This window comes from Bos grunniens, chromosome 11 (genome assembly GCF_055505025.1).
Source record: "Bos grunniens cultivar Pamir isolate PY7600 chromosome 11, Bosgru_T2T1.0, whole genome shotgun sequence".
Taxonomy (NCBI): Eukaryota; Metazoa; Chordata; class Mammalia; order Artiodactyla; family Bovidae; genus Bos; species Bos grunniens.
In genome coordinates, this window is record NC_141175.1 from 63,554,777 (window position 1) to 63,698,955 (window position 144,179).

The window sequence follows — 144,179 nt, forward strand, 5'->3', positions numbered from 1 at the left end:
ATTTGATCCATGTGGGCTGGATGGTCTACACTTCTCTCATAAAACTGCTCTTTTGTAAGAGTTCTTCTGCAGCCAAGTATCTCTGGACAACAGAAAAATGTTTTTCCAGGAAAAAACTCCCGAAATTAGTATCGGCACCCTCTCTCCCTTACCTATCATTTCATTCATTGTAACCAGAATTTATAAAATTTCCTGGTCTGTGGCAGGTACATACTGGGGCACAGAGATAAAGGCCATCTGGTCCCCAGCCTCCAGTAGTTAATCCAACAAGGAATGTGCTTATGATGGAAGTCTTCTGGACCCAAGGAGTTTCTAGCACAGGTGACAGAACCTCAGAGTCAGTTGAGGCTGATGACAGCTCAGGGTCCAACAGTGAGTGGGAAATTGAGCCCCTCCAAGGCCCAGCCCCTCCTGTCGGTCTGCTGCTCCCCATCAGTAGAGCACACGGTGACCACACCCTGGGACACCGCCTGGTTGGGGGGACTTTGCAAGCCCCACCTGGCTCTCCTCCTTTCACACACCTTCCTTCTTCCTGCACACGCAGTGACCTCAGGCTCTGAACAGTGCCTTCGTGACAGTTCTTCCCCAGCCCAGCCTCGGCTTCTTTTTCTGCCTAACTGCACTGCCTGGGTGGAGCGGGTTCCTCCCCAGGACAGGCCGTGTCTGGTTCTGCAGGTGTCACCATGTTCTGAGCAGTCGTACCTGTCCCTGCTGTGAGGCAGCTTCTTTACAAACAGTAACTGGCTGAGGCCTGCAGTCTGTCCCAGCAGAAATGCAGTGTTTACAGCAGCTCTGCCAGCAGCTCAGCAAATGTGCTGGAAGAAAAACAGACCTACTTACCAGCCACAGTTGATGACTGGGAGAAACTTCCCTTATATAATACCTAACGATGGAGGTTTCTGCCTAAACCTGGGGACCTGGGGAGAGCCACTCCAGGGTGTGTCCTGTGATCTACTGAGGGCAGAGAGCTCAGCTGAGGTGCTCCTTCGGGGGCCGGTTTCCAGGTCTGCTCAGAGCTAGGCCAAAGCAGGAGGGCTCTGTTGACCTCACACTTGGCAAGGGCCTCAGGCAGCGGCCAGTTCGGGTCTGGAGCAGGCCTTGTGCAGCACTCTGTGCAAACGCTTTGCTGCCAGCCCCAGAGGTGGGACTCGGAGCTTTTTCAACAATCTCTATCTTGGGTCCAGGCTCTGGCTCCTCCTGTCCCTCCCCCTGCCACTGAGGGGTTGGGGGAGGATGGAGGTGGGGACCACAGCAGCCAGCCGGAAAGCCTGTACGTTGAAACGGAGCTTTTGTGAGGGCCTTGGGGAATGCAGCCTTGCTTCTGAAACTGAGTCCCCTAAAACCGAGTTTCCTCACTACATCTATGATTAACCTCTCTATCCATATCTTTATTCCCTTTCTTGTCCCCTCTGACCTCCATCCTGTGCTCACTGAACACTAATCAACCAGGGTCAGGTGACTAAGATTGCTGTTATTGATAAGATTGCACACAACAGTCATACTAATGAAAACCGCTACCAGTGTTAAGGTCACACACGCAGGTCATTTCTCCAGTACAAGGTGAGCTCACAGACCCCTGAACCATGAGCTGCCAGAGACATCCTGACTCCTGAAGCCATGGTGATGAAATGTCACAGGATTATGATTAGTCCGTCTCCTTGTTCCTCTCCCTTAAAACACTCCCAACTCAAAGACCAAGCTGGAGGGGATCTGAGGCTCGTCTCCACTCCCGTGCTCCATGCCAGTAAGTAAATCCTCACTGCAGACTCCTCGCACCCCAGGAGCTCTTGCCTACTTAGAAATCCATCGCAGCCTCAAGCATCCTGGAGAGTTCCTGATCAGTATTCAATTTCTGCCTCTCACCACCGAGGGAGAGTGGCCACAGAAAGAAGCCAGCACAATGGCAGAGGATTGCTGCCTCTCCACAAGCATTCAGAACAGCAAACTTATAGGGATGGGGAGAGAGTGTGGGTGCCTAGGGCTGGGGTTCCAGTGAAGGGGTGTGCAATGTCTTCCTGGGCAATAAAAATGTCCTAAAATTGATGATGGGGGGTGTGGATGCACAGCTCTGGGCTGTGAACTGCACTGTTTAGAAGGGTGAGTGTAACGACTTGTGAAATACATCTCAACAGAAAAACAAACGTGACAGCAGAACTAAGAGATAAACATGAGAAGCCTAGAGCCTTGTGCTGCGCTTTTCATGGGGAATCCCTGAGTTTGGGGCTCATTTTTGGCTCAGCTGGAGGCTACTGGCCACAGGGGAGAAAAACCTACAACTGTGGAGGGGATCCCCCGTCTATGCTGGCTCTTTGCCTCTTCTTCTTCCCTAAGTCAGAACTTGGTTTCCTCGGGAGCTGCAGAGGGGCTGCCTGAGGGGTTGTAGCACAGGGGTTCTGTCTGTAGTTCAGGAGACTTGTTGGCTTGGGGCCTCTGTGCGCCACACCCTGCTCTAGGCCTGGGGATGCACCCACTGTCGTCAAAGAGGACAGAAACACAGTGAACAATGATAAAGTAAATCATGTGATGTATTAAGTGTCAGTGCAAGAAAAGAAAAAAGCAGAGCAGGGTAGGCGGTTGGGAGCACAGAGTCGGAGTGCAACTTTAAATTACTGGGTGAGCAGGGAAGACCCCACTGAGAAGGTGTCATCTGAGCAAAGACCACAAGGAGGCAGGAGAGAGCCCTGCAGGGACCGGGGAAGGAGTGGTCCTGCCCAGGCGCGCGGTGGGGCCACAGCTTGCAGAGGCACCAGGGTATGAAGCGTGTTTTCTTAGCGTATCAGCTAATCCCCAGGGGCAGCAAATGGGCAAATCACCCAATCCATAGCTCACCCCAGCCCTTTCTCCAGAGGCTCTCACAGTCCATGCTGCTGCTCCCCTGCTCTGCTCACCCCGGGGCCAGGAACCAGAAAGCCAGGGGCAGTTTATTTAGTTATTCAACCCCCGGTGCCTACACTGTGGAAACCACAGTAAAGGCTCTTGGCAGCATTTCCCCACAGAGTGAACCTCCGGACTGGCCCTTGGGCTCCCCCACGTGGCCAAGCGCGCGTGCTTCCTGTCTCTAGGGATGTGTCAATATAGACTCTTCCTTCGTGTCAGCCATTCCCGTGTCTCTGAGTCTTACCATGCCTGATTAAAACGAATCCTGGATCCCCCGAAAAGACGGGGTCTTTGGCCGCTCTCCTAAGAGTGATGCCCGCTCCCCACCCCTCCTCCCCCGGGTGGTCCAGAGCAGAGGAGGATGTGACAGCCACTCTGGTTGCTCAGCTGAGAAGGGATCCAGGGCTGCGTGGTCCTGCTGAGTTCAGTGGTACTGGGGCCAGGGCGGGGCCGTAGAGGTGGTGAGAAATACTGTCAAGATACGGGTGGTTGCAGAGCCTGCCCAATCAGATGTAAGATGTGCAAGGAAAAGGAAGTCCAGGCAACTCCAAGTTTTGCCCTGAGCAAACGAAGGGCGGCGCTGGCCTTGCCTGAGATGAAGCCGGTTTCTGGTGGAGGGTTTGGTAGGAGTTCAGCTCTGGGGTGCCAGCTTGGGGGTGTCAGCTTTCCAAGCAGAGAGGTCAAGTAAGCTGCTAGATATACGAGTTTGGAGCTGGGAGGAAAAACTGAGCTGGACGCACTTGGGAGTGGCCAGCAGGTGGGTGGTATTTCAGGCCACAAGACCTGAGGAGACAGGCAGGGGTGGGCGCGACCCGGGAGACCACTGGAGGGAAGTGCATCAAGAAGCCAGGTGTGACCACCCGTGTCACATGTTTCTGAGAGGAGCTGACCACGAAATTTGGAAAAGGCAGGCTGTTGTTTCTGGTAGGTCGCTGGAAGAGAGGACTGGTAGGAAATGAGAGGACCAGGTGTGGGAGGACTCACCCTCAGATACACTGAAAACCCAGAGCATGTGTGGCCTCCGAGAGACACATGACCTGGGGCGACAGCGAACCTCTCTGGGACTGGGTGATATCTGCAGAGTCTGAACCTCAGAGGTTGAAGTGGGGGACCAGGGAGGAGGGTGATGGTCTGGAGTGAAGAGCCAACCAGAAAAACCCACTTGATGTTACAGCCGCCGCGGCTGCGGGGAGTTGGGGCTGTGACTCAGCCGCTGGCTCTGGAAACAGGCAGAGGAGTGGTTCTGCCCCCAGGCTCACTTCTTTCAGAGAAAAATGAATGGCTGTAGCGGGTTGAGGCCACGGAGGGAAAATCTGACAATTTCATTGCAGACATTCCTTCCTGATGTGTGATTGTTCTGGATAGAAAGTAGGATAATCGATTAGTCACACTCAGTCAATTCCAGGAACACAGAAGCAGATAAAGAAACCAAGGACAGCCTCTGTCCTTGGGGTGCCTGGCCCATTGCTGGTGATCATGAGGCCCAGGAGCAGAGATAGAGAATTTCCCCCAGCCTGGCTGTGGCCTTACTCTCCTGGTGGCCCTTCTGCAGGCTCAGCTCTTCCCAGGTATTTGAATCCAAAAGACAGCAAAGCATTTTGTGGAGAACAGGGAGGATCGTCCCATCCTGTGTGCAGTCCCTGTCGGGAGGAGCTTTGGCAGCCTGAGAGCCCCCCTCTTTTCCTCCCACATCAGTGTGGTCCTTCCTTCCACCCCACTCCCGTCCCCTTCTCCTGCTCTTGGCTCCTGTGTTTCCCTTCCTCCTTGACCCTCAGTCTAGCGTGCTCACCACCAAGAAACATGTACTTTCTGAATGAGTGTTCGGATCATAATTCAAAACCCCAAATTGTTATTTTCCTTCAAAAAGTTCACAGTGGTTTTCAGGTTGATATCAGGACTGTCTCCAAGAGGCAGAAAGGAACGCAGAGAAAGCCCCCATCCAACCTGAGACTTCAGTGAGGAATTATGATTGGAGAGGAACAATGGGGAAGGGATGACTGTAGGTGGAGGGAAGAGATCCAACATTTCATGAGCATCTCATGAGCTTCTGAGACCAAGTCTTGTGTGGACACATGGAAACAGCATGCTTACTCAAACTGCTTAGATTCCTTGAACCTCCTCATGAAGGAAGGACTGGGAAGGTGATTATGGTCACTTGACGAATGAAGAATTGTAATCCAAACCCAGGGGTCTTACCCTCAGACTCTGTGTTTGCCACAGAGACAGGCAGAGACAGGACGGCTCAGGAGACCTCCGCCCTCCAGATCCTTCCTCTCAGTCTAAATACTGCTCCCCCTCCCACCCCCAGATACAGACAGCCTCCCCCATCCTTCCTTCTGAAGGAGCAGCATGAAGATTCATTTATTATAGCAACAAATGGCTTTATGATCCTTGCATGAAGATGCTACTGAAAGAAAAGAAAAAGCAGAGTAAGAGAACTGCCCAGGTGGTTCAGTGGTTAAGAATCCACCTTCCAATGCAGGGGATTCAGATTCAATTCCTGGTCTGGGAACTAAGATTCCACATGCCAGGGGGCAACTGTGCCCATGAGTTGCAACTACTGAAGTCCGAGCGCTCAAGAGCCAATGGTCTGCAACAAGAGAAGCATGCACACAGACCCTAGAGAAAGCCCATGTGCTGCAGCAAAGACCTGGTTCAACCAAAATAATAATTTAAAAAGAAAAAGAGTGAGAAGTATTATTTAGTGTGTCCTTAGCAGGCACTTTGCTGCATACAGGTGCCCCTACAGTTCCTGCTAGTGCCTGTGGAAGCCTCTGGATTGAGTGACAATAAGAAAGTCATGGAACTCATTATTATTGAGTTCATAACACAAAATATTAACTGGTGAAGTTCTACAAATTAACTGGTGACGGTCTACAAAGTTCCTCATATCTTTCTCATTGATACATAATGGACATGTGCCATTGTGTTAGTTTCAGGTATGTAGCATAATGACTCACTATTTGTACATATTGCAAAATGGTCATCACAGTGAGCCCTGCCTGCATGGGGTCTGTTTTCTCTCTGTCACTCAGATCAGATAAATTCTTCTGAATGTCAACCTTGAAAGGTTCCTGTAAATTCTTCTGAAAGTCAGCTTCTGTGACTCTATCCTCTCAGCTCCCTTGTGCTACTGAGTTCAGCCAGTGAATTTTAGAATTTCACCTATTACATTTTTTTTCAATTCTGTAATTTCCATTTGGTTCTTTTTTTTTTTTTTTTAATTTTACTTATTTGGCTGTGCCAGGTCCTGGTTGCAGCATGTGGGATCTTCGATCTTCATTGTGGCCTGCGGGATCTAGTTCCCTGACCAGGGATTGACCCAGGCCCCCTGCATTGGGAGCACAGAGTCTTAGCCACTGGACCACCAGGGAAGTTCCCTCCATTTGGTTCTTTTTTTTTTTTTTTTTTAAATATGTACTTCTATCTCTTTGCTGAGATTTTCTGGTTTTGTTTTGTTTTGTTTTGTTTTCATTTAGAGTGTGTGTGCTGACATGTCTGACTGCAACTGCATGGACTGTAGACATGTTCCTCTGTCCATGGGATCTCCCAGGCAAGAATATTGGAATGAGTTGCCATTTCCTACTCTAGGGGATCTTCCTAACCCAGGGATCAAATCTGCATCTCCTGCATTAGCAGGTGGTACCATAGTACCACCTGGGAAGAAACCCCACGGGGCTTATGAATGTTAAGAGCCCATCAGCACCAGTTTTTAAATTGTTGTTATAAGCAGCAACCACAAGGTGGCAGGATTATTTCATGCCCGTCTAGTTCCCAGGGCAAGCAGTTCAGTTCAGTACAGTGGCTCAGTCATGACCGACTCTTTGCAACCCCATGGACTGCAGCACGCCACGCCTCCCTGTCCGTCACCAACTTCTGGAGCCTACCCTAACTCGTGTCCACTGAGTCAGTGATGCCATCCAGCCATCTCATCCTGTCATCTCCTTCTCCTCTCACCTTCAATCTTTCCCAGCATCAGGGTCTTTCCAAATGAGTCAGCTCTTCGCATCAGGTAGCCAAAGTATTGGAGTTTCAGCTTCAACTCAGGACTGATATCCTTTGGGATGGACTGGTTGTATCTCCTTGCAGTCCAAGGGACTCTTAAGAGTCTTCTCCAACATCACAGTTCAAAAGCATCAATTCTTTAGCACTCAGCTTTCTTTATAGTGCAACTCTCACATCCATACATGACTACTGGAAAAACCAAAGCCTTGACTAGACGGACTTTGTTGGCAGAGTAACGTCTCTGCTTTTTAACATGCTGTCTAGGTTAGTCATAACTTTTCTTCCAAGGAGTAAGCATCTTTTTATTTCATGGCTGCAGTCACCATCTGCAGTGATTTTGGAGGGCCCCCCAAAATGTCTGCCACTGTTTCCACTGTTTCTCCAACTATTTGCCATGAAGTGATTGGAAAGGATGCCATGATCATAGTTTTCTGAATGTTAAGCTTTAAGACAACTTTTTCACTCTCTTCTTTCACTTTCATCAAGAAGCTCTTTAGTTCTTCACTTTCTGCCATAAAGGTGGTATAATCTGCATATCTGAGGTTATTGATATTTCTCCCAGCAATCTTGATTCCAGCTTGTGCTTCATCCAGCCCAGCGTTTCTCACGATGTACTCTGCATATAAGTTAAATAAGCAGGGTAACAATATACAGCCTTGATGTACTCCTTTTCCTATTTGGAACCAGTCTGTTGTTCCATGTCCAGTTCTAACTGTTGTTTCCTGACCTGCGTACAGATTTCTCAAGAGGCAGGTCAGGTGGTCTGGTATTCCCATCTCTTTCAGAATTTTCCACAGTTTGTTGTGATCCACACAGTCAAAGTCTTTGGCATAGTCAATAAAGCAGAAATAGATGTTCTTCTGGAACTCTCTTGCTTTTTCAATGATCCAGCAGATGTTGGCAATTTGATCTCTGGTTCCTCTGCCTTTTCTAAAACCAGCTTGAATTTCTGGAAGCTCATGGTTCACGTATTGTTGTAGCCTGGCTTGGAGAATTTTGAGCATTACTTTACTAGCATGTGAGATGAATCCAATTGTGTGGTAGTTTGAACATTCTTTCTCATTGCCTTTCTTTGGGATTGGAATGAAAACTGACCTTTTCCAGTCCTTTGGCCACTGATGATTTTTCCAAATTTGCTTATATTGAGTGCAGCACTTTCACAGCATCATCTTTCAGGATTTGAAATAGCTCAACTGGAATTCCATCACCTCCACCAGCTTTGTTCATAGTGATGCTTCCTAAGGCCCACTTGACTTCATATTCCAGGATGTCTGGCTCTAGGTGAGTGATCACACCATCATGATTACCTGGGTCGTGAAGATCTTTTTTGTACAGTTCTGTGTATTCTTGCCACCTCTTCTTAATATCTTCTGCTTCTGTTAGGTCCATACCATTTCTGGCCCTTATTGAGCCCGTCTTTGCATGAAATGTTCCCTTGGTATCTCTAATTTTCTTGAAGAGATCTCTAGTCTTTCCCATTCTATTGTTTTCCTCTATTTCTTTGCACTGATCACTGAGGAAGGCTTTCTTATCTCTCTTCGCTATTCTTTGGAACTCTGCATTCAAATGGATATATCTTTCCTTTTCTCCTTTGCTATTTGCTGCTCTTTTCACAGCTATTTGTAAGGCCTCCTCAGACAGCCATTTTGCTTTTTTGCATTTCTTTTCCTTAGGGATGGTCTTGCTCCCTGTCTCCTGTACAATGTCATGAACCTCCGTCCATAGTTCATCAAACACTTTGTTTATCAGATCTAGTCCCTTAAATCTATTTCTCACTTCCACTGTGTAATTGTTAGGGATTTGATTTAGGTCATACTTGAATGGTCTAGTGGTTTTCCCTTCTTTCTTCAATTTAAATTAGAATTTGGCAATAAGGAGTTCACGATCTGAGATACAGTCAGCTCCTGGTCTTGTTTTTGCTGACTGTATGCAGCTTCTCCGTTTTGGCTGCAAAGAATATAATCAATCTGATTTCGGTGTTGACCACCTGGTGATGTCCATGTGTAGAGTCTTCTCTTGTGTTGTTGGAAGAGGGTGTTTGCTATGACCAGTGCATTCTCTTGGCATAACTCTATTAGCTTTTGCCCTGCTTCATTCTGTCCCAAGGCCAAATTTGCCTGTTACTCCAGGTGTTTCTTGACTTCCTACTTTTGCATTCTAGTCCCCTATAATGAAAAGGACATCTTTTTGGGGTGTTAGTTCTAGAAGGTCTTGTAGGTCTTCATAGAACCATTCAACTTCAGCTTCTTCAGCATTACTGGTTGGGGCATAGACTTGGATTATCATGATATTGGATCGTTTGCCTTGGAAATGAATAGAGGTCATTCTGTTATTTTTGAGATTGCATCCAAGTACTGCATTTCAGTCTCTTTTGTTGACTGTGATGGCTACTCTATTTCTTCTAAGAGATTCTTGCCCACAGTAGTAGATATAATGGTCATCTGAGTTAAATTCACCCATTTTAGTCCATTTTAGTCACTGATGCCTAAAATGTTGATGTTCACTCTTTCCGTCTCCTGTTTGACCACTTCAAATTTGCCTTGATTCATGGACCTAACATTCCAGGTTCCTATGCAATATTGCTCTTTACAGCATCGGTCCCTGCTATTTACCTGGGCCCAAACTATGGTGGAGGTAATGAAGATAATGTTGACCTCCCTGAAAAGATCCCGTGCATGTACTGCTACAGTCTGTGCCCCAACCCTGCAGCAGGCCACCCCTGACCCATGCCTTCACTGGAGATTCCCGGACACCCACAGGCAAGTCCAGGACAGTCTCCTGTAGGGTCACTGTTCCCTTCTCCTGGGTCCTGGTGCACAAGGTTCTGTTGTGCCCTCCAAGAGTATATTTCCTAGTTTGTGTAAGTTCTGGCAGCTCTATGATGGGGTTATGATGACCTCCTCCAAGAGGACTTATGCCATACCCACACCCAGATTCCCTCTCCCTGTGGCAGACCACTGCCATCCTGTACCTCCACAGGAGATGCTCAAACACAGTTCTGTCTGTGATCACGTGAATTCACCCCTCCTAAAGTCTTGCTGGGGCTTCTCCTTTGCCCTTGGATGTGGGATATCTCCTCACAGCTGCTTCAGTGCCTACCCTCTTACTAGAGTTTCTCTGATCTCGAACGTGGGGTATCTGCACATGGCCAGTCCAGTGAAGAGCAGCCACCACTCCTGACCTTGGATATGGGGTATCTCCTCTCAGCTGCTCATGGCTCTAGCACCACACAGCCTGGAGCTCTTAAATTGAAGAGCTCATTCCTTATTAGAGAAATGTAAATCAAAATTACAATGAGTTATCATCTTACACCAGTCAGAATGGCCATAATCAAAAAGTCCACAAACAATAAATGTTGGAGAGGGTATGGAGAAAAGGGAACCCTCTTACACTGTTGGTGGGAATGCAAACTGGTACAGCCACTATGAAGAACAGTGTGGAGATTCCTTAAAAAACTGGGAATAGAACTGTGATATGGCCCAGCAATCCCATTGCTGGGCATACACCACCAGGAAACCAGAATTGAAAGAGATACATGTATCCCAATGTTCACTGCAGCACTGTTTACAATAGATAGGACCTGGAAGCAACTTAGATGTCCATTGGCAGATAAATGGATAAGAAGTTGTGGTAAATATACACAATGGAATATTACCCAGCTATAAAAAGGAACACATTTGAGTCAGTTCTATTGAGGTGGATGAACCTGAAGCCTATCATGCAGAGCAGAATGAAGGAAGTCAGAAAGAGAAAGACAAATAATGTATATTAACTCTTATATATGGAAATTAGAAAAATGATACTGATGATCCTACATGCAGAGCAGCAAAGGAGACACAGTTGTAAAAAACAGACTTTTGGACTCCGTGGAGGAAGGTGAGGGTGGCATGATTTGAGAGAATAGCATTCAAACATGTACTTTACACATATGTAAAATAGATGACCAGTGCAAGTTCAATTCATGAAGCAGGGCACCCAAAACTGGTGCTCTAGGACAACCCAGAGGGATAGGGAGGGGAGGGAGGGGAGTTCAGAATGGGGCGGACACATGTATACCTGTGGCTGATTCATGTTGATATATGCAAATACCATCACAATATTGTAAAGTGATTATCCTCCAATTAAAATAAATTAGAAGAAGACCCTATGCTAGGAAAGATTGAAGGCAGGAGGAGAAGGGGAGGACAAAGGATGAGGTAGTTGGATGGCATCACTGATTCAATGGACATGAGTTTGAGCAAGCTCCAGGAGACGGTGAAGGACAGGGAAACTTGGCGTCCTGCAGTCCAAAGGGTCACACAGAGTCGGACATGACTGAGCAACTGAACAACACAGTAATTCATTAATTGAAAAAAAAAGGGAGATCAACAGTAACACAATAGTGGGGGACTTTAACGCTCCACTTGTACTAATGGACAAATCATCTTGCCAGAAAATTAATAAGGATACGTGAGTCATAAGTGGTACATAACAGATAGACTTATTTTATATTTATAGGACATTTCATCTGAAAGTAGCAGAATACACCTTCTCAAATGCACACAAAACATCCTGCAGGATAGATCACATTTTGGGTCACAGATCAAGCCTCAGTAGGTTTAAGAAAATTGAAATCATATCAAGCATCTTTTCTGACCACAATGCTATGAGATTAGAAATCAATTACAGAAAAAAAAAAACCCTGTAAAAACCACAAACATATGGAGGTTAAACAATATCTTATTAAACAACCAATGGATCATTGAAGAAATCAAAGAGAAAATGAAGAAATACTTAGAGACAAATGACAATGAAAATATGACAATCCAAAATGTATGGGATGTAGCAAATGTAGTTCTAAGAGGGAATTTTATAGCAAAACAATCCTACCTCAAGAAACAAGAAAAATCTCAAATAAACACCCTATCCTTAAACCTAAAGCAACTAGAGAAAGGAGAACAACAACAGAACAACAACAAGTGAAAACCCAAAGTTAGTAGAAGGAAAGAAATCATAAAGATCAGAGCAGAAAAATGAAATGGAGATAAAACAGTCAATATCGATGAAACTAAAAGCTGGTTCTCAAACAGCTTCTATTTCCTTGTTATGACTTCTTAGATATGCCCATCATTTAAAATGAAATGTTTAATTTCTAAACACATGGGGTTTTTTTAGTATCTTTGATATTAATTTCTCATTTGAAAGCTTTCTTCTCTGCAATCACCCTCTGTGGTTTTTCAGTCTACTAACTTTATTGAGGCTTTCAATGGGTGAGTCAAAGGTCTCTCTTGGTAAATGTCACATTGTACTTGAAAATATGTAGGTTTATTTTCAAAAGGTTTTGATATTGATCTCTAACATAATTCCACAGTGATATCATTTCATGCCAGTCAGAATGGCTGCGATCCAAAAGTCTACAAGTAATAAATGCTGGAGAGGGTGTGGAGAAAAGGGAACCCTCTTACACTGTTGGTGGGAATGCAAACTAGTACAGCCACTATGGAGAACAGTTGGAGATTCCTTAAAAAACTGGAAATAGAACTGCCATACGACCCAGCAATCCCACTGCTGGGCATACACAATGAGGAAACCAGAATTGAAAGAGACATGTGTACCCCAATGTTCATTGCAGCACTGTTTATAATAGCCAGGACATGGAAGCAACCTAGATGTCCATCAGCAGATGAATGGATAAGACATATACACAATGGAGTATTACGCAGCCATTAAAAAGAATACAGTTGAATCAGTTCTAATGAGGTGGATGAAACTGGAGCCTATTATACAGAGTGAAGTAAGCCAGAAAGAAAAACACCAATACAGTATACTAACATATATATATATAGAATTTAGAAAGATGGCAGTGATAACCCCGTATGCGAGACAGCAAAAGAGACACAGATGTTTAGAACAGTCTTTTGGACTCTGCAGGAGAGGGAGAGGGTGGGATGATTTGGGAGAATGGCATTGAAACTTGTATAATATCATATATGAAACGAATCACCAGTCCAGGTTCGATGCAGGATACAGGATCCTTGGGGCTGGTGCACTGGGATGACCCAGAGGGATGGTATGGGGAGGGAGGTGGGAGGGGGGTTCAGGATGGGGAACACGTATATACCTGTGGCAGATTCATGTGGATGTATGGCAAAACCAATACAATATTGTAAAGTAATTAAACTCCAATTAAAATAAATAAATTTATATTAAAAGAAAGAGAACAGACTCTATAATTTTAAGAGCTTTAGACTATGAAATTTTTGAACCTGGTCTTATGTCTCTGGATACATTCTAGTGTCTCCTAGTTCATAGTCTATGGGAACTTGAACAGAATTTGTATCCTACTGCTGTGTGAAAATTGCATAAATCTTAATTACGGTGAATTTGCTCATAGTGCTTTTTAGGTCTACTATATCTTTCTATTTCTCTATTCATTCCATTCATTTTTGAGTGTTTGATATTGAAACTCCAACTAAAAATCTTAATTTATATATTTAAAAAGTAATTGTAATATATAGTAGAAATATATGTAACCTTCCATGTTTTCCAAGTCTCCTGTAAATGTGTTACCATGTTTTCATGATTTAAAAAGCAAAAAATAAAAAACAATATAAGCTGGTTCTTTTGGAATATATACAAAATTCTTATGTATTTAGCCAGACTCATCAAGAAAAAAGAAAGAAGACTCAAATCAATACAGTTAGGGGCTTGCCTGGAGGTCCAGTGGCTAGGACTCCATGGCCGCATTGCAGGGAGCCTAGGTTTGCTCCTTGGTCAGGGAACTAGATCTCGCATGATGCAACTAAAGATCCTACATGCTGCAATGAAGATCTAAGATCCTGTGTGCCAGAACTAAGACTTGGTGGAGCCAAATACATAAATATTTTAAAAAATATATCAATTAAATTAAACATTGTTTGTTAATTGGCTATAAACCCCAGTACAAATAAAAAGTTTTTAAAAATCAATATAACTAGAAATGAAAATGGAGAAGTTATGATGGCTACCACAGAAATACAAAGGATCATAAGAGATTACTACAAGCAACTATATGCCAATAAAATGGACAACCTAGAAGGAATGGAAAGATTTTTAGAAGAATATAGCCTACAGAAACTGAACTAGGAAGAAATAGAAAATATGAACAGACCAATAACAAGTAGTGAAATTGAAACTCGTATTAAAAAAATCTTCCAACAAACAAAAGCCAGGGGCCAAATGGCTTCATATGTGAAATTCTTTCCAACATTTAGAGAACACCTAATACCTGTCCTTCTCAAACGCTTCAAAAAATTGCAGAGAAAGGAATATTCCCAAGCTCATTCTACCAGGCCACCATCACCCTGAAACCCAAACCAGACAAAGATATCACAAAAGAAGAAAATTATAGACCAATATCACTGATGAACATAGACACAGAAATCCTCAACAAAATACTAGCCTACAGAATTCAACAACACATTAAAAGGATTGTACACAATGACCAAATAGGCTTTATCCCAGAAATGCAAGGATTCTTCAATATATACAAATCAATGTGATATATCATACTAAAAAATTGAAGATTAAAAACCATAAGACCATCTTAATAGAGGCAGAGAAATCTTTTGACAAATTCAACACCCATATGTAAAAACTCTCCAGAAAGTAAGCTTAGAGGAAACCTACTTCAATGTAATAAAGGCCATATATGACAAACCTACAGCTAATATCATAGGTGAAAAGCTGAAAAACAATCCCGTTAAAATCAGAAACAGGACAAGGGATGTTCAGTCTTGCCACTTTTATTCAACATAGCTTTAAAGTCCTAGAATGGCAATCAGATAAGAAAAAAATTAAGGAATTCAAATTGGAAACAAAGAACTAAAACTGCCACTATTTGCAGATGACATACTATACATGTTGTTGTTTAGCTGCTAAGTCAAGTCCAGCTATTTTGTGACCTCTTGGACTGTCCAGGCTCCCCTGCCCATGGGAATTCCTAGGCAAGAATACAGGAGTATTTTGCTGTTTCCTTTGCCAGGAGATCTCCCTGACCCAGGAGTCAAGTCTGTGACTTCTGCTTGGCAGTGAGTTTCTTTTTTTGCCTTTTAAGTTATATTTAATTTAATTTTTAAATTAATTTATTTTAATTGGAGAATAATTACTTTATAATATTTTGATGATTTTTGCCATAAATCAACATGAATCAGCCTTGGGTACACATGTGTCTGCCATCATGAACCCCCCTCCCACATCCCTTCCCACCCCATCCCTCTGGGTTGTCCCATATCACCAGCTTTGAATGCCCTGCTCATGCATCGAACATGCTATGGTCATCTGTTTTACATATGGTAATATACATGTTTCAATGCTAATCTCAAATCATCCCACCCTCACCTTCTCCCACAGAGTCCAAATTCTTTACCACTGATCCACCAGGGAAGCCCAGTACTATACATAGAAAACCCTAAAGATGCTATCAGAAAACTACTAGGGCTCCTCAATAAATTTGGTAACGTTGCAGGCTATAAAATTAACATACAGAAGTCTCTTGCATTCGTACACACTAACAATGAAAGATCAGAAAGAGAGATTAAGGAAACAATCTTATTTACCATTGCAACAAAAAGAATAAAAATCCTAAGAATAAACCTACCTCAGGAGGCAAAAGACCTGTGATCGGAAAACTATAGGATACTAATGAAAGAAATCAAAGAAGACACAAACAGATGGAGAGAGGTACCATATTCTTGAAGTGGAAGACTCAATATTGTCAAAATGACTATACTACCCAAAGTAATCTACAGGTTCAATGCAATTTTTATCAAATTACCAATGGCAATATTCACAGAATTAGAACAAAAATTTTTACAAATAGTATGGAAGCACAAAAGATTCTGAATAGTCAAAGCAATCTTGAGAAAGATAAATGGAGTTTGAAGAATCAGGCTTCCTGAATTTAGCCTATGTGACAAAGCTACAGTCCATCAAAGCAATATAATACTTGTACAAAAATAGAAATATAACTCAATGGAACAGGATTGAAAGGCCAGAAAGGAAGCCATGCACCTATGATCCATTAATCTATAACACAGGAGTCAAGACTATATAATAGAGGAAAGACAGTTTCATCAATAAATGATGCTGGTAAAACTGGGCAGATACATGTTAAAAAATGAAATTAGAACACTCTTTAACACCACACACAAAAATAAACTCAAAACAAATTGAAGACCTAAATGTTAGACCAGATACTACAAAGCTCTTAGAGGAATATATGGACAGAACTCTCTCTGACATAAGTGATAATGGGATCTTTTCTGACCCATCACCTACTGTAATGAAAATAAAATAAAAAGAAAGATAAGTAAATGGGACCTAATTAAACTTAAAAGCTTTTTCACAGCAAAGGAAATCACAAGATAATAACCCTCAGAATGGGAGAAAATATTTGCAAATGACACAGCCATCTTCTAGGGATTAATCTCCAAAATATACAAACAGCTCATTCAGCTCAATATCAAAACAACAAACCACCCAACCAAAAAATGGTCACAGGACCTACATGGACAAGACCAAAATATTTCTCCAAAGGAAAAAATACAGATGGTCAACAAACACATGAAAACAGACTCAACATCACTAAATTATTGGCTAATGCAAATCAAAACTGCAATGAGGTATCACCTCACACCAGCTAGAATGGCCATCATCAAAAATTCTACAAACAATAAATGCTGGAAAGGGTATGGAGGAAAGGGAACCGTCCCACAGCTATTGATAAAAATGTAAATTGACACAGCCACTGTGGAGAACAGTATGGAGGTTTCTCAAAAAATAAAACATAGAGCTACCATATGACCTAGCAATCCCATTTCTAGGCATATATCCAAAGAAAACCATAATTCAAAAGGATGCATGCATCCTTATGTTCACTGCAGAATGATTTACAATAGCCAGGACATGGAAGCAACCTCAAAGTCCACTGAAAAAGGAATGGAGAAAGAAGATGTAGTACAAATATACAATGGAATATTACTCAGCCATAAAAACGAACAAAACAGTACCATTTGTGGAGATGTGGATGAACCTAGATGAACCTGATGAACTCTGTCATACAGAGTGAAATCAGAAAGAGACAAATGTTGTACAGTATCACTTACATGTGAAAATGGTAGAGATGAACTTATTTGCAAAGTAGAAATAGAGTCACAAATGTAGAGAACAAACTTATGGTTATCAAGAGGGGAAGGGATGGGGTGGGATAAATTGGGAGATTGGGACTGAAATATATACATTACTAATTAGAACTTACTGTATAGCACAGGGAACTCTTAGTGTTCCTGTGGTAACCTAAATGGGAAGGAAATTGAAAAAGAGTAGACATATGTATGACTGATTCATGTTTCAGTACAGCCAGATACTAACACAACATTGTAGAGCAACTATATTCCAATAAAAATTAATTTATAAAATAAATTTTAAAATGAAAAAAGAGGCAGAGACCAATATAGATGATATTAATATAATGCTCGGGGGAAATGATATGATTCCTGTACTTGTTGGCAAGGGACTGAAACCAGATTCAGAGATGCTTGGTTTAACAAGATTTTGGGCAGTTGCCAGTGAGGTCACTCAAAAAGGTATCCTCAAGCCAGCCACTGAGGGTTTCAAGCAAACTATTGCTCCCTTGGGAAACATGTATTTGTAACTTCTCAGTTCTTAAGGCGGACTTCCAAGCCCGTATCACAGAGAGTGGGTTGCCAAAGTATCATTAATAGAGAGTCCAGCAGAGAACGTCTCCCAACCAGCCTCTCAGGTATGATGACAAAGCCAGTGAACAAGAGAAATCTAGTAGGAAGGCTCTGGAGTATCCAGACAGACTAAGGAGTCTACTGCATGGCAAGAAAAGGGATCTGACAGTCACACAGAACTAACATTATTCCTGTGATTCAGGTTGGAGGATGCTGCATCCTCCTCCGTAACCCATTTCTAAAGGTGGTTCAGCCTTGCCTCCCTTCCTTATCAACTTCCCCTCTCCATACGAGGCCACCCTATTATTTCTAGCCTTTGGTAAGTCTTCTAGTCCTATATCAACTTACCACTCAACTATACTGTAATCATAATAGAAACAGACATAAAATAACAAGCCCCTGGGTGTCATTTCTCCATTCTCTGGTTTCTCTGTTTCTCACAATTCTCCAGTTATTTGAAGGACCTGGCAAAAGACCATACCCACCTATAAAAGGGCTGCTGTTTAAAGTAAGTGTAAACACAGAAACAAAATATGAAACAAAAAAGATTTTATGTAACTTATATTTTTTATTCCAACCTAATTTTGGCTTTATTCCTCACCTCCCATTCCCATTCTCTTACTATAAATCCAAACATGGTTTTTATTTTTTTAACAAAATGTTTAAAGTCATGATTATCTAGAGTCATACCATTTTCTTTTCTCCTAAAGGGGGGAGAAACAGCTTTTGTTCTGGTGCTGCATTTTCAAATGCATACAGCATTAAGTGCACATTAATATATTCCTTAGAAGCTATTTAAAATACAACCCTTCATCCTTTGAGGTTATTGACATCTTTATAGTTCACTGACATATCTATAATACATTATTCATTTTCATGAGTGAAGTGGTAACTGTAATAAAAAACAGGATTTTAATCCCTGAGGTGCCAGTTTAAATGGAAGAAGTTGCGATTACAATACAAGATTTGAAAATAGGCCTTAAATATGGATCATGCTATCTGGATCAAAATCACCTCCATGGCAGTCATTTAAGTTGCATTTACTAAGTTAAGGTAACCCTGCTCTTCCTAGCCCTCTTGCTATAATAATATTTCCTTTTCTATAGAAATAAAACATAGCAAGGAAGTCTGCAGAAACTTCTGAGATCCTCAGAAATCAAGAGAAACCACAAGTCCCATTCCTCTAATCTCCATCCACATTGCTGGAGAGGGTTTTCAGCACCATTCCAAGATCTAGAAAGGTTGATGAAACGACTTGGTTTTTCTACTTCTCCATGTAGCCAAAAGGGACAAATCTGTCATACGGTCTTGAAAATGACAGTGTCCTGCTTGTCTCTGCCACCGTAACATTAGCAGAACTGCATTCCACTCTTAGTGCCCACTGTCTCTGCGGGGCCCTTTCTCTCCCAGGGCGTGGGTTCCTGCTCCTGCCCCTAGTAGTAGCGGTTCAGGCTCCTGGTGCCGGGAACCTCAGGCTGGCCATTCATCCAAATCTCCCTGATGATACGTTCCCGCTCCTCCAGCCGCTGGGCTCGCTCCAGCTCCTCCACTGAGGTGAAGACATTCTTGTTCAAAGTCCTTTCAAAGCGCCGATGTCTCCTGACTGAGATGTCAGATGCTGCATCCAAGCTGCCATCCTCACTGTCGCTGCTGTTGCTGCTGCTTTCTTGGTCCTTCAGAAACTTCTGGGAATGCTGACAGCAGTCTGTGTGGCAAGAGATCCTCATCACCAAGGCAGCTAGGGTGAGGACCAGTCCAATACACACACCAGAGACAAAGTACAGAGCTGCTCCCTCGGGATTTTCTGTTGGCGAAGGAGGAAGAAGAGAACATTTGAAAGATGACAACTATATATTCAGAGAGCAAATATGACTTCAGCACAGGATGGACCCCTCTCACCAGGCCCCAAAGCTTTGATGGCTGCAAACAATGCCTTCTCATGTGACAAATTGCATAATGTATTCAAATACAGTTTTCAACAAATAGTGTGGATAAAGACTGTATGGGCTTCTTTCACTATTCTTGCAACTTTAACTTTGAAATTATTTGAAAATGAAAAGTTAAAAAATGAAAAAATATTATTTAGCATCTACTATAAGCAAGTAATTGTGCTTAGATGCCATTTGCTTATATTACACAAATCTTTGCTTCTGAATTTTCTCCTGACACTCCTTGAATTATCTTTTAACTGTAGTTGTAGGCAACTTCAGACATGATCCTTACCTCTCAGTAATCATACTCTTACATAAGACCTTCCCCCCCAGGGCTGGACCTAGTGACTTACTTCTAACAGAAGTGATGGATGACTTGAGATTAGGTAACCTAAGACTGACTTCCAACTCACTCATGCTCTCTCTTTCTCACCCATTTGCTCTGAAGCAGTCAGTTCCCATGCTGTGAGCTGTACTACAGAGAGGCCCACATAGTGAGGAACTAAGGGTGGCCTCTGACTAACAATCTTCAAAGAACTGGACTGCACCAATAGCCACGTATGTGAGGTTGGAGGTGTATCAATATGTGTATATGTCTTCTAAATTTTCTTTTGCTTAGCTGTATTTTTTAAGTATTCTATACTTATTAATGTCACACTTGTAATAAGTAATGTTATTTTACTGGAACATAAAATTTTAAAGTGAATCATGTCCTGGTGGATCCTTGAGGTGGCCACAGCCCTGGTCTTGCAGCAATCTTGTGGAACCCCTTCAACAGAGAACCCAGCTAAGCAAATCCCAGATTCCTGACTTACAGAAACTGAGAAAATAAACACTTGTTTTGAGATACAGAGTGTCCCTGAATTACATCATAGTAATTCAAGTTATGCCCCAACCACTGATGCTGAAGAAGCTGAAGTTGGATGGGTCTATGAAGACCTACAAGACTTTCTAGAACTAACACCAAAATAAGATGTGCTTTTCATCATAAGGGATTGGAATGCAAAAGTAGGAAGTCAAGAGATACCTGGAGTTGTTACTCCAAGACAAGTTTGGCCTTGGTATACAAAATGAAGCCAGGCAAAGTCTAACAGAATTTTGCCAAGAGAATGTACTGGTCATAGCAGACACCCTCTTCCAATAACACAAGAGATGACTCTGCACATCTGAACACTCTGAACATCACTAGATGGTCAATACCAAAATCACATTGATTATATTCCTTACAGCAGAAGATGGAGAAGCTTTATACAGCCAGCAAAAACAAGATCAGGAGCTGACTGTGGCTCAGATCATAAACTCCTTATTGCTAAATTCAGGCTTAAATTGAAGACAGCAGGGAAAACGAATAGGCCATCCAAGTATGACCTAAATCAAACTCCCTATGATTATACAGTGAAAGTGACAAATAGATTAAAGGAATTGGATATGATAGAGGGCCTGAAGAACTATGGACAGAAGTTCATAACATTGTATAGGAGGCGGTGACCAAAATCATCCCAAAGAAAAAGAAATGCAAGAAGGCAAAATGTTTGTCTGAGAAAAGAAAAGAAGTGAAAAGCAAAGAAAGGGAAAGATATACCCATCTGAAAGAAGTTACAAATAATAGCAAGGAGAGATAAGAGCCTTCTTAAGTAAACAATGCACAAAAAATAGAGGAAAACAATAGAATGGGAAAGACTAGAGATCTCTTCAAGAAAATTAGAGATACCGAGGGAACATTTCATGCAAAGATCGGCACAATAAGGGCAGAAACAGTAAAGACCTAGCAAAAGAAATTAAGAAGTGGCAAGAATATATAGAAGAACTGTACAAGAAAGATCTTAATAACATAGACAACCATGATGGTGTGGTCACTCACCTAGAGCCAGACATCTTGGACTGTGAAGTCAAGTGGACCTTAGGAAGCATTACTATGAACAAAGCTAGTGGAGGTGATGGAATTCCAGCTGAGCTTTTTCAAATCCAAAAAGATGATGCTGTGAAAGTGCTGCACTCAATAAGCCAGCAAATTTGGAAAACTCAGCAGTGACCACAGGACTGGAAAAGGTGAGTTTTCATCCCAATCCCAAAAAAGGGCACAACTGTGTTCATTTCACATGCTAGCAAGGTAATCCTCAAAATCCTTCCTGCTAGGCTTCAACAGTACTTGAACTGAGAGTTTCCAGATGTACAAGCTGGATTTAGAAAAGGCCGAGAAACCAGAGATCAAATTGCCAACATCTGTTGCATCATAGAAAAAGCAAGAGAATTCCAGAAAACACCTACTTTTGCTTCATTGACTATGCTAAAGCCTTTGGCTGTGTGGATCACAACACACTGTGGAAAATTCTGAAAGAGATGGGAATACCAGACTACCTTACCTGCCTCCTGAGAAATCTGTATGCAGATCAAGAAGCAACAGTTAGAACCGGACATGGAACAATGGACTGGTTCCAAATTGGGAAAGGAGTATGTCAAGGCTGTGTATCACCCTACTTATTTAACTTATGTGCAGACTACATCATGTGACATGCTGGGCTTGATAAATCACAGGCTGGAATTGAGATTGCCAGGAGTAATATCCATAACCTCAGATATGCAGATGACACCACACTAATGGCAGAAAGCAAAGAACTCAAGAGCCTTTTAACTAAGGTGAACAAAGAGAGTGAAAAAGCTGGCTTAAAATTCAACATTCAAAAAATGAAGATCATTGCATCCGGTCCCATCACTTCATGGCAAATAGATGGGGAAATAATGGAAATAGTAAGAGACTTTATTTTCTTGGGCTCCAAAATCACTGATGATGGTGATTGCATCCATGAAATTAAGACACTTGCTCCTTGGAAGAAAAGTTCTGACAGATCTAGACAGCGTGTTAAAAAATAGACATCACTTTGCCGACAAAGGTCCGAATAATCAAAGCTATGGTTTTCCAGTAGTCATGTACAGATGTGATATGTACAGTAGTCATGTACGTCATAAAGATGACCGAGTCTGAAGAATTGGTGGTTTTAAATTGCAGTGCTGGAGAAGACTCTTGAGAGTCCCTTGGACAGCAAGGTGATCAAACCAGTCAATCCTAAAGGATATCAACCCCGAATATTCATTGGAAGGACTGATGGCGAAGCTGAAGCTAAAGCTCCCATACTTTGGCCATCTGATATGAAGAGCTGTCTCATTGGAAATGACCCTGATCCTGGGAAAGATTGAGGGTAGGAGAAGGAGGCGACAGAGGATGACATGGTTGAATGGCATCATTGGCATTATGATTGCATCATAATGCACCCATTATGACTCAATGGACATAAGTCTGAGCAAGTTCCAGGAGATGGTGAAGGACAGGGAAACCTAGCGTCATGGTGAGGTCCGTGGGTTTGTAAACAGTCAGACAAGACTGAGCGACTGAACAACAGCCTTCTTTATGGTCCAATTCTCACATCCGTACATGACTACTGGAAAAATTATAGCTTTGACTGAAGTGAAGTGAAGTCGCTCAGTCGTGTCTGACTCTGCGACCCCATGGACTATAGCCCACCAGGTTCCTCCATCCATGGGATTCTCCAGGCAAGAATACTGGAGTGGGTTGCCATTTCCTTCTCCAGGGGATCTTCCCAACCCAGGGATCAAACCCAGGTCTCCCACATTGCAGGCAGATGCTTTAACCTCTGAGCCACCTAAAGAGGTGGCTTTGACTACTGGCCATCATAAAGTCTATAAACAATAATTGGTGGAAAGGGTGTGGAAAAAAGGGAAACCTCTCATGCTGTTGGTGGGACTGTAAATTGGTACAGCTACTATAGAGAACAGTACAGAGGTTCTTTTAAAAACTAAAAACAGAGCTACCATATGCTATGCTATGCTATGCTAAGTCACTTCAGTCGTGTCCGACTCTGTGTGACCCCATAGATGGCAGCCACCAGGCTCCCCCGTCCCTGGGATTCTCCAGGCAAGAACACTGGAGTGGGTTACCATTTCCTTCTCCAGTGCACGAAAGTGAAAAGTGAAATCGAAGTTGCTCAGTCGTGTCCGACTCTTAACGACCCCATGGACTGCAGCCTACCAGGCTCCTCAGTCCATGGGATTTTCCAGGCAAGAGTACTGGAGTGGGGTGCCATTGCCTTCTCCGAGAGCTACCATATGAACTAGCTATCCCACTCCTGAGCATATATCGAAGAAAATCATGGTTTGAAAGGATATATGCAACCCAATGTTCATTGCAGCACTGTTTACAATAGCCAAAACATAGAAGCAACTTAATCTCCATTGACAGACGAATGGGTATACATATAGATACACACACACACACACACACAATGGAATATTATTCAGTCATTAAAAAGAATGAAATGACATTTGCAACAACATGGATGCACCTGGAGATTATCATACTAAGTGAAGTAAGTCATACAGAGACAGGCAAGTATCACGGTATTGTTTATATACAGAACCTCCCAAAATGATGCAAATGAGCCTATTTTTATTAGCAGATACAGGGACAATTGAAGAGGACCGTCCCTTGTGGGGCCTCAGTTCTTCTTAAGAACACTAAGAAGAATCTGAGGTCTTATAAGAACACCTCAAGGGAGAGGTGGGCCAAGCCAAGAGAGGCACTGGTGCCAGAATGAGGAGGTACAGGGATTTTAAAGAGAGGGCTTTTACATACTCATTTAGGCATGCGTGGACTGACAAGTTTTTATTCAAGATTTCTCGTTTCTTGAGGTAAAATTGTATTGCTATAAACTTCCCATTTAGAACTGCTTTCTGCTGAATTCCATAAGTTTTGGACCATTGTGTTTTCATTTGTCTCAAGTATTTTTTATTTCTTCTTTGATTTCTTCAGTGATCCAATGGTTATTGAGTAGTAATTATTTAGCTGCCACGTGTTGGGGTTTTTTAGAGGGTTTTTTTTAAAAAATATAAATTTATTTATTTTAATTGGAGGTTAATTACTTTACAATATTGTATTGGTTTTGCCATACATCAACATGAATCCGCCACAGGTATACATGTTTTCCCCATCCTGAACCCCTTCCCTCCTCCCTCCCCATACCATCCATCTGGGTCACCCCAGTGCACCAGTCATACTTTATTTCTAATCACATAGTGTTGGGATCAGAAAAGATGCTTGATATAACTTCGATTTTCTTAAATTTACGATGGCTTGCCTCGCAGCACAGCACGTAGTCAATCATGGACAATGTTCTGTGTGCACCTGAGTAGTCTTCTGCTTTTGGGTAGAATGCTCTATAAATATCAATAAAGTCCAACCTCCTTAAAGTGTCATTTAAGGTCTGTGTTTCCTTATTAATTTTCTGTCCAGATGATCTGTCCATTGATGAAAATAGGGTACTCAAGTCCACACTATTATTGTGTTACTGTCAATTTCTCCCTTTATGTTTATTAGTATTTGCCTTACATATTGAGGCACTTCTATGTTGGGTGCATATATAATTGTTATATCTTCTTCTTGGATTAGACCCTTGATCATTATGTAGTGTCCTTCTTTGTCTCTTACAATAGTCTTTGTCTTAAAGTCTATTTTGTGTGATATGGTATTGCTACTTCAGCTTTCTTATGAATTCCATTTGCATGGAATACCTTCTCCCACCCCCTTACTTTCAGTCTGTAGATGTCCCTAGGTCTGAGGTGGGCTCTTCTGGATGACATATATATGGGTCTTGTTTCTGTATCCACCTCAGCAAGTCTATGTCTTTTGGTTGGTGCATTTAATCCATTTACATTTAAGGTAATTATTAATATGTATGATCCTATTCCTATTTTCTTAATTGCTTTGGGTTTATTTTCTATAGGTAGGTCTTTTCCTTCTCTGTGTTTCCTGCCTAGAGAAGTTCTTTTAACATTTGTAAAACTGGTTAAGTGGTTCTGAATTCTCTTATCTCTTGCTTGTCTGTAAAGCAACTGGGGTGGGGTTTAGATATCAGCTTGAATCTTTTTCAGCTGGGCCCCCCTCAGTTGCTCATGCCTAACTTCCTACCTAAAAATTTACCAAACAGAAACTGACTCACAGAATTGGAAAAAACTTATGGTTATCAAAGGGGAAAGGTAGAGGAGAGGGATAAACTTAGACTGTGGGACTGAGATACACAAAATACTATATTTTAAATAGATAACCAACAAGGACCAACTGTATAGCATAGGGAAATCTGGTCAATATTCTATAATAACCTAAATGGGAAAGGAATTTCAAAAAGAACAGATATATGTATATTTTCAGCTGAATCATTTTGCTGTACACCTGGAACTAACACAACATTGTAAATATAGTCCAATATAAAATAATTTTTTTTAAAGTAAATGCATCTTGACTTATAATATTTTCAACTTACAGTGGGTAAGTTAAGGAAGATCTGTAATTTACTATGCAACAATAGATAACTTATACAATCATAGATTGAAAGCCAGTGTGGGCATTTTTGAATGACCTCATCAGGTTAATTTGTGGGGAAGTAATTTAAGCTCTTCCTTGGTGAGAGAGAAAAATAAACATTCTGCTGATGAGCAATATAATTGGTGGGTCCAGTGATGATCCCTGTATGATGTGCTCAAAACCCTGTATTTGTGTGTTTTTAAAGAATATAAGTGGGATTATATATTATTTATATTTGCTTTTTAAACTTAAAAATATTTATTAGAAAGGTTTCAACATATGCCAATAGCATTCTTTTTGACTGTTGCATATTTTTCTGTAGTATAGACATCAAAGTTTATTTAACCTTTTGCTTGTTGATAGCATATAAACTGTTTTCAGTTTTTCATTGTTACAATCAATGCTAGAGTCATATCTTTGTGTCCTTGTACACATCTCTTTATGTACATGTAGAATTATTTCTACAGGTTAATTAATTTAGAAACAGAACTTTGCATCAAAGGGCTTAGGCATTCTGAGGTTTTATACATTTCAAATTCTACCTAAAAATGGTTCTATTAGTTTGAACACAGCATATTGAACCCATGTGTTTATAATCCCTCCTTCTCTCTGAAATACCCACTGAAATGACAGTGACACATATAAAATAGATTCAAATTATAGGTATTTTTATGAAGAAAAGAATAGAGAAGAAAATAGAAGACATGAAGAATCAACGTAAGAGTAGCCAACAGTGTAATATAATGAAAAAGGAGTGACGTCAACATCATGGTAGTGTGAGTCTACTTTTTGTCCCTTCTTTTTAAATAAACACAAACAAGAGCACCTCTGTGGGCACAGTGTGATCTATCAACATAAACCAAAGGACCGGGGAGAAATCTCGCCTACCTGTTCATCTGGTAACAGATAAATCCTTGGTTTGGTTTGCAGAATCAGCAGAGTGAGCAAACCTGCCCCAACAACTCCCAGCCATAACTGGGGAAAACCTGGAGATTTCTGATTTAGGAAAATACTCGCAGATGAGGGAGAATTTGTAAACGTCCAGTCCTATGGAGGTGATCAGAGCACACCACTGGAGGGAACACACACACACACACGACTCTGAATGTAGCAGAGAGGGAAAAAGGAACTTGATCAGCTCTGCCCCTCCCCACAAGCTGACACAATAAGAGACTGAACTATCTCATGATGACTTCTCCACAGGTGAAAAGGAGATGTAGTGAGTGCACGGCTACCCCAGCTGTACTAGATGCTGCACACAAGAAATCCACTTTTCTCCAGAAACAGTAAGAGTACTGGAAGCGGGGACCTCCATTACTGGGAAGCAGGGGAGAGATCAGGAAAGGCTAAATAAGAACACCAAAAGGTCATGGGTCCTACTGTCTGTGCTCAGAGCTTCAGCAGGAAGTCCACTTAAGAGCCCCTGGGAGGCTCAGCCAAGGATCTCCCCACTAGCGGGTGGTCACCCTCAATGTCCCAAGAACTAAAACCATACCTCCCCTCACTCTAGGGTGGCTTCTGTGGGCAGAGACTGGTAGCAGGAGCAAGTACAGTAAAAGGAGTGCTATGACAAAAACAGACCAGGATCTGTTGGCAAAAGAGAAAACCAAACTTGAGCTATAGCTCTACTTTCTGGAAAAACAAGAGAGGTGTCTAGCAGCTAGCCACGTGAGTTGTAAAAACCACAGAAGACATAAAAGCTTATGAATTCTGCCACATGAGGGAGCAAGAAGTGCAAAGCAGGTGTATAAATACGAGGTCACAGAGAACCCCAGAGAGAACAGGATTAACAAACAGTATATACCCTATCTGAAGGCAACTAGCGAAGATTTGAGGAAGTGTCTGATACAAGAAAGGAAGAATCAAGAAAACACATCACCAAAAGATAATCCATCGATAACTGAGCTCAAAAGCAGAAACAAAATTATAATTGATCCAATAAGGAATTAAACATAGCTGTTTTGAGGAAACTATAGACTACAAGAAACACAGAAGACAATTCAATGAAACCAAGGGGAAAATGCATGCACAAAATGAGAAATTCAGCAAAAAGTTAAAAACCATAAAAAAGAACCAAACAGAAATTCCAGAACTGGAGAATTTGATGATTAAAATAAAAATGCAATAGAGAGAATCTGCAGCAGGGTAGATCAAAGACTAGCAACCAGGAAGATAGTGATTTTGAAATAACCCAATCAGAGGCGAACAGAGAAAAAAGAATGAAAAAGTGGGAAGAAAAGTGTGTGTAATCTATGGGATTCAATCAAATGTACAAATATTTAGCATAATTGGAGTTCCAAAAGGAGAAATGAGGGGCATTAAGTTTACTTAAAGAAACACTAGCTAAGTACTTCACAAACCTAAGGAGAGACATAGATAATCCAAGTTTACGAAATTAATAAGTCATCCTACTATCTCAATGCAAAAGATTACCAAGAACTCATTATCATGAAATTGTCAAAAATCAAAGAAAAAGAGAGAATCCTTAAAAAGCTAGAGGAAAAAAGATAGTAAACTTGCAAACGAACCCTCATTAGGCTATCAGAAGATTCATTGGCAGAAATGCTATATAGGTCAGGAGAGCATAGAATGATATATTCAAATTTTTGAAAGAAAGAAAGCCAGCCAAGAATAGTTTATCTGGCAAAGTTATCCTTCAGATATCAAGGAGAAAATATGCTAATTGGTGATGTGCTGTGCTATGCTTAGTCACTCAGTTGTGTCTGACTCTTTGTGACCCCGTGCACTATAGCCTGCCAGGCTCCTCTGTCCATGAGGATTCTCCAGGCAAGAATACTGGAGTGGGTTGCCATGCCCTCTTCCACGGGATCTTCCCAACCCAGGCATCAAACCCAGATCTCCCACATGGCAGGCGGATTCTTTACCATCTGAGCCACGAGGGAAGCCATTGGTGACATGAAAATATATTAAAGTATAAAACACACTGGTAAAGGTAAATATACTGTAAATGCAGTTTCAGATTTTTGAAAACTAATTCTGTAATAGCATGGTGTGTTAACCACTTAACTACAGTTTAAAGACTAAAGAGTATTAATAACTATAACACTATAATCTTTTAAAGAATCAGATCAGATCAGTCACTCAGTCGTGTCCGACTCCTTGCGACCCCATGAATCGCAGCACGCCAGGCCTCCCTGTCCATCACCAACTCCCGGAGTTCACTGAGACTCACGTCCATCGAGTCAGTGATGCCATCCAGCCATCTCATCCTCTGTCATCCCCTTCTCCTCTTGCCCTCAATCCCTCCCAGCATCACAGTCCTTTCCAATGAGTCTGTTCAAGAATACACAATATTAAAAAGAGGTAAACTGTGACATCAAAATGTAAAGAGGGGAGTAAAATGGTGGACATTTCATATGTGAACAAAAAGCTTTCAGTCTTTCACCAATTAGTATGTTAGCTTTGGGCCTGTCATATATTGGCTTTATTATACTGAGATGCATGCATGTGTGCTAAGTCGCTTCAGTCATGTCCGACTTTTTGTGAACCTATGGACTGTACTCTGCCAGGTTCCTCTGTCCATGGGATTCTTCAGGCAAGAATACTGGAAAGGGTTGCCATGACCTCCTCCAGGTGATCTTCCTGACCCAGGGATCAAACCCTTGTCTCAGGCATCGCCTGCATTGGCAGGCAGGTTCTTTTAACACTAGAGCCACCCAGGAAGCCCATACTGAGATATGTTCCTTATATACTCAACTTGTTTAGGGTTTATCATTAAGGAAAATTGAATTTTGTAAAATGCTTTTTCTGTATCTATTGAGATAATCAAGGAAAGAAAAGGAGATGAAATCATCATCTTACAGAGATACCTGCAGTCCCATGTTTATGGCAGCATTATTTACAACAACCAAGATACGGAAACAACCTATCAACAGACGAATAGATTAAAAAAATGTGAAATGTATTACAATATTATTCAGCCATTAAAAACAGGAGATTCTGCCATTTATAACATGGATGGACTTCAAAGGCATTATGCTAAATTAAATAAATCAGACAGAGAAAGACAAATAATGTATGATATCAGTAACACGTGGAATCTTAAAAAGTTGAACTCATAAAAGCAGAGTAGAATGCTGGTTACCAGGGGCTGAGGGGTGGGAGAACTATGTATATGTTCAAATGTACCCATTAGCAACTAGTAGATAAATTAGTTCTGGAGACCTAATGTAAGGCATAGTCATTATACACAACAATATTTATTATAGACTTCAAAATTTCTGAGAGACACGATCTTAATTGTTCTCATCACAAAAAAGAAAGAATAATTATATGACATGAAATAGGTGTTAGCTAATGCTACAAGAGTGATCATGCAGCAACACAGAAATGTATAACTTTATACACTTATAAACCTTAAATCTATACAATATTATATGTCAAATTATATCTCAATTAAAGAAATAAAGGAAGGAAGGAATGAAAGGAAGGTAGAAGGAAGGGAAGGATGGAAGGGAGGGAGGGAGGGAGAAAAGAAAGAAAGGAAAGAAGAGAGGAGGAGGCTGAAATATTAAGAGTACTGTTCAGTTGCTAAGTCGCTAAGACTCTTTGCAACCCCATGGACTGCAGTACACCAGGAACCTCTGTCCTCCACTATCTCCCGGAGTTTGGTCCAATGAGTCAGTGATAATCTATAACCATGTCATCCTCTGCCACCCACTTCTCCTTTTGCCCTCAATCTTTCCCAGCATCCGAGTCTTTTCCAATGAGACAGCTCTTCACATCAGGTGCCCAAAGAATTGGAGCTTCAGTTTCAGCATCAGTCTTTCCAATGAATATTCAGGGTTAATTTCCTTTAGGATTGAATGGTTTGATCTCCTCTCAAGAGTCTTCTCCACCACAGTTCAGCACTCAATCTTCTTTATGGTCTAACTCTCATATCCGTACATGACTAGTGGAAAAACCATAGCTTTGACTATACAGACTTTGTCAGCAAAATGATGTCTCTGTTTTTTAATACACTGTCTAGGTTTGTCATAGTTTTCTTCCAAGGAGCAAGTCTTTTAATTTCATGGCTGTGGCACCATCCACAGTGATTTCGGAGCCCAAGAAGATAAAATTGTCACTGCTTCCACTTTTCTCCTTCTATTTGCCATGAAGTGATGGCAACAGAAAAAAATCCATCAAATCATCATAATCTCACAACCTGAATATAACTACACACTATGAAATACAGTGAAGTGAATTTTCTCCCTTCTTTCTCCTATATATATTTACTTGGTTATTGTCAGTTTATATACAACTTATATATTTTACTCTGGATATACTTTTTGGTTGCTTTTACAATGATTTTTTTTTTTTAGAGTAGTTTTACACTCAGAGGAAAATTAAGAGGAAGGTACAGAGATATCCCATATACCTCCCAACCTTACACATGCAATAGCTTCCCCCATTATCAACATGTCCCAGCAGAGTGGTACATTTGCTACATTTGGTACAATTACTATGTTTATTACATGAAACTACATAGACACATAATAACCCAAAGGCCAGTGGTTATACCAGGGCTTGCTCTTGGTGGTGAACTATCAGTTTCAAAAAACATATAATGACATGTATCCATCCTACAGAGCATTTTTACTATCCTAAAAATCCTGTGCTCCACCTACTCACCCTTCTCTCCAAGGATATACAGTTTATATAATGTAAATGTCTCCGTATTGCTCCATAGTCTTCTAGTCAATCATACCTAATAATGGCTACATAGTATTCTACCCAGTGAATTCACCACACATTACAAAAACAGTTTCCTACCTTTGAATATTTAGGTTGTTGCCAATTTCTTTTTATGTTAAAAATGATGGAAGGAGCATTTTTGTGCTTAACACTACTCTTTTTTTTGCTTGTTTCACTTACAGCTTTTATAATGGATTCTCAGAATAGAAATCTTCATGTCAAAAGGGTATATAATTTTATACCTCTTAAAATACATTGCTAAGTGAATGTTCAAAAATGGTACATTAATTTGTTTTGCCAACAGCTATGTATGAAATTACCACTTTCACCAAACTCTCCAAGAAGATATATTCCAACTGTTGAAAAATTTTTTTAATTTTTTGTCAGTGAACGGTCACTTTATTTCACAAAAATTTATTGTGAGTCTACAATGCCTTTGACTTAGAGACATAAAGGTTGTTAGCCCTCACCAGATTTCCATATAAAGGGGAATACTAGAAAATAGAAATTACAATACTTTCTTAAATCCCCAAATTTGTGACTATCAATTGAGCAATGGTGGGCTACACTCCCTCATTGCTGAGATCATCTCCCTCAGGCCAATCTCATAGGAACAAGTGATTCAAATTCTGGTTAAATATTACATGGAGAAAAATAATTCCCCAAAACTTATTCATTGAAAAAATTACCATAAGCAAAGTTAAATGACAAATGCTAAACTGGGGACATTATTTGAAATATGTAACAGAGATGAAGAGCTAATATATAAAGAGTACCTAGAAAAAGCATTAAGAAAAAGACAATCAATGAAGGAAATGAACAAAAAATATTAATAGCTCACAGAAAAGTAAATACAAATAGTTCTTTAAAACATGTGAAAAGATGCTCACTGAAAGCAGGGGTTGGCACACTATGGTTCACAAGCCAAATCTGGCTAGCTAGCTGTTTTGTTACTTGCTCACAGCTATGCCCATTCGTTGATGTTTTGTCTATGTCTGCTGGCATGCTACAACAGACTTGAGAGTTAGAATAGAGACTGCATATGGCCTACAAACCTAAAAATATTTACTACCTGGTTTTTTAAAGAAAAGTTTACTGACCTGTGACCTGGATAAAAAAAATTAAATGACATTTAGATACTATTTTTAATGTAGCAGACTGTCAAAAATCCAACAGCTTGAAAATACTATAACAGGGTCTTCTCACACATCTTATGAACAGTAAATTTGTGAAACTTTTTAAATGGCAATTTGGTAATACTTATCTTAAGCAGTAATTTATTTATACTTGGTCAAGCAATTCTACTTTTGAGAATTTATTCTACAAATCCACTTGATCATGTATGTATGCCATGGTTATTTATTGCAGGTTATTTATCCCATTCAAAAAGATTCAAATCATTCCCACTGGAGGACTGGTTAAACCGATTCATCTATATAATGAAAACAGTATGTAGTTATCTGAAAGAATGAGGAAGCTCTCTATATACTGATATTAAATACTTTTATAATATATGTTCAGTGAAAAAAAGTTAAGTACAATACAGTACATAGGATATGCTAACAGTCTATAAAAGTGGGGAGGATGAGACTGTTGAGCTCAGAGTTTCTTACATCTGCACAATGAGCACTGGAAAGGTGCAGAGAAGACTGGTAATACATCAAACTTTGGGACTGGAAGGAGGGGCAGCTCTGGAGTAAGACCTCTTACTATATGCCCTTTTATATTATTTGATCATTGAACAATATTCATTCACTAACTTGTTGAATACCTAATAGGTACCAGGCCCTATTCTTGTGCTAAGGATATGGCAGTCAATAAAAGAAACACAAATCTCTGTGCTCCTGGGAACTTACATTCTAGTAAGCTAGTAAGGAGATAGGTAATAAACAAGATAAATAAAATAGGTGGTATGTTCTAACCACCTATTTTGGTGATAAGGAGAAAACAGAAAAACATAAGAAAGAAGATATGATGTATTGAATGTATGCTGGAGGCAAGGAAGTTAACAGAGTGACCAGAATCTCACTAAGAAGTAGTGAGATTCTAAGATTTTTAAGGAAAAAAAAAATCTAAAAATGGAACAGTGAGGCTGGAGAATGTATTATCAATTAAAAACACTGAATTAAAAAAGAGCAACCATTCAGTTTAATTTTTTAAACAATGCTCTTAGAAGTTATTAATATTAATTATTAATAAGATTATTATTGATGAGATTATATCCTTATTTTAATTTACTGTATTATGATCTCAAAGGGTTGCTTTCAAGTAGTTAAAACAAGAAGCTTTTACTGCTCCAACTCAAGTGCTGAGATAGAGGAAAGTAAATGTGTAGGGAGAACACATGGATGATCCTTAGGTGGATGGGCACCTAGGTCAGAATGGGGAGTGAGGGGAGAAGATGGCTGAGTGAGTTCTAAAGACTAGGAAGGAGTTAGCCAATCCAAGACTGAATGAAAGAATTCTTGGAAAAGGAAATGACTGTGCAAAAGCAAAGAGATGAGCAAAGGCCAGGCAGATGGTTCAGAATAACCCAAGCGAGGTCTTGGTCAGGGAGGACTATAACTAAATAAAACTATGGAGATGTCAAGGTAAGCATTAAAAGCCCTGGTAAGCCATATAAAAAACTGCAGATTGGAGTACCTCAAACTATCCCTAAATCCCTTCTCCCTTGCTTGTCTCTCTCCTAGCATGTTTTCTAAATCCCAGCATGACTGACATCTTGAGATGGTTATCTCTTTGTCATTGGGGTTGTCTTATGCATTGCAGTATGCTTCTCTACCCACTAGATGCCAGTAACAGTCCCTCTTACCTGTTATTACAACCAAAAATATCTCCAGACATTGTCAGAAATCCCCTTATAGGGCAAAATCACCCCTGATTATGAACCACTGGTCTGGAAGTTGAAAAAGCTAGAATTCTCACTTTTCCAGCCTCCCTTGCAGCTAGAAATCACTACGTGACACAGGTCTAGCCAATGAAAGATGAGAGGTGGTCTACTGGAACTTCCTTCCTTTTTCATCCTTTCAATCCTTACTTCAAAGGTAAAAGCAACAGCAGCAATTATGCAGCCATGAGATGATAAGCATAAAAGAAAAACCATGAGAGTCAGAGAAGCTGGCCCCTACATTTGTGAGCTAATGCTAGCAATCACCTACCTCCAGACTTTTCCCATAGGAGTGGGTTTGATAACTCCTATGCATTTAGGCTACCAAATTGAAGGTTTCTATTTTTGTAGCTGAAAACAATCCTAACTGTTAAAGCATACAAAAGTGTTTGGATTATTTCCTAGATTCTAAAAATTAAAAAGACTTTCATCATCATATCTACATTTTACATTTCACTACAAAACACAGGCAATAGAGGTTGGTAGACCATGGAAAATACCATTATGGCAAATCAGGCAAAAACATGAATGAGCTTAAGTCAACTCAGTGATAGTGGGAATAAAGTAGAAAGGATGCATTTCAGGGACATTGAAAGGTGAAATGGATCTTATAAATGAAATTGTAAATAATTGGATATGGGCAGTGAAGAAGATACATCAAAGGCTAAAACTCATACTTCTGGTGTAGGTGATGTCCTAGATGGAACACAAAATATAAGGAGCATATTTAATTTGTAAATGATGTTACTGACAAGAGATTAATTTCCAAAATATGCAAACAGCTCATAAAGCTTAATATTAAAAAAATAAAAAATGGGCAGAAGACCTAAATAAACATTTTTCCAGAGAAGACCTACAGATGGCCAACAAATACATGAAAAGTGCTCCACAGTACTAATTATTAGAGAAAGGCAAATCAAAACTCTAATCAAAACCAGTCAGAATGGCCATCGTTAAAAAGCCTGCAAATAATTAATGCTGGAGAGGGTGTGGAGAAAAAGGAACTGTCTTAACACTGTTGATGAGAATGTTATCTGGTGCAGCCACTATGGGAACAGTATAGAGGTTCTTTAAAACACTAAAAATAGAGTTACCATATGATCCTGCAAGCCCACTCTTGGGTATATATCTGGAGAAAACTCTAATTTGAAAAGACACATGCACCCCAATGTTCAAAGCAGCACTATTTACAATAGCCAAGACATGAAAGCAACCTAAATGTCCATCAACAGGTGAATGGATAAAAATATGGTGTGTATACACACACACACCACAATGGATTGTTACTTAGCCATAAAAAAAAAATGAAATGATGCCATTTACAGCAACATAGATGGATCTAGAGATTATCACACTAAGTGAGGCAAATTAGAGAAAGATAAATATCATTATATCACTTATATGTGGAATCTAAAAAATGATAAATAACGAACTTAATTACAAAACATAAATAGACTCACAGACACAGAAAACAAACTTGGAGGGACCTCCCTGGTGTTCCAGTGGCTAAGACTCCACGTCCCCAATGCAGGGGGCCCAGGTTTGATCCCTGGTCGGGGGATTAGATTCCACATGCTACAACTACAGATCTCACACGGCACAATAAAAATTGAAGAGCCCACACACCACAACTAAGGCTTGGCACAACCAAATAAGGAAATAAAAATAGATACTTTAAAAAACAAACACAGTTACCAAAAGGGAGAGGCAAGAGAAGGATAAAATAGAAGTTTGGAATTAACATATACATACTAATACTACTATATATAAAATAGGTAAACAACGAGGTCCCACTGTATAGCACAGGAAACTATTCTCAATATCTGGTGATAAGCTATAATGGAAAAGGATCTGAAGAAGATTTTATATATATTATATACATATATTTAAAGAGGATAATATTCCATTCCAGGCCAAGTTGAATTTGAAATGCTTATGGCACATCTAAGTGGTAATGTTCATGACATTTAGATACTTAGATAGAGAAGTCAGAAAAAGAGTAAAGCAGTGATATATATATATATATGTCAAATTTTTAAATTCCAATAAAATAACATTACTTACTGCAAAAGTAATATCAATGAAGTATAGAATACTTAATAATACAGCTAAGCAAAAAGAATTAAAAATACACAGACATATTCATACAATCCCAGCATCCAGATACAGTTTGTAGTAAAAAAATACATATGTATACAATTCATATACGTATGAATATACACACTTAACAGGATTATACTGCATATGCTGTGTGGTAACAGACTTTGTTCACTTAGTAACACATCATAAACATCTTTCTATTTAAATTAATATTCGCCTACTTTTATGATTTTTTTTTACTGTTATAAATAGTTCTGAGACAAACTGTCTTCACAGTAAAATTTTGGCCCATAACAGTAATTATTTCACTAGGATAAATTCCTACTTGTGGAATTGCTGGATAAATGTTGTTTTAAGGCTTTTGACAGGTGTTCCCAAATCATTTTCTGGAGAGGCTGTGGCAATTCGTAACCTCATTAGCTTATGTACAAACACTCATCTCCCTACACTTTCTCCAAAACTGAAATTATAAACATAATCACTCAAATATTTGACAATTTTATAAAATAAAAATGTCAACCTGTTGCTTTCATTTTGCATTTAATTTCTAAAACCTGAGCTGCTTATGTTTTTCAGCAATTTGTATTTTTTCTTTGGCAAACTGCTGATTCTTATCCTTTGCCCCTTTTCTTTTAAAACATTTATTGATTTGTAAGAGTTCTTTACATATTAACTTTAACCTTTCTTCATTAATGCAACATTTTATTCTTAGTTGCATTTGCCAACTAAGGGTACATTTTGATAAACAGATATTTTAAATTACTGGAATGGTCAAGGTTTGAAATGGTGAAGAATGGGAAGAATGTGAATGGGAACAAGATGTATCCAAAAGCAAATAGAAAGAATGATGCAATATTAGGCTCAGCAAAGGCTGGATTCCATGAATTTCTAATTGTTTCAATCTTCAAAGTTTTAAGAGTGGTTTCTTGAGTGCAGAGAAAGAAAGGGGAGAAAGGATTCACTTAAGAGTTGGAATTTTGTCTGTTGGTTTAGTCAGAAATGAGACACAGGAATAAGGGAATTATGTGTATTAGCACGAGTGTTGCTAAAATGATGGATCATATGAATGAGGCAATTGATAAGCTGGGAGAAACTAGGAGAGGTTAGGGGATGCTATATTCACCTTTGAGAAATGAAATATTTCCTGCCATAAAGCACTAAATTCTTTAACTTGGAGTATCTGGTTTTCTTTAATTAACAATCACCTTCTGATGTTAAGACTACCTGCCCCTTGTTGCAAAACTTCTATATAACTTGGCTCCTCCCTTGCTTCCTGGGAGCAGTTCTCTCAGGGTCACTTGAAATGCTGTCTTCCAGGCTTGCAACCCCCCAAATTTCCACTGAATAAAATATTACTCTCAATTTTTATTAATAGGTTGTGAATATTTTTTAAGTCAACACTTTAATATTTTAAATGTTTTAATTCATTTCCTTTATAGTCAGGCAGTCTTCTAGATCACGCTTGGAATTAATTTTTAGCCACCAAATCTACTTACTAGTTCTAATGCATTTTATTTTAGCTACTCTACTTTCCATTTCCTTGCATTCTCTTTTTATCCCAGCCCATACTTAAAAGAAAAATTATTTTCCTGTATCCTAAGCAATATTTAATTCCAGAATATGGAGTGGGAAGGAAAAAGTTTGAAGGAGGAAGAAAAACAGGGCCACGTACCCTTTCACCATAAGATCATAAGACACATGGTAAACCAGGGCATTCAATGAGTTACCACGTTCAATGATCACAACTCAGGGTTATGCTGGCCAAAATGGAAATCTGCCAGGTACTTCCTGTGCTGAGAACAGTTTCAAAGTCCAATAACCTGTTTATTCTCACCAGAGGTATTTTCTTACAACAGCTTATTTGCAAGTGTCATCTGAGACCTTGGAAACTGCAGACCCTCCCTGTCATACCCCACTTCATTTTGGGGTGTTTTGACTATAGACTTGAGGAGACCATCATTCAATTGCTTGTGAAAACATGATACCATAGTTTCAAAGATCTCTTTTCCAGTTCCAGTGTCCTTTCTCCCCAGAATAGCCTAGAAGAAAGGGCAGAACTGGGATTCCTTTGATGTGTGGGCACCCAGGTAAGGAGGCTCCTGGAACTAGAACTTCCTTTTGATACTGAGCAGGGTCATGTGGGTCTCCTGGGCACAAAGCCTTTCTATGTCCCCCATTTCTTTGATTACAGAAAATAGCCTTCATTCAGCCTCCATGACCTTTGCTGAGTTCCAACGGGTAGATTCTAGCAGTTGTTAATTAGGGAAGGGAGAGAATGCAAGACTGGGGAGAAACATTCAAGAGAAACAAGTTATTCAGCCTTGGGGCACAGTCCTGGTTCCCCATCAACAGATACACACAATATCTTTGAGCTGTTTTTCAGATACTGAAACCCCCTTCCAAGTGGGAGAAATTATCAGTTAATGATAGTATTGCTGACCACAAGTATGTAGACCCAGACTAGTTGGAACCTGAACGTTTATGATGCTGCATCCTACTTACCATCAACCTATAAGAAGAATGCCCATGAGCTGATCATGCCCTCTTTGAACAATTACTATGAACTTTCAATCTTCTCCAAGTGGGAACACATAGTTTTTTGAGGCAGGAATCCACTGTGTCCCTCTTTGCCTGGCAAAGTAATAAAGCTATCCATTTCTACTTCACCTAAAACTGTCTCTGAGATTCAATTTGGCACCAGTTTGTAGAGAAGCTGAGCTTTTGGCATCACTTTGGGAAGTGAGGAGCTGACTGATGACCTGAGCCTTTGCTGATCTGAGAAGGGAGAACCATGGACTCGATACATGTGAAGATGACATGCGGCATCTTGCCAACCACTAAGGAGCCAGCCAAGCTCCTGAGAAGTCTTCCATTCTAAAATCAGATTGCACGTCATCCAAGATGCTCTCTCAGCAAGAAGCCATGAACTTCCTTTATCCTCAATCCTGGCTCAGATTTGACATTGTAAATAGAAGAGTCAGGTTTTGTATCTGAACTCTGAGGTTATCACATGTCAACCCTGACTAGAGAACTAGAAAGTAAAACCAGGCTCTCAAAGGACATCTATTCAGAACCTCAGTCCCTTCCTTTTTATACAATAGAGATATTAAAATAAAGAAAAGTCAACTACCAAAGCTTAAAAAACTCACTCCAGCAGCAGAAAATCAGTTTGGTCTTTGAAACCACTGAGCATTTTCATGCATTTTAAAAATTTTCCAGCTTTATTGAGGTATATTTTCATGTATTTTTAAATGACTCCTTTTATATGTACAGCACCTGTTCTCAAGAAATGATCTTGAGAAAGTCAGCCAGCTTCCTAAAAGAAAACAACCTGGAATCAAGGAAAAGGCAAATACTAGACTCTCTCAGACTCATACTTTTTGTTTCCATGTCTCCCAGAGAGTTATCAAACTTCTCCCCATAGCCCCCGAAACACAGACCACACACACACACACACATACACACACCCTACGCAGGGTTGAGAACCACTGCTGAGAAAAAATCAGGCTGAGGATACTCCATTCTGGCCTTTCATATCAGAGTTAAATGCTTAATGACAGAAGCCAACAGCAGCCCCAGGCTACTTCATTCACTCACTTGAGCCCAAAAGGAAACCAAACATTATATAAAGCTCTTAGAACTCCTCCCATTTGCCAAATTAGAGAAAACTTAACTTTCAAACCAGATTTTCCATTCAAAACTCAGTAACACAGAGCCCCTCTGATAAGTCTGCATACCATTTTTCTCCTGAGTAAAAGGCCAGAGATGGCCACTCAGGAAATGACTCTGCCCAGCCCAAGGCCTCAGACCTGGCCCAGCTGAGACTGGACAACTACCTGAGACAAAGGAATAGGCCGCTAGGATATTGCTGAGCAAAGCCATGTCCATGCACTCGGGGATCACCAGTTCCGTGTTGTGGCAGAAGGGCAGCCTCGATGTGACATCCAGAGAAGGCCTCCTGGAGATGCTTTAGCTGGATCAAGGTGGCCACCCTCCCTCTCTTCTCTTCTGTTTGGGAACACAAAGTGAGTGATGAGAACACATTGTGATTTCCTGAAGCTGTGTTCCAGGTAGCCTGGGCTCAAGAACAAAAGTCAGTTTAATTTCCCAGCCAGGGGGCTGCAAAGACCTGAGGTTTTATTCCCTTTGCTATAACAGCTTCTTGGCTTTCAAAGAAGCAGTAACTGCTTAGGTCGTTTCTTCCTGGCCTTTCTCCTTTCTTTTCCCTGCATGCATGTGTGCTAAATTGCTTCAGTCATGTCCGACTCCTTGTGACCCTATGGACTATAGCCTACCAGGCTCCTCTATTCATGGGATCCTCCAGGCAAGAGTACTGGAGTGGATTGCCATGCCCTCCTCCAGGGGATCTTCCTGACCCGGGGATCGAACCCACGTTTCCTGCATTGGCAGGTGGGTTCTCTTCTGCTAGCACTACCTGAGAAGCCCTTCTCTTCCCCATCTCTTTCCCATTTCCCATTTAAACATTTCTCCCTCATCTTTCTGTGATATGTTTCATTTCATTCTCGCTGGTTTGTCTATGAGGTGCAGTCCATTGTCATTTTAGTCACTGCATTTTACCCCCAAGCCACAGCCTGCTCTTCACTTGGCTCTGCTTTTCCCTGTACTGTTGGCACTCGGGTACTTTGATCAGTTTGCCTCACCCCATAAACACCAGATGTGGATTCTTGGAAATGGATCAGAGCTGGCTCTTTTAGAACTGCTAAAGTGGTTCCAGTTCTAAAATGCCCCCAAGAAGTTGGGAGCTCAAGCATGTTCCCTGCCCCTAGCTCCATGACTCCACTGTGATAGTGGTGGGCTAACCAAACACATATGCAGTGCTATAAGCTACCTGTCAAAGGAACTGTATCACTGGGGTTCCAAAGAGGAACTTGGGATCTCAGTATTCAGTGGCTCAGCCTCTGGCTGGGGGGCACATTCTTTCCCCAGCTGCTACCGTTGCTCAGGCCCAGCATCTTCATTACCAGTTGATTCAGTGAAGCCCTGGCAGACAGCTGAGGCTTTCAAGTGGCAAAGATTTTAATGATTCCTATTCAGTGCCACTCTCCAGCTGAAAACAGGAAACTGAGTCACAGGGTATGGAGGGATGTCAGGTTGGGGTAAGTAGTGAAGTGAAGTGAAAGTCACTCAGTCGTGTCTGACTCTTTGCGACCCCATAGACTATACAGTCCATGGAATTCTCCAGGCCAGAATACTGGAGTGGGTAACCTTTCCCTTCTCCAGGGGATCTTCCCAACCCAGGGATTGAACCCAGGTCTCCTGCATTGCAGGCAGATTCTTTACCAGCTGAGCCACAAGGAAAGCCCTGAGGAAAGTAAGAGAAGCAGAACGCTCCAGTCCTTGCAGAATAAACAGGTTCTCAGATGGGTCACAGACATTGGTTACCATGGATCACATATAGAGGGCTTGGAGAACCACAGTTCCATAGGTGGGTGGAATGGGTAACAACAGGTAAGGCAACTCTCACTTTGATGAATTCCAATGGGCTTATGGAAGACTAAAGCAAGGAAAGACAGACCAACCCACAGGTAAGATAGAAACCAACATAAGGTCCTTGGAGCAGCCAGAGGCCTAGGGAGAAGCAGGATGAGGAGTGGGAGCTAGGGGGCTCTGAGAGGGGACTAGGTGCTGCTTAGGGGCCCCTGTATCTCTGAGCCCTCAATGCCATTTGAGTTCCTAAATGGTGACAACTAGATGATATACGTGAAGACTTGGAACCACCATACCGAGTTCAGAGACTGAACTCTGAACTGAAGGTCTAAGGACTTCAGGACCTAGGAAGAAAGTGAAGTCAATGAAAAATGGAGTATGTAGTGGGACAAAGCTATTTCAGGTCCATTCCCTCATTTCTATCCCCATCTAAAATTTTCTATAGTGCAAATCTCATTTCATTTCTGTGAGTTTTCTAATAGTCTCCTAACTGATGCTTCTGCCAATAACTCTTCCTATTCAACCTAGCACCCACTCTCACCAACTAGATTATATATAAAGTACAAATCTGATCATTTCACTCCATGGTCCAACCCTTCAACTAATCCTCATTAAACTTAACAACACATATCTACTTTCACAATATATGACCTCTATTTTAGCTCCTAATTCATCTCCTAATCAAGTCTACACTCTTACACATATACATAGAGATAGAAATATGCCTAATACTTCAAAAATACCCAATTACTTTCAGTTCCCCAAATATACTAAGGTCTTTTACCTTTTCATGCTTTTTGTTATACCCTTCCTTTTGCCTAAAAGCCCCTCCTCCTTTTATCTGTCTGGCTAATGTTTCCTTTAAGAAATAATTCAAAAGTTCTATGATAGTCTCAAAATCATGAAGACTTCCCTTTTTAAGAAATAGAAAAATCCATACTAAAATTCATATGGAATATCAAGCAATCCAAATAACCAAAGCAGTCTTAAATAAACAAAAAAAGCTGGAAGCCTCACCCTTCCTGATTTCAAAACATATTAAAAGCTACAGTAACCCAAACAATATAGTACTTGCATGAAGACAGACATATAGATAAATGGAATAAAATAGAGAGCCAAGAAATAAAACCTTATATATATGGTTCGATTATTTTCAACAAAGGAGCCAAGACCATACAACTTGGAAAGAATAGTCTTGTTGAGAAAACTGGATATCCACCTGTGAAAGAATGAAGTTGAACCCTTACCTTACACCATACTAAAAGAATTTAACTAAAAATGGATAAAAGACCTAAATGGAAGAGTTAAAATTATAAAGCTCCTAGAAGAAAACACAGAGGAAAAGTTCCATGACACAGGATTCAGCAATGATTTCTTGAACTTTATATCAAAAGCACAGGCAACAAAATAAAAGTAGATAAGCCAGACTACATCAAAACTTAAAACTTCTGTGCATCAAAGGATACATTCAACATAGTGAAAGGGAATCCATGGAATGGGAGAAAATATTTGCAAATCATACATCTGATAAGGGGTTAATATCTAGATTATATACAGAACTCCTACAACTCAATAACAACAAACAATCTGATTTTTAAATGTGCTAAGAGCTTGAATACCCCTTTCTCTAAAGAAGATTTATGAATGACCAATAATCCATGAAAAGATGCTCAACATTACTAAGGAAATGCAAATCAAAACACAGGGAAATACCTCCCCACATTCATTAGGATGGCTACCATTAAAAAAGAACAGAAAGGATCAAGTATTTGAGGGGACTTGAGAGGAACACTTGTACTCTTGGTGGGAAGGTAAAATTGTGGAGGCACTATGGGAGATAGTATGGCAGTGTCTCAAAAAAAAAAAATTAAAAATATGATTCAGCAATTCATCTCTGGGTCTACAACCAAAAGAATTGAAAACAGGGACTCAGATATTTGTTTATCAATTATGAAACACTATTACAGCAGCCTAAAGATAAATCAAAGTGTCTATCCTCAGACAAATGGATAAGTAAAATGTGGTATATGCATACAAAGAATATTACTCACAGTCTTCAAAAGGAATGAAATTCTGACACATGCAACAACATGGATGAATCTTGAGGACATTGTGTTAAATGAAATAATCCAGTCACAAAAGAACAAATAAGGTATGATCCCACTTATATGAAGTATTTAGAGTAGTTGAATTCATAGAGACAGAAGGAAGAATGGTGACTGTTAGGGGTGGGGAGAAGGCAGGAATGGGAAATTACTGTTTAATGGGTGCAGAGTACAAAGATTCAATCTTGCAAAATGAAAAGGGTTCTGGACATAGATAGTGATAATGGTTGCACAACAAAGCAAATGTACTTGATGCCATTGAGTTGTGCATTTAAAAATGACTAAAATAGGAAATTTTCACAATTTTTAAATTAATAATAATATAAGCTATTGATGAGGTACACAATAAATTTTAAAGGTTAAATTTTAAAGATTCTTTAGAGAATTCTGTAATCAAATATTGATTTTCAGTTAACAGGAATGGTAATAGAATTATAGTGATAGTAAAATTGAAGTCAAAATACTACATGATATAACTTATATGTGGAATCTAAAAAAATACAAGAAACTAGTGAGTACAACAAAAAAGAAGCAGGCTCACAGATACAGAGAACTAGTGTTTACCAGTGAGGAGAGGGAAGGGGGGAGGAGGAATAAGGAGTAGGGGATTCAGAAGTACAAAGTATTATGTGTAAAATAAGCTGCAAAGATACACTATACAATGCAGAGAATATAACCAATATTTTATAATAACGAAAAATGCAGTATAATGTTTAAAAATTGTGAATCACTATATTGTACACTTGTAATTTATGGAATATTATACATAAACAACACTTTGATGTAAAAAGTTGAAGTCAATACAATTCTAATCTGGCTTAACTTTATATAAAAGCTTTTATTATCTCACTTATAAAAAATTTAATGTAAATAACTATATTCTATCACATTTATAGATTAAGAGGAAAAACATATGTCACTGAATGTAAAAATGTGTTTGTGTAAAAATTAATAAAAATTCATGATTCTTTTTAAAAAAGAATAGTTTAATGAAGCAAAGCTTCAAATGCTCCAGACTCTTTTCTTCTCTATCAAAGTATCCAAATATTTTTCTAACATTGCACCTATGCTATTGTAATTGGAATTATCAGTTTACTGGAGAGGCATCTTACAAATCCTTATTATCCTGGTACCTGATGAAAGGAGGTTCTCAATAAATTCTAGCTGGTTGAAAAACAAAAAGAGCAATTAGGCATGAGCTTTGTATGCATAAGAGCTTCCCTAGTGGCTCAAACAGTAAACAATCTACCTGCAATGCAGAAGACTTGGGTTTGATATTGGGTCGGGAAGATCCCCTGGAGAAGGGAATGGTTAGCCACTCCAGTATTCTTGCCTGGAAAATTCCATGGACAGAAGAGTATGGCGGGCTACAGTCCATGGGGTTGTGAAGAGTTGGAAATGACTGAGTGACTAACAACATTCTGCGTGCATGCGTAAGTCTCAGAGAGTATTTCTGAGTAGATTTTAGAGTGAGCCACTTTGAAGACTAAAAGGACAACAGGCTGACTGGTTCAGTCGGGTGGCAAGCAGGGTACTTCCTCAGGACTAGGAGAGGACGCATACAAGATGGAAGCTTGAGGCAAGAGTTCCAACAGGGACAGGAGAAAGTCTCGCAGTCTTCCAAGGTAGTAGAGCCTATAAGGAGGTACATGAACACGGATACCTCCTCCCCCGAGGGACGGAGCCTTTTTTTTTTTTATGCATTTCATACCCCAGTCTGCCTCAGGAACAAAATTCAGAAAATAATTGCTGGTCCTCAGACACTGATGAATGATTTGTTCCAATGGGCTTATTTGGTTTTCAGTAATAGGGATATGGCCAGAAAGTCTTAACATACCCAGAGAAATATGTTAAATATGGTACAACCTTCTCAGTCTTAACCCAAAGTATTGGAAACCTTAGCAACCATAAAGAGTATGTAATGGGGGTGTCAGGGAAAAGGAAGGGGCACACTTTCCTAGAAACCTCTTTTGTGCAAAATCAATGGCCAGCTGTTTTTACATGCCTTTCTGTTTGTGCCTGATTGTCCCATCCCTTTAATGGGAAGAGATTTATTAACCAAGTTAGGGGCTTCTCTGTTTCTTGAGGGCCAATGTAACCACCCTTATCACCAAGTGGTTCTAACAGAAAGTAGAAAGTAACAGATAAAAGCTGAAACTAAAAGAGAAGCCTTAGTAGACCCTATAATGTGGACTATCAAGGTTCTGGGATTGGCTGAAGATATCCAGCCAATGATTATTAAGTAAAAATGGTTTAAGAGTGTCTAAATGTAAGGTACAAATTCCTTAAGCCTAGGGAAGATCCTCAAAAGTGTTTGTAAATAGACTACCAAAATGGGAGGTCACTACACTAATCATGGACTTCCCTGGTGGCTCAGAAGGTAAACAGTCTGCCTGCAATGCAGGAGATACAGGTTCAATCCCTGACTGGGGAAGATCCCCTGGAGAAGGAAATGGCAACCCATTCCAGTATTCTTGCCTGGAGAATTCCATGAACAGAGGAGCCTGGTGGGCTACGGTCCATGGGGTCACAAAGAGTCAGACATGACTGAGTGACTAACACTTTCACTTTCACACTAACCATAGCTAACATTTGGAGGAATTTTAGGGGAAGGCCTTCTCCCTTAAGCTAAATGGTAAAACAAAAACATTGCAGCACAGGCAAATGAGTATGTCAGTCCTTCCATATCACTGGGGTAGCCACCCAAACTTTGAGAAAAACAAAAAAAGAGAGAGAGAGAGAGGGAGAAAGAAATAAAAACAAACCATCCTTGTTTTACAAATTTAGCCTTTACAGGACCAGAAGTGTGGCTCCAAAAGTAATCCGAAGCCCATCAATCCTTTTTTATCACTCCCAAAACCTTATTTTTCTCAAAAGGCTTGTAAGTATTAAACAGAGGGGAAACAAAGTCATCCTAGGAGAAATCTGCCTATACCTTCAAAATGTAAATGTTCATATCTGGTATTCAGGGGAACACTTTATCTCTGCCATCTTTTTAAAATGCAAATTTTAGAAATAAGGGTAAAGAAATTGAGAACTACAGTTGTTAAGGATAAGTTAAAATCCTAAGTGTCATTTCAGTAAATATTGGCCCTCTAGCCAAATAAGCCTGATTTGCTCCATCTGCTAGAAGTTCCAAAGAACAGCAAGGAGAGAGAAGAAAGCCTTCCTCAGTGATCAGTGCAAAGAAATAGAGGGAAACGATAGAATGGGAAAGACTGGAGATCTCTTCAAGAGAACTAGAGATACCAAGGGAACATTTCATGCAAAGATGGGCAAAATAAAGGACAAAAATGGTATGGACATAACAGAAGCAGAAGATATTAAGAAGAGGTGACAAGAATACAAGAGCTATACAAAAAAGATCTTCACGACCCAGATAATCACAATGGTGTGATCACTCACCTAGAGCCAGACATCCTGGAACGCAAAGTCAAGTGGCCTTAGGAAGCACCACTGTGAACAAAGCTAGTGAAGGTGATGGAATTCCAGTTGAGCTACTTCAAATCCTGGAAGATGATGCTGTAAAAGTGCTGCACTCAATATACCAGCAAATTTGGAAAACTCAGCAGTGGCCACAGGACTGGAAAAGGTCAGTTTTCATTCCAATCCCAAAGAAAGGCAATGCCAAAGAATGTTCAAACTACCGCACAATTGCACTCATCTCACACGCTAGCAACATAATGCTCAAAATTCTCCAATCCAGGCTTCAACAGTACATGAATTATGAACTTCCAGAAATTCAAGCTGGATTTAGAAAACACAGAGGAACCAGAGATCAAGTTGCCAACATCCTCTGGATCACTGAAAAAGTGAGAGAGTTCCAGAAAAACATCTACTTCTGCTTTATAGACTATGCCAAAGACTTTGACCATATAGATAACCACAAACTGTGGAAAATTCTTAAAGAGATGGGAATACCAGACCACCTGGCCTGCCTGTTGAGAAATCTGTATGCAGGTCAGGAAGCAACAGTTAGAACCAGACATGGAACAACAGACTGGTTCCAAATTGGGAAAGGAGTATGTCAAGGCTGTATATTGTCACCCTGTTTATTTAACTTATATGCAGAGTACATCATGAGAAATGCTGGGCTGGAAGAAGCACAAGCTGGAATCAAGACTGCCAGGAGAAATATCAATAACCTCAGATATGCAGATAACACCACTCTTATGGCAGAAAGTGAAAAAGAACTAAAGAGCCTCTTGATGAAAGTGAAAGAGGAGAGTGAAAAAGTTGGCTTAAAACTCAACATTCAGAAAACTAAGATCATGGCATCTGGTCCCATCATTTCATGGCAAATAGATGGGGAAACAGTGGGAACGGTGACAGATTTTATTTTGGGGGGCTCCAAAATCACTGTAGATGGTGACTGCAGCCAGGAAATTAAAAGACGCTTGCTCCACAGTTCAAAAGCATCAATTCTTTGGTGCTCAGATTTCTTTATAGTCCAACTCTCACATCCATACATGACTACTGGAAAAACCATAGCCTTGACTAGACAGACCTTTGTTGGTAAAGTAATGTCTCTGCTTTTTAATATGCTGTCTAGGTTCTTCGTAACTTTCCTTCCAAGGAGTAAGCGTCTTTTAGTTTCATGGCTGCAATCACCATCTGCAGTGATTTTGGAGCCCCCAAAAAATAAAGTCAGCCACTGTTTCCCCATCTATTTGCCATGAAGTGATGGGACCAGATGCCATGATCTTAGTTTTCTGAATGTTGATCTTTTGAGCTATTTCAAATTCTAAAAGATAATGCATGACCAACCTAGACAGCATGTTAAAAAGCAGAGATATCACTTTACTAACAAAGGTATGTATAGTCAAAGCTATGGTTTTTTCAGTAGTCATGTATGGATGTGAGATTTGGACTATAAAGAAAGCTGAGCGCTGAAAAATTGATGCTTTTGAACTGTGGTATTGGAAAAGACTCTTGAGAATCCCTTGGACTGCAAGGAGATACAACCAGTCCAACCTAAAGGAAATCAGTCCTGAATATTCTTTGGAAGGACTGATGCTGAAGCTGAAACTCAAACTCTAATACTTTGGCCACTTGATGCGAAGAACTGACTCATTGGAAAAGACCCTGATGCTGGGAAAGATTGAAGGTGGTTGGAGAGGGGGATGACAGAGGATGAGATAGTTGGATGGCATCACCGACTCAATGGACATGAGTTTGAGTAAACTCCCGGAGTTGGTGATGGACAGGGAGGCCTGGCGTGCTGCAGTCCATGGGGTCGCGAAGAGTGGGACACGAATGAGTGATTGAACTGAACTGAGGTTTATCATAGCTGTTCTTCCAAAGAGCAAGTGTGTTTTAACTTCATGGCTACAATCACCATCTGCAGTGATTCTGGGGCCCAAGAGTCTCATTGTTTCCATTGTTTCCCCATCTATTTGCCATGAAGTAATAGGACCAGATATCACGATCTTAGTTTTTTGAATGTTGAGTTTTAAGCCAGCTTCTTCACTCTCCTATTTCACCTTCATCAAGAGACTCTTTAGTTCCTCTTCACTTTCTGCCATAAGAGTGGAGCCATCTGCATATCTGATTATTAATATTTATCCAGCAATCTTGATTTCAGCTTGTGCTTCAAGCAGCCTGGCATTTTGCATGATATACTCTGCATATAAGTCAAATAAGCAGGGTGACAATATACAGTCTTGATGTACTCCTTTCCCTATTTGGAACCAGTCTGTTGTTCCATGTCGGGTTCTAACTATTGCTTTTTGACCTGCAAACAGATTTCTCAGGAGGCAGGTAAGGTGGTCTGGTATTCCCATCTGTTTCAGAATTTTCCACAATTTGTTGTGATCCACATAATCAAAGGCTTTAGCATAGTCAATGAAGCAGAAGTACATGCTTTTCTGGAATTCTCTAGCTTTATCTATGATACAATGGATGTTGGCAATTTGATCTCTGGTTCCTCTGTCTTTTCTAAATCCAGCTTGAACATCTGGAAGTTCTCGGCTCACACACTGCTGAAGCCTGGCTTGGAGAATTTTCAGCATTACTTTGCTACTGTGTGAGACGAGTGAACTGTGCAGTAGTTTTAAATATTCTTTGGCACTGCCCTATTTGGGACTGGAATGAAAACTGAACTTTTCCAGTGACTACTGCTGAATATTCCAAATTTGCTGACATATTGAGTGCAGCACATTAACAGCATCATCCTTTAGGATTTGAAATAGCTAGCTTGAACTCTATCACCTTCACTGGTTTTGTTTGTAGTGTGCTTCCTAAAGCCCACATGACTTCACACTCAAGGATGTCTGGCTCTAGGTGAGTGATCACACCATCGTGATTATCTGGGTCATGAAGATCTTTTTTGTACAGTTCTTCTGTGTATTCTAGCCACCTCCTCTTAATATCTTCTGCTTCTGTTAGTTCCACACAGTTTCTTGCATGAAACATTCCCTTGGTATCTCTAATTTTCTTGAGAAGATCTCTACTCTTTCCCATTCTATTGTTTTCCTCTATTTCTTTGAATTGTTTACTTAGGAATGCTTTCTAATCTCTCCTGGCTATTCTCTGGAACCCTGCATTCTGATGGGTATATCTTTCCTTTTTCCCTTTGCCTTTTATTTCTCTTCTCAGCTATGAGCCATGTTGTTCAGGGCCACCCAAGATAGTCAGGTCATAATGGAGAGTTCTGACAAAACATGCTAATTGTTAGAGAAATGCAAGTCAAGACTACAATGAGACATCAGCTCATACCATTATCAGAATGACCATCTTCAAAAAATCTAAAAACAATCAATCTGGAGAGAGTGTGGAGAAAAGGTAAACTTCCCACACCATTGGAAGGCATGTAAATTGGTACAGGCACTATGAAGAATAGTAATGAACAATAGAGTTACCATATGATCCAGCAATGCCACCCTTAAGCATATATCTGGAGTAAATCATAATTTGAAAAGATACATGCACCCCAAGGTTTATTGCAGTATTGTTTATAACGGCCAGGACATGGAAGCAACCTAAAAGTCATTCAACAGAGGAATGGATAAAGAAGATGGAGTACATATATACAATGGAATAGTACTCTGCCATAAAAAAGGACAAAATAGTGCCATTTGCAGCAACATGGATGGACTAGAGATTGTCATACTGAGTAAAGTAAGTCAGAGAAAGGTATATCATATGATAAAACTTATATGTGGAATATTAAAGAAGATGGCACAAATGAAATATTTATAAAACAGAGATAGAGTCACAGAGGTAGAAAACACACCTATGGTTACCAGGTGGGAAAGGGGTAGGAGAGATAAATTGGGAGACTGGGATCGACGTATGCACACTGCTGCTGCTGCTAAGTCGCTTCAGTCGTGTCAAACTCCGTGCGACCCCATAGACGGCAGCCCACCAGGCTCCACCGTCCCTGGGATTCTCCAGGCAAGAACACTGGAGTGGGCTGCCATTTCCTTCTCTGATGCACACTACTATATTATAAAATAAATAACTTGTAAGGACCTATGGTATAGTACAGGGAACTCTACTCAGTATTCTGTAATGGTCTATATGGGAAAAGAATCTAAAAAAGAGTGGATATATGCATAAATGATTTACTTTGAAACTAACACAGCATTGTAAACCAACTATTTCCCAATAAAAATTTAATCTTAAATAAATAAAAATAGCTATTATCAAAAAAGAAATCCATGCTAAAACACATTAAATTTTTTTTTTTATGTATTATTTTTGGCTACACTGGGTCTTCATAGCTGCATGTGGGCTTTCTTTAATTGTGGTGAGTGGGGGCTACTCTCTGTCCTGCTCGCCACAACTAGAGAAGTGTGCAGGCTTCTCACTGCCATGTCTTCTCTTGTTGCAGAAAATGGGCCCTAGAGCACACAGACTTCAGGAGGTGCAGCACATGGGCTTAGTTGCCCTGGGCATCTTCCTGGACCAGGGATCAAACCCATGTCCCCTGCACTGGCAGGCAGATGGAAGTCCCCAGAACACATTTTAATTAAATTTCTGAAAACTAAAACAAAGAAAGAAATCTCAAAAGCAAATTAAGTTATAGCTATCTGATGAAGCACAATATGGAATCAAGATTGCCTGGAGAAATATCAATAACCTCAGATACGCATATGACACCACCCTTATGGCGGAAAGAGAAGAAGAACTAAAGAGCTTCTTGATGAAAGTGAAAGAAGAGAGTGAAAAAGTTGGCTTAAAACTCAGCTTTTGGAAAACTAAGATCATGGCATCCGGTCCCATCACTTCATGGCAAATAGATGGGGAAATAGTAGAAACAGTGGCTGACTTTATTTTGGGGGGCTCCAAAATCACTGCAGATGGTGACTGCAGCCACGAAATTAAAAGATGTTTCTTCCTTGGGAGAAAAGCTATGACCAGCCTACACAGCATATTAAAAAGCAGAGACATTACTTTGCCAACAAAGGTCCATCTAGTCAAGGCTTTGGTTTTTCCAGTGGTCATGTATGGATGTGAGAGTTGGACTATAAAGAAAGCTGAATGCCGAAGAATTGATGCTTTTGAACTGTGGTACTGGAGAAGACTCTTGAGAGTCCCTTGGACTGCAAGGAGATCCAACCAGTCCAACCTAAAGGAAATCAGTCCTGAATATTCATTGGAAGGACTGATGCTGAAGCTGAAACTCCAATACTTTGGCCACCTTATGGAAAGAACTGACTCATTGGAAAAGACCCTGATGCTGGGAAAGATTGAAGGCAGGAGGAGAAGCGGATGACAGAGGATGAGATGGTTGGGTGGCATCACCGACTCGATGGACATGAGTTTGAGTAAGCTTCAGGAGTTGGTGATGGACAGGGTGGCCTGGCGTGCTGCAGTCCATGGGGTCATAAAGAGTCGGACATAATTGAGCGACTGTACTGAACTGATCTGTCCTTAGCTATAGATCAGATACAAATTAGAAAGAAGAAACAGAACTGTCTCTATTTGCAGAAGAGATGATGGACTCATTTGAAAAGACCCTGATGCTGGGAAAGATTGAGGGCAGGAGGAGAAGGGGATAACAGAGGATGAGATGGTTGGATGACATCACCAACTCAATAGGCATGGGTTTGGGTGGACTCCGGGAGTTGGTGATGGACAGGGAGGCCTGGCGTGCTGTGGTTCATGGGGTCGCAAAGAGTCGGACACGACTGAGCGAGTGAACTGAACTGAACTGATGGTCTACATACAGCATACCAAGGAATCTAAAAACACAAAACAAAAAAGTCAACAACAACCACAACAAACCCTTAAAACTAATAAGTGAGTTCAGCAATATCACAGGGAAGATAAACAGATAAAACATACAAAAATCAAGATTATTTCTAAATGCTAGTAATGAGCATGTGGACACTGAAATTAAAAATACAATACCAGTTACAATTGCTCAAAAAATTAAACGCTTAGATGTAAATGTAACATAACATGTATAGAACTCTAAAGCTGAAAACTACACAATGCTGCGGAGAGAAATCAGAGATCTAAAAAATGAAAGGAGATCATGGTTGTGGACTGAAAGATTCAATATAGTAAAGATACTAAGTCTCCCCAAAGTGATATACAAGTATTGTTGTTGTTGTTGGGCAGTCGCCCTGTCAGTTCAGTTCAATCGCTAGTTGTGTCCGACTCTTTGTGACCCCATGGACTGCAGCACGCCAGGCCTCTCTGTCCTTCACCATCTCCTGAAGTTTGCCCAAGTTCATGTTCATTGTATCGGTGATGCTGTCCAGCCCTCTCATTCTCTGACACCCTTTTCTCCTTCTGCCCTCAATCTTTCCCAGCATCAGGGGCTTGTCCAATGAGTTGTCTCTCAAAGAGCTTTCCACAGTTTGTCATGATCCATGCAGTCAGAGATGTTTTTCTGAAATTCCCCTGCTTTCTCTATAATCCGGTGAATATTGGCAATTTCATCTCTAGTTCCTCTTCCTTTTCTAAACCCAGCTTGGACATCTGGAATTTCTTGGTTCACATAACGCTGAAGCCTAGCATGCAAGATTTTAAGCACAACCTTACTAGCATGGAAGATGAGTGCAATTTCCAATGGTTAGCACACTCTTTGGTACTACCCTCCTTGGAACTGGGATGAGGATCAACCTTTTCCAGTCCTGTGGCCACTGCTGGGTCTTCCAGATTTGCTGACATACTGAATGCAAAACCTTGATGGCATCATCCTTTAGGGATTTGAATAGTTCTGCTGGACTTTCATCACATCCACTAGCTTTATTAACAGCAGTGCTTCTTAAGGCCCACTTGACTTTGCACTTCAGAATGTCTGGCTCTGGGTGACTAACCACACTGTCATAGTAATCCAGTTCATTAAGATTTTTTCTATACAGTTCTTCTATGTATATAGTCCCCTTCAAGGATCACTGCCTTGTCATGGTGAAGGGGCTTACACAACTCAATGAAGCTATGAGCCATGCCATGCAGGGCCACCCAAGACAGGTCACAGCAGAGAATTCTGACAAAACATGACCCACTGGAGGAGGGAATGGCAAACCACCCCAGTATACTTGCTGTGAGAGCTGCATAAAAGGCCAAAAAGATATAAGTATAATGAATTCTTATTAAAACCCCAGCCAAAAACAAACAGACAAACAAGAAAACCAGCAAGACTTTTGGTAGATATAAATAAGATTTTGCTGAAATTTATATAAAAATGCAATGGAACTAGAATGGTTAAAACACGTTTGAAAAAGAATTAAGTGGGAGGAATAAGTCTACCTATATCAAAACTTACTAGTATACAGCTACATTAATCAAGACTGTGTGTTACTTATGAAAGACAGAAACATGAAGCAGTGGAGCAGAATAAATAACCCAGAAATAGACCCACGTAAATACGCCCAACTGATTTTTGACAAAGGTGCTTTGCAGTTCAATGGAGGAAAGAGCTTTTACAACAAATGGTGCTGGAGAAACTGGACAGCCTAAGGCAAAAAAGTGAACCCTGACCCAAGCCTCATATATTACATAAAAGTTTACTCAGAGTGAATCACAGACCAAATACAAACCATAAAACTACAAAACTTTTAGAAAAAAAAATAGAAAATCTTCAGAATCTAGCATTAGGTAAAGAATTCTCAGACTTGACACCAAAACCACAATGCATAACAGGGAAAATTGATAATCTGGATTTCATCAAAATTAAAAACATTCTCTCTGTTAAGAGGATGAAGAGACAACTAGAGAGTGGGGGAAGTGTGCAAGTCATATATCTGTCAAAGGGACTACTGTCTAGACTATATAAAGAACCTTCAAAATGCAACAATTAAAAACAGCAAACAATCCATTTAGAACAGGGATAAAGTCATGAAGAGACATTTCACCAAAGAAGATACTGAAATAGCAAATAAGCACATGAGAAGATATGCAACATCATTAGTCACTAGGAAAATGAAATTAAAGCAATGAGATACCACTACATATCTATCAAACAGCAAAACTAAAAAATAGAGACAAAACCAATTGCTGACAAAGATATGGAGAAATTAGATCAGTGATACATTGCTAGTGAGGATGTAAAATTAGACAGCCACTCTAGAAAACAGTTCCATAGTTCCTCAAAAAACTATCACATAACCAAGCAATTGCACTATTCCTGGGCATTTATTCCAAGTAAGGGAAGACTTACATTCACACAAAAACCCACACAGATATTTAAAGCAGTTTTATTTGTAATATCCAAAAACTGAAAACAACTCAAATTGTCTTCAAGGGGTAACTGTTCTGTGGTATATTCATGCCATGGAATACTACCTCGTAAGAAAAAAGGAACAGACTTTCAATAAATGCAACAACCTGGATAAATCTCTAAAAAATTATGTTGAGTTAAAAACTCAATCCAAGAAGATTTCAGGACTTCCCTAGTGGTCCAGTGGTTAAGAATCCACTTGCCAATGCAGGGGACACAAGTTCAATCCCTGGTCCAGAAAGATTCCACACGCTGTGGGGCAACTAAGCCTGTGCACCGCAACCACTGAGCCCACGGGCTGCAGCTCCTGAAGCGCACGCACCCCAGAGCCTGTGTTTCTCAGCAGGAAGCCGGCGCAGTGAGAAGCCCGCACATCACATCAAAGCACAGCCCTCGCTCGCCGCAACTAGAGAAAAGCTGCACACAGCAACGAAGACCCACAGCAGCCAAAAGTAAGTAAATAAATATTTTTAAAAAGTGAATCTAAAAAAAAGTGTTCAAAAAGGTTGCATATTGTATGACTTTATGTAATAGTCTTTTTTTTTTAATGCCAAAACTATAGAAATGGTGAGTAAATTAGTGGTCTTAGGGATTAAGGAGGGGTTAGGGTCAGAAGGGAAGCGAGTATGGCAATAAAAGGGCCACAGAGGGATTCTTGGGAAATTCAAAATTCTTTTTCATAAGGAACAGTTGAAGAGATATAGAACATTTCATCTGGGGAAATCTTGGAGAAGGAGGTTAGGAGAGTTTTCTTTTTCCAGAAGATGAAGGGATTTATTCAGAAAAAAGTTAGATTCCATTTGTGAGGCAGCAGTAAGCAGAACACAGATGTACATAGGGGAAAGGGCACAAGCTTCAGGACTGATCAAGCATGAGTTTAAACCAGAGTTCTGTTTCCTATATTTAAGACTGAGCAAATCAGTTAACCTCTGTGATCCTCTGTTTCCTGATCCTTAAAATGAGGCTAATGATTCCGGCTTCAATCCGTCAATCCCCTTCTAACCAGAGAAACTGCTTCAAGTATTTACAACAAAAGAAATTTATTTCAGAGAACTGGTTGCATTTGATAAAGATATAAATACAGGTTGAAGGTGTCAGAGAAGCTGAGATTTGAAGACTGCTATAATAGATGAAAAAGTCAAGAATTTAACAATCTTTTCAGATTGGTTTGAACTAAAAAGAGGAAAATAGTTGGAGTAAGACTGTACAAAGTGGGCCAGAGATAAACCAGAGATTAGCAACAATACGCAGGAGCCAACTGAAGGGACACTGGGAGGAGGCTGTGTTTTCCAGGAGCCAGGGTCACCAGGAAGAATCTGGAACCATGGAGCACTGAAATAGTGGAAGATGGAACCATGGAGATGCAGCCACTACTGGAGGAGACACCGAGGAAAAGAGGAAGGAAGGAAATGCTCCAGCTTCCTCCTTTCCTCACCCTCCAACCATTCATTCACTGGTGACTCTACTGACCAAACCTAGCAGGAAATCAGAGCACCCTTAAGCCTGAGAAAGGCAGCCTCCAGTTTAGTCCATCCTATGTAGGGCAGAGTATGGATCAGAAAGCCAGAAGGCCCAGGTTTGGCACATTCATACTCACAGGGCGTTTTTGAGGATGCAAAGCATGGTAAGATGCCTGGCACATAGTAGATACTCAACAAATGGTAATTCTAACTTTTATACACCAATGCTATATGATGGGCATTTAGAATCGCAGTTTCTCCATCACTTTATATCTGAGTATATAGAAACACAAGTTAGGATATTTGGCTCATGCTACATGGATTCTGCCAAGAACGCTTTTTTTTTTTCCCCCAAATGAGCTACATATCTAAGAAATGTTGAGGTGGGCGGGGTCGGGGGGGGAGTCCTATCCTAAAGCTTCATTGTACAAAGCAAATGTTGAATTTCCACTGTTTCTGGTTTCAGCCTATCCAGAGGAAGAGTTTCAGTGAAATACTAATTTCAGAAAAAGCCACACTAGGGTAAAATTGCATAGTAACTCAAGCAGCATGTGCAAAATTTATTTGGTGTTGGCCAGGAATGGTTTTAATTATGTGAAGTCTTCACTAGGAGAAGAAAGTGATTGAAGATGTTTAACTAAGTCAATCACAAAGGCTCTGGATACTCCCGGATTCCTCCCCAGTTTCAGTTTATTTCTGAAGTCCCCAAACCATAAAGGAAGTATCCATGGAATTGAATGATGACGCTGTCCGAACCAAGGGGCAACCAGCAGCAAAAACAACCAATATGGGAAATATCAAGCACCAGCAATCCAAATACCTCCACTATGGCATGAAGGTCAGGTGTCCAGTCGTGTGGGAGGTCAACCAGAGTACAACAGAGGGAAGAGTGAGGATCTAAAGGAATGTTCAAAACTTGGGAGGCAGGATGCAAGATGCTTTCATAAGGGCCCAGATAGGTACAAGATGCAGAGTGTGCCATGCACATGTTGGACACCTCACATTTCCTGGAAGTCACTGGTGAGCTGTGGTACTGGGCTTGAAGGAGCACCTGGAAGTGGGAAGAGAACCAGGGCCCATCCCTAAGGATGATGCAGGCACTGAGGATTTGATCTTGTAGACAGAAGAGTGGAGTCATCTCTAGTGCCAGAGCTAAGTCACTTTTAGTCTTGTCCGACTCTTTGCAGCCCCATGGACTGTAGGCCACCAGACTCCTCTGTCCATGGGATTCTCCAGGCATGATACTACAGTGGGTTCCCATGCCCTCCTCCAGGGGATCTTCCTGACCCAGGGATTGAACCTGCGTCTCTTATGTCTCCTGCATTGCCAGGTGAGTTCTTTACCACTAGCGCCACCTGGGAAGCCCGAGTCAACTCTAAGGGCCTTAAAAATGGTCAGAATCCAGGAAGCTGTCTTTAAAGACTAGCTTTCAGCCTCTGGATTCTGTCCATGTGTATTAGGACCTTAGCACTAGTCTGGGAGCAGGGGTGTCTGTCCCAGGAGGGCGTATAGGAGTGAGAACACAAGAAAAGGGACAAGAATTTGAAAGGCAAACAAACAAAAACCAGTCCTATGAAGCACGTGGGTTAGAGGTGGTCTAACCTGCAAGGTTCTTAGGATCAGCCCTAGGCTGGCCTGTTAGGTTCGTGCTAAGTCCCTTCAGTTGTGTCTGACTCTTTGACTGATGTCCAAATATATGTGCCCAGGAGTTCAGGGCATCCTCTTAAATATTTACTGCCCCAAGTAAGACAGGCCTGGGCATACAAGTTGGGGTTGATTCTAGCTTGGAGAGCCAGGCAGGGAGCCAGACCACCTTAACTTGAAAGGGGAGTCTAAAGGACTGAGGATGGATGAGGTGGGATGGGAGTCTCCACTTGGATTCCTCGAGATCTCCCCAGCCCAGTGTGTCCTCAGTTCACTCTCTCACTAAACTACTTCCTATTTTCTCTACAGTTTTCACAATATCCTGACCCTCCCAATCACTCATACTCACACTTGGAAGTCATCTTGGGCCCTTCCTCTCCCTTGCCCTGAAAATTCTACCTCATATCCCCTCTTTGGTCCCCATTGCCAATCACCTAACTTAGGAGCTCCCTTTTCTTCTTCTCCTACCTCAAGATCATATATTGGTGTCAGACTGAGCATTCAGAAACAGTGTTCTAATAATGCCACTCCTCTGTTCTAAAATCACCACCTACAGAGTAAAATTCAAGTGTTAGCCTGTAAATCAAGGCCCTTCATAGGTTCTTCCCAACCTAGCTTTCCAACACAGCCAAAGTCCCAGCAAATGGAATCATGTTCTTCTTCATATACTTCCCACTCAGTTCTACCTCTGGGCTTTGCTCTGCTGAATGCTCTTCTCTATGTTAATGCACTTCTGAGTCCTATCCACCCTTCAAGATCCATGTCACATCATCTCCTGTAAGAACGTTCTTTGATTCTCCTCATCATACATAATGGCTCCCTCTCTTGCAGCCCTGTAGCCCTCTGTGACAATGTTTTGCATGTGGTAAAAGTATGTGTTTCCTATATTTTTGCATTAGGCTATATAAGTTCTTTGAAATTAGGGGTCTTACACCAGATTCTCCTTCATGAAGGAAACGTAGGGAAACCCAAGAACATTGAATTTGGTCAGCTTGTAAGACATGTAAAGAGGTTTGGAGGAATAATAACGTAAAGGAATTCTGGAGTCATACTGTGATAATGAAGTGATAATTAAAAGCATTTGAGGGTCATCAGCTGAAGTATGAAAACAGATGAGGTAACCCTGACAAAGAATACCAAAGGTAAAGGAAAGAGCTCATGGCTGAAGCCTAGTGAAAACTAGCCTGCCAAGTGTCAGATAGAGAAAGAAGAAACTTCATGGAGATGGCAGGAAGTAGTCAAACAGAATTACAACATTTGCACCACACTGGGCATGAAAAGAATTTCAGTCCTGATGGTCAGCCAACCAACATGTGCTTGAATAATTCTGACTAAATCCTGTGTGATTTTCTCTTTATGGTTGCAAGCAAGGCAGAACATGATGACAGACTTGTGGATCTTTAATCCAGGCCATTAAAAAAGGCAATCCACTTGCCACTTTATTCTTAACCTGTATTCCTCAAGCAAAGGCTTCATCTGCCACCAGTAGGGCTTCCCAAGTCCTGTATACCTGGAGCATCTGTAGATGTAGAGAACTCACAAATATAATGCCCCACCAAGGAACACACAAATGGGAACAAGGAACACACAAATGGGAACAAGAAACATTACCGGTCATGATTCTTTTCCATTTTGGCTTCCCAAGTCCCAAGCTGACTTCTAAGTCCATGATAATTATTAAAACCAGAGCATAAGCACAGGGACACTGAGGAAGTCAGAAAGAAAGTGAAAGTTGCTCAGTCATGTCCAACTCCTTGCAACCCCATGAACTATACAGTCCATGGAATTCTCCAGGCCACAATACTGGAGTTGGTAGCCTTCCCCTTCTCCAGGAGATCTTCCAAACCCAAGGATTGAACCAGGGTCTCCCACATTGCAGGCAGATTCTTTACCAGCTGAGCCACAAGGGAAGCGCAGAGAAGACAAGAAGTCAGAAGAGTGGAGCAAAAACAAGGTGGAGTCTGGAAACCCACGGTAGCCCTCCAGGGAGCTGGAGAAAAGGGAAATTCTAGGTAGGGGTGTGCCAGCCTTCCTTGGCAAGAGCTGTGTGGATTCTTGAGAAGGTAGACAGCTTCCACCTGAGACCTTCCAGGGGGAACTAGTCCACAGATACACAGGACCTGCTCTGGGCCAATTCAATTCAATGCAATGCAGACAAACTGCTGAACACCCAGAAGGTGAAAAGCCATGAGCTGGGCAGACATTTATCTGATGCCAACAAGTCAGTTCTACAGCTTCCTAGAAGCCACCATTGTCTTACATCATACTCCAATACACTGGAGTTCAACCTATTTGCTTCAGGGTCCTACAAATGTTTGACTCAAATTATGTGTTTTAAAATATTTTTTAAACCATAAACATATATATTCAGTGTGTGTGATATGCCAAATGTGAACAAGCACAGAATAAAGGAAAATCATGAGTATGTTTGAACATATTAAGGGTAGCTTGTGCTCAGTCATGTTCAACTCTTTGCCACCCCAAAGACTGTAGCCTGCCAGACTACTCTGTCCATGGGATTTTTTACAGGTAAGAATACTGGAGTGGGTTGCCATTTCTTCCTCCAGGGGATCTTCCTGACCCAGGGATTGAACCCGTGTCTCCTGAATCTCCTGCTTGGCAGGTAGATTCTTTACCACTGAGCCATCAGGTAATGTATTAGAAACGTCATTAATTAGGAAAGCTATAGTTCTGAAAATGTCTTTAGTGATTCAGATCCATGTAAGTCTTCTCTTTGTAAAACTGGATAAGTAAGCCCACCACCACCACTTTGGCTCAAGTATGCCATGGCTCGGTTACATGCCAGACAAGACTCTGGGATATCCATTGAGTGCATGCTCACATAAAGAGGTAACAGTAAACTGTATGGTAATAAGTGACCACAACGCCTATTGCACTGTGGTATTATTGGTACCTTTAATGTTTGTTTTATTCTTAAAGTGCTTGGAAGGCTTTTATAAATCCAAATAAGACCAACTCAGCAATGCAGGCCAAAATGTCAGTGATGAAAATGACAACTGAAGTTTGGACTCAACATGCCGAATTAAATATTTTTTGCTGTGTTTAAGGCTTTGTGCTGTGCTGTGCTTAGTCACTCAGTTGTGTCCGATTCTTTACAACCCCATGGACTGCAGTCAATCAGTCTCCTCTGTCCATGGGGATTCTCCAGGCAAGAATACTGGAGTGGGTTGCCATGCCGTCCTCCAGGGGATCTTTGCAACCCAGGGATGGAACCCAGGTCTTCCGCATTGTAGGTGGATTCCTTACCACCTGAGCCACAGGGAAGCCCATTAAGGACTTTGAGTGATTACTAAATAGAAGCAAGCACTGAAGTCACAATACTCTTAATAATATAATTAACATATCATAATGGCACAATATGTTTTGAGGAAGTATTTTCTGTGAAAGGAAGATAAAAATTGGTTGAAGAATCTGTTTCTTACTTTCAATTAAATCCCTTATAATTAAAGAATGCAAACAGTTGTTACATAGTATTAATTAGTCAACATTAAAACCACATTTTCCTATATTCTTCAAGTTTCTGGATCATTTTAATCAAAATAACCTGAATCTGCAAGGTATCCTTTTTAAAAGTGCTATCACTTTTAATGTCTGGTGGCCATAATTTGCTTAAGGCTGTACAGCCAATACAAAACACAGAGAAGTATTAATAGTGAGGAGACTCCAAGGCTACACTGTCATCACAACATTTCAATTTATATTTTTATATTCATCAAACAGTCTCATTGTTTTCAAATACACCACACAATTTTTGTTTCTTCTCTTTAACTCACTGATATTCCATTTAAGATTTCATTTGAAGAGTATTAATGCTAAAAAAATTTAAAAATCACTGTGTTATTCAATACATAGGAGAAATCCAATATATTAAACAGGAAGAAGTTAAAGAAGCAGGCCTTTTTATTAGAAAGGTAGAAACTAGATAAGAGTTAATGTGCTTCAAACATAGCCCCACCTATAAACATGGGACTCAAAAAAAATACTTGTTGAAATAATCAAAGTAGCAGAAATGGTATGTCCCTTCCTTCCGGAATTGCAAGAGAGGGAAACTTTAGAAATGGAGAAACCAAGATGCCTATGGAAGAAGTTTTGCTTTTCCTATGAGAGCCATCTTTCTGCGGGCAAGTAAGTTGAACATTGTTCATAGGTGATGGAATTCCAGCTGAGCTTTTTCAAATCTTAAAAGATGATGCTGTGCAAGTTCTGCACTCAATATGCCAGCAAATTTGGAAAACTCAGCAGTGGTCACAGGACTGGAAAAGGTTGGTTTTCATTCCAATTTCAAAGAATGTTCAAACTACCTCACAATTGCACTCATCTCACACCCTAGTAAAGTAATGCTCAATATTCTCCAATCCAGGTTTCAACAGCACGTGAACCACGAACTTTCAGATGTTCAAACTGGTTTTAAAAAAGGCAGAGGAACCAGAGATCCAATTGCCAACATCCATTGGAACACTGAAAAAACAAGAGAGTTCCAGAAAAACATCTATTTCCGCTTTATTGACTATGCCAAAGCCTTTGACCATATAGATAACCACAAACTTTGGAAAATTCTTAAAGAGATGGGAATACCAGACCACCTGACCTGCCTCTTGAGAAATCTGTATGTAGGTCAGGAAGCAACAGTTAGAACTGGACATGGAACAACAGACTGGTTCCAAATAAGGAAAAGACTACGTCAAGGCTGTATATTGTCACCCTGCTTATTTAACTTATATGCAGAGTATATCACTAGAAATGCTAGGCTGGGTGAAGCACAAGCTGGAATTAAGATTGCCAGGAAAAATTTCAATAACCTCAGATATGCAGATAACACCACCTTTATGGCAGAAAGTGAAGAAGAACTAAAGAGCCTTTTGATGAAAGTTAAAGAGGAGAGTGAAAAAGTTGGCTTAAAGCTCAACAATCAGAAAACTAAGATCATGGCATCTGGTCTCATCACTTCATGGCAAATAGATGGGGAAACAGTGAGAGACTTTATTTTAGGGGGGGTGGGGTCCAAAATCACTGCAGATGGTGACTGCTGCCAAGAAATTCAGACGCTTACTCTTTGGAAGAAAAGTTATGACCAACCTAGACAGCATATTAAAAAGCAGAGATGTTACTTTGCCAACAAAGGTCCATCTAGTCAAGGCTATGGTTTTTCCAGTAGTCATGTATGGATGTGAGCAGGACTATAAAGAAAGCTGAGCGCTGAAGAATTGATGCTTTTGAACTGTGGTGTTGTCTTGAGAAGACTCTTGGACTGCAAGGAGATACAACCAGTCCATCCTAAAGGATATCAGTCCTGAATATTCACTGGAAGGACTGATGTTGAAGCTGAAACTCCAATACTTTGGCCACTTGATGCGAAGAACTGACTCATTAGAAAAGACCCTGATGTTGGGAAAGATTGAAGGTGGGAAGAGAAGGGGACGACAAAGGATGAGATGGTTGGATGGCATCACCGACTCAATGGACATGAGTTTGAATAAACTCCCAGCGTTGGTGATGGACAGGGAGGCCTAGCGTACTGCAGTCCATGGGGTCGCTAACAGTTGGACATGACTGAATGACTGAACTGAACTGAAGTTGGACTTTCCTTTGTGTGAAGCAGGACAGAGAGATGGTGATCAATGGGTAGCCAAATGTATCCACGGGTGATTAGGACCAGCATAGCTGAGGGATCAGCCTAACGGAAAGAATGCCATGTGCTACTTGCTCTGGGCATGTAGAAAAAAAGTGGTGACTAGACATGATTTTGAGGGAAGGAGGCCAAGAGCAGAATGCAGCCTAGAAAGCAGAAGTGTGGCATAGTCTAGGAATCATTCATTCATTCATTTACTGATAAATCACCTATTAACACGGGCATGATACTTGTACTTGAGTTATGAAGAGAAACAAATTTTGGTCAGTGTCTCTTTGGAGGAAAGGAGTATTGTTTCCAAAGGAAGTGAAGACAGCATGGTAGAGGGGCACTTAGCATAGTACCTGAAATGCAACAGGAACTCAGTGCTTACTGTTACATGAACACTTACTGTTAAATGAATGAGCAAAGTTTAAAGTAAGGAGAGGCTGGAAGGACAAAGGCAGTGAGTGTGGCCTAAAGAACACAGATGAAGATACCTTAGGGTAGAGCTACTCAATCACCTTGGTATGAGGAAGGAGTTCTGAACTCTCCTTGAGAGAAGGTTGTGTTATAGGTTGAATTGTGTCCCTCAAAAAAGATATGAAGTCTCAAAAGGTAACCTTATTTGGAAACAGGATCTTTACAGATTTAAGCAAGTTAAAACGAGGTCTTTCGAGTGGGTCCTTCCATATGACTGGTGTCCTTATATAAAGGGGAAGTTTGGATGCAGACAAAGGACAATGTGAAGAGACACAGGGAGGGAACAAATGTGCCCAAGGCTACCAGAAGCCAGGTAGAAACCTGGCACAGATACTTCCCTAGGACCTTCAGAGGGAGCATGGCCCTGCAAATATTTTTTCTGGCCTCCCCACCTGTAAGACAATACATTTCTGTTGTTTCAGGCCATCTAGTCTGTAGTGCTTTGTTATGGCAGCCCTATGAAACTAACACAGGCTGGAAGTCAAAGCAGATCAAAACCTGTGGCAGGCACTGGTGTCCATCTTCAAGAAGCAGTCCTCCTTTCCCCTTACTGGAAGACCTCTACTCTGTTTGTCTGTCCTCCCTGGCCCAAGGTATGGGACATGGAATTGATTCACTTCAATCACAGAGATCTCTTTGCCATTCCACGTACCATGTGACCCAACCTGTCCAAGAGGCCTCACTAAAAGGACTGCTGTATCCCAGGTGGCGCTAGTGGTAAAGAACCCACCTGCCAATGCAGGAGACTTATGAGATGCAGGGAAGATCCCCTGGAGAAGGAAATGGCAACCCACTCCAGTATTCTTGCCTGGAGAATCCCATGGATAGAGCAGCCTGGTGGGCTACAGTCCATGGGGTCTCACAGAGTCAGACACAAGTGAAGCGACTTAGCACAGCAGCACAGCACAGCACCCATGATATAATTCAATTGGTTTTGGATATTTCTCTGTCTCTGAAGGCCTGTTTGAAATATTCAGTGCAGAGACTGTCTCTTACTGACCCTGGACAAGGCACTAAAGTAATAATCAGTGGGGTTACTAGATAACCTGAGGGAGAAGGGTAACTGAATTGATTTCCTTGACCATAATGGTCGTTTGTCCTGTCAGAAGCTAATCTGGACCTCCAGGGTGTTAAGTTAACAAGTTTTCTCTTATCAGATATTATTACCCGAATTTAACAAGCAATGGATAAGACAGTGTTCTAATCTAGACACTTAAATTCAGGAATTCCCTAATCCACAACCTAATACCACACTTTTTCCAAATTGTAACATGTGAAAATCATCAGGTTAGAACCTCAAGTTGAGGTCTGAGTTTTGCTGCATGTCCTTTGTCAAACACATAAGAATAATTTCACACCTAACTGTTTTTTCAGCTAAAACACAGTCCTTGCTATGACAGAGGCTAACTGAGAACCCTGAAGGGCTAGATGGGTCTTAGCAGGGACAGAGAGGGGACAGTTGCATAGGTTTATGGAACAGGGCTCCATGCCACACTATGAGAGGTGGGGAGAAGACTCTACATTTTAAGAATGTCACAGGCTTTGATACCAGATCTGGTCCAATCTCAGCTCCACCATTTACCAGCTACTTGACTTTGGGCAAATGGTTTAGCATTTCCAAACCTCAGTTTGAAAAACAGGAAATAAAACAATATTTTAAAGAATTCTGCATAATAATCTATATAATACACCCAGCAGAGTATCTTGTGATCAAGAGGTGACTTCCCCAGGATGTACACATGATTCTGAGTCACAAATACAGAATGTCTACAGTTTTGTTTTTTCCGTACTGGAAGAATCGGTCCACTGAGCATTAAAGAAAGAGCTAGACATTTTTTCCATCAAGTTGGTGATGTAGTCCTGTCATTTTGACTTTTGAGCACGTCACAAGCCATTTCTCTTCAAGGTCCCTCCTTCTTAGTTCCCCTGAATTAAAGCAGTGGAGCCTAAGTGGCCTCACTGCCTCCATTCTCTCCCCATGGTCCAATCCAATCTTGAGTGAGCCCCTAGAATTGTCATTGTAGAATAGCGATTGGTAAGTTCACAGGTAAGTCAAGCCCACTGGCTGTTTGTATCAATAAAGTTTTATTCGAACAGAGTCATGCTCATTTGCTTATGTATCATCTATTACAACTTCCACACTGTAGTGGCAGAGCTGAGTAGCTGCAACAGAAACAGTGTGGCTTGCAAAGCTTAAAATATTTACTATCTGGTTCTTTAAGAAAGCTTGCAGTACCCTTGGTGATTTGTTCTAAAACACTCCCCCTTGGTAACTCATCATTCCCTGCAGTGACTTGTCTATAAGATAAAGTCTAAGCTGTGTTAGTTGGCTCTAACCAGTCTATCCTGTCTCATCTCTCACCATTCCCCTACTTGCAGCCTAAACTTCTTGCAGAATAAGGCTCCCCAAAACACACCAGAATCTCTTCCCCTAGAACAACACTACACCCTTTCCACATAAACAACAACAACAACAACAAACACTTCTATTTGTACTTCAATATACTTCTTGAATATCCTTTCTTTTATGAAGCCTTCTAGAATTGCTGCCTCAGCCCTATCCAAGGGGCAGGCACTCCTTCCTTGGAAATAATATCCCACCAATAACTGACATGTCATATTCAGTATATATCGCTTCATGGATCACAGCCTTGTCATGGAGAAGGCGCTTGCATAACTCAATGAAGCTATGAGCCATGCCATGCAGGGCCGCCCAAGATGGACTGGTCATAGTGGAGAGTTGGGACAAAATGCAGTCCACTGGAGGAGGAAATGGCAAACGACTTCAGTATTATTGCAGTGAGAAGCCATGAACAGTATGAAAAGACAAAAAGATATGACACCAGAAGATGAGCCCCCCATACTGAAGGTGTCCAGTATGCTAATGGGGATGACTAAAGGGCAATTACTAATAGTTCCAGAAAAAATGAAGTGACTGGGCCAAAGTGGAAATGATGCTCAGCTGTGGATATGTCTGGTAGTGAAAGTAAAGTCTGACACTGTAAAGAACAACATTGCATAGGAATCTGGAATGTTAGGCCCATGAATCAAGATAAATTGGATGTGGTCATACAGGAGATGGTAAGAGTGAACATCAACATCTTAAGAATCAGTAAACTATAATGGATGGGAATGGGCAAATTTAATTCAGATGACCATTATTGTCTACTACTGTGGGGAAGAATCCCTCAGAAGAAATGGAGTAGCCCTCATAGTCAACAAAAGGGTCTGAAATGCAGTACTTGGGTGCAATCTCAAAAACAACAGAATGATTTCTGTTCATTTCCAAGGCAAACCATTCAACATCATGGTAATCCAAGTCTATGCCCCAACTGCTAATGCTGAAGAAGTTGAAGTTGAATAGTTCTGTGAAGACCTACAAGACCTACTAGAACTAACACCAAAAAATGATATCCTTTTCATCGTAGGGGACTGGGATGCAAAAGTAAGGAAGTCAAGAGATACCTGGAATAACAGGCAATTTTGGCCTTGGAATACAAAATGAAGGGGAAAGGCTAACAGAGTTTTGTCAAGAGAACACACTGGTCACAGTAAGCACCCTTTTCAAACAGCACAAGAGATGACTCTATATATTGACATTACCAAATGATCAATACTGAAAACAGACTGATTATATTTTTTGCAGCTGAAAATGAAGAAGCACTATACAGTCAGCAAAAACAAGACCTGGAGCTGACTGTGGCTCAGATCATCAGCTCCTTATTGCTAAATTCAGGCTTAAATTGAAGAAAGTAGGGAAAACCACTAGGCCATTCAAGTCTGATTTACAGCATAAATCTCTTATGATTACACATAGGTGACAAATAGATTCAAAGGATTAGATCTGGTAGACAGAGTGCTTGAAGAACTATAGACAGAGGTTCATAACACTGTACAGGAGGCAGTGATCAAAACTATCCCAAAGACAAAGAAATGCAGGAAGGTAAATTTGTCGTCTGAGGAGGCTTTACAAATAGCTGAAGAAAGAAGAGAAGTAAAAAGCAAGGGAGAAAGGAAAAGATACACTCAACTGAACACAGAATTTCAGAGAACAGGGAAAGACAAGAAGGCCTTCTTTAAAGAACAATGCAAAGAAGTAGAGGAAAACAATAGAATGGGAAAGACTAGAAATCTCTTAAAGAAAATGGAGCTATCAAAGGAAAATTTCATGCACAATGGACATGACAAAGGATAGAAACAGTAAGGACCTAACAGAAGCAGAAGAGATTAAGAGGTGGCAAGAATACACAGAAGAACTATACAAAAAAGTCTTAATAACCCAGATAACCGCGATGGTAAGGTCATTCACCTAGAGCCAAACATCCTGGAGTGGAAGTCAAGTGGGCCCAGGAAGTGTTACTACAGACAAAGCTAGTGGAGGTGATGGAATTCCAGCTGAGCTATTTCAAATTTTAAAAGATGATGCTGTTAAAGTCCTGTACTCAACATGTTAGCAAAATTGGAAAATTCAGCAGTGGTCACAGGACTGGAAAAGGTCAGTTTTTATTCCAATCCCAAAGAAGAGCAATGCCAAAAAATGTTCAAATTACTGTACACGTGTTCTCATTTTACATGCTAGTAAGGTTATGCTCAATATCTGTCAAGCTAGGCTTCACCAGTATGTGAATCAAGAACTTCCAGATAGATAAGATGGCTTTAGAAAAGGCAGAGGAACCAGAGATCAAATTGCCAGTCTTCTTTTGATCATAGAAAAAGCAAGGGAGTTCCAGAAAAACATCTACTTCTGCTCATTGATTTTGCTAAAGCCTTTGACTGTGTGGATCACAACAAACTGGAAAATTCTTAAAGAGATGGAAATACCAGACCACCTTACCTATCTCCTGAGAAACCTGTATGTGGGTCAAGAAGCAACAGTTAGGACTGGATATGAAACAATGGACTGGTTCAAAATTGGGAAAGGAGCAAGACAAGGCTGTATATTGTCACCCTGCTTATTTAACTTAGATGCAGAGTACATCATGCAAAATGTCAGGCTGGATGTATCACAAGCTGGAATCAAGACTGCCGGGAGAAATATCAACAACCTCAGATATGCAGATGATACCACTTTAATGGCAGAATTTGAATGGCACCCCACTCCAGTACTCTTGCCTGGAAAATCCCATGGACAGAGGAGCCTGGTGGGCTGCAGTCCATGGGGTCGCTAAGAGTTGGACACGATTGAGAGACTTCACTTTCACTTTTCACTTTCATGCATTGGAGAAGGAAATGGCAACCCACTCCAGTGTTCTTGCCTGGAGAATCCCAGGGACGGCAGAGCCTGGTGGGCTGCCGTCTATGGGGTCGCACAGAGTTGGACACAACTGAAGCGACTTAGCAGCAAAGAGGAGACTGAGAAGCTGGCTTGAAACTCAACATGAAAAAAACTAAGATCATCTTCATCGGGTCTCATCACTTCATGGCAAATAGAAGGGGAAAAAGTAGAAGGAGTGACAGATTTTATTTTCTTGGGCTCCAAAATCACTGTGGATGGTGACTGCAACCATGAAATTAACCGACACTTGCTCCTTGGAAGAAAAGCTATGACAAACTTAGCATATTAAAAAGCAGAGTTATCACTTTGCCAACAAAGGTCTGTATAGTCAAAGCTATGGGTGTTTTTTCAGTAGTCATGTACAGATATGAGCTTTGTACCAATAAGAAGGCTGAGTGCCAAAGAATTGATGCTTTCAAATTGTGTTGCTGGAGAAAACTCTTGAGAGTCCCTTGGACTGCATGGAGATCAAACTGGTCAGTTCTAAAGGAAATCAACCCTGAATATTCATGGAAGGACTAAAGTGAAGCTCCAATACTTTGGCCACGATGCAAAGAGCCAACTCATTGGAAAAGACCATGATGCTAGGAAAGATTGAAGGCAAACGGAGAAGAGGAGGGCAGAGGATGAAATGGTTAGATAGCATCATTGACTCAACGAACATGAATGTGGGCAAACTCTGGGAGATAGTAAAGGACAGGGGATCCTGGCATGCTGCAGTCCATGGGGTCGCAGAGACAGACCCACCTTACCGACTGAACACCAACAAATACAGTAGATATGAGTCTACATAGCTGTCTTCCTCACTAGACATCCCCAAGCTAAACTGTTTTTTCTCTTTCCCTCCTGGAACACCCTCTTCTTTTCTAACATAGAACTTACTATAATATATAATCATGAATTTCTTTGTGTATTTATTTCATTAATGTCTGTCCCCTAATCACAATGAGCTCCAAGAAGACAGGAACTAAGACTGCTGGATTCACCATCACGTTACCATCACATATCCTGTAGCCAGCCAAATAATAGTTGTACAATTTGTTGAATGAATGAATGACTGAATGAATGATAAAAGAAAATGGAGATTTTACTAATGAAACAAATACCAATGAAATAATCTAAAGAATCAAAACTGTTACTTTCTGAGTACACCAGATACTGCCCCTCAGATTCTTCTGGCATTCAGATAGTCCAAAAGTTTGAATAGGCATAAGTATCGCTTTGATGGGGGTGTTTGGAATACATAGCCCTTTTTATGAGTTCAAATTCAGACCTCATGAAACTGGAATAAAGGTATAGTTTTATGTCACTGAGTCTACATTTTCACTGAACCATACAGTATCCCAACCATGACTTCCTGGAAAAAGACATCCTCTACTTCTTTTCTACTAAGGAAAGGTGGGCAAGACTACTGCAACTTCTTCTGTCTGTCCCTAAGGAGGGTATCCTATCTGTGCATCACACCCTCATCCAGCTAAAGGCACCACACTCCATGCCCACATACAGATGAGAGGCCTGGGTGGGAAGGGTTCGGGGAGACTGCCAGCCTGGAAAGATCCTTCCCTGACTCCAACAGAGGAAATCTTTAAGCTCAGAGTGTGACTCTTGAAAGCTGTATTGTTCATTCTTCCTAAGACCTGAAGCTCAAGATCAAGCAAATAATCCAGCTTAGTTGCTGCTTAGTGTAGAGGAAAGAAAAATATCCCAAGGCCATTTTCTGTGTGGCCTTTTTGATTTTGGACAGTGTCTCTTTGAGAGACAGCCCCATCCACAAAGGCTTTCTGTGGAGGTGTGTGCATTTCACTGAGATGTTTCCAAGAAGAGCAAAGACACCTTTTCAACCAAGGCAAATTAATGAAACTGGCAGTCAAACTCTATTTCTAGCCTGCAGCCTCAGGGATGTCAGTTCCATGAATGAAGGCAAAGCTGAATTTCTTGTTTAAATCAAGCTTTCAGCCCTCTGTGGCATCTACCTCTGGTCAAGCAATAAAAGAATTCTATGTATTAAAACATGGAGATTGTCTTTGGATCTAGATAAACACTTCTTAGAGTATGCTGGAACTGTCCTTTAAGCCTGGATACAGAGCATTCACAAGGAACTATCAGTCTTTCCCATTATTAAGAAGCTAAATGGGAGTAGCTTTCAAGATGGCTAAGGAGTAAGACTAGGAGATCACCTTTCTCCCGATAAACCCACCACAAATACATCTGCATGTGGAACAACTCCAACAAAACACTTGAACGCTGGCAGAAGATCCAAGACTTCCAAAAACACAAGCTTATCTCCACAGAATGGGGTAGGGTAAAAGATAGAAGGGGAAAAAAATAAAAGGACAGAGACCTGCATCTCAAGGAGGGAGCTGTGAAGGAGGAAAAGTTTCCACACACTCGGAAACCCCTTCACAGGCAGGGACAGGGTGGGGAGCTTCGGAACCTCAAAGCCGGAGGCAGCAATAGGTGCTTGGAAGGCAAAATGGAGAGAGTTCACTACAGAGATCATTGTCAACCAGCACTTGTAGGCTGAGAAGCTGTTTGCACATTTGCTGTGGCAAACGGGGGCTGGGTGCTAAGGTTCAGGCTTTGGAGGTCAGACTCCAGGTAAAGGACTTGGGTTGACTGCTGTGAAGATACTCTGAGGGAGCTAGTATGACACAGCTGAGGGAGTCCAGGGAAAAGCCTGGGCCTGCCAGAGACACAAAAGATCACTGCTGTGGAGACCCTCTAACTCCACACACTCACAGACCACAGGACTTTGCCTTTGCTAGTGCCATAGGTGGGACAAGATGCAGCTGTGGACTGTGACTCCAGAGGTAGATACGCTGGCCAGCACCACCAAAGCTGGCATGAGTGCCAAAGGCAAGGGACAAAACATCACTGCTGTCCCGACCCCAGAGGCAGCAGCTGCCACCAGACTATGAACAGGCACCGGTCACTACCCACACCTTCCTGGGAGCCTATGCAGCTGGACTCTGCCAAGGGACACACAACCCAGGGCCAATTCCTTTAGGAGAGCACATGAACCACCTCAGACTACAGCAACTTTCCTCAGGCCTCAGCTGCAGAAGGCACGCCTCACAAACCCCAACTGTATCTGCTATACCCCTCCATCTCCTTAGCCTGACTGAGCAAGTGAGCCCTAATAAGCCGATACTTTTGCCCCCTCCTGCCTGGGTGGAACAGACACCAGAGGGAGACCTACAAGCAGAGGCAGGGCCAAAACCAAAGCTGAGCACTAGGGACTGTGTGACCTGAGAAGAGGAAGGGAATGAATTACTGCAGCTGCAGGTGCAACAGGTTGTTGTTGTTCAGTTGCTCAGTTGCGTCCAACTTTTTGCGACCCCATGGACTGCTGCACGCCAGGTTTCCCTGTCTTTCACCATCTCCTGGAGCTCGCTCAAACTCATGTTCATTGAGCTTGTTATACCATCCAATCATCTTGTCCTCTGTTGTCCCCTTCTCCTCCTGCCTTCAATCTTTCCCAGTGTCAGATTTTTTTCTAAGAGTCAACTCTTTGCATCAGATAGCCAAAGTACTAGAGCTTCAGCTTCAGCCTCAGTCCTTCCAATGAATATTCAGAACTGATTTCCTTTAGGATGGACTGGTTGGATCTCCTTGCAGTCTAATAGACTCCCAAGAGTCATCTCCAACACCATAGCTCAAAAGCATCAATTCTTCAGCCTTCTTTATGGTCCAACTCTCACATCCATACATGACTACTGGAAAAACCTTAGCTTTGACTATATGGACCTTTGTCAGCAAACCAATGTCTCTGCTTTTAATATGCTGTCTAGATTTGTCATACCTTTTCTTCCAATGAGCAAGAATCTTTTAATTTCATGGTCGCAGACACCAGGTTAAATCCCCACAATAGGTTTGAGACTGCTTTGGGGGCGACTGTGGACTTTGGAAGCAAGTACAAGCTGGAGGACAGATCTGGGTCTGAGCTGACCCCAGAATGCCCACAGAAGGTCCAGACACCTTCCTAGAAATATTGGAGGACTTCCTGAGGAGGCAGATTGGCTGGTGATCACTGTGTGGTGAGGACAACAGAGTACACAGGAGGATATTCTTATTCTTCCTCCTCCTCCTCTCTCTCGATATATACATATATATCTTTTTTTCTTGTTCATTTTTTCCTATTTTTAAGTACTCTGTAGATATATAGGATTTTTTCCCATGTTTTCTATTTTGTATTTTTGCTAGTTTTTATGGGGGCAGGAGGAGAAGGGCATGACAGAGGATGAGATGGCTGGATGGCATCACTGACTGGATGGACGTGAGTCTGAGTGAACTCCGGGAGTTGGTGATGGATAGGGAGGCCTGGCATGCTGCGATTCATGGGGTCGCAAAGAATCGGACACGACTGAGTGACTGAACTGAACTGATATTTGTTTTAATTATGGGTTTTTTAATTGGCTTCACTGCTCTCTTCTCTTTTAGTTCTTATTTTTCTTTTTTTTTGTTCTCTTTTTTTATCTCTTCCCTTTGTGAGTGTGTGAGCTTCTTCGGACGTTTTTGTCTGTGGAGTATTGCTATTACCATTTGTCTTAGGATTTTATCTGTCCATCCATTTTTTTGTTTGTACATTTGTTTGACTTGCTTTTTTTCTCCTTCCTTCTCTTCTGTGTTGTATGCCTTGTGGAGTCCAGAGCTACAGCAAAGAGCTGGGCCTCAACTGAAGGCCCAGTTCTGAAGTAGGAGAACTGAGTTCAGGACTCTGGACCAGAGAACTCCCGAGCCCATAGACCATCAACTGGTGAGAGTTCTCCAAAAGGCCTCCAAGTCAACACTAAGACTGCTGCTGCTGCTGCTAAGTCGCTTCAGTTGTGTCCGACTCTGTGCGACCCCATAGACGGCAGCCCACCAGGCTCCCCTGTCCCTGGGATTCTCCAGGCAAGAAAACTTGAGTGGGTTGCCATTTCCTTCTCCAATGCGTGAAAGTGAAAAGTGAAAGTGAAGTCACTCAGTCATGTCTGACTCTTCGCGACCCCATGGACTGCAGCCTACCAGGCTCCTCCGCCCATGGGATTTTCCAGGCAAGAGTCCTGGAGTGGTGTGCCATTAAGGCCAGCAAGCTCCAGTGTGGAAGAGTCAGGCCAAAACATCAGCAAAACAAGAACACCAACACTACTCACTAGCAGACAGGCTGGTATGGCTATACTAGCGCATAGGCACTCCAAAACACATCACTGGATAATACAGAACTGCCATTCAGAGAGACAAAATCCAGTTCTGTCCACCAGAACAAAAGCACCAGTCCCCCCAACCAGAAAACCATCATGAGGCACAGGTCCAGCCCCACCCACAGTGGGCAGACTCCATAAATAAGAGGAACTATGACCTATCATCCTGTAGAAAGGAAATCCCAAGCACAGCAAATTAAAAACAATGGAAAAACACAAAAAATGTGCAGCAGATGAAGGAACATGGTAAAAACCTAAAAGACCAAACAAATGAAGAGGAAATAAGCAGTCTGCATGAAAAAGAATTCAGAGTATAGTAAAGATAATCTAAAATCACGGAAATAAAAACAGATTAATAGATTAATTAATAATTAATCTGGAGGCACAGATTAATAGAATGGAGGCATGGATTGAAAAGATACAAGAAATGTGTAACAAGGCCCTAGAAGAATTAGAGAACAGACAATCAGCAATGAACAATGAAACAAAAAATATACTAGAGGCAACCAATAACAGAATAACTGGGGCAAAAAGAATGAATAAGCAAGCTGGAAGATAGAATGGTGGAAGTAACTGAAACAGCAGAATAAAGAACCAAGAATAAGAAAAGATGAGAACAGTTTCAGAGACATCTAGGGAAACATAAGGCACACAAACATTCAAATTATAGGTGTCCCTAAAGAAGAAGAGAAAAATAAAGGGTGCGATAAACTATTTGAGAAGATTATAGTAAAAAACTTCCCTAACATGGGGAACGGAGAAGGCAATGGCAACCCACTCCAGTACTCTTGCCTGAAAAATCCCATGGACAGAGGAGCCTGGTAGGCTGCAATCCATGGGGTCGCTAAGAGTCCGACACGACTGAGCGACTTCACTTTCACTATTCATTTTCACGCACTGGAGAAGGAAATGGCAACCCACTCCAGTGTTCTTGCCTGGAGAATCCCAGGGACGGGGGAGCCTGGTGGGCTGCCGTCTATGGGGTCACACAGAGTCGGACATGACTGAAGCGACTTAGTAGTAGTAGTAACATGGGGAAGGAAATAACCACCCAAGTCCAGGAAGCCCAGAGAGTCCCAAACAGGGTAAATCCAAGGAGAAACATGTCAAGACACTTATTATACAAACTAACAAAAGTAAATACAAAGAAATAATATTAAAAGCAACAAGGGAAAATTTTAAAAATAACATACAATGGAATCCCCATAAGGCTATCAGTTGATCTTTCAACAAAAACTCTGCAGGCCAGAAGAGAGTGGCAAGATATACTTAAAGTGATGAAAGGGAAAAACCTACAACCAAAAGTCTTTACTCTACTCAGCAAAGACTTTGCTTTGTCAGATTCGGTGGAGAAATCAAAAACTTTACAGATAAGTAAAAGTTCAAAGAATTCAGCACCAATAAGCCAACTTTACAACAAATGCCAAAGGAATTTCTCTAGACAGGAAACACAAGAAAAAAAAAACGACCTACAAAAACACACTCACCAATAAAGTAAATGGTAAATGGATCATACATATCAGTAATTACCTTAAATGGAAATGGATTAAATGCTCCGACAAAAGACAGAGAACTGAATGGATTAAAAAAACAAGACCCCAATGTTGTTCATTATGAGAGATCCACTTCAGACCTAGGGACACATACAGACTGAAAGTGAGGGGCTGGAAAAAATTATTCCATGCAAATGGAAATCAAAAGAAAGTGAGAGTAGTAATACTGATCATAAAAAAATAAAAGTAAAATAAAGACCATTTCAAGAGACAAAGAAGGACACTACATAATGATCAAGGGATCATTCCATGAAGAAGACATAACAATTTTAAATATATATGCAAACAACATAGGATCGCCTCAAGACATAGGGCAAATGTTAACAGCTATTAAAGGGGAAATTGACAGCAGCATAATAATAGTGGGGACTTTACCACCCAACTAACACAAATGGACAGATCTTCCAGACAGAAAATTAATAAGGAAGCACAAGCTTTAAATGACATATTGGACCAGATGACCTAATTGGTATCTACAGGACATTTATCCAAAAAGACTAGACTTCACTATTTTGTCAAGTGCACATGGACAATTCATCAGAATAGATCACATCCTTGGTCACAAATCAAGCCTTCATTATTTTTAAAACTTGAAATTGTATCAAACATTTTTTCTGACCACAATGCTACAGGATTAGATATTAAAACAGGGGAAATAAATGTTAAAAAAATATATAGAAGGTGGTAAATACACTTCTGAATAACAAAGAAGTCATTGAAGAAATCAAAAAGGAATTTAAAAATATCTAGAAATAAATGACAATGAAAACATGACAACTCAAAACCTAAGAGATACAATAAAACAAGTGCTAGGATGGAAGGTTACAGCAATACAAGCCTACGTCGAGAAACATCAATTACACAACCTAACCTTATACCTAAAGCATCTAGAATAAGAAGAACAAAAAAACTCCAAAAGTTAGTAGAAGAAGTAAAAAAAGATCAGAACAGAAATAAATGAAAAAGAAATGAAGACAATAGCAAAGATAAATAAAACTAAAAGCTAAATAAAACTAAAACTATGATAAACAAAATTGACAAAACATTAGCCAGACTTATCAAGAAAAAAAGGGAGAAGACTCAAATCAATAAAATTAAATATGAAAAAGGAGAAGTTACAACAGACAACACAGAAATATAATGGATTATAACAGATATTGTGAAAAACTATATGCCAACAAAATGGACAACTTCAAAGAAATGGGCAAAATCTTAGAAAAAGCATAACCTTCCAAAGCTGAACTAAAAGCTAAAAAATAAAAAATATGAATAGAACAATCACAAGCATAGATATCAAAACTTCAATCAAAAATCTTTCAACAAACAAAAGCCGAGGGCCAGATGGCTTTACAGGTGAATTCTACCAAAAGTTTAGAGCTAACACCTATACTGCTCAAATGCTTACAGAAAATTACAGAGGAAGGAAAGCTCCTGAACTCATTCTATCGGGCCACCAACACCCTAATACCAAAACCAGACAAAAATATCACACAAAAAAAGAAAATCACAGGCCAAAATCATGGATGAACCCAGATGCATTAAAAAATCCTCAACAAAATTCAGCAAACAGAATCCAACAACACTTTAAGAGGATCACACACCATGATCAAGTGGGGTTTATCCCAGGGATGCAAGGTTTCTTCAATATATACAAATCAGTCACTGTGACACATCGTATTAACAAATTGAAGATAAAAACTATATGATCAACTCAATAGATGCAGAGAAAGTTTTTGACAATATTCAACACCCATTTATGATTAAAAAAAAAAAAAACCTCTCCAGAAAGTAGGTACAGAATGACCCTACCTCAACATAATAAAGGCTCTATACAATCCACAGAAAACATTATTCTCAATAGTGAAAAACTGAATGCATTTCTGCTAAGATCAGGAACAAGACAAAGGTGCCCATACTTGCCACTATTAGTCAACATAGTTTTGGAAGCCCTAGCCACAGCAATCAGAGAAGAAAAAGAAATAAAAGGAATCTAGATTAGAAAGGAAGATGTAAAACTCTCACTTTTTGCAGATGATATGAGACTATACATAGATACCATAAGGTGCCACCAGAAATTATTAGAGCTAATCAATGAATATAGTAAGGTTGCAGGATATAAAGTTAATACACAGACATCCTTTGCATTTCTATATACTAGCAATGAAAAATCAGAAAGAGAAATTAATCAAACAATTGCATTGACCATTGCAACGAAAATAATGAAATATTTAGGAATAAACCTACCTAAAGGGACAAACGGAGAAGGCAATGGCACCCCACTCCAGTACTCTTGCCTGGCAAATCCCATGGACAGAGGAGCCTGGTAGGCTACAGTCCATGGGGTCGCTAGGAGTTGGACACGACTGAGCGACTTCACTTTCACTTTTCACTTTCATGCATTGGAGAAGGAAATGGCAACCCACTCCAGTGTTCTTGCCTGGAGAATCCCAGGGATGGGGAAGCCCAGTGGGCTGCCGTCTCTGGAGTCGCACGGAGTCGGACATGACTGAAGCAACTTAGCAGCAGCAGCAAAGGGACAAAAGACCTGTATGCACAAAACTATCAGACACTGTCAAAGTGACACGTCTTTGTGTCAAAGACGACACAAACAGATGAGGAGATATACCATGTTCTTGGATTAGAAGAATCAATATTTTGAAAATGACTACACTACCCAAAGCAACCTACAAATTCAGTGCAATCCCTCTCAAACTACCAATGGTATTCTTCACAGCCCTAGAACAAAAAAATTTCATAATCTATATGGAAACCAAAAGACTGAATAGCTAAAGTAATCTTGAGAAAGAAAAATGGAGATGGAGGAATAAACCTTCCTGACTTCAGACTATACTACAAAGTTACAGTCACCAAGACAGCACAGTACTGGCACAAAAACAGAAATGTAGACAAAAGGAACAAGATAGAAAGCCCAGATATAAACCCATACACCTTGTCTTTGACAAAGGAGGCAAAAATATACAACGGAGAAAAGAAAGCCTCTTCAATAAGTGGTGTTGGGAAAACTGGACATGTAAAAGAATGAGACTAGAACACCCCCTAACACTATACACAAAAATTAATTCAAGATAGATTAAAGACTTAAATATAAGGCCAGAAACAATAAAGCTCTTAGAGGAAAACATAAGTAGCACACTCCTTGAATAAATCACAGCAAGATCCTCTATGACTCACCTTCAAGAATAGAAATAAAAATAAACAAGTGGAACCTAATTAAGTTTAAAAGCTTTTGCATAGCAAAAGAAAACTGTAAAAAAGGTGAAAAGACAGCCCTCAGATTGGGAGAAAATAATAGCAAAGGAAAAAATGACAAAGGATTAATTCCCCCAAAATACAAGCTGATGCTGCTCAATACCAGAAAAACAAACAACTCAATCAAAGAGTGAGCAGAAGACTGATACAGACATTCCACCAAAGAAGACATACAGATGGCTAATAAACACATGAAAAGATGCTCAATATCACACATGATCAAAGAATTGCAAATAAAAAACACAGTAAGGTGTCATCTCACATCAGTCAGAATGCTATGCTATGCTATGCTAAGCCACTTTAGTCGTGTCCGACTCTGTGCGACCCCATAGATGGCAGCCCACCAGGCTCCCCCATCCCTGGGATTCTCCAGGCAAGAACACTGGAGTGGGTTGCCATTTCCTTCTCCAATGCATGAAAGTGAAAAGTGAAAGTGAAGTCACTCAGTCGTGTCTGACTCTTCGTGACCCCATGGATTGCAGCCTAACAGGCTCCTCCATCCATGGGATTTTCCAGGCAAGAGTACTGGAGTGGGGTGCCATTGCCTTCTCCGTCAGTCAGAATGGTCATCATCAAAAAATCTACAAACAATAAACACTTGAAAGGGTGTGGATAAAATGGAATTCTCTTGCATTGTTGGTGGGAATGTAAAGTGATTCAGCAATTATGGAGAACAGTATGGAGATTCCTTTAAAAACTAGGAACAAAACTACCATATGATCCAACAATCCCACTACTTGGGTTAATACCATGAGGAAACCATAATGAAAAAGACATACATACCTCAATGTTCATTGCAGCACTATTTACAATAGTGAAGATATGGAAGCAACCTAGATGTCCATGGATATGAATGGACATTCATTAAATGAATGGATAAAGAAGTTGTGGTACATATAGACAATGGAATATTACTCAGCAATAAAAAGGAATGCATTTCAGTCAATTCTAATCAGGTGGATGAACATACAGCCTATTATATAGAGTTGTCAGAAAGAAAAATAAATATTGTACATTAATGCATATATATGTAACCAGAAAGATGGTACTGATGAACTTATTTGTAGGGCAGCAATAGAGACGCAGACATAAAGAACAGACTTGTGGACACAGTAGGGAAAGGAGAGAGTGGAACAAATCAAGAGTAGCATTGGAGCATAAACATTAACATATGTAAAATAGACTTGTTCAGTCATTAAGTCATGTGCTACTCTTTGCAACCCTATGAACTGCAGCACATCAGGCTTCCCTGTCCATCACCAACTCCCAGACCTTGCTCAAACTCATGTCCATCTAGTCAGTGATGCCATCCAACCATCTCATCCTCTGTCCCACCCTTCTCCTTCTGCCCTCAGTCTTTCCCAATATCAGAGTACCCTGCAATAGTCAGCTCTTTGCATCAGGTGCTCAAGCATCATGCATCATTCTTATTCAGCATCATCCCTGCCAATGAATATTCAGGGTTGATTTCCATTGGTTTGATCTGGTTTGATTTCCTTGTTGTTCAAGGGACTCTCAAGTGTTCTCTCCAGCACATAATTCAAAAGCATCAATTATTAGACACTCAGCCTACTTTACAGTCCAACTCTCACATCTGTACATGACCATGCGAAAAACCATAGCTTTGACTATATAGACCTCTGTTGACTGTGATGTCTCTGCTTTTTAATACGTTGTCTATGTTTGTCATAGCTTTTCTTCCAAGAAGCAAGCATCTTTTTAATTTCATGGCTGCAGTCACCATTTACAGTGATTTTGGAGCCCAAGAGAATAAAATAGGTCACTGTTTCCACTTGTTTCCCATCTATTTGCCATGAAGTGATGGGGCCATATGTCATGATCTTGGTTTTTTGAATGTTGAGGTTTAAGCCACATTTTTCACTCTCCTCTTTCACCTTAATCAAGAGCTCTTTAGTTCCCCTTGGCTTTCTGACATTAGAGTGGTATCATCTTCATATCTGAGGCTGTTGGTATTTCTCCTGGCAATCTTGATGATAGCTTGTGATTCATTCAGACCAGCATTTCGCATGGTGTACTCTGCATATAAGTTAAAGAAGCAGGGTGACAATCTACAGCCTTGACATACTCCTTTCCCAATTTAGAACCAATCCATTGTTACCTGTCTGGTTCTAACTGTCGCTTTTGACCTGCATACAGGGTTCTCAAGAAACAGCTAAGGTGGTCTGGCATTCCCATCTCTTTAACAATTTTCCACAGTTTGTTGTGATCCACACAGTCAAAAGCATTCTTATAGTCAATGAAGCAGAAGTAGATTTTTTTGGAATTCCCTTGCTTTTCCTATGATTCTGCAGATGTTAGCAATTTGACCTCTGGCTCCTCTGCTTTTCTAAATCCAGCTTGTGTGTTTTGAGATCTTGATTCAGACACTGCTGAAGCCTAGCTTGAAGGATTTTGAACATAATTTTGCTAGCATGTGAAATGAGAGCAATTGTAAGGTAGTTACATTACAACATTCTTTGGCACTGCCTTTCTTTGGTATTGGAATGAAAGCCTACCTTTTCCAGTATTGTGGCCATTGCTGAGTTTTCCAAATTCTCTGGCATATTGAGTTCAGCACTTTCATGGCATCATCTTTTAGAATTTGAAATAGCTCCGCTGAATTCTATCACCTCCACCGGCTTTGTTCTGGGAATTTTCTGCATGACTCAGGGAACTCAAACTTGGTGCTCTATGACAGTGCAGAGAGATGGAGTGAGGTGGGAGGGAGGTTCAAGAGGGAGGGGATACATATACACCTATGGCTGATTCATGATGATGTATGGTAGAAACCAACAAAATATTGTAAAGCAGTTTTCTTCCAATTAAAAATAAACTTTTTTAAAAAGAGAAAAAATAAGAAACAAGGAAACTATCAAATAATCAACCTAACCTTACATCTATAGCAACCAGAAAAAAATGAAACAAAAAACTCCAGGGTTAGTACAAGGAAATACTCATAAAATCAGAGCAGAAATAAATGGAAAAAAAAAAGAAAAAAGAAAGGACAATAGCAAAGATCAATAAAACTAAAAGCTGGTTCTTTCAGAAGATAAACAAAATTGACAAACCATTAGCCAGATTCATCAAGAAAAAAGAAAAAAAATTTTTAATTTCAAAGAAATTAAGCCTTCCTGTTCAAGCTGGTGGAATAGAAGGATGTGTACTCATCTCCTCCTGAGACACCAACAAAATTACAACTAGCTGTTGAACAACCATAGACAGGAGGAGGCTGGAACCCACCAAAAAAATGTACTCCATATCCAAAGAGAAAGAAGAAGCTGCAGCATGACAGTAGGAGGGGGCACAATCACGATCAAATCAAATCCAAAACCTGCCAGTGGGTGAACCACAAACTGGAGAATAATAATACCAAAGAAATTTCCCCACTGTTGTGAAGGTTCTAAACCCCATGCCTGGGGATCCAACAAAGGGACTAGGAATCCCGAGGAAATCTGACCTCGAAGACTAGCGGGATTTGATTACAGGACTCCACAGGACTGGGGCTTCCCTAATAGCTCAGTTGGTAAAGAATCTGCCTGCAACGCAGGAGACCCTGGTTCAATTCCTGGGTCAGGAAGATCCCTTGGAGAAGGGAAAGGCTACCCACTCCAGTATTCTGGCCTGGAGAATTCCATGGACTGTATAGCCCATGGGGTTGCAAAAAGTTGGACACAACTGAGCAACTTTCACTTTCACTTTTCACAGGAATAGGGGAAACAGAGACTCCAGTCTTGGAGGGTACCAACCAAATCTTGCACACACCAAGACCCAGAGGAAAAGAGCAGTGACCCCCACAGTCTGCTGAACCAAAGCTAGTGTTGGAGGGCCTCTTGTGGAGGTGTGAGTTGGCAGGGGCTCACCACCAGGATAGGGGCATGGAAACAGCAAGACTTGAAGGTCCCCTTTGACATAAACCCTTTTGGACATCACCATTAACCCTACCATAGACCCCAGGGCTGGGTCACCTCAGACCAAAAAACTACCAGGGGGGGTGAACACCCTACCCATCACAGATAATTGAACTAAAACTTTACTGAGCAAGGCCCTGCCCACCAGAGCAAGACTCAGTTTTTCCCTTCGCCAGTTCCTCCCATCAGGAAGCTTACACAAGCCTCTTAGCCTCCTCCATCAGAGAGCAGACATAGGAAGCAAAAAGAAACAGTCTCACAGCAGCTAAAACAAAAATCATATTATAGAAAGTTAATCACAATGAAAAAGGAGAAAGTTATATCCCAGATAAAGGGACAAGATAAAACCCCAGAAAAGCAACTAAATGAATTGGAAACAGGCAACATTCCAGAAAAAGAATTCAGAATAATGATAGTGATATTGATCCAGGATCTTGGAAAAAAGAATGGAGGCAAAGATTGAGAAGATACAAGAAATGTTTACCAAACACCTAGAAAACCTAAAGAACAAACAAACAGAGATGAACAATATACTACAAGGAATCAATAGTAGAATAACTGATGCAGAAGAACACAGAAGTGACCTGGAGGACAGAATGGTGCAAATCACAGCCACAGAACAGAATACAGAAAAAAAAGAATGAAAAGAAATGAAGACAGCCTGAGAGACCTCTGGGACAAAATTAAGTATGCCAACATTCGCACTATAGGGGTCCCAGAAGGAGAAGAGAGAGAGATAGGACCTGCGAAAACATTTGAAGATATAATAGCTGAAAAATTCCCTACCATGGGAAAGGAAATAGTCAACGAAGTCCAGGAAGCACAGAATCCCAGGCAGAATAAACCATAGGAGGAACACACTGAAACTTACATTAATCAAACGGACAAAAATTAAAGATAAAGAAAAAATACTGAAAGCAACAAGGGAAAAATGACAAATGACATACAAGGGAACTCCCATCAGATAATCAGCTGATTTCTCAACAGAAACTCTACAAGCCAGAAGGGAATGGCATGATATATTTAAAGTAATGAAAAGTAAGAACCTACAACCAAGAATACTCTACCCAAGACTCTCATTCAGATTTGATGGAGAAATCAAAAGCTTTTCAGACAAGCAAAAGTTAAGCAAATTCAGCACCACCAAACCAGCTTTACAACAAATGCTGAAGAAACTTCTCTAGGCAGGAAACACAAGAGAAGGGAAAGACCTATAGAAAAACCCAAAACAATTAAGAAAATGGTAATAGGATCACATATTGATAATTATCTTAAATGTAAATGGATTAAATGCACCAATCAAAAGACAAAGACTGGCTGGGCAAATGAAAACATGTGCATGTATGTACACCCACTTCCCACATCATTCTGATTGACCCCTCAAATTGCATGTAATTATTTAATATTGTTAAGTTAATCATGTTTCCATTGCAGCTTACAATTGTAATTATCTTATTTTTTGTCCAGCTATTGATTGTGAATATACACATATACAAATCTAGAAAAATAGTACTGAAGAACCTATTTACAGACAAGTAATGGAGACACAATCACAGAAAACTAACCAATCTAATCACATGGACCACAGCCTTGTCTAACTCAATGAAACTAAGCCATGCCTTATAGGGCCACCCAAGATGGACAGGTCTTGGTGGAGAGTTCTGACAAAATGCGGTCCACTGGAGAAGGGAATGGCAAGCCACTTCAGTATTCTTGCCTTGAGAAACCCATAAACAGTATGAAAAGGCAAAAAGATATGACACTGAAAGATGAACTCCCCAGGTCAGTAGGTGCCCAATATGCTACTGGAGATCAGTGGAGAAATAACTCCAGAAAGAATGAAGAGATGGAGCCAAAGCAAAAACAACACCCAGTTGTGGATGTGACTGGTGATAGAAGTAAGGTCTGATGCTGTAAAGAGCAATATTGCATAGGAACCTGGAATGTCAGGTCCATGAATCAAGGCAAACTGGAAGTGGTCAAACAGGAGATGGCAAGAGTGAACGTCAACATTTTAGGAATCAGTGAACTAAAATGGACTGGAATGGGTGAATTTAACTCAGATGACAATTATATCTATTACTACGGGCAGGAATCCCTCAGAAGAAATGGAGTAGCCATCATGGCCAACAAAAGAGTCCAAAATGCAGTACTTGGATGCAATCTCAAAAACGACAGAATGATCTCTGTTCATTTCCAAGGCAAACCATCCAATATCACAATAATCCAAGCCTATGCCCCGACCAGTAATGCTGAAGAAGCTGAAATTGAACGGTTCTATGAAGACCTACAAGACCTTTTAGAACAAACACGCAAAAAAGATGTCCTTTACATTATAGGGGACTGGAATGCAAAAGTAGGAAATCAAGAAACACCTGGAGTAACAGGTAAATTTGGCCTTGGCGTACAGAATGAAGCAGGGCAAACGCTAATAGAGTTATGCCAAGAGAATGCACTGGTCCTAGCAAACACCTTCTTCCAACAACGCATGAGAAGACTCTACACATGGACATCACTAGACGGCCAACACAAAATTCAGATTGATTATATTCTTTGCAGCCAAAGATGGAGAAGCTCCATACAGTCAGCAAAAACAAGACTGGGAGCTGACTGGCTCAGGTCATGAACTCCATATTGGAAAATTCAGACTTAAATTGAAGAAAGTAGGGAAAATCACTAGACCATTCAGGTATGATGTAAATCAAACCCCTTATGATTATACAGTGGAAGTGAGAAATAGATTTAAGGGACTAGATCTGATAGACAGAGTGCCTGATGAACTATGGATGGAGGTTCATGACATTGTACAGAAGACAGGGAGCAAGACCATCACCAAGAAAAAGAAATGCAAAAAAGCAAAATGGCTGTCTGAGGAGGCCTTACAAATAGCTGTGAAAAGAAGACAAATGAAAAGCAAAGGAGAAAAGGAAAGATACACTCATTGAATGCAGAGTTCCAAAGAATATCAAGGAGAAATAAGAAAGCCTTCCCCAGTGATCAGTGAAAAGAAATACAGGAAAACAAAAGAATCAGATCAGTCGCTCAGTCATATCCAACTCTTTGCGGCCCCATGAATCACAGCACTCCAGGCCTCCCTGTCCATCACCAACTCCCGGAGTTCACTGAGACTCACATCCATTGAGTCAGTGATGCCATCCAGCCATCTCATCCTCTGTCGTCCCCTTCTTCTCCTGCCCCCAATCCCTCCCAGCATCAGAGTCTTTTCCAGTGAGTCAACTCTTCGCATGAAGTGGCCAAAGTACTGGAGTTTCAGCTTTAGCATCATTCCTTCCGAAGAAACCCCAGGGCTGATCTCCTTCAGAATGGACTGGCTGGATCTCCTTGCAGTCCAAGAGACTCTCAAGAGTCTTCTCCAACACCACAGTTCAAAAGCATCAATTCTTCAGTGCTCAGCCTTCTTCACAGTCCAACTCTCACATCCATATATGACCACTGGAAAAACCATAGCCTTGACTAGACGAACCTTTGTTGGCAAAGTAATGTCTCTGCTTTTCAATATGCTATCTAGGTTGGTCATAACTTTCCTTCCAAGGAGTAAGTGTCTTTTAATTTCATGGCTGCAGTCACCATCTGCAGTGATTTTGGAGCCCAGAAAAATAAAGTCTGATACTGTTTCCCCATCTATTTCCCATGAAGTGATGGAACCGGATGCCATGATCTTCGTTTTCTGAATGTTGAGCTTTAAGCCAACTTTTTCACTCTCCACTTTCACTTTCATCAAGAGGCTTTTGAGTTCCTCTTTACTTTCTGCCATAAGGGTGGTGTTATCTGCATATCTGAGGTTATTGATATTTCTCCCAGCAATCTTGATTCCAGCTTGTGTTTCTTCCAGTCCAGCGTTTCTCATGATGTACTCTGCATATAAGTTAAATAAACAGGGTGAAAATATACAGCCTTGATGTACTCCTTTTCCTATTTGGAATCAGTCTGTTGTCCCATGTCCAGTTCTAACTGTTGCTTTCTGACCTGCATACAAATTTCTCAAGAGGCAGATCAGGTGGTCTGGTATTCCCATCTCTTTCAGAATTTTCCACAGTTTATTGTGATGCACACAGTCAAAGGCTTTGGCATAGTCAATAAAGCAGAAATAGATGTTTTTCTGGAACTCTCTTGCTTTTTCCATGAGCCAGCAGATGTTGGCAATTTGATCTCTGGTTCCTCTGCCTTTTCTAAAACCAGCTTGAACATCTGGAAGTTCCTGGTTCACGTATTGCTGAAGCCTGGCTTGGAGAATTTTGAGCATTACTTTACTAGCGTGTGAGATGAGTGCAATGGTGCGGTAGTTTGAGCATTCTTTGGCATTGCCTTTCTTTGGAATTGGAATGAAAACTGACCTTTTCCAGTCCTGTGGCCACTGCTGAATGGGAAAGACTAATGATCTCTTTGAGAAAATTAGAGATACCAAGGGAACATTTCATGCAAAGATGGGCTCGATAAAGGACAGAAATGGTAATGACCTAACAGAAGCAGAAGATATTAAGAAGAGGTGGCAAGAATACACAGAAGAACTGTACAAAAAAGATCTTCATGACCCAGATAATCACAATGGTGTGATCACTGACCTAGAGCCAGACATCCTGGAATGTGAAGTCAAGTGGGCCTTAGAAAGCATCACTATGAACAAAGCTAGTGAAGGTGATGGAATTCCAGTTGAGCTATTTCAAATCCTAAAAGATGATGCTGTGAAAGTGCTGTACTCAATATGCCAACAAATTTGGAAAACTCATCAGTGGCCAAAGGACTGGAAAAAGTCAGTTTTCATTCCAATCCCAAAGAAAGGCAATGCCAAAGAATGCTCAAACTACCACACAATTGCACTCATCTCACTTATTAGTAAAGTAATGCTCAAAATTCTCCAAGCCAGGTTTCAGCAATACATGAACCGTGAAATTCCAGATGTTCTAGCTGGTTTTAGAAAAGGCAGAGGAACCAGAGATCAATTGCCAACATCCGCTGGATCATGGAAAAAGCAAGAGAGTTCCAGAAAAACATCTATTTCTGCTTTATTGACTATGTCAAAGCCTTTGCCTGTGTGGTCACAACAAAGTGTGGAAAATTCTGAAAGAGATGGGAATATTAGATCACCTGACCTGCCTCTTGAGAAATCTGTATGCATGTCAGGAAGCAACAGTTAGAATTGGACATGGAACAACAGACTAGTTCCAAATAGGAAAAGGAGTATGTCAAGGCTGTATATTGTCACCCTGTTTATTTAATTTATATGCAGAGTACATCATGAGAAACGCTGGGCTGGATGAAGCACAAGCTGGAATCAAGATTGCCAGGAGAAGTATCAATAACCTCAGATATGCAGATTTATGCATATCTTATGGCAGAAAGTGAAGAAGAACTAAAGAGCATCTTGATGAAAGTGAAAGAGAAGAGTGAAAAAGTTGGCTTAAAGCTCAACATTCAGAAAATGAAGATCATGGCATCTGGTTCCATCACTTCATGGGAAATAGATGGGGAAACAGTAGAAACAGTGTCAGACTTTATTTTTCTGGGCTCCGAAATCACTGCAGATGGTGACTGCAGCCATGAAATTAAAAGACGCTTACTCCTTGGAAGGAAAGTTATGACCAACCTAGACAGTATATTAAAAAGCAGAGACATTACTCTGCCAACAAAGGTCCGTCTAGTCAAGGCTTTGGTTTTTCCAGTAGTCATGTAGGGATGTGAGAGTTGGACTATAAAGAGAGCTGAACACTTAAGAATTGATGCTTTTGAACTGTGGTGTTGGAGAAGACTCTTGAAAGTCCCTTGGACAGCAAGGAGATCCATCCTAAAGGATATGAGTCCTGAGTATTCATTGGAAGGATTGATATTGAAGCTGATACTCCAATACTTTGGCCACCTGATGTGAAGAGCTGACTCATTAGGAAAGACCCTGATGCTGGGAAAGATTGAAGGCAGGAGGAGAAGGGGATGACAGAGGATGAGATGGTTGGATGGCATCACTGACTCCATGGAGATGAGTTTGAGTAAACTCTGGGAGTTGGTGATGGACAGGGAGGGCTGGCGTGCTGTGGTCTATGGGGGTCCCGAAGATTCGGACATGACTGAGCGACTGGACTGAACTGAATGGAGACACAGACATAGAGAATGGTCTGGTGATCACAGTAGGGGAAGGAAAGCGTAGGACAAATTGAGAGAGTAGCTATCATATGCAAAATAGAGGCTGGCCAGGTGGCTCAGTGGTAAAGAATCCACCGGCTAATACAGAAGTCATGAGAGATGCATGTTCGATCTCTGAGTCAGGAAGATCCCCTGGAGGAGGAAATGGCAACCCACTCCAGTTTTTGCCTGGAAAATTCAATGGAAAGAGGCGTCTGGTAGCCAAGTCTCTGGGATCACAAAGAGTCAGACACGACTGAGCGACTATGCACAACACATGCAAAAAACACAACTACCAGGAAGCTGGTGTATAACAGATGGAGCCCAGCCCAGTACTCTGTGACCTGCATTGATAGGTGAATTCTTTGCCACTGAGCCACCTGGGAAGTCCTTAACTCTCCCTAAAATGCTTCAAGTTCAGTTTGTCTGAAATTGAGCTCATCATCTTTTTCTGCAAATGCTCCTCCTCTGTAACTCTCCTAATGAATGGCCCCACTGTCCTTACTCTTGCTGCTCAAGTTAAAATCCCAGTCATCCTAGACGCTTGCCCCCACCCTCAAACTCCACAGCATGGATGAGTCACCAAATTGTGTCAACTTTATTGCCAAAATACGTCCTGAGTTGAGCCCAATTCTCCGCTCCTATTACTAGGGTCTTAGAAACTCATTTTATTTTCCACCTGGATTAATAACAATAATATTAAAAACTAATATTCACCACCATTTTCACATGCCAAATGTTGATTGATTACTGTAGCAGACACTTTACATACTTCATCATCCATAGTCTTGAGAGCCATCTATCCTTGATGGAGAGGATCATCCATCCCTGTTTTCAGATGAGAAAAACAGAAGCTCAGAGGCACTTAATAATAGCCTAAGTTACACAAAGATTTGAGACTGGTATGTAGACTGAGGTCTGTCTGACTCCAAACCCTGGGCCTTTTCTACTCTCTAAACTGCAGTGGTGCCCTACCTGGTCTTCCTGCCACGTGTCTTATTCCTTTCCAATATCTACTGACTGAGGGGTCTGTTTTTACAATGAAACTCTGATCTAGTCTCTCCTGTGTGAAATCCTACAGTAGTTCCCCAGTGTCTTCAGAATAAAATTCCAATTCTGTAACAAGGCTTTCCTGGTGTGCCACTTCGCCCATTTAGAGACCTGCCTCCCTCCCTCCAGCCACACCTATCTCTCTTTTGTTCCTAGAGCACACCATGCCTGCTCATTTAGTCATGCTGTATTTCGCTCTGATTCCTCTGCCAGTGATGCCCTTCTGTAAGCCTAGACGCCTCCCCTTCAGCCTCTTAGATGCTCTTGGACCCAGCTGCTGTCCAAGTTGAGTTTAGCTGGTCCTCCTCTGGATGCCCAAAGTGCTAGTGATTACCTCTAGCACTGAATTTTTGAGTGGTTGCAGCAGTCATTGATTGAACACCTACCAAAATGCAAGGACTCAGGGTGGGCTCTAGTGATTTAGGAATCAGTAAGACATGTTTCAGGCTTCCTCAGTGGTGCAGTGGTAAAGAATTTGCCTGCCAACGCAGAAGATGCAGGTCTGATCCCTGGGTTGGGAAGATCCCCTGAAGAAGGAAATGGAAACCCACTCTAGTATTCTTGACTGGGAAATCCCATGGACAGAGGAGCCTGGTGGACTGCATTCCATAGGGATGTAAAGAGTCAGACATGACTTAGTAAGTCAGCATGCACAAGCACACATATCTTGCTTTCAGAGATTACTTTAATGAGAGAGATGCATAGCATAGTAATACTACAAGACAGTAATGTAGCAATGCTACTACGATACAGGATAGAAATGTAATAATGTAACGCTACATTGGGGCTTCCCACACTGGGCTAGTGGTAAAGAATCCAGCTGCCAGTGCAGGAGATGCAAGAGACACAGTTTCAATTCCTGGGTTGAGAAAATCCCCTGGAGTAAGAAATGGCACTCCACTCCAGTATTCTTGCCTGGAAAATTCCATGGGCAAAGAAGCCTGGCGGGCAGGAAGAACATCTTGTCCATGTCTACAACCCCAGGGCCTGGAACGATGTCTGGGACGTGAGGGTGTCTGTAAACGCTGGCGTGCAGCATGTGTGCTCAGTTGGGTCCAACTCTTGTGACCCTGTGGACTGTAGCCTGTCAGACTCCTCTGTCCATGGGATTCTTCAGGCAAGAATACTGGAGTAGGTTGCCACTTCCTTCTCCAGGGAATCTTCCCAACCCACGGGACTGAACTCGAGTTGGCAGGCAGGTTCTTTACCACTGAGCCACCTGGGAAACCCAAACACTGACAGTTTGAGCTAAGCAGACAAACCAAGGCCACCAAGCTATCTCTGTGAGCATACACGGCTATCTACAGGCACGCTCTTCACTTTCATGAGTGTCTTTTCCAGACTCTAATATGTCCAAGTCATTGTTTTCCGTATTTTCATGAGGTCCTCAAAGTGTACTCCAGCAGGGAAGGAAACTAACATCAAAGGTTGCTCAGCCTAGTGGAACACAGGATAGGCACTTAAGGAAAACAGTGCCTGTGTCTTCCAATAAGAGGCCCTTATAGCCCTTTATCATGGGCTGCTGTGGCCTGTCTTGCCAATATGAGCAAGCAAAAAGACAAGTCAGCCTTATTTGTGATTTGTGTAGGTCCTTAGGGCAAGGCAAGTTTTGGCAGCCCTTTTGATCAAGGGTCCCTGTGTAGAAACAAGGCCCCCTGAAGTCATTTTCCTCCTACTATTAACCATCCAAGTGACACAGGCAGGAGGGAACAGGGCAAAGTGGAAAGGCTTAAACTACAGCAGGATTTTGTGTTTTTTTTTTTTTAAAGAAAGCTTTCTTTTATTCAAAACTCTATGGTTACTTGTCTACAGAGCAGCATTTCCACCTCCTCTCACCTTGGAGAAAAAAGTGCAAGATGCCTAGGTGATGAAAGTGGAGGTAAGAGGTAGAAAAAAGAGGCACTGATCCCCAGAGCAAAGAGCGTCTAACTGCTTCTAAGTTCTCACAAGTCAAGGCCTCAGATATCAGGCAAGGGAGAGGGAAAGGGGGAAGAACGTAGAGGAAAGGGCTACTCCCACCCAGACAACAAGAACCCACACACCTGTACTTTCTTTTTTGAAAATTAGGTTTTCGAATTGGCTTTGATGATAATATGACCATCCTGACACTGTCTGGAGCAATGGTGAAGGGCTCAGAGTCCAGGGGCCTGGATCCAATGCCAGATCTGCCTTTTAGCTAAGGGTGGGATTCTGATTCCTCCTCTAATATTGGCCTCAGAGGATAGTTATAAGGATCAACACAATGAAGGGATATAAACCCTTTAACACGGGTTCTGGCACCAACTCCCAGGTGCTCGTATTGCAACTGACCACTAGGAACCGCCTATGGGACCACTTTCCATGGAGGAAGAATGTTCCACAAAGAGACTTCCTTTCCCTTGGCCTCCATTCCCTGACCCCTGGCTAGACTGAGTCTTCCTCTGCATCTGTATTTTCTCTGTCGCAGAACTACTCCATGTGCTGTGCTGGTTTTCCTGTCTATCTCCCCATTCAGGGCATGAACATACTGAGGTTGAAGATGTGACTTTCATGCTAGTGCATTTGTTTATTGTTTATCACTCACTTGAGTATCACTCGCCCTCTGCGATGGCCCACACTCTATCTTTGGAGTGTACTTCTCTCTGATTCTGAATAAATCTACTTCTTACTTATCACTTTGTCTCTCACTGAATTCTTTCTGTGATGGTACTATGGGTTTTGGCTGGGTTTGAGCCCCAGCACATGGGTTTGTCAGGCGAGTGTATGCTCCTTGGTTCTATCTCATCACAACAAAGATTTGGAGCGGCGGACATTAAAACCCTCGATTTCTCAAGAGGCAGGAGCGGTGGCTGCGCCGGCGCAGGAGGGCCTAGAGGAGCTATTTCACGTTCAAGGTCAGAAGGGGCAGCGGTTAGGAGATACCCCTCGTCCAAGGTAGGTAGCATCGGCTGCACTTTGCTGGAGCAGCCGTGAAGAGATAGCCCACACAAAGGTAAGAGAAACCCAAGTAAGACGGTAGGTGTTGCAAGAGGGCATCAGAGAGCAAACACACTGAAACCATACTCACAGAAAACTAGTCAATCTAATCACACTAGGACAACAGCCTTGTCTTACTCAATGAAACTAAGCCATGCCCGTGGGGCAACCCAAGATGGGCGGGTCATGGTGGAGAGATCTGACAAAATGTGGTCCACTGGAGAAGGGAATGGCAAACCACTTCAGGATTCTTGCCTTGAGAACCCCATGAACAGTACAAAAAGGCAAAATGATAGGATACTGAAAGAGAAACTCCCCAGGTCAGTAGGTGCCCAATATGCTACTGGAGATCAGTGGAGAAATAACTTCAGAAAGAATGAAGGGATGGAGCCAAAGCAAAAACAACACCCAGCTGTGGATGTGACTGGTGATAGAAGCAAGGTCTGATGCTGTAAAGAGCAATATTGCATAGGAACCTGGAATGTCAGGTCCATGAATCAAGGCAAATTGGAAGTGGTCAAACAGGAGATGGCAAGAGTAAATGTCAACATTCTAGGAATCAGAGAACTGAAATGGACTGGAATGGGTGAATTTAACTCAGATGACCATTATATCTACTACTGTGGGCAGGAATCCCTCAGAAGAAATGGAGTAGCCATCATGGTCAACAAAAGAGTCCAAAATGCAGTATTTGGATGCAATCTCAAAAACGACAGAATGATCTCTGTTCATTTCCAGGGCAAACAATTCAATATCACAGTAATCCAAGTCTATGCCCCAACCAGGAACGCTGAAGAAGCTGAAGTTGAACGGTTCTATGAAGACCTACAAGACCTTTTAGAACTACCACCCAAAAAAGATGTCCTTTTCATTATAGGGGACTGGAATGCAAAAGTAGGAGGTCGGGAGGCACCTGGAGTGACAGGCAAATTTGGCCTTGGAATACGGAATGAAGCAGGGCAAAGACTAATAGAGTTTTGCCAAGAAAATGCACTGGTCATAACAAACACCCTTTTCCAGCAACACAAGAGAAGACTCAATACATGGACATCACCAGATGGTCAACACCGAAATCAGATTGATTATATTCTTTGCAGCCAAAGATGGAGAAGCTCTATACAGTCAGCAAAAACAAGACCAGGAGCTGACTGTGGCTCAGACCATGAACTCCTTATTGCCAAATTCAGACTTAAATTGAAGAAAGTAGGGAAAACCACTAGACCATTCAGGTATGACCTAAATCAAATCCCTTATGATTATACAGTGGAAGTGAGAAATAGATGTAAGGGCCTAGATCGGATAGATAGAGTGCCTGATGAACTATGGAATGAGGTCCGTGACATTGTACAGGAGACAGGGATCAAGACCATTCCCATGGAAAAGAAATGCAAAAAAGCAAAGTGGCTGTCTGGGGAGGCCTTACAAATAGCTGTGAAAAGAAGAGAAGCGAAAAGCAAAGGAGAAAAGGAAAGGTATAAGCATCTGAATGCAGAGTTCCAAAGAATAGCAAGAAGAGATAAGAAAGCCTTCTTCAGCGATCAATGCAGAGGAAAACAATAGAATGGGAAAGACTAGAGATATCTTCAAGAAAATTAGAGATACCAAAGGAACATTTCATGCAAAGATGGGCTCGATAAAGGACAGAAATAGTATGGACCTAACAGAAGCAGAAGATATTAAGAAGAGATGGCAAGAATACACAGAAGAACTGTACAAAAAAGATCTTCATGACCCAGATAATCACAATGGTGTGATCACTCACCTAGAGCCAGACATCCTGGAATGTGAAGTCAAGTGGGCCTTAGAAAGAATCATTATGAGTAAAGCTAGTGGAGGTGATGGAATTCCAGTTGAACTATTTCAAATCCTGAAAGGTGATGCTGTGAAAGTGCTGCACTCAATATGCCAGCACATTTGGAAAACTCAGCAGTGGCCACAGGACTGGAAAAGATCAGTTTTCATTCCAATCCCAAAGAAAGGCAATGCCAAAGAATGCTCAAACTACCACACAATTGCACTCATCTCACACGCTAGTAAAGTAATGCTCAAAATTCTCCAAGCCAGGTTTCAGCAATATGTGAACCGTGAACTTCCTGATGTTCAAGCTGGTTTTAGAAAAGGCAGAGGAACCAGAGATCAAATTGCCAACATCCGCTGGCTCATGGAAAAAGCAAGAGAGTTCCAGAAAAACATCTATTTCTGCTTTATTGACTATGCCAAAGCCTTTGACTGTGTGGATCACAATAAACTGTGGAAAATTCTGAAAGAGATGGGAATACCAGACCACCTGATCTGCCTCTTGAGAAATTTGTATGCAGGTCAGGAAGCAACAGTTAGAACTGGACATGGAACAACAGACTGGTTCCAAATAGGAAAAGGAGTACGTCAAGGCAGTATATTGTCACCCTGCTTGTTTAACTTATATGCAGAGTACATCATGGGAAATGCTGGGCTGGAAGAAGCACAAGCTGGAATCAAGATTGCTGGGAGAAATATCAATGACTTCAGATATGCAGATGACACCACCCTTATGGCAGAAAGTGAAGAGGAACTCAAAAGCCTCTTGATGAAAGTGAAAGTGGAGAATGAAAAAGTTGGCTTAAAGTTCAACATTCAGAAAACGAAGATCATGGCATCCGGTCCCATCACTTCATGGGAAATAGATGGGGAAACAGTGGAAACAGTGTCAGACTTTATTTTGGGGGGCTCCAAAATCACTACAGATGGTGACTGCAGCCATGAAATTAAAAGACGCTTACTCCTTGGAAGGAAAGTTATGACCAACCTAGATAGCATATTGAAAAGAAGAGACATTACTTTGCCAACAAAGGTTCGTCTAGTCAAGGCTATGGTTTTTTCTGTGGTCATGTATGGATGTGAGAGTTGGACTGTGAAGAAGGCTGATTGCCGAAGAATTGATGCTTTTGAACTGTGGTGTTGGAGAAGACTCTTGAGAGTCCCTTGGACTGCGAGAAGATCCAACCAGTCTGTTCTGAAGGAGATCAGCCCTGGGATTTCTTTGGAAGGAATGATGCTAAAGCTGAAGCTCCAGTACTTTGGCCACCTCATGCGAAGAGTTGACTCATTGGAAAAGACTCTGATGCTGGGAGGGATTGGGGGCAGGAGGAGAAGGGGATGACAGAGGATGAGATGGCTGGATGGCATCATTGACTCGATGGACATGAGTCTCAGTGAACTCTGGGAGTTGGTGATGGACAGGGAGGCCTGGCGTGCTGGGATTCATGGGGTCACAAAGAGTGGGACATGACTGAGCGACTGATCTGATCTGATCTGAAGTATCTCTTACATGCTGTGGGGAAAGGCGTGTCACTAAGTGGTAAATAAACTAGTGAAATCTGGGAATGACCTATAGAAGCACTTATATCAGTTGTCCAATCAGCAAACATATGCACCTAGCCCCTGAGGTGTGTTTTGACAAAACATTTTTGGATCAAAGAAAAGGACTGCAACTGTGAACATGATTCCCAGCAAATGTATCAGCCATGACAGTGATCTGCTAGGTCACATGCTGGATTTTATAAAAAACAGACCTGATAGAGAGTGCCCTAGCTCTTTCTCTTGTCTCTCTCTCTCTTGCTTTCTTCCTCCCTAAGTCCAGAGAAACTTAGCAATTACTTTTCAATTCAGACAGACTTTTGGCTTCTCTAAAGGTAATGTTCAAAAGTCCAGACTCAGGAAGAGGCATCTGCACAGTTTATTAGCCAGGGCTTTGAAGGAAAAAACAAACAAACAAAGAAACAAACCTACAACCACTGAGCACAACCTTGTGACTCTGGTTTCTTTGCTTACTGGACACACTGTCCCTCCCCCTGGACTCTGGTTCCACTCCCATAAACAGAAGGGAGAGCCACCATTCAAAGAGCTCAGCTTACCTGAGCCCACTCCACTATCTCCCAACATACAGAAACAGATTCCTGGACTGCTGGAAAGTCAGAGCCATCTCCCAGACCCATCTCTTGTCCTCCAGTCACCACATACCTCTGCATCTGTCAGGCCCTTCTTTAGCTATGTACCAGGTACATACAGCTTTCTACCTGTCACGCTCATGATTACCAGTCCCCACAAACCCAGCAAGCTCCTACTTGAGAGGTAGAAGAGGTTAAGAGGTACTACCTAAGACGGCAGCCAAGCTTGACATCAGAGGCCTGGAAACATAGTGCTGGGCCTGACATTCCCCTCCTGGGCTAGTTAATCTTCTAGATAAATGCCTCAGTGAAAATACAAGTGATGCTCCCAAAATCTTGAGCCTTTTACTCCAGTCATTAGCCCTTGAGGGAAATATTTTTCAGATCAGTCATCTGGTGACCCAGGAAAGGGGATAATGCCAGAGGCATTACCACCAAAGGCAGTAAGAGTCCGGTCTGAAGTGCTACAAGGAATCTGAGTGGTCTGTAACACATCGATGGACAGGGAAGTTCTCACCCTGCTCCATCCTCAAAAGCAGCCTTACTAGAGTATTTCTGTGACCTCCTAACAAAACCTCAAAGCCTTGCACATACCAGGCAACCTCACTCCACTAAAGTCTGAGGGACAACCTGCCAAAACAAGCAAACTCAGGGAGACCACAACTGTCTGCGTCACCTGTGAAAGAAGCCAGAGTGCACAAATGTGCAGGTATTTGTGTAAGACAGTCTGGCCTATACAGCAGGTGGCCAATGGACCAGCAAGGAAGGGGTACAGCTTTCAGCTTTCAAGGCAGGGCTACATTCAGGGAAAAGGATCTCAAGTTAACAAAGTGATCAGCTGTAACCTAGTATGCAGGGTCACACATAACTCATATAAGTGGTCAGTGACAGGTTCCAAATGTGGTTCTCAAAAACTCTGTGCAAGTCATTCAATTATCTTAACAAGTTTTATCTTTACTATATAACACTTGGAGAAAAAGCATACTCTGAATCACAAGTATAGGCAGGAGATCCACCTAGTGCCATTCATCCATTCATCCCACATTCACTGATTGATTTAACACAATACTGATGTGCTATACACAATGCAAAACACAAAATGCTTAGAAGCTGGAGTCAGGTAGCTCCTAACTTGTCCTCGGCACCTCTCACCTCCAGCAAGTGTGCTGATTCCATGGGGCCGTACTCAAAGAGTGAATGCTGTTCTGACCCTGACCTGGCTCACAAAAGGCTCCATTTAGCAAGTTCATTGGTGCTGACCTAGAACTGTGACAGGAGACTGACCCCAATGTCTTGTCCCTCTGAGACTGGGTTAGGGGCAAGATGGAGAGGAAAGGAACAGGAATTGTAAGAAGAAAGGCACAGTCTTAGATCACAAGGTGGAGCAGTTGAAAACCCAATAGACTTTGGCTGTTATCAACGTACACAACAAATCCAGCTCATGTTTATATAGCACGTACTATATGTGGTTTAAGCCCTTTACCAGAATGTGTTTTACAATCCAGATGTCTTGTGAATCCTGGCCTACATTAGCTGTGTGACTTTGGGCAAACTGCTTAGCTTCCCGGGACACCATTTCTTTGCCTGGAAAATAGGGTAATACTAGTTAGACACGACTGAGCGACTTCACTTTCACTTTTCACTTTCATGCGTTGGAGAAGGAAATGGCAACCCACTCCAGTGTTCTTGCCTGGAGAATCCCAGGGACGGGGGAGCTTGGTGGGCTGCCGTCTATGGGATCGCACAGAGTTGGACATGACTAAAGCGACTTAGCAGCAGTAGCAGCAGCAGTACTAACTTAATAGGGTCCTCATAAAAATTAAATTAGTAAAAATATAAAATGCTAAAATTGAACCCTGTCCTGGCACTCAGTGCTAATATGAACAATTATTATCCCACTAGTTAATAACACTCATCTGCAGAGAAGGCAGACTATTTCTTCTTGTTAATAAGGTTTTGAGAGACTGAGTCAATGTCTGAAGGTCACAAAGTGGCAGAACTAGAATTTGAATGCAGGCAGCCTAATTCCAAAGCTTGCAAGTTTAACCACCAGCATGAGGACAGAACTGTGCTAGGTTCCAGGTAGACCAGTCAGGGGATGAACAAGAGATCCCTATAAAGCACAGTAAACTCTACAAGAGAGATACATTAAAAGAAAAAATGGGAGATGATGGCTGGGGATGGGGTAGCAGGGAGGGATAAAACCAAACCACCTGTAGGGGCTGAATTTTGCTTCACCCACCACAGGACTTGAGATCTGGTCCCAAAGAATAATGAGGAATTTGCCAGCCATGGAGAAAGATGGATGTTCCAAAAAGTCAAGACCTAGAATACCAAAAGAATAGGAAGTTGGGTGGAATAGAAAGTGCATACAGGAAGTGTCATGAGATGAATTTGGGAAGGTAAATTGAGGCCAATGTGAACAGGCATGTAGGCCAATGTCTGAGGTTAGATTTTATTCTGTGAGACAGTGAATCTCAAATTTTAATATGCACAGGATCTACCTCGGTACTCGTAAAACACGTGCAGATTCTCATCTCTTCTGTCATCTGGGGATGGAAGGACACTAACACTTCCATGTTAAGAGCCAAAAATGTTTCCAGACATTGCCAGATACCATTTGGGAGACAAAACCGAAACCCTGGTTGACAGTCTCTGTTTTAAATCCTCCCATCCCTACTTTTCAGACACAGAAAACTGCAGAAAGGCCCCATGCAGGATTTAAATGCCAGTGGTCCCACTCTAGGGTTTAGGTTAGGCAACAAGCCGAACAGTCTTTTGGGGAGAGAGACTCAAGTCATTCCTCTGGGGAAGAATTACATATTTGATGACAGACTGGATGACAGGCAGAAGATACAAGAGTGAGGTTTCAAGTTGAAACTTCAGTGCTTTCCACTGAATTGTGAGGATAGTAGGTACTAAATAAATCATTTGGATTTGAATAGAATCAAGATGTATTTGCTCAAAAAGTAAAAAGCCTGGTCCCATGTAGTATGACCCAGGGATAGGTGTTGGTATTCTGCTCAAACTGGATAGAGGAACTATTTCTAGGGCAGGATGTGGGGATGCTTGGTACAAACCTGCTGATTCCCAAATCCTGACTGGATCCCTTCCCATCTGCATAGCCTTGGCAGCATTACTCACCCTCTGTGCATCTCACTTTGCCCTTTTGTAAAATAGGGATAGGAGTCCCTACTCAGAGGCTTGATGTGAGAACTCAGGTAGTTAATAAGAGCAAAATGGCAAGCTAACACAAAATGGTTTCCTCCCCTCTCCTTCCAAATCAGCCTCCTTACCTCCACCCTCACATATTCAGTGAATCCCATATTCAGTGCTCATCCCCACCCCCACACCCTAATCCTTGGGAAACCCAGTCAGAACTGCAAGAAGCTGACTACACTTCTCTCCGTGAGCAGAACATCCCCTCTAAGGATTTTGGGACCACCAACTACCTTTTCACCTTGATTTCAGGGGCCACCAAAAGCATGCAGCAGACTGAGTTCCTGGAAAGGAGTCTGGTAAATGTCAGATATGCAGATGGCACCTCCCTTATGGCAGAAAGCGAAGAGGAACTAAAGAGCCTCTTGATGAGGGTGACAGAGGAGAGTGAAAAAGCTGGCTTAAAACATTCATAAAACAAAGCTATGGTTTTTCCAGTAGTCATGTATGAATGTGAGAGTCGGACCATAAAGAAGGCTGAGCAGGAAGAAATGATGTTTTTGAACTGTGGTGTTGGAGAAGGCTCTTCTGGACTGCAAGGAGATCAAACCAGTCAATCCTAAAGGAAATCAACCCAGAATATTCATTGGAAGAACTGAGGCTGAAGCTCCAATACTTTGGCCACCTAATGGGAAGAGCCAACTCATTGGAAAAGACCCTGATGCTGGGAAACATTGAAGGAAGGAGGAGAAGGGGACAAAAGAGAACGAGATGGTTGGATGGCATCACTGACTTAGTGGACATGAGTTTGAGCAAGCTCTGGGAGATGGTGAAGGTCAGGGACAGGGAAGCCTGGCGTGCTGCAGTCCCCGGGGTCGCAAAGAGTCGGACACGACTGAGCCACTGAACAACAAAACGAGATCAACTAGAGCCAAGGAAATTTCGGACAGGGCTGCGTCTGGCAGGTCCGAGGTCAAAGCCAGTCACTGTCGCCGGCTGGGAACTAAGCCCCTGGTCCCGGAGGCGGAGGAGAGAGGCGCAGAGATTAGACAAGAACTCGCTCTCCGAAGCCAGGCTGCATAGGCAAGGAGCGGAGAGTTCTTGGATCCAGAAAAAGAAGCAGGGATGCGGGGTAGGAAGCAACAGGAAAGTGAGAAGAGAGAGAAAACAAGCTCCCGTAAGCAAAGTTCCTTGGGGGTACCCAGGCTACAACACCTGGGCAGGGGGTCAGAAACAAAGCAGCCCTCTCAGGTCAGAAGTGCTCTACGTGTTTCCGAAGCAGGGGTGTTCAGGGCAGGCCACGGCCCCCCTGGGGATGCCAGGCGCCCCTACACCCTGAGCGCGCTCAACCGCAACGCTTACCTTCGCCCGAGCCGCCAACGCGCACTTCCGGGGTCCTGGCTCCGGGTGCTGGGGGCGGAGCCGGGGGACCAGGAGCCGATCACTAAGAGGAGGACGCAACAAAGCTGTGGCCAAGGTTTGGGCTGGCACTGGCGATTCGGAAAGGAACCCCAGTGGAGACCTGTGGGCACGGGGTCCCGGCCTGGGCGATCACGGGCGGCGGTGGTAACCCCAGCAGACGCAGGAGGACCACGATTCTGTGGGAGGAAAAGGTTGTCTCATTTCCTTCAGTCTGCCCCCCTCCACTCCACCCACTTTGCTCTGGACCTGCCCTCCCTTCCCCTCCCCTTCCCCAAACCAGCTACCCGTAAGGGCGCTGGAAAGACCTGAAACCTGAATGGCTGCGGCTCGCGGCGCCTCCCTCCGCAGCAAGTTAGTTCAAGCTTCGAAACTCTTGCCTACTGCGCGCACTTCTAACAGTCCCCAGGGCCCTGAAAGGTTCTCCGTGGGCTGTCCCCACCCTGCCCCAGAGTTCTTCCCTTTTCCCCTGCTGGGAGGAAAGAAAAAGAATGTGAAGGTCACTCAGTCGTGTCCGACTCTTTGCGACCCCATGAACTGTACAGTCCATGGAACTCTCCAGGCCAGAATCCTGGAGTGGGTAACCTATCCCTTCCCCAGGGGATCTTCCTGACCTAGGAATCCAACCGGAGTCTCCTGCATTGCAGGCAGATTCTTTACCAACTGAGCTATGAGGCTCGCCGTTGCTGGGACCAGCCCAGATTTAAAAGCTGACCTCCAAGCTGCTTCCAGCATCCCATCCTCTCCTTTCTGTCCTCTCGCTTGCTTTGAGCTCTTTTTTTTTTTTTTTTTTGCAGGTGGGGGGGGGGGGGTTCCTTTTTCTGATCTTAGTTCCCTTTGATATCCAACCTGTGCCCCCGGCCGTGGAAGCCCAGAATCTGAATCACTGAACCACCAGGGACATACCTGAGCCCCTATTAAGCTACTTTTTCACCCCCAATGATGATGTTTAAACCCTAATGCATAATCTAGAAAGAATGTTCATTTTGATGAGGAGAGTATTTGATATCTTTGTTTGGTTTTGCTCATTCAAATTTGGGATTTTCTTTCTTAAATTCAAGGACTGTTTTATTTAAGAGCCTGATAAGTGCTAAGCTGGGCTCTAGGAACTTAGAAAAGAACCAGTAGGGCATGTTGTTCCTGGACAATTGTAATATGTGTCTAGTGCAGATAGAGGCCCAGGGATTCTGTGGTCTCTTACAAGATAGGTCAAGTCCTGGAAGAGCTTTCTACAGAGTAAAAAAGGCATACACAGAGCTAAGAAGGAATGGAAAACCCCCATCAGGAGGTGGTTTATCAGAGAACACAGCCAGGATGGGGAGTGACGGTAGATGAATGTGAAAGAGAATGGTGACCAGTCTACCAAGAAAGAATTAAGAACTTGTCAACTACAGATTGGCACTTGCCATGGGTGTTTGGGCTTCCCAGGTGGCACTAGTGCTAAAGAATGCACCTACCAATGCAGAAGACTCAAGAGATGCAGGTTCAATTCCTGGGTTGGGAAGATCCCCTGGAGAAGAAAATGGCAACCTACTCCAGTATTTTTGCCTGGATAATCCCATGGACAGAGGAGCCTGGTGGACTACAGTCTTTGGGGGTCACAAAGAGTTAGACATGACTGACTAAGCACACACACACAAACACACATACATGGGTGCTTGCCATTTGCCTCTACAAGGATTAAGTCATTTGTTGCTGCTGACTTTCAGCATCCCCTGAAGGAGTTCAGGGTGAGGAGCAGAAATGAGGCAATCTGTGCCCCAGGAAAACTGACAGGAAAGGTTTTCAGATAGTTAGGTATTCTCAGGACCTGATTTTTATGAGCCAATTCTTGCATCTTCTCCTATCTAGAACACTAAAATCCTTCATGGTGACACTGTTCCTCAGGACTAGAGAAGGCTTCACAAGACTAATAGAAACCTTCTGGAAAAATAATGTGTTTGATTGACATATTCCCTGTTCACAAAAAAATCATATATACTGACCTTTCCCCCTCTGCCTCTTTGGAGCAGTTTCTCAGAGCTATGTGTTGCTGTCTCCTGGCTGCAGTCCTCCTTTTACTGAACATAAAACTTGCAACTCTCACATTGTGCCTTTAAGTTGACAAGCTACAGAGAACAGTGGGCTGGCATTGACAAGAACTAGTGACCAAGAGCTGATAGGGTACAGATGAGTGTGTGAAGTAAAGAGGCAATTTCCAGGCTTCTGGCTGGACAAACTGGTGACCAGTGGATGACCAGAATCCAGAGCACCTTCTGGGGATGTGATTTCAAGTGTGATCTGGGGACTGGCATTATTAACATGAACTGAGAGTTTGTTGCAAATGGGAACTTTGCAGCCCCATTTGACCTACTGAATCAGAATCTGAGTTTTAACAAGATCCCAGATAATTCAAATGTGCATTAGAATTTCAGAAGCAGTAATCTCTAGACCACTGACTGTGTATAAGAGTGACTGGATATTAGACTGTGGAGCTTTTTAATTAGAAACACCTGGAGAGCTTTAAAAACCAATATGAGGCCCCCAGACCCCTGCTCCCACAAATGTTTATTTAGTTGGTCTGTGTTGGAGATCCAAAATCAGTGTTTTAAAAATGCTTTTCAGATGATCTAATACAGTCAGAGTTAAAAAGCACTGTTCTAGACTTATTCAAATGCTACTTCATTTAACCTTGAAGGGCACCTCTTCAGAAAGAAAAGAACACCTATGTGTAAATGACAATGTAAAGACCAATTATCTCACCCTTGTACAGAGGCAACCGGTCTGCTGGAAAGCGCCCTTGTTTCCTAAACTAATCAGGGAATCAGATTCTAGCCTCAGATGGCCTCTGAAGTACTGTTCCAAACTTGGGGCCTCAGGCCTCTCAGGCTTCAGTTTCTTATCTGTAAAACACACAGATGACTAACTCTAGATTTCATACCTTGGCTTGAAAGGTGCCGTGATCAGAGCTCTTTCTAACTTGCTAGCTTTATCAGCAGGCAAATGGGAAAGTGATGTTCAGAGGTGGGTTTTCCTGATAAAACACTCTGTGTGCAACTGCCATTCATAAGCACCAGAGATCAGAAAATTATGTGCTGAGCAAGGGCAACACACATAAGTGATGCTCAGTAAATGTGTACTAAATGTATAAATAAATACATGAATAAATAAATATCATTCATAATGGTGGCATAGACTTTCCATGAATTGGCCCTAACCCAGAGCATATTCACTTGCTTCCTAATCTAGAGGAAGGACTCTGGAATCTGGAAGCCCTTTGACCCATAAACCTAGCTTAGGATTTAAAACTATTTCCTGGTGGCTCAGCAGTAAAGAATCCACTGGCCAATGCAGGAGATGCGGATTCAGTCCCTGGGTGGGGAAGATCCCCTGGAGAAAGAAGAGGCAACCCACTCCAATATTCTTGCCTGGGAAGTCCCATGGAAAGAGGAGCCTTGTGAACTACAGTCCATGGGGTCGCAGAGTCAGACACAACTTAGCAACTAAAAAACAACAAAAATAAAACCTTTGTTGAATGCTTAGTACACACCAGGCATTGAGCTAAATGCTCTGCTTAGGATAACCTCATTTTGTTATAAGGAAGAAGATACTGTTGAACTTCTACAGCACAATTAGTTTCAGGAATCATAGATATAAAGGGATGAGGGCAGCCCCTAGGGCAGCATCCAGGGCAGCCCCTGCCTCTGGTTGTGCAACTGGGCATATATGGCCAGAGAGCCCTCTTGGGGGTCTTAGGGGTCACTCTCCAAAGAGCATGCTTCCATAGAGACCAACCTGAGGGAAGGGGTTTGGAGTGACTGCTCCAGGGCCCCATAGGAACTGATGCTCCCAGCAGCTATCTCAAGAGATCTCTGGACTGTATGGTTAAGCCTTGGAAAGGGACTCTTCAAAGCTTGCACCTGTTTGAACTTACTGTCTTGCTTACTTACCAAAGCCAAACCCTGCCACAGTTCTTTTCACATATATTTTTCCTAACCCTTACAGCATCCTGACATGTTAAGTACTCTTGTTTTCATGTTTTATAAGTGAGAAAACTGAGATGTCATTAAATGAAGATTTGTTTGTCCCTGCAATCCAAGTTTCTCAAGTGGTACACTTGACCACCATCATTGTTCACATTGATCACCACCCTTTTACCCCCACACCACCATTTTGATAGAAACAAGAGTTCTTATTTCAGATCCCATTCACTTGTCACAGTTATACTTCATCAAAACTCTCTGTCCCCCTTTTTCCCATAAGTAAAATAAGTTGTCCTTGATTGCCCGTCTACCAAGACACTATGCATGGCGTGGGGCTTCCTCTGTGGCTCAGCAGTTAAGAATCCACCTACAATGCAGGAGACATAACAGGTACAGGTTCAATCCTTGGGTCAGGAAGATCTCCTAGAGGAGGGCATGGCAACCCACTCCAGTATTCTTGCCTGGAGAATCCCATGGACAGAGGAGCCTGGTAGGTTACAGTCCATAGGGTCGCAAAGAGTCAGACATGGCTGAAGCGACTTAGCAAGCAAGCAAGCAATGCATGGCTTGATCCTCCATAACCTGAGATGAGGAGAGAGAAACTACAGACTATGATGAGAAACCAAACATATTGGGGAGATTTATCCCAAGATGAGAGGGTTCAGTACATCATTAATAGCACAACTATCATAAAAGAGGGAATTTTCTATTTTCCATGTCTGTGCATGCATGGTTAGTTACTTCAGATGTGTCCAACTCTTTGTGACCCCATGGACTGTAGCTGATCAGGCTCCTCTGTCCATGGGATTCTCCAGGCAAGAATACTGGAGTGGGTTGTCATGCCCTCCTCCAGCAGATCTTCCCAATCCAGGGATCGAACCTGTGTCTCTTATGTCTCCTGCAATGGCAGGTGGGTTCTTTACCACTAGTGCCATCTGGCATTCTGTACAATTTAAGACTTTAGACTGAACGTGAGGAGGGGCTATTAAGTCCCTATCCTAGACCATGGCGGATACTCAGTGGCTATCTTATGAAGCTACTCCCCTGGTTATAGGACTGCTGGACTGGCATTAAGGCTGAGTTAAACAGGAACACAATCTGGGGTTGAGAGCCATAGGATGAGCCAGGTAGGAGCAGAAGCAGGAGGGAGTCCATACGCACAGACATGGCCTGTGGCTCCAGTTATAGGCAGGGGTGGGGAAGTAGAAGAGGAAAAGTGTTCATCCTGGGAAACCAGAATCTGAAGTAATTACTTCATGCATGGGTCCAGGCCCAGAGCTGTGAACTAAACTCTTATTGTAAGCACTCTTGCTGATGTGAGTGTCAAAAGCTTGGGCCTCCCTGCAGAGTATGCTAGGCTCCCAAGGTGCTGTTGGTAAGAGCAGGGCTCCACCATCCTGCACACTGGTGTCCTGGTTAGCAGCAGGACATCTTGGCTCATGGAAGAGGTCCAGTCCCATGGGCATCCCGGTGGTGCTAGTGGTAAAGAACATGCCTGCCAATGCAGGAGACATAAGAAATGATGGTTCAAAGACAATCTCTTTAACAAGTGGTGCTGGGAAAACTAGTCAACCACTTGTAAGAATGAAACTAGAACACTTTCTAACACCATACACAAAGATAAACTCAAAATGGATTAAAGATCTAAACATGAGACCAGAAACTATAAAACTCCTAGAGGAGAACATAGGCAAAACACTCTCCGACATACATCACAGCAGGATCCTCTATGACCCACCTCCCAAAATATTGGAAATAAAAGCAAAAATAAACAAATGGGACCTAATTAAACTTAAAAGCTTCTACACAACAAAGGAAACTATAAGCAAGGTGAAAAGACAGCCTTCAGAATGGGAGAAAATAATAGCAAATGAAGCAACTTACAAATAATTAATCTCAAAAATATACAAGCAACTCCTACAGCTCAATTCCAGAAAAATAAACGACCCAAGCAAAAAAATGGGCCAAAGAACTAAACAGACATTTCTCCAAAGAAGACATCCAGATGGCTAATAAACACATGGGAAGATGCTCAACATCACTCATTATCAGAGAAATGCAAATCAAAACCACAATGAGGTACCATCTCACGCCAGTCAGAATGGCTGCATTCCAAAAGTCTACAAGCAATAAATGCTGAAGAGGGTATGGAGAAAAGGGAACCCACTTACACTGTTGGTGGGAATGCAAACTAGTACAGCCACTATGGAGAACAGTGTGGAGATTCCTTAAAAAACTGGAAATAGAACTGCCATATGACCCAGCAATCCCACTGCTGGGCATACACACCAAGGAAACCAGAACTGAAAGAGACACGTGTACCCCAATGTTCATCACAGCACTGCTTATAATAGCCAGGACATGGAAGCAACCTAGATGTCCATCAGCAGATAAATGGATAAGAAAGCTGTGGTACATATACACAATGGAGTATTACTCAGCCATTAAACAGAATACATTTGAATCAGTTCTAATGAGGTGGATGAAACTGGAACCTATTATACAGAGTGAAGTAAGCCAGAAAGAAAAACACCAATACAGTATAATAACGCATATATATAGAATTTAGAAAGATGGTAACCATAACCCTGTATGCGAGACAGCAAAAGAGACACAGATGTATAGAACAGTCTTTTGGACTCTGTGGGAGAGGGAGAGGGTGGGATGATATGGGAGAATGGCATTGAAACATGTATATTATCATATGTGAAATAAATCACCAGTCCAGGTTCAATGCATGATACAGGGTGCCCGGGGCTGGTGCCCGGGGCTGGTGCCCTGGGATGACCCAGAGGGATGGAATGGGGAGGGAGGAGGGAGGAGGGTTCAGGATGGGGAACACATGTACACCCATGGCGGATTCATGTCAATGTATGGCAAAACCAATACAATATTGTAAAGTAATTAGCCTCCAATTAAAAAAAAAAAAGAAATGAGGGTTCAATACCTGAGTTGGGAAGATCCTCAGGAGAAAGAAATGGCAACGCACTCCAGTATTCTTGCCTAGAGAATCCCATGAATAGAGGAGCCTGGCAGGCTATAGTCCATAGAGTTGCAAAGAGTCAGATATGACTGAAGTGACTTAACACAGTCCTCAGAGCCCCCCTTTTTTTAACGCAAAAGAGAAATGGTAGTTTTAACTCTCAGTCAGTGGAGGCTGTAGCATTTCTTCAGCACCACTAATGTCATGATGCTAGGATTTAGTAGGAGATTCCAAGTCCACATCATTGTGGAGCCCTGTCAATCAACTTAAACAAGGACCCCAGACACATTTTTGCTGCTTCCACTTCCCAAACTCTCATCTGTGTTTGCATGACTGCAATTTGATGATTTTACACAAAGCTCATTGTGGCGAACCTTTACTGATTCTGGGTTTTGCCTCAAACAAAAATATGACCTCAAACTTTGGTTATTTCCATTTTACTGATGAGGAAATTAAGGCACAGCACCCAAAGGGGGACAATGAAACTAAGGTGAGACCTTCAGGCCCCTATGATTTTACCCCCAAATGATGTAGGTAAGATACTGCACTATGCTTGCAGTGAAATAGGTCCAAACGTCCTCACTCAAAATCATCTGGCCTCTGTAGCCTATTTACCAATGTGGTTCAATTTATCTGGCATTTCCTGGACACTACCTGCCTTCACAAAGAATTTTCCTAGACATCAGAGGCATGTTATACTCAACTATTAACCTGGAGAATATTTTATTATTTATTTATTTTGGGGGGTATAGGGTACTTTTATTGATGGTACAGGACAAGGCAGGTCTCCCTAAGCCCCTCCCCTTCCTCAGGGCCTTGGGGATGGAAACCGTGTGGAGGTCGGGAGATTCTTAGTGTGATGGAGGATCAAGGTGGGGCAAGGTCTCCCCAGCAGCTGAGGAGCTCTCTCTTCCTCTCGTGCTCCTGCTGGGGCTGGGGGGCTGGGGACCTTACTCCTTGGAGGCCATGTGGACCATGAGGTCCACCATCCTGTTGCTGTAGTCAAATTCATTGTGGTACCAGGAAATGAGCTTGGCAAAGTGGTCGTTGAGGACAATGCCAGCCCTAGCATCGAAGGTAGAAGAGTGAGTGTCGCTGCTGAAGTTGCAGGTGACAACCTGGTCCTCAGCGTAGCCTAGAATGCCCTTGAGGGGGGCCCTCTGACACCTGCTTCACCACCTTCTTGATCTCATCATACTTGGCAGGTTTCTCCAGGCGGCAGGTCAGATCCACAACTGACACGTTGGGGGTGGGGACACAGAAGGCCATGCCAGTGAGCTTCCCATTGAGCTCAGGGATGACCGTGCCAATGACCTTGCCAGTGCCAGCAGAAGCAGGGATGATGTTCTGGGCAGCCCCTCGGCCATCATGCCACAGCTTCCCAGGGAGGGCATCCACAGTCTTCTGGGTGCCAGTGATGGCATGGACAGTGGTCATGAGTCCCTCCACAATGCCGAAGTGGTTATGGATGACCTTAGCCAAGCGGGCCAAGCAGTTGATGGTGCAGGAGGCATTGCTGACAATCTTGAGGATGTTATTATACTTCTTGTGGTTCACGCCCATCACAAACATGGGGGCATTGGCAGAAGGTGCAGAGATGATGACCCTCTTGGCGCCACCCTTCAAGTGAGCCCCCGCCTTCTCCATGGTAGTGAAGACCCCAGTGGACTCCACCATGTACTCAGCACCAGCATCACCCCACTTGATGTTGGCAGGATCTCACTACTGGAAGATGGTGATGGCCTTTCTATTGATGACGAGCTTCCCATTTTCCGCCTTGACTGTGCTGTGGAACTTGCCGTGGGTGGAATCGTACTGGAACATGTAGACCATGTAGTGAAGGTCAATGAAGGGGTCATTGATGGTGATGATGTCCACATTGCCAGAATTAAAAGCAGCCCTGGTGACCAGGCGCCCGATGCGGCCGAATCCATTCATTTTGACCTTCACCATCTTGTCTCAGGGATGAGGCTGACACAGCACGGAAGTTGTGGCTATCTGTCGAATGGGCAGGAGCAGAGAGCTGGAGAATATTTTAAAATTTCAAGCTGGGCTCCAAACCAATTGAATCAGAATCTCTAGGGGTGGAGCCCATTTTTTTAACCTCTGCAGGTAATTAAAATGTACGGTCAGGATTAAGAAGCCCTTCTTTAGGAAAGGCAGAGACAAAGCCTAGATCCTAACAGATGAGGCAAACAGTAAGGTGCTCTGTTTAGTAATGGATGATCACCAGAAGCCATCAAGAAAAGGAAAATATAAAAATCTCTCTCATGACTGAAGCATATTAAGATAACACCAAACTAACAAAAATCCCTGGACTTATCTCAGTCTTGAGCATGTGAGGTCATCAACACATGCTGAAGAGTAGGAAATCTTGTTCTGTCCTAAGAAAGTACAAATGATTGAAATCAGAATTCTTGTCCTTTCTCTTATGACACTGCTATTTACAAGAATCATTCATACATCAAGCACTTATAATTTCAGAAGTAGTAAATGATCTCTAAGAGTCAGAGCAAGACAGTAACAGAAACATGTAAAGGAAAGACAAAACTTTTGTTGTTCATGACTTTTGTTGTTCAGTCACTCAATCCTGTCCAACTCTTTGCAACCCCATGGACTGCTACACACCAGACTTCCCTGTTTTTCACCATCTCCCAGAGCTTGGTCAAACTCATGTCCATTGCATCAGTGATGCCATCCAACCATCTCGTCCCCTGTCATCCTCATGAGCTTATGAGAGGCTAATGGATGTGCAGACAGACATCAATGTCTGTCAGTGGGGATTTTATACGACAGCAGTCACCATTAATGATGTCACATTAGGAAAATCAGGAAGCTGAGAATTTTTTAAAATGTTCTACCCTATAGTCTTTTCATATTTATTAATCTTAACAAAAGTAAGATTGTTTAAATAATCTTGTTTAATATTGAACAGTGTTTAAAATATTATTTAAAATATTACAGGATGCAAGACAATTTCTTTCTCTTTGTTTCTTGCTTCTTTTTTTTCTTCTTTTTTTAAAAATCCACCTTTTCACTTTTACCTTTACATTCCCTGGAAAACTAATAACATTTCTGTTAAGGCCCATGGATAGTCATTAACTAGGTGACATTTAAATTCAGCTCATAACTTCCCACTGAAACGATGCTAGTCATGTGATAGATATTTAGGTTGGTGCAAAAATAATTGTGGTTTTGCATTATTGAAATTTGCTGTTTGATATTGGGTTACATTCTTAAATAAATGTGGTTATATATCATTTTAATGTGCATTTCTCATTTTATGTTTTTTTGCTAGTGACTTATTACTTGCTTATTACTTATTACTTGCTGTTTATTTTACATTTATTTTAGATTAGGGAAATTATGTTAGACAAAAAAGCAAATTTGAGAGATTTTCTTACTTGAGTTCAAAATGGATCTTAAAGAAGCAGAGACAACTTGCAATATCAATGATACATTTGGCCCAGGAACTGCTAACAAACATACACTGTAGCGGTGGTTCAAGAAGTTTTCAAAGGAGACAAGAGCCTTGAAGATAAGGAGCATAGTGGCTGGCCATCGGAAGTTGACAATGAAGATTATTGAAGCTGATCCTCTTATGAGAAGTTCCCAAAGAACTCAATGTTGGCACTTCTGTGGTTGTTCAGCGTTTGAAGCAAATTGGAAAGGTGAAAAATCTCAATCAGTGGGTACTTTATGAGCTGACTGAAAATTTTAAAAAATCATTTTGAAGTGTCATCTTCTCTTATTCTTTCTATGCAATGAGGACGAATCATTTCTCCATAAGATTATGACGTGCGATGAAAAGGGGATTTTATATGACAACTGGTGACAACCAGCTCAGTAGTTGGACTGAGAAGAAGCTCCAAAGCACTTCCCAAAGCCAAACTTGCACCAAAAAAAAGGCCACGGTCACTGTTTGGTGGTCTGCTGCCCATTTGATCCACTACAGATTTCTGAATCCCAGCAAAACCATAACATCTGAGAAGTTTGCTCGGCAAATTGATGCGGTGCACTGAAAACTGCAATGCCTGCAGCCAATATGGGTCAACAGAGGGGCCCGATTCTTCTCATGACAATGCCTGGCCGCATGGCACACAACCAGCGCTTCAAAAGTTGAATGAATTGGGCTACAATGTTTTGCCTCATCCGGTATATTCACCTGACCTCTCACCAACCAACTACCAGTTCTTCAACATCTTGATACCTTTTTGCAAAGAAAACACTTCCACAACCAACAGCATGCAGAAAATGCTTTCCAAGAGTTCATCAAATCCCAAGGTATGGATTTTTATGCTACAGGAATAAACAAATTTATTTCTTATTGGCAAAAATGTGGTGATTGTAATAGTTCCTATTTTGTATAATAAAGATGTATTTGAGCCTAGTTATAATGATTTAAAATTCATGGTCTGAAACAGCAATTACTTTATCACCAACCTTAATAGTATTTGTTGCTAATACCTCTTAGACACCAAAGGTTGAAGAATGCAGCACCAAACACTTACAGCCAGACCTTTCATCAACTTTTTCACCTTTGATCACCAAATAAGTCAATATTGACAGTTATGCCCTCCCTAGTTTCCAGAGACAGATAACCAAATTAATGGTCCCTGGTCTTTTCTTCATTTTCAGAAAGTGAAGTTTTACCTATACCGAGAAATATAAGGGGATGCTGGATGCACTAGTCAAAAAAATTTCATAAAACTGAAAAGCAGAGAGAACTTAAGCCACACAGCTAAGCGCCAATCCCTGCAACTGGCCTCTCAGTGTTCTAATTATTTCCTCTATCTTTCTTAAAATGTTATGCACTTAAAATAGATGAAATAATGAGGAACAAGCAGCCACTAAGGATGTCTTTATTCTATTGCAAAGTGGAAGCTTATCTCTCATTGAGTTATTTCCCCATGGGCCCAGTCAGAAGAGTAGAAATCTAAGTTCTCTTGGCTCAACCACCATATCTTGCTTGAGGTAACAGAGTAGAAATCAAAATATTTCTCTAGCCAGTTTATGCTGCCCAATACAATATTACTTCTGATTACTGATAGGTTTTAAATCAAAACATATTCACCAGTGAAACTATAAATATAGCTGAGTATAAATTTTGCTTCTCTTTTATTCTATTTTCCATGGAGCGATTCTCATCCTTTGGCTGAGACCTTTACTTTTTCCATCGAAGCTAACAGGCTAAATAAGCATGAACAGAATTTTAATAAATCATTCATACAAAACACTCTCTTTCTAATGAACAGGAAGTCACTGTGCAACTGAGAGGTTTTAATTATAAGAAATGAGACAATGGAAACAGGAAACATGCCTAGTAAAATTTCTAATAGTTGTGCTTTAAGAAAGTGTGAGTTATACCTCTATCCACAACATATATGACCCTAAATGTTGTCTATAAGATAAATGTCTTTCTTATATTAAAAATGTCATTGACATTTCAATTTTGAGACATTCTGCTACACTTAATTTTAGTCCCACAATCTGTTTTTAAAAATGCACTTCATATGTAGCAAACTACTGAAAGTCACTTTTAGAGGACTAAGAAACAGTAGAGTTCAAAATAAAATATAAAAGTTTAATTACAGTAGCTCAACATAATAATATAACTGAACTAAACTCTGAGTTCTATTTCAGTACTGCTTTACAAGACAGTCTGCAACTCTTCCAAATTCCTCAAAGACTTGCATCCTGCAGCTCTGTGAGAGGTGTGAGATTGAGAAATTGAGTGATTTGGTCTGAAAGATAAATAGGCAAACCCAGAACATATGACAGAACATACCAAATTATTCATTTCTTTGAAGAGTGTGCACTAACCAGAACAGATGGTTGAGGTGACCCTAAACTTCTCAAAACCCTACAGTGCATTCATTAATCAGTTCTCTGATTCATAAATTTTATAGTAGCAAGTTCTGGAACATGGTGTCCTTATGGACAGGTGTGCCAAATCTAATCAAACCAAATGGATAGCACTCTGTTCATTTCCCCAGTGCCCAAACTGGAGTGATTTCCATTTCTAAATTGATGTCTGCATCTAGCAAACAGCCTCCTATCATGTGAACAGAGCTAACGGAGTTGGGGATCTACTTTAGGTTGAAAAGAGTCTAAGATTATGGTCCAAACAGAAGAAGAGATAATAAATGAAAAACAGATTCATTTGCCTCAACACAAGATCCATACTTGGAACCCTTTAAATTAGCGTGTAATCTCTACCCTCTTGGGCATATGGGAAGTTTGGTTGGTCAGCGGAATCTTCTTCATGCTTTAAGCCCATGCTTGCCAGACCTTGCTTTCTAATACTTTTTTCCTTTTCTTATCTTTGATCCTCTCATTGCCTCCTTCCTAAATCTTGAACATGCCTGAGTCCTCCTCATCAATTGAAACACATAAATTACCCACTTATGTATATTTTTCCATATCTTTATTTCTTCTCCAAATTTCTCAGACAAATGGGTGTATTTACTATCACTTTCTCAAACTTCATTCAGTCATCAGCTCACTGTTGCCTGTTTTCTGGCCCCAACATACCACTGGAATTGCCCTCATTAAAGTCAATAATAGCCCCCAAATTTCAAAATCCATTGGTTGTCCCTGAGCTTATGTTGGTACCTCTCTGCAGTATTGTCCACAGTTGGCCATTTTCTTCTTCCCAAACTATACTCCTTCACTTCTGCACTTTCCCATCTCTTAGATTCCTTCCTACCTTTGTGGTCATACCTCCTTTGTGACCTTCCTTAACTGGCTTTGATTCATGATAAATACATCTGTTCATGTTACCAAAATCCTTTGGGGGTTGTCCACCTCATACAGAATAAGGTCTGGACTTCCTAGCATGGAATTCAAAGCTTTTCAGGGTCAGCCCCTACGCAGCCTGTAACAACCTGCAATGCTTCAGCTATATGAACCTCTTTGTGCTGCATGTGGGCTCGGTCGCTTCAGGTGTGTCTGACTCTTTGTGACCCCATGGATTGTAGCCTACCAGGCTCCTCTGTCCATGGGGATTCTCCAGGCAAGAATACTGGAGTGGTTCACCATGCCCTCCTCTAGGGCATCTTCCCAACCCAGGGGTTGAACCCATGCCTCCTGAGTCTCCTACATTGGCAGGCATGTTCTTTACCACTAGTACCACCTGGGAACCCAGGTGAATCTCTTTACCATCTCCCAAATATGTCATGCTATTTCACACTTCTATACCTTTGTAAAAAATGTCCTTTATTCCACCCCCATCCTCCACTGAGGAATTCCAACTCATCTTTTGAGACTCAGGAAAAAGGTGGGGAATTCTGGAAAGGCTTCCCTGCCCTCAAATAGAGGGAGCACTCCCTCTTGGATCCCTGGCATCTGTGATGTCTTCACTGTGAACTCTACAATTTGTTTCCTCACCTGTGAGGGCAATAAGTGCTTGTTCATCTCTTTGTATCCAGAGTTTGCACAGTGCCTAGCACCTAGTAGGTGCTACCACATGAGTGAGATGCAAGAGCCATCACACTTCTTTTATTTCTCTAAAGTGAATTTAATTCACTTTGAGCTCTTTACTCCCTCCAGAGGGAATTTAATCTCAGTCATTATTAGATTCTTCCCAAGGTCAGGGGTAGGTCCCTGATGATTTGTACCATACAGAGCATGTAAGGAGGGCCCTCCTGTCTACATTCATTACTATATCCAAGCTTATTTTCTAAATCTATATGTAACTTCTGAGGCCCGTGGTTCTCAAGGCCACAGCCTGTAATATTTGCTTATTGTTACTCTATCTCTTTCCCCTCCTGCCCTTCAGCAGTCCTTGCGATGGGTGCTGTAGGAGAGCAGGATCCAGGCATTTACATTTCATGAACACACTCAGAAATCTTGTTCTCTCTTTCCTTTTTGGGGAATTCCTTTACCTCCAGTCTGGATGTGTATGCTCAGAAACCCAAAATTGCTCTCCCAAAGAAAGATATTTCCACTTAGCAGCCCTCCTCACTTAGCCTAAACTTCCTCATTCCTTCCCTGAGGATGGAGCCCTAAAATCTCTGGGATCTTCTCATCTACGGCACAGGGATACCGCCCCCATGGTTGAGTTAATTAAAGCTGCTGACTTGGATTGCTGACATTGGCATTTGCAGCAGCTGCGTTAACCCACTTTCTCTCTTGGTTGATTTTAATCTCTTTAAATTTTGCCCAGCCAGTGAGAAAACTGAAAGCATAATTGAGAGGGTGTGGGAGATAGAAGTTGCAGGTCACAGCTGAGTGGTATCTCAGTCCTCTGGGACTAAGCAAATTCATGCATAATCCTTTCAGGAAAACAAGTATTACTGGAGAGGAGAAAGCTGCCAATGTAACTGTGTTCCAAGAATAAACAGTGTTTATTTTTCTTGATTTTTTTTCCTCAGTGTTTGCTTTTCTCTCTTTGATCCCCCTGAAGCCCTCTGGAAATGCCTACCCAGCAATTTTTCTCCCCTCTGAGGCTGGAGAGAAGGAGCCACAAGAACTCTCTTGAGATTCTTCAAATGGAGACATAAGTAGGGGCTCCCCAGCAATGCTGGAGTCATGAGGCCTGAGGAAGACTAGGAGTCAAACATATTAGTGACTTCACTACAGATGTGCCCCAGTGTTTCCAAAAGTGCTGTCACGAGGCCCAGAAGCTGTTTAAAAGGGAGCAATAATGGAAAGGGTCTATGACCAAGTCCACTGAGAGTCATGGGAGTTTGAAAACAAAAAGAAAAAGCAGATCTCGAGTGGGTTAATGTTTAGCTTTAGCACTAGTAAATGTCTGCAGGCAGATAAGCTGACTAGAGTATGCCCTCACCATAAGTTCATGGTTCAAATGCTCTAGAAACCACAGTCCCTAGTTACGTAATTTCCCCCTATTTTTCCATACACCTTTATTTCAAGGGAGTTGTAGGCAGGATGATACCAGTGAAAGATAAAGACCTTGGCCTCAAACAGATTTACATTCAGTTCTGTTTTTCCCGCTTGCCAGTTGTGAAATAAAATGAATTAAGTACTGATTTCCTTGTCAGAGGGGAATAAAAATGGTCATTTTATAGAATGGCCATCAAGAACATATGAAATGATATGTATAAACATAGCATTGTGCTTGGCTCTGTGTTTAACAAACATCAAGTCCCTCCCACCATTGCCTCCCCACAATGTGTGTTAGTCACTCAGTCGTGTCCAACTCTTTGTGACCTCATAGTCTGTAGCCCACCAGGCTCCTCTGTCCATGGATACTGGAGTGGGTTGCCATGCCATTCTGCAGGGGATCTTTCCAACCAAGGGAATGAACCCAGGTTTCTTGCATTGGCAGGTGAATTCTTACCATCTGAGCCACCAGAGAAGGTCCCACAATATAGCACTCAAATTAGAAAATACTTACTAAACACTGATCAATGCTGAAAGCCATCACATATAAATCCCATTCAATGAGAAGTAAGTGAAAGTTGTTCAATCATGTCTGACTTTTTGCGACCCCATGGACTATAGAGTCCATGGAATTCTCCAGGCCAGAACACTGGAATGGGTAGCCATTCCCTTCTCCAGAGGATCTTCCCAATCCAGGGATCGAACCCAGGTCTCCCACATTGCAGGTGGATTCTTTACCACCTGAGCCACAGGGGAAGCCCATTCAATGAGACACTACATATAAAATGAGTATTCAGATCTGGAAAGTATCAAGTAACAGGTAAATGTACACTCAGCATTCCCTATCCACAGATTCTACATCTGTGGATTCAACTAACTACAGGTTGAAAATACTATTAAAAAAATTCAGAAAGTTCAAAAAAACAAAACTTGAATTTGCTGCACATTCCAGCAACCATTTACTTAGCATTTTTATTGTATTAGGTATTATAGGCAATCTAGAGATAAAGTCGGAGAAGGCGATGGCACCCCACTCCAGTACTCTTGCCTGGAAAATCCCATGGATGGAAGAGCCTGGTAGGCTGCAGTCCATGGGGTCACTAAGAGTTGGACACGACTGAGCGACTTCACTTTCATTTTTCACTTTCCACTTTCATGCATTGGAGAAGGAAATGGCAACCCACTCCAGTGTTCTTGCCTGGAGAATCCCAGGGGTGGGGGAGCCTGGTGGGCTGACGTCTATGGGGTCGCACAGAGTCAGACATGACTGAAGTGACTTGGCAGTAGCAGAGATAAAGTACACAGGAGACTATGCAATGATCACATGCAAATACTACACCTTTTTATACAAGGGACATATATCTGAATATTTTGATATCTGTGAGGTGTCCTGAAACCAATCACTGGCAGATATCAATGGATGACTGTATTGTCATGAAACTTCACAGGAGACACTGATCAATGGCCAATTCTGACTGTCTAGAATACCCCAGAGGGTAGAGGTATCTGAGGGCAAAATTTACAAAGAGGGATAGGTTTGCTCTAGACAGAGAGGTGAGAAAGAACCAGACATATTTTGGAAATGCTAATAGACTTATTTTGCTTCATAGGATCTTCTTGAGTGATTTGGGAGATATTTGAAATGGAAATTGGGGAAAGTGGTGGCTTAAAAGTGATGGCAAATTCTTTGTCAATTACCCTATCTAGAGGTAGATTTTTCTACTCCTAATTTTGAGTCTGGACTGGTACTGTGCCTGATTAACAAATAGAACGTAGCAGAAATAATGCCATGCCAGTTCTGGGCCTAGCTTTTAAGAGAATAAGTAACTTTTACTTTCTGCTTCATGGATCACAGCATTGTCATGTAAAGGGACTTGTGTAACTCAATTAAGCTATGAGCCATGCCATGCAAGGCCACCCAAAACAATGGGTCATAGCGGAGAGTTCTGACAAAATGTGGTCTACTGAAGGAGGGAATGGCAAACCACTCCGGTATTCTTGCCCTGAGAATCCCATGAACAGTATGAAAAGGCAAAAAGATATGACACCAGAAGATGAGCCCCTCAGGTTGGAAGGTGTCCAATATGCCACTGGGGAAGACTGGAGGGCAGTTACTAATAGCTCCACAAAGAATGAAGTGACTAGGCCAAAGTGGAAATGACACACAATTGTGAATGTGTCTGGTGATAAAAGTGAAGTCCAATGCTAAAGAACAATATTGCATAGGAATCTGACATCTTAGGTCCATGAATCAGGATAAATTGGACCTGGTCAAGCAGGAGATGGTAAGAGTGAATATCAACATCTTAGGAATCAGTAAACTAAAATGGACGGGAATGGGAGAATTTAATTCAGGTGACCATTATATTTACTATGGCAAGAATCCCTTAGAAGAAATGGAGTAGCTCTTGTAGTCAACAAAAGGGTCTGAAATGCAGTACTTGGGTGCAATCTCAAAAACGACTGAATAACATTGGTTCGTTTCCAAGGCAAACCATTCAATACCACAGTAATCCAAGTCTATGCCTCAACCACTGATGCTGAAGAAGCCAAAGTTGAACAGTTCCATGAAGACCTATAAGACCCTCCAGAACTAACAACAAAAAAAGATATCCTTTTCATCATAGGGGATTGGAATGCCAAAGTAGGAAGTCAAGAGATACCTGGAGTAACAAGCAAGTTTGGCCTTGAGTACAAAATGAAGCAGGGCAAAGGCTAACAGAGTTTTGTCAAGAGCAAACACCCTTTTCCACTAACACAAGAGATGATTCTACACATGATCATCATCATATGGTAATACAGAAACCAGACTGATTATAGTCTTTGCAGACAAAGATGGAGAAGCTCTCTACAGTCAGCAAAAGTGAGACTTGGAGCTGACTATTGCTCATGTCATCAGCTCCTTATTGCCAAATTCAGGCTTAAATCGAAGAAAGCAGGGAAGACCACTAGGTCATTCAGGTCTGTCCTAAATCAAATCTCTTATGATTATACAGTGGAGGTGACAAACAGATTCAAGGAATTAGATCTGATAGACAGAGTGCCTGAAGAACTGTAGACAGAGATTCTAACATTGCACAGGAGGCAGAGACTAAAACCATCCCAAAGAAAAAGAAATGCAAGAAGGTAAAGTGGTTGTCTGAGGAGGATTTACAAAAAGCTGAGGAAAGAAGAGAAGTAAAATGCGAGGGAGAAAGTGAAAGATATATCCAACTGAATGCAGAGATCCAGAGAACAGCAAGGAGAAATAAGGCCTTCTTCAATGAACAATGCAAAGAAGTAGAGGAAAACAATAGAATGGGAAAGACAGAGATCTCTCTTCAGGAAAATTAGAGCTATCAAGGTAACATTTCATGCAATGATGGACACAATAAAGGCTAGAAATGGTAAGGCTCTAACAGAAGCAGAAGAGATTAAGAAGAGGTTGCAAGAATACACAGAAGAACCATACAGAAAAGGTCTTAATGACCCAGATAACCATGATGGGGTGGTCATTCATTTAGTGAGTGGAGTGTGAAATCAAGCAGGCAATAAGAAGCATAACCAAAACAAAGCTAGTGGAGGTAATGGAATTCCAGATGAGCTATTTCAACTCCTGAAAGATGATGCTGTTAAAGTACTGTACTCAATATACCAGCAAATTTGAAAAACTCAGCAGCAGCCTCAGCAATGGAAAAGGTCAGTTTTCATTCCAATCTCAAATATGGGCAGTGCCAAAGAATTTTCAAACTATTGTACAATTGTGTTCATTTTTCATGCCAGTAAGGTTATGCTGAAAATTCTCCAAGCCAGACTTCAACAGTATGTGAATCCAGAATTTCCAGATGTACAAGATGGATTTTGAAAAGGTAGAGGAACCAGAGATCAAATTGCCAGCATCTTGCCTCATAGAGAAAGCAAGGGAATTCAAGAAAAATGTCCATGTCTGCATCACTGACTACGTGAAAGCCTTTAATTCTATGAATCACAACAAAGTGTGGAAAATTCTTAAAGAGATGAGAATACCAGACCACCTTATCTGTCTTCTGAGAAACCTGTATGTGGGTCAAAGAACAGTTAGAACCATATATAGAACAACTGACAGGTTCAAAACTGGGAAAAGAGTACGTCAAGACTGTATACTGTCACCCTGCTTATATAACTTATATGCAGAGTACATCATGCGAAATTCTGGGCTGGATGAAACTGGAATAAAGACTGCAGAAGAAATATCAACTGCCTCAGATATGCAGATGATACCACTCTAATGGTAGAAAGTGAAGAAGAACTAAAGAGCCTCTTGATGAGGGTGAAAGTGGAGAGAGAAAAAGGTAATTTAAAACATTCATAAAACTAAGACCATGGCATCTGGTCCCATCACTTCATGGCAAATGGAGAAAAAGTAGAAGCAGTGACAATTTTATATCTTGGGCTCCAAAATCACTGCAGATGGTGACTGTAGCCATGCAATTAAAAGAAGTCTGCTCCTTGGAAGGAAGTGAAGTAAAGTGAAAGTCGCTCAGTCATGTGACTCTTTGGGACCCCATGGACTATATAGTCCATGGAGTTCTCCAGACCTGAATGCTGGAGAGGGTAGCCTTTTCATTCTCCAAAGGATCTTCCCAACCCAGGGATCGAACACAGGTCTCCCGCATTGCAGGTGGATTCTTTACAAGCTGAGCCACAACGTAAGTCGTCTTGGAAGGAAAGCGATAACAAACATAGAGAGCATATTATAAGCAGAGACATCACTTTGCTGACCAGGATCCGTATAGTCAAACTGCAGTTTTTCCAGTAGTCATATATGGATGTTAAAGTTGGACCATAAAGAAAGCTGAGTACTAAAGAATTGATGCTTTTGAACTCTGGTATTGGAGAAGATTCTTCTGAGTCCCTTGGACTGCAAGGAGATCAAACCAGTCAATCCTAAAGGAAATCAGTCCTGAAAATTCATTGGAGGGACTGATGCTGACCACCTGATGCAAAGAGTTGACTCATTGGAAAAGATCCCAATGCTGGGAAATTTGAAGGCAAAAAGAGAAGAGGGTGGCAGAAGATGTGATGGTTAGATAGCATTAGCGACTCAGTGACATGAATTTGAGCAAACTCTGGGTGATAGTGGAGGACAGAGGTGCCTGGCATGCCTTGGGGTCACCAATAGTCAGACATGACTTAGTGACTGAACAACAACAAATCTTAATTGGTGGTTCCCAAAGCTGACTGATCATCAGAATCACTTGGGGAAGCTTTAAAAAATAGAAATGTCACACATTTAAGGATTATGATTCAATATATGACTGGGATGAGCCTCAATAATCTGTATACTTAAGCCCCAGACCCCAGGGATTCTTATGATCCTTAGGTTTGGTGACTTTTGCTGAAGACCTGCACTCATTCAGCAGTCCTCATACAGGGTAATAAACCAGTTTTTCCAGCTTCACAGACCACTGAGACTGGTGAGTGGGCTGCATGACCCAAAGGGAGACCCAAAGCATTAGTGCACTAGAGTGAAATAAACACTGATTGAGGGTCAGAACACCTTATTCTGATTATCTATTGCTGCACAGCAAACCATTCCAAAACTCAGTGCCTTAAATAGCACTTAATTTGCTTATAAATTGGCATTTGGGGAAGGGCTTCACAGAAATGGCTGTTCTTGTTCCATGAGTTTTCAGCAGGAGGCACTTGACTCGAGCTAGAGGCTACATTTCCAAATTAGCCACAACATCCTCGCTGTCATCAAGGACTGTTGACTTCAGGGACCTCAATTCCTCTTTATATGTTTCTCTATGGGGCTATTTAGGCCTCTTTACAGCATGGCATTTGTATTTGAAGAATCCATGTTCACATAGCAGGAAGTGGAAGCTGCTAGTCTCTTAAGGCCTAGGTCCAGAAACTGGCACAGTGTCACTTAGGCAGCTTTCTATCAGCTAGGCAGTCATAGAGACTCTCTAGATTCATGGGGAGGAACATAGTTCTCACTCACAGTAGGAAAAGTGTCAAAGAATTTGTAGCCATCTTAAATCTGCCATGGGGCTTCCTCGGTGGTGCCAGTGGTAAAGAAGTCACTTCCACAGTCCTTGCTCTGCATTTTGAACCTCAGGTTTCTCACCTGTGAAATCGAAGAGTCAAATTGGATTATCTTTGGGGGCCCTGTCAATCCCCAGAGGCTATGAATCACTGCTTCTAATGCTTAATTCACTAATTGACAAAAGGAGCTCAGACTGTGAGTCCATGCCCTTTGTAGGCCTGTACAGCTGAACTCAGCCCAAAAGACATGTAGAGCTTACAAGGCAGTTATGACTCTTGGCACCTAGGCTCCTTTGCATTTCTTATTTTATTTTATTTTTTTAACTTTACAGTATTGTATTGGTTTTGCCATATACCAAAATGAATCCACCACAGGTATACATGTGTTCCCCATCCTGAACCCTCCTCCCTCCTCCCTCCCCATACCATCCCTCTGGGTCGTCCCAGTGCACCAGCCCCAAGAATCCAGTATTGTGCATCAAACCTGGACTGGCGACTCGTTTCATATATGATATTATACATGTTTCAATGCCATTCTCCCAAATTAATCCACCCTCTCCCTCTCCCACAGAGTCCAAAAGACTGTTCTATACATCTGTGTCTCTTTTGCTGTCTCGTATACAGGGTTATTGTTACCATCTTTCTAAATTCCATATATATGCATCAGTATACTGTATTGGTGTTTTGCTTTCTGGCTTACTTCACCCTGTATAATAGGCTCCAGTTTCATCCACCTCATTAGAACTGATTCAACTGTATTCTTTTTAATGGCTGAGTAATACTCCATTGTGTATATGTACCACTGCTTTCTTGTCCATTCATTTGCTGATGGACATCTAGGTTGCTTCCATGTCCTGGCTATTATAAACAGTGCTGCGATGAACATTGGGGTACACGTGTCTCTTTCAATTCTGGTTTCCTCAGTGTGTATGCCCAGCAGTGGGATTGCTGGGTCATATGGCGGTTCTATTCCAGTTTTTTAAGGAATCTCCACACTGTTCTCCATAGTAGCTGTACTAGTTTGCATTCCCACCAACAGTGTAAGAGGGTTCCCATTTCTCCACACCCTCTCCAGCATTTATTGCTTGTAGACTTTTGGATTGCAGCCATTCTGACTGGCGTGAAATGGTACCTCATAGTGGTTTTGATTTGCATTTCTCTGATGATGAGTGATGTTGAGCATCTTTTCATGTGTTTGTTAGCCATCTGGATGTCTTCTTTGGAGAAATGTCTATTTAGTTCTTTGACCCATTTTTTGATTGGGTCGTTTATTTTTCTGGAATTGAGCTGCAGGAGTTGCTTGTATATCTTTGAGATTAGTTGTTTGTCAGTTGCTTCATTTGCTATTATTTTCTCCCATTCTGAAGGCTGTCTTTTCACCTTGCTTATAGTTTCCTTTGTTGTGCAGAAGCTTTTAACTTTAATTAGGTCCCATTTATTTTCGTTTTTATTTCCAATATTCTTGGAGGTGAGTCATAGAGGATCCTGCTATGATGTATGTCGGAGAGTGTTTTGCCCATGTTCTCCTCTAGGAGTTTTATAGTTTCTGGTCTTACGTTTAGATCTTTAATACATTTTGAGTTTATTTTTGTGTATGGTGTTAGAAAATGTTCTAGTTTCATTCTTTTACAAGTGTTTGACCAGTTTTCCCAGCACCACTTGTTAAAGAGATTGTCTTTAATCCATTGTATATTCTTGCCTCCTTTGTCAAAGATAAGGTGTCCATATGTGCGTGGATTTATCTCTGAGCTTTCTGTTTTGTTCCATTGATCTATATTTCTGTCTTTGTGCCCGTACCATATTGTCTTGATGACTGTGGCTTTGTAGTAGAGCCTGAAGTCAGGCAGGTTGATTCCTCCAGTTCCATTTTTCTTTCTCAAGATTGCTTTGGCTATTCAAGGTTTTTTTGTATTTCCATACAAATTGTGAAATTATTTGTTCTAGCTCTGTGAAGAATACCGTTGGTAGCTTGATAGGGATTGCATTGAATCTATAAATTGCTTTGGGTAGTATACTCATTTTCACTATATTGATTCTTCCAATCCATGAACATGGTATATTTCTCCATCTATTAGTGTCCTCTTTGATTTCTTTCACCAGTGTTTTATAGTTTTCTATAAATAGGTCTTTAGTTTCTTTAGGTAGATATGTTCCTAAGTATTTTATTCTTTTTGTTGCAATGGTGAATGGAATTGTTTCCTTAATTTCTCTTTCTGTTTTCTCATTATTAGTGTATAGGAATGCAAGGGATTTCTGTGTGTTGATTTTATATCCTGCAACTTTACTATATTCATTGATTAGTTCTAGTAATTTTCTGGTGGAGTCTTTAGGGTTTTCTATGTTCTTTGCATTTCTTATTAAATTCACCGCTATTTTTCTCCCCAAAGCTAAAGTTGTATTCTAATTCCTAGAATTTGACAGGAGCCTCCCTGAAGGCTTCCTAACTGTCCACATCATTCTTGCCACATCTCTTGGGCTAAACTTGCTATGAGTATACAAGAAATATCAATAAGAGATTGATAAAACTTATGTGTATGATGAAGGGCTTCAAGAATGGGATGATATTTCCAGAGAGTCTGGATTCAGACATGCCTAACACCACATTCTAGGTGTGAGAACTTGAATAAAGTGACTTCATAATTTAAATTTCATTTTTGTTTTCAAATGGTGATATAATAACACTTGCACTTGGTTTCTTTGAATGATCACCAAGAAAGCAACAAGCTCATCCCACTTTATTTGTGAAACAACAAAATAAAAGCTTACTTTTCTTCAAACAAACAAACAAAAAAGCACCTACTCCACTACCGCATAGAGTGTTGCAAGGGTTACTTGAGACAATATATATAAAGCACATAGTGCAGAGCCTGATCTATAGCAGGCACTCAATAAATACTAGTCATTATTTTTATTGTCAAAATGCAATGGTTTTCAGAGTAGAGAAAATGAATCTTGCTGGAGCAAGGAAGATTTGGCTAAGAACTGCCAACCCGCAGTTAGCCTGAGCACTGTTAACTGGCCTCCCCAGAAAGGAAAAGAAGAGTGCTACAAGCATCTCACTCAGTATGGAGGTGGGAATTCCACTTTAGCTGAACACTGCTGGGCCGCCATTTACTGATCCCAGTGTTGACAGTCATCTCACATCCTGGGCCGCCCAGAGCCTGGAGGTATTTCTTGAGTGTCTCAAGTATCTCCCATGAGCCTACCAGGTGCTAGCTATAGCAGTGAACAGTCAAGGACTCTGCCCTAACAGAAAGCACATACTACCACATTTGAAAGGAATGCTTTTCAAATGCCTTTGGCTGAGTTATTCTGGTCCTCTCTGACCTTCAGTCCTACTTTCTAGAATTGGCAACTTTCTCTGATAACTGAAATCTGGCTTTGCAGCCAAGTGACTTAGCAGCAGTAGCAGCAGCAGGAATAGAGGCTCATGATTTGAAAGGGAAAGGCTAGATACACTCTGACAATCCTTTTATGGCCATATGGGAATATTTTGGTGATACAGTAAAGTGTAATTCCTCAGTTTTATTATAAAACGTTCAGCTTATTTCTGAAGGAATGCAAAACACAAACAAGCTGCCCTTGTTTATTTTACCAATGCTGTACTATGGTGCTGAGTTTAGCAAGGCAGTTGACCTGAAAACATCACCACTGACACTTTTGGAAGGTGGCTGCAGGGCTCAAATGCTTCCTAAATAAGAGAGAAAAGCTATGTCAAGCAGGGGGAAGAGATCGAGCATGAAAGAGCCAGGCTACAGGAAATAGTCCAGTGCTCTGGTGGGTGACAATTAGCAAAGGATGGACACATGCCTGCCCTGTCACAGCCATATCCACAGGAGTCCCTGAAGATGTCCATCCTGTGGCCCCTCTCATTCATGTCTTGCATGGGATCCTCTGGCCCTTGCAGCTCCATAACCTTCCCCAGGATTCCCTTTCCCAGGCCACTTATGTATTTGCTGTGATCACTCCTGTAGTCAGTTTGCTGGTGTGTGTGCTTAGTTGCTCAGTTATGTCCAACTCTTTGTGACTGTATGGACTGTATCCCACCAGGCTTCGCTGTCCATGTAATTCTCCAGGCAAGAATACTGGAGTGGGTTGCCATGCCCTCCTCCAGGGGTCTTCCCAACCCAGGGATCGCACTCAGGTCTCCCACACTGTGGGCAGAGTCCTTACCATCTGAACCACCAGATTCTAATTAAAGATATGTAACCCAGGCCTCTGCCCTAAACCCTCTATCTAGAGGCCTCTGGATACTGCCACCAAAAGTCCCACCACCCTTTAAACTCAGTGTAATGGGTTGAATGTCATCTCCCCCAAATATATATTGAAATCCTAACTCCCCATATCTCTATGTGACCTTATTTGGAAATAGGGTCTTTGCAGGTATAATCAAGTTAATACAAGGCTGGCAGGGTGGATCCTAATCAATATGGCCAATCTTTACAATAAAAGGAAAGTGCTGTATGGAAATAGAGACACACAGGGAGAAGTTCATGGATGGCAGAGGCAGAGACTGGAGCTCAAAGCCCAGTAACAGTGAAGATTGAGAGAAACCACCAGGAAGCTAGGAAGAGGCAAGAAAAGAAAAATTCTCTGCTACAGCCTTCAGAGGGAGCATGGCCTTGCTGACATCTTGATTTTGGCCTTCCAGCCTCCAGAACTGTAAGAAAATAAATTCCTATTGATTTGAGCCATGCAGTTTTTAGAACTTAAGCCCTAGGAGATGAATACCCTCCATGCGGGGCAGACTGAATTTGTTTTCTACCTTTCTTACATTTGCATCTACTCTGATGTTTCTTATTGTAATATTTCTGAAGTTGCCAAATCAGAAATTTGAGGCATCATTTGGACTTTTGGCTACTCTAGCCCATCAAGCACTTGACCTCCTTAGTACTTCACCAATCCTCCCTATTTGAAGCCTAGTCTTGGCTATGGTTCAGCCCAGATTACTTCTCTAGTAGAAGGTTGTAGTGGGAGTACTTCACCAATCCTCCCTATTTGAAGCCTAGTCTTGGCTATGGTTCAGCCCAGATTACTTCTCTAGTAGAAGGTTGTAGTGGGCTTCTCTCATAGCTCAGTTGGTAAAGAATCTGCCTGCAATGCAGGAGGCCTCGGTTCAATTCCTAGGTTGAAAAATCCGCTGGAGAAGGGATAGGCTACCCACTCCAGTATTCTTGGGCTTCCCTTGTGGTTCAGCTGGTAAAGAATCCACCTGCAATATGGGAGGCCTGGGTTTGATCCCTGGGTTGGGAAGATCCCCTGGGGAAGGGAAAGGCTATCCACTCCAGTATTCTGGCCTGGAGAATTCCATGGACTGGTATAGTCCATGGGGTCTCAAAGAGTTGGACATAACTGAGTGACTTTCACTTTCAGAAGGTTGTAATAACCTCCTTTCTGTTGCATTCTTGGCCAGTCTCCCTTTATCTGATAATCATCTCCTGCTCCAAACTTCAAATCTTATCAGTATGATCTAAAACTTCTCATATCATGCTGCTGCTGCTAAGTTGCTTCAGTCGTGTCTGACTCTGTGCAACCCCATACACGGCAGCCCACCAGGCTCCCCCGTCCCTGGGATTCTCCAGGCAAGAACACTGGCATGGGTTGCCATTTCCTCCTCCAGTGCATGAAAGTGAAAAGTGAAAGTGAAGTCGCTCAGTCGAGTCTGACTCTTAGCAACCCCATGGACTGCAGCCTACCAGGCTCCTCCATCCATGGGATTTTCCGGGCAAGAGTACTGAAGTGGGGTGCCATTGCCTTCTCCTCTCATATCATACCCCTTCTTAAAGTCTTCCTCAGTAGTTCCCCATGTAATCTCTAAAGTCATGGTCATGGCCAAGCAGGGACCTTCATTAATGACTTGGTTCCAATAAAACTGCCTCCATTTATGACCTTTCATATACTTCTTTTCCCTACCTTGAACTTTACACTCAAGCAATGCTAAACCTATTGAGGTTTTTCAGAATATGTTATGCTCTTTTATGTCCTTGCCGGAGCTTGTCCTTGTGCCAGGAAAATCACACCATCCTCTTATTTTCCTAAATGTCTATTTACACTTTAGATCTCTAATTTAATGTTTCCTCACTGGTGAAATCTTCCAGATTTTCTCTGGGCAAATTTAGGTAACTTATGGTCCTTCTGTCCTATAACAATAATCATTCTTTTCTATTATAACTGTGCTGTTTACATACCTATCTCTCCACCATGCAATTTTGAGGGCACAGACTATGTTTTCTTCTTTGTCAAGCATCTCTAATGCTTGACATTCATTCATTAATCTTGCTCTTCTTTCCTTTATTCATTCAGGAAACTTTTGTTGTATTTATTACCTACAATGAGCTGGACAAGGCACAGAGGGCACCGTGAAAAAAGCTATTTCTCCCTTTATGGTACCTATCATCCAGTGGGAATAAAACTAAACCAACAGACAATTACAGCAATCCCATTAGGGACATAGGCACAAGGAGCTGTAGGAACAGTTGCTGCTGCTGCTGCTGCTAAGTCGCTTCAGTCGTGTCCGACTCTGTGCAACCCCAGACCCTGGGATTCTCCAGGCAAGAATACTGGAGTGGGTTGCCATTTCCTTCTCCAATGCATGAAAGTGAAAAGTGAAAGTCAAGTCGCTCAGTCGTGTCCAACTCTTTGAGACCCCATGGACTGCAGCCTACCAGGCTCCTCCGTCTATGGGATTTTCCAGGCAAGAGTACTGGAGTGGGTTGCCATTGCCTTCTCCATAGGAATAGTTAGGTGGGTACTTAAGCCAGTCTCAGGGATTCCCATAGGAAGTGAGAGCCATGTATGCAGAGAGGGAAGAATACTGCTAAGAAGGCTCCTGGTCCTGCACAGTTGGGGAACAGAGGAGAAACAGCAAAATAAAGGGGGGAAAGGCTGTTATTGTATGCAGACATCAGATCCCACGGGCCTTGTGAGTCCATTAAAAGACTTTAACCTGAGAGCCCAGTAAGTCACAAAAATGTTTTAAGCACTTTGTCTTTTTTTTCCCCTTGAAAATTGCCTTTAACCAATTGCTTTTAATTAAAAAAGCAAAAACATGATTCTTCTAAAAAGCAAAACAACTCAAGGTACAGAAACGATAAATTAAAAATCACTCCATTATTCCTATTCCCTGAGGCAATTTATGCTGTTAAGCCATGCTTCTCCAAGATGTTGTAAATATAAACACAGAATAGGCGTGAGTTTTATTTGCTTATCAACTTTTCTACAAAAATGCAATTATGGTATGTACATTTGAAAACAACTTGCTTTTGCACTTAATACAGTAACATTTTTCCATGTGAATATGTTGGTAAATCTAATTTACTTCTTTGTGATAGTCACATAACATCCTACAGCATGGAGGCACGGTGTTTATTTGGCCATTTTATCATTGACAGATTCTGGTGCATTGTCCAGTATTTTGCCACAGCAAACAGTGCTTCCATAAGTACCCCTGTCATACATTCTTAGGTATGTATGACATACATTCTTAAGTACTTTTATATCTCACTGGAAGAACAGCTTAAAGTAGGGTTGCTGAAACCATGTGACCAACAAGGGATTAACTTTCAAAATATAAACAGCTCATACAGCTCAATATAAAAAAGACCAACAACCCAATCAAAAAATGGGCAGATCTAAACAGACTTTCTTCAAAGAAGACTTACAGATAAATAGCAGGTTATGAAAAGATGCTCAACATTGCTGATTACTAGAGAAGTGCAAATCAAAACTACAATAAGTTATCACCTCACACAGGTCAGAATAGCTATCATCAAAAAGTCTACAATAATAAATGCTAGAGAGGGTGTGAAGAAAAAGAAATCCTCTTACACTGTTGGTAGGAATGTAAATTGGTTCAGTCACTATGAAGAACAGTATGGAGGTTCCTTAAAAATCTAAAAACAGACTACCATGTGATCCTGCAATCCCACTCCTTGGCATGTATCCAGAGGAAACCATAATAATTTGAAATTGCACCCCAATGTTCACTGAAGTACTATTTATAATGACCAAGACATGGAAGCAACCTAAAAGTCCATTGACAGATGAGTGGATAAAGAAGATATCATACACACACACACACATACACACACACACAATGGAATATTATTCAGCCATAAAAATGAAATAACGATATTTGTAGCAACATGGATCAACCTAGAGATTATCATACTAAGTGAAGTAAGTCCAACAGAGAAAGACAAATATATGATATTACTTGTATGTGGAAAAATTATGCAAATAAATTTATATAACAGAACAGAAATAGATTCACAGACATAGGAAACAAACTTATGGTTACCAAAGGGGAAAGTAGGGGGAGGGATAAATTAGAAGTTCAGTATTAACATATACACACTCCTATGTGTGTGTGTTTAGTTGCTCAATCATGTCCAACTCTTTGCAAACCCATGGACTGTAGCCTACCAGGCTCCTCTGTCTATGGGGATTCTCCAGGCAAGAATACTGGAGTGGGTTGTCATTCTCTCCTCCAGAGGGTCTTCCCAACCTAGGGATAGAAACCAGGTCACCCACATTGCTGGTGGATTCTTTACTATCTTGGCCACCAGGGAAGCCCCTTCTTCTCCATCAGTGTTAGTCACTGGGTTGTGTCCGACTCTTTGCGACCCCAAGGACTGTAGCCCACCAGGCTCCTCTATCCAAGGGATTTCCCAGGCAAGAATGTTAGAGTGGGTTGCCATTTCCTTCTCCAACATACTACTAGGTATAAAATAAATAACCAACCAAGGCTTACTGTATAGCATAGAGAACTATGTTCAATATTTTGCAACAACCTATAAGGGAAAATGGAGAAGGCAATGGCACCCCACTCCAGTACTCTTGCCTGGAAAGTCCCATGGATGGAGGAACCTGGTAGGCTGCAGTCCATGGGGTCGTGAAGAGTCGGATACGACTGAGCGACTTGACTTTCACTTTTTCACTTTCATGCATTGAAGAAGGAAATGGCAACCCACTCCAGTGTTCTTGCCTGGAGAATCCCAGGGGCGGGGGAGCCTGGTTGGCTGCTGTCTATGGGGTCACACAGAGTTGGACACGACTGAAGTGACTTAGCAGCAGCATAAGGGAAAAGAATCTGAAAAATAATACATATATATGTATATATGTACAAAACTGAATCACTTTCCTGTACACCTGAAACTAATACAGCATTGTAAATCAACTATACTTCAATAAACAAATAAAAGTTACATAATGGATTTAATGGTATTAAATGATTAAAGCAAAAAACAGGGTTGCTGACTCTGTGGACTTTAATAAACATTACCAGATTAGTTTTCCCTGGAGGTTTCAACAGTTCACAGTCCTACCAGCAAGGTATAATAAGTGCTCATTTCCCTGCATTCCCTCTAGCACAAGATGGCACTGGTCTTTTTAATTGTTGCCAGTGTGATGAATAAATGATTAACTCTTTTTTTTTGGCCACATTGTGTGGCTTGTGGAACCTTAGCTCCTCATCCAGGGAACAAACCTGAGCCACAGCTGCGAAAGATCCAAACCTTAACCATTAGACCACCAAGGAACTCTCTAAATAATTAAATTAGACTGTCTCTGGTTAATACTTCTTAGTGCCATTTAAAACTTTATTTCCTTTTCTGTGAGCTGCCTGTTCGTATTTTTCCCCATATTCCTATTGTCTTTTGACATTTTATTACCAATTTATATGAGTTTTGGGTGAATTAGGGGTCATAATCTTTCAGAAGTGCTGCAGATGTTCATCTGAGCCTACAGTTTGTCCTTTGACTTTATGGTGGCTTTTTCCTTAAAGTTTCAAAAAAAAATGTAAGACCATGTATCCTTTTCTTTCTCCCTTCATAGTTTTTCAGATTTCAAAATTATTTTTTTAATCCCTTTATTTTATTAATAAAATTATTATTAAAATTAATTAAAATATTTTTAAAATACTGCAAAGTTATACAAATTTGGAAAATGAATTTTCCACTAAATTTTCTTAAAATATTTAATATATGTGTTTATCTGTTTACTTACAGTTAGCTCTTGAACCCAAACCCATCTGGATTTATTGCTGGATACAGCATGAGATGGTATCTCCCTCACTTCTTCCCCTCAGATGGAGAACCAATTAGGTCAACATAATTTCTTGAATGAATCATAATCTTCCCTCTGAACTGAAATATCACCTTTATCAAATTTTAAGTATGTAAACATTCTGTGTCCATTCCTGAAATCAAGTCTATTCCATTGAGAAATTCATTCATATGCCAAAACATATTATTGTGATGACAATTTTATCTTAAATTCTAGTATTTGGTAAGGCAAATGTCCCCTTTTTTCTTTTTACAAATTATCTGTCAAACTCTACAAGTACTCTGTTGCAATACTCCACTATTATTATGCTTTTTAATTAAATGCACCTATATTTCAAAGAGGTGATTAAGAGAATCTCAGCAAATCCTGGATGGTGGCATGCATGAACACCAAGTCATTCACAGAACTCCGGGCCTTGATCCCTATTCTCCCCTCAGGTCTCAGGGATTGCCTCATCTGACTCCTAGGAGCAACCTGCACCCAGAGTTCCTCTGGTAACTCTATCCCAGGCTAAAGGGCTGCGTGCTTGGGTTTTCTTTCCCTACAGTTCCTGCTATTTCTGAGCACAAATGCATAGAGGACCAAATCCCAGGCACCCACTAACTGCTGTTCTTGCTTCTGCAGCTGCCCATGAGACTTCTACAAGCCATACTGCTCTCCAGCACAAATCACTCTGGCCTCCTTTTCACAGGCACTGCTGATGGCAAGAAGAAGAGGATAAAGTCAGAAACAAGGTGTTATGTGTAGAACTGTGTCTCCCTAAAATTTATGTACTAAAGTCTAACCCCAGTACCTTAGAATGTGACCTTATTTGGAAATAGGGTCACTGTAGATATAATTAGTTAAGTCATTAAAGTCTATTCAATATGACTGGTACCCTTATTAAAAGGGAAAATTTAGACTCAGAGACACACACATACAGGGAGAATGTCATGTGAAAATGAATTCGCTTAGTCATGTCTGACTCTTTGTAACCCCACACACTGTAGCCTGCCAGGTTCCTCTGTCCATGGAATTCTCTAGGCAAGAATATTGGAGTGGGTTGCCATGCCCTTCTCCAGGGGATCTTCTCAACCCAGAGATTGAACCTGGGTCTCCTGCATTGCAGGCAGATTTTTTACCATCTGAGCCACCAGGGAAGCCTGTCTAAAAGCCAAGAGCAGCCAAAGATTATCAGCTAACCACCAGAAACCAGAGGAAAAATGGAACAGATTTCATATGAATCTGGAACAGATTCTCTCTCACAATCCTCAGAAGGAACGAATTCTACTGACACTTTCATCTTGGATTTCTAGCCTCCAGAACTGTGAGACAATACATTTGTACTGTTTAAGCCATCCAGGTTGTGGTGCTCTGTTACAGCAGCCCTAGCAAACTAATGTCCTCAGTGTGTCAAGCTCTTTACAACCCCATGGATTATAGCCTGCCAGGCTCCTCTGTCCATGGGATTTTTCCAGGCAATGATACTGAAATGGGTTGCCATTTCCTCCTCCAGGGGATCTTCCTGACCCAGGGATCAAACCCTGGTCTCCTGCCTTGGCAGGTGAATTCTTTACCACTGAGCCACCTGGGAAGCCCAGCAACGGCACACAGATGAAGGCAGACTGCCTCCCCACCTGAGCTTGTCTCTCTAATCTCACCTGGGATGGAAGCACCTCAGACTCCCTAATGCTACCCACTGCCTAGACTCCATGCAGAAGCAGGTTGAAAGCTGTGACTTCATAGGAGGGAGCAGAGGTTGAGGAGGCAGAGTGTTGTGCCTAGGCTTTAGAGATTCAGCAGGGGAAAGGCAGTTAACAACCACTCTGTGAACTACTGAAGCATGGCATGCTGAGGTTTCTGTGAATTATTCTCTATCGCCTCCCCACTATCTTTTGGCCTCTACCACACAAGAATCCTTACTGTGAAATGTGCAAAGATGACCTGTAGTTATTCACTGGTGCTGTGTCTAATCGTTCCTCCTGCAACCCTAGTACCTAGTCCAGTGTCTGCTTCACAGTAAGTGGTGAGCCTTCATTTATTGGATGGATAGATAGATGGATAGCTAGAAGATCAATGGATGGAAGATCAAAGGTTGGTGGGCAAACACATAAGGAGATTGTGGAGAGAGAGCAAATTAGCCAAGATGGTGTGTTCAGGCTCTCTCGCCCTACGTTTTGTAAATAATGACCATATAACAGCTGAGCCCATGTATAGCACTGTGCATGCACATCATGAGGTTTATGTAACAGCTGAGATCACTTATAGCACTGCACATGCGTGTTATGAGGTTCTGGCTTGGTCACGGGTTGTGTGCTGTATGTACATGTGAGATCCACCTAAAAAGTGTCGGCATTACTGCTGCATCAGGGCTGTGTCTGTGTGGTCAGCCATGAAAGGAGAGACTATTGTGAATACTGCTATGGCTGCTGTGTCAGCCAGAAGAGAATAAATGTGTCTGCAGTTCAGCTCCTCAAGTCTCCTTCCAGCCTCTTAGCTCGCACCTTGCCCACCGTGGGTTCAGCAAACAGTGCAGACAGTGTGAATAGCAAGACAGTTGGCTTCACAAACAGGATCAACGATACAGAGATCTTTTGGGTTAAACTTTCTGTGGTTCATGATTCCATAAAGCAGCTGGGATGTCATTACCACTAGGAGCTACTGGGAACGGAGTCAGCCATTGAGTCACTGTAGATTCCTGTTCTTGCCACACAGATCCTACACTCATTCACTCTAGGCTGAAAATTTCCCAGGTGCCAATCACCAAGCGAGGTTTCTAAGTTCCCTTTCATTAGTGTTCCCTCCTGGCAGCTCTTTATAACAGCTTCACCCGAAGGACTTTGAAACAGCCTCTGATAAATCTCTCTGGGATCCATAACCAACCCCCACCCGAAAATCTACCAAAAGTTTCAGACAAATTCCAGAGAAGAAACTATGTTTAAAAGCAAATCTCTCTCCCTGACACTTCAACACAGATTTCCTTTTAAAAAGAATAAGTTCATCTTGAAACAACTGTCCAAGGAAAGGTAGGTGAATAAACAAAACCAAACCTGAGGCCTATATGTCATTGTACTGCAGAAATTTCCACAGATTGGAACTGTACTAAGGAAGGCAATTTCCAGAGTTGAGGAGAGGCTGAAAGAGACACTGGGGACTTGAAAGCTGGAAATAACAAGAAAAGTGTCCGAGTTTGGCCCACTTGGACAGTTCAAGAGAACCCTACCACTCATTGCTAAGTCGCTTCAGTCGTGTCCGACTCTGTGCAACCCCAGAGACAGCAGCCCACCAGGCTCCCCCATCCCTGGGATTCTCCAGGCAAGAACACTGGAGTGGGTTGCCATTGCCTTCTCCAATGCATGAAAGTGAAAAGTAAAAGTGAAGTCGCTCAGTCGTGTCCAACTCCTAGCGACCCCATGGACTGCAGCCCACCAGGCTCCTCCTCCGTCCATGGGATTTGCCAGGCAAGAGTACTGGAGTGGGTTGCCATTGCCTTCTACCACTCATTAACCAGCCCTAAAACCTGCTAACTGAAAAATAAATAAATTCATTAAATGCAGAAATAGGGAAGACCTGGAGGCCTAACCAAAGGAATCCCAACTTCCAAAAAAACAAAGGGGGTGTTGGGCACAATTAGATTTATGACCAGGAGTAAGGGCTGGCTCCCAAATGAGGCAGCTGAGTTATACTGAACTGTCATTTTGGTTCGGCTATTTCCAGCTGTGCATGCAGGCACCTAGAGAGGGAAGTGTTTCTCAGAGTGTGGCTGGCCAGGATGGTTGGTGGGACTTATCAATTCAAATGGTCCAGATCTTTGGTCAAACCTGTGGGGAAGTCATTCGGGAAACACAGGGGGAAGTTTCAAGAATATGATGGGTTCTTGGGAGAATTATGACTCCAGTTTCACTTTAGCAGCTGCCTGTGACAAATACAGCCTCAGGTTTGACTTAAGAAAGGCTGTTCATCATACTTTATTAGTTCCTCTCCAATTTACCACCTGCTTACTGAGGACCAGCCATCTACAGACAGGGCCCTCACTAGATACTGCATCTTCCAGCTTGACTTGCTAGTGCTTGCTTCTCTAATCCTCTCCAGGTTCCAGGTTCATGGCTCCAGCTTCATCCCCTAACATAACTGCCTTTGGGCCATGTAGACTCCCTTCAGATCCCTGTTCTTGAATGATTGGGGCTCTGAACATTCCTGGCATCTGCTATTGTCTTGTGTAAAAAATAACTCCCCTGCCATCGCATTCAGCCTCAGGCCTAAACAATGATTGTGCTTTGAATAATGCATGCTGTTCTAGGGCCTGCACAAGAACAATGGGGACACAGATGAGAGAGTGCCTAACTCCACCTGCATATTAGAGGACCCATCAGGAAAGGCCTTCTTGCGCAGAGGAGATGGTCAGACTTTCTCCAAGGGGAGCAGAGTAGGGGTTGAATGTAACTCCAAAGAGGGAAGCAGCAGAGGTAACACTACAGAGACATGAAAGAGGATGTCAAATTAACAAGAAGCCCACCCACTACCAAGGAAGTGAAGTGGTCACATTTACTCTGTGGCCTTGGCTTCCACCACTCTTTCTATAAGGGACTGTTCAGTTCAGTCACTCAGTCGTGTCTGACTCTTTGCAACCCCATGGACTGCAGCATGCCAGGCCTCCCTGTCCATCACCAACTCCTGAAGTTCACTCAAACTCATGCCCATCGAGTCGGTGATGCCATTAAGCCATCTCATCCTCTGTTGTCACCTTCTCCTCCTGCCCCCAATCCCTCCCAGCACCAAGGTCTTTTCCAAGGAGTCAACTCTTCACATGAGGTGGCCAAAGTACTGGAGTTTCAGCCTCAGCATCAGTCCTTCCAATGAACACCCAGGACTGGTCTCCTTTAGGATGGACTGGTTGGATCTCTTTGCAGTCCAAGGGACTCTCAAGAGTCTTCTCCAACACCACAGTTCAAAAGCATCAATACTGGAAGTAGGGGACATTTGCTTACAAAAGGAAGGAGAAACTGGACTAGAAACCCTCAGGTTCAGAGGATTAAACTGCAGAGATTGAGCATTGTGGCTCTGCCTTTGTCTGAGCATTCCTTGAAATGGCATACTCAAATTATGGAAAGAATTTCTTTGAAGGGCCTTTAGATGAAGAAAATGTGATTCTTACATTGTATCCAGTTAATGAGGAAATTATTGAAGACCATCAAGTGGAACCAGGTGTTTCCTCAACTTCAGAAGTCAAAGAGGAGACACTGAATACAAATAATCAAGTTCCTCTTCCTCAAACAAATGAGCTTGAGGAAGATTGTCCAAGTTCTAGCTTTAGAAGATCATTTTGTCCCTTGCTGACCACATTGCCTCCGATTAACGATGTGAGTCGGGACACTTTGCGGAACTGGTGTCAACAACTTAAGCTGAGTACTGATGGCCAGAAAATAGAAGTTTATCGGAGACTCCAAGAACATGCTTTTCCTGAAAAAGGTCAGTATATTCCTAAATCACCACGGGAGGCCCGAATGCACTCATGTTCAAGGAAGCACAGCATGGTGACCAAGAGGGGAAGTGTACAGAAAAGGAAGATGAGTGAGAGTGAGGAAAGGACTAAAATGGTTGAGGTGGTAACTTCACCTCAGATAGCCATGCTGGCAGCATGGTCAAGAATTGCGTCAAGGGCTGTTCAACCAAAGGCTGTGAATTCACGTGCCCTTCGTGCCTCTGAATCCTTTCTGCCACAAGCCTCAGGTGTTCGGTGGTGTGTGGTCCATGGCAGACCACTCTTGGCAGACACAGAAGGTTGGGTTCGCCTGCAGTTCCAAGCAGGTCAGACCTGGGTGCCTGACACCCCCAGGAGGATGACCTCCCTCTTCATGTTACCTGCCTGCACTTTTGCACCCCCAGACCTGGAAGACAACCTGTTATGCCCTGAATGCGCTAAGAGGAATAAGAAGATTATGAAAAGATTAATCACAATGGGGAGGAGGAAGAAACCTGGTTTGGATACATCAACATCATTGCTTTCAAATGGACCACGTTTTAAAAAAGAATAAGTGATTACCAGCAGGGAAGGAATGGGAGGTGGAGAAATGGGTGAAGAGGGTAATTTTATGGTAATCATGGTAACTAGATTTTTGTAGTATCAAATATCGAATAACTATGTTGTATATCTGTAGTGGGTATGTGCGTGGGTGTGCTCAATTACTCAGCCATTCAGTTGTGCTCGATTCTTTGGGAACTCATGGACTTCAGTCTGCCGGGCTTTGCTGTCCATGGAATTTTCCAGGCAAGAATACTGGTGGAGGACTTGCCATTTCCTTCTCCAGGGGAAACTTCCTGACCCAGGGATCAAACCTGCATCTCCTGCATTGTCAGGAGGATTCTTTACCACTGTGCCATCTGGGAAGCCCTGTACATTTGTAACATAATGTTTTATATGGTTTTACCTCAATTTTTAAAAAGTTAGAATTCACCACTGAAGTCATCTGGTCTTGGACTTTTGCTTGATGAGAAGTTTTTGATTATTAATTCAATCTCCTTACTAGTAATCAGGGGAAAAAGGATAAATGGTGGAGAGCCCACAGTTAAAGTGATTCACATCCCAATGACTGCTATACTCTGTTCTCACCATCCTCAGTGTGGCCTGATGCCTTAAGTACAGATGGGAATGTCTGTATTCTGTACTTAAGGTTTACCTGAAAGTGACTGTTACTAGCTATGTATTGATAGAATGTAATTTGGTTTTGTTTTAGTTAATACATTTTTCAGCAGTTTTTGACTTCATGCTGGATACTCCTTTGTCTGGATGTACCATAGTATATCCATTCATATCTTGAAGGCCACCTTGGTTACTTCCAAGTTTTGGCAATTATGAATAAAGCTGCTATAAACAAACAAACAAAAAAAGCATCAATTCTTCGGCACTCGGCTTTCTTCACAGTCCAACTCTCACATCCATACATGACCACTGGAAAAACCATAAACCTTGACTAGACGGACCTTTGTTGACAAAGTAATATCTCTGCTTTTTATTGGGCTATCTAGGTTGGTCATAACTTTCCTTCCAAGGAGTAAGCGTCTTTTAATTTCATGGCTACAATCACCATCTGCAGTGATTTTGGAGCCCAAAAAAATGTACTCTGACACTGTTTCTACTGTTTCCCCATCTATTTCCCATGAAGTGATGGGACCAGATGCCATGATCTTAGTTTCCTGAATTGAGCTTTAAGCCAACTTTTTCACTCTCCTCTTTCACTTTCATCAAGAGGCTTTTTAGTTCCTCTTCACTTTCTGCCATAAGGGTAATGTCAGCTGCATATCTGAGGTTATTGATATTTCTCCCAGCAATCTTGATTCCAGCTTGTGCTTCTTCCAGCCCAGTGTTTCTCATGATGTACTCTGCATATAAGTTAAATAAGCAGGGTGACAATATACAGCCTTGATGTACTCCTTTTCCTATTTGGAACCAGTATGTTGTTCCATGTCCAGTTCTAACTGTTGCTTTCTGACCTGCATATAGGTTTCTCAAGAGGCAGGTCAGGTGGTCTGGTATTCCCATCTCTTTCAGAATTTTCCACAGGTTATTGTGATCCACATAGGCAAAGGCTTTAACATGGTCAATAAAGCAGAAATAGATGTTTTTCTGGAACTCTCTTGCTTTTTCCATGAGCCAGCGGATGTTGGCAATTTGACCTCTGGTTCTTCTGCCTTTTCTAAAACCAGCTTGAACATCTGGAAGTTCACGGTTCATGTATTGCTGAAGCCTGGCTTGGAGAATTTTGAGCATTACTTTACTAGCGTGTGAGATGAGTGCAATTGTGCGATAGTTTGAGCATTCTTTGGCATTGCTTCTTTGGGATTGGAATGAAAACTGACCTTTTCCAGTCCTGTGGCCACTGTTGAGTTTTCCAAATTTACTAACATATTGAGGGCAGCACTTTCACAGCATCATCTTACAGAGTACCAGATAGAATTCCCTGTGCTATACAGTAGGTTATTATTAGTTGTCTTTTATGTAGAGTAGTATGTATATGTCAATCCTTATATTCCAATTTATCCCTTCACCACCCCCCCTTACCCCCTTGGTAATCATAAGTTTGTTTTCTACATCTATGACTCAATTTCTGTTTTGTAAATAGGTTCATTTGTACCATTTTTAAGATTCCACATATAATTGATATCATATGTTTGTCTTTGTCTGACTTACTTCACTCAGTATAGCAGTCTCTATGTCCATCCATGTTTCTGAAAATGGTATTATTTTCTTCTTTTTTTTTGTGGCTGAGTATATTCCATGGTATACATGTGCCGCATCTTCTTTATCCATTCCTCCATTGATGGACATCATCTTTGACTTCTTTCATTGCTGCTGCTGCTGCTAAGTCGCTTCAGTTGTGTCCAACTCTGTGCGACCCCATAGACGGCAGCCTACCAGGCTTCCCCATCCCTGGGATTCTCCAGGCAAGAACACTGGAGTGGGTTGCCATTTCCTTCTCCAATGCATGAAAGTGAAAAGTGAAAGTGAAGTTGCTCAGTTGTGTCCGACTCTTAGCGACTCCATGGACTGCAGCCCACCAGGCTCCTCCGTCCATGGGATTTTCTAGGCAAAAGTACTGGAGTGGGGTGCCATTGCCTTCTTTCATTGGTATCTGATAATTTTCTGAGTACAAGTCTTTTGCCTCCTGAGGTAGGTTTATTCCTAGGTAATTTATTGTTTTTCCTGTTATGGTAAATGGGATTGTCTTCTTAATTTCTCTTTTTGATCTTTTGTTGTTAGTGTATAGGTGTGCAAGAGAGTTCTGTGAATAGATTTTGCATCTGGCAACTTTACCAAATTCATTGATGAGCTCTAGTAGTTTTCTGACAGCATTTTTAGGATTTTCTTTGTATAGTATCATGTCATCTGCAAACAGTGACAATTTTACTTCTTTTCCAATTTAGATTACTTTCATTTCTTTTTCTTCTCTGATTGCTATGGCTAGGACTTCCAAAACAATGTTGAATAAAGTGGTGAGAGTGGACATCCTTGTCTAGTCTTAGAGGAGATGCTTTCTGTTTTTCACCATTGAGAATGATGTTTGCTGTGGGTTTTTCATATTGCCTTTATTATATTGAGGTAAGTTCCCTCTGTGCCCGCTTTCTGGAGAGTAATTTTTTTTTATATCATAAATGAGTGTTGAATTTTGTCAAAAGCTTTTTCTGCATTTACTGAAATGATCTTGTGGAATTTATCCTATAGGTTGTTAATGTGGTGTATCACATTGATTGATTTACACATACTTAAGAATCCTTGCATCTCTGGGGTAAATCACACTTGACTATGGACTAGGACTATGGGCTTCCCTTGTGGCTCAGCTGGTAAAGAATCTGCCTGCAATGTGGGAGACCTGGGTTCGATCCCTGGCTTGGGAGGACCCCCTGGAGAAGGGAAAGGCTACCCACTCCAGTATTCTGGCCTGGAGAATTCCATGGACTGTATAGTTCATGGG

The 144,179-nt window shown here is 41.7% G+C and overlaps 1 protein-coding gene and 2 pseudogenes across 5 annotated transcripts; 1 reads left to right on the forward strand and 2 right to left on the reverse strand.

The window, feature by feature from the left end:
• Positions 1-18,145: 18,145 nt before the first annotated feature.
• On the reverse strand, positions 18,146-103,437 carry EVA1A (eva-1 homolog A, regulator of programmed cell death). Of its 5 annotated transcripts, none has more exons than XM_086326744.1 (5): positions 103,180-103,302; positions 102,808-103,043; positions 91,128-91,183; positions 40,422-40,593; positions 18,146-19,401 (listed from the first exon to the last, which is right to left on the reverse strand). In XM_086326744.1, exons 4-5 carry the CDS (start codon positions 40,471-40,473, stop codon positions 19,031-19,033), a joined length of 423 nt encoding a protein of 140 aa, XP_086182870.1. In that variant the 5' UTR covers positions 40,474-40,593; positions 91,128-91,183; positions 102,808-103,043; positions 103,180-103,302; the 3' UTR covers positions 18,146-19,030. The 5 variants fall into 5 exon arrangements, 4 of the variants coding, with proteins under 4 accessions (XP_086182870.1, XP_086182871.1, XP_086182872.1 ...); XM_086326745.1 differs by having other exon boundaries at positions 91,073-91,183; XM_086326746.1 differs by lacking the exon at positions 91,128-91,183 and having other exon boundaries at positions 103,180-103,437.
• A 7,282-nt stretch (positions 103,438-110,719) lies between these two features.
• LOC147363241 (glyceraldehyde-3-phosphate dehydrogenase pseudogene) lies at positions 110,720-111,771 on the reverse strand (annotated as a pseudogene).
• A 27,896-nt stretch (positions 111,772-139,667) lies between these two features.
• LOC147363242 (developmental pluripotency-associated protein 2 pseudogene) lies at positions 139,668-141,437 on the forward strand (annotated as a pseudogene).
• Positions 141,438-144,179: the final 2,742 nt, after the last annotated feature.

Excerpts from the sequence above, each read along its gene's own strand:
- EVA1A (XM_086326746.1), bottom strand. The coding sequence starts at position 40,473 with ATGGACATGGCTTTGCTCAGCAATATCCTAGCGGCCTATTCCTTTGTC. Across the intron at positions 19,402-40,421 it reads GGCCTATTCCTTTGTCTCAG|AAAATCCCGAGGGAGCAGCT; the intron begins GTAGTTGTCCAG and ends CTTCGCCAACAG.